The 142,014-nt window shown below is 42.2% G+C and overlaps 2 protein-coding genes across 11 annotated transcripts; both read right to left on the bottom strand.

The window, feature by feature from the left end:
• Positions 1-16,287: 16,287 nt before the first annotated feature.
• On the bottom strand, positions 16,288-28,327 carry FAM3A (FAM3 metabolism regulating signaling molecule A). 10 transcript variants are annotated; one of them, XM_078147861.1, is made up of 12 exons: positions 27,934-28,324; positions 27,099-27,282; positions 25,818-26,107; positions 23,323-23,436; positions 22,704-22,727; positions 21,961-22,032; positions 21,327-21,450; positions 21,095-21,153; positions 18,802-18,852; positions 17,755-17,839; positions 17,513-17,639; positions 16,288-17,115 (listed from the first exon to the last, which is right to left on the bottom strand). In XM_078147861.1, exons 3-12 carry the CDS (start codon positions 25,951-25,953, stop codon positions 17,017-17,019), a joined length of 891 nt encoding a protein of 296 aa, XP_078003987.1. In that variant the 5' UTR covers positions 25,954-26,107; positions 27,099-27,282; positions 27,934-28,324; the 3' UTR covers positions 16,288-17,016. The 10 variants fall into 10 exon arrangements, with proteins under 10 accessions (XP_078003987.1, XP_020831308.1, XP_078003988.1 ...); XM_020975649.2 differs by lacking the exon at positions 27,099-27,282; XM_078147862.1 differs by lacking the exon at positions 27,099-27,282 and having other exon boundaries at positions 21,961-22,029.
• Positions 28,328-85,922: 57,595 nt separating this feature from the next.
• Positions 85,923-132,128, bottom strand: LOC110200349 (dynamin-1-like protein). Its single transcript, XM_078148059.1, is given in 20 exon segments — positions 85,923-86,133; positions 86,614-86,666; positions 86,778-86,937; positions 87,386-87,495; positions 93,198-93,350; positions 99,182-99,280; positions 99,927-100,016; positions 100,221-100,304; positions 101,552-101,667; positions 101,670-101,692; positions 103,050-103,256; positions 103,348-103,396; positions 103,399-103,478; positions 126,285-126,405; positions 126,964-127,126; positions 129,839-129,925; positions 130,007-130,078; positions 130,317-130,363; positions 130,816-130,966; positions 132,027-132,128. Coding segments are annotated over 20 exon segments (2,055 nt in total). The 3' UTR covers positions 85,923-86,045.
• Positions 132,129-142,014: the final 9,886 nt, after the last annotated feature.

The following is a 142,014-nucleotide window of genomic DNA, read 5'->3' as shown; positions in this document are numbered from 1 at the left end:
TGAGTGCCACCTTACATTTCTTCCTATAGTTTTCTCGAATGTCTCCAGCATAGAGGTGTCAAGTACAATGTCAACACTCCAGAGTGCTGTCCAAATCAGATTAAAATGTAATTGAGGAATATTTAACGAAATAAGTAAAAATACAATAAAGGATAGAACATGTTATATTCTATGTTCTAGCCTCCAGGGATCCTTCTGTTCAGGCTTAGTGGCTCCTGTTTCTTTTTGAGTTTGACACCCCTGCCCCAGTGCCTCTGCCAGTTGGACTGCAGCACCCATACTCGTAAACTTGCATCTCTATAGAAAGAAAGGTAGAGAAAATGAAAGCACAAAAGCTCCAGAACACTGTCATCTTTTCCAGAGTTCTTCTAGTCCTCTCAACATATAGTGAGCTTGAGAATTGCATTTTACAATGGATGGCCTCATCTTTCTTCCTTTTTTTCTTTTAAATAGTGTTTTATTTTTCCAATTAAATGTAAAGACAATTTAAAACATTATTTTTTATAAAATTTTGAGTTCCAAATTTTCTCCCTCCTTCCCTCTCCTTCCTCCCTAAAAATTTGATAAATGTGCAATCATGTAAAACATATTTCCATATTAGACATGTTGTGAAAGAGGAAACAGAACAAAAGGAAAAAATTATGAAAAAAATAAAGTGAAAATAGTATGCTTCAGTCTGCATTCAGACTCCAATCAGTTCTTTCTCTGGATGTGGATATAGCATTTTCCATTTTGGGTCTTTTGGAATTGTGTACAATGTTCTCCTGATTCTGCTCACTTTGCTTTGCATCAATTTATGTAAGTCTTTCCAGGTTTTTCTGAAATGTGCTTGCTCATCATTTCTTATAGCACAATAGTATTCCATTACATTCATATACCATACCTTGTTTAGCTATTCCCCAATTGATAGGCATCCCCTCAGTTTCCAATATTTTACCACCATGAAAAAGGCTGCTATAAATATTTTTGCACATGGAGGTCCTTTTCCTTTTTATGATCTCTTTGGGATACAGATCTAGTAGTGATATTGCTAGATCAAAAGGTATACACAGTTTTATAGCCTTTTGGGCATAGTTCCAAATTGCTCTCCAGAATGGTTGGATCAGTTCGCAACTCCAGCGGTGAATTAGCATCCCAATTTTCTCAATCTTCTCCAACATTTATCATTTTCCTTTTGTGTTATATTAGCCAATCTGATAAGTGTGAAGTGGTACCTCAGAGATGTTTTAATTTGTATTTCTTTGATCAAAAGTAATTTAGAGCACTTTTTCATATGCCTATAGATAGCTTTGATTTTTTCATCTGAAAACTGCCTGTTCATATCCTTTGACCATTTGTCAATTGGGGAATGACTTCTATTCCTGTAAATTTGACTCAGTTCCTTATATATTTGAAAAATGAGGCCTTTACCAAGACACTTGCTATAAAAATGATTTCCCAGCTTTCTGCTTTCCTTCTAATCTTCGTTGCATTGGTTTTGTGCAAAAACATTTTAATATAATCAAAATTATCCATTTTACATCCCTAATGCTCTCTATCTCTTGTTTGGTCATAAATTCTTCCCTTCTCCATAGATGACAGGTAAACTATTCCTTGTTCTCCTAATTTGCTTATGGTATCACCCTTTATGTTTAAATCATATATTCATTTTGACCTTATTTTGGTATATGATGTAAGATGTTCATCAGATAGTTTGTGCCCTATTGTTTTCCAGTTTTACCAGCAGTTTTTATTCCAGACATTCTTATCCCAGAAGCTGGAGTCTTTGGATTTCTCAAACACTAGATAACTATAGTCATTTAGTGCTATGTCTTGTGTACCTAGTCTGTTCCACTGATCTATTTCTTAGCCAGTACCAGATAGTTCTGCTGCTTTATAATGTAGTTATAGATCTGATACAACCAGGCCACCTTCCTTCGGATTTTTTCCATTAATTCCCTTGGTATTCTGGACCTTTTATTATTCTAGATGAATTCTGTTATTATTTTTTACAGCTCTATAAAATAATTTTTTGGTAGTTTGATTGGTATGGCACTGAATAAGTAAATTAATTTAGGTGGAATTGTTGTTTTTATTATATTGGCTTAGCCTACCCATGAACAATTGATATTTTCCAAATGTTTAGATCTGACTTTATTTGTGTGAAAAGTATTTTGTAATTGTGTTCATATAGTTCCTGTGTTTGTCTTGGCAGGTAGACTCTCAGGTATCTTATATTGTCTACAGTTACTTTTTTTTGGCTAGGCAATGGGGTTAAGTGACTTGCTCAGGGTCACACAGCTAGTAAGTGTTATGTGTCTGAGGCTGGATTTGAACTCAGGTCCTCCTGAATCCAGGGCCAGTGCTCTATCCACTGAGCCACCTAGCTGCCCCCTCTACAGTTACTTTAAATGAAATTTCTCTTTCTATCTCTTGCTGCCGGGCTTTGTTGGTCATATATAGAAATGCTGATGACTTATGTGGGCTTATTTTCTGTCTTGCAACTTTGCTAAAGTTCTTAATTATTTCAAGTAGTTTTTTAGTTGATTCTCTAGAATTCTGTAAGTATAACATTATATTATCTGCAAAGAGTATAGTTTTGTTTCCTCATTGCCTATTCTAATTCCTTTAATTTCTTTTTCTTCTAACATTTCTAGTACAATATGGAATTATATTGGTAATAATAGGCATACTTGTTTCCACCTTAATCTTACTGGAAAAGCTTCTTGCTTATCTCCATTACAAATAATGTTTGCTGATGGTTTTAGAATAGAACTACTTATCATTTTAAGGAAATCTCCATTTATTCCTATGCTCTCTAGTATTTTTAATAGGAATCGTTGCTATATTTCGTCAAAAGCTTTTTTGGCATCTTTTTGGATAATTGTGATTTTTGTTAGATTTGTTGTTAATATGGTCGATTATGCAGATAGTTTTCCTAATATTGAACCAGCCCTGCATTCCTGATATGAATCCTACTTGGTCATACTGTATAATCCTGGTGATATATTGTTGTAATCTTCTTGTTAATTAAGGGAGATTGGAAAAGGCTTCCTGAAGAAGGTAAGACATTAGCTGAGACTTGAAGACAACCAGAAGGCAGTGATGAGAAAGGAGAGCATACCAGGAATGGGGAAAAACCATGAGTCTGTCCAGAGTTGGGAGATGGAGTCCCTTGTGCAAGAAACAATATTATGCATGAACTGTTGCCATACTTAAATGTGATATGTTCTGCATTTTATTTTTAGACACTGACTAAAGCATCTCTGTTAAGTGATGCTTTGTATTGTGCTAAGTGCAAGGTAAATGATGTAAAGAGCATTTGAGACATTGGGGGAAGTTACCCTAGATGTACTGAGTTCTTAATGATGTACATCTATGATTCTTCCCCTCACCCTCAACTGGAAAAATCTTTCACTTCAGGGAGGAAATTAAGGCCTGGTGCTGCAGCTTGTCACAGGCTACAGGTACACAGTGTTTTGCAAAGAGATGGTTGAAAGATGAGGCCATCCCAGGCAACCCCAGCACAGTGGGCAAATCGTCAGCCCCAGAGACCCTAGCACAACAGGCCCAGAAAGTCAGTGACTGGGCCCAGAAGCTTGGGACAGGGCCCCCTGTGCCCCAGGAGCAAAGCTCAACTTTAAAAGTCACATAATAGGCTAGAAAATGAGCAAAAAAGAAAAAAAGCCCTAACCATAGAAAGCTACTATGGTAACAGGGAAAATCAAAACACAAACGCAAAAGAGGACAACAATGTCAAAATGCCTACATGTGAAGCCTCAAAGAGGAATATGAATTGGTCTCAAGCCCAAAAAGTCCTCCTGGAAAAGCTTAAAAAGGATTTTAAAAATCCAATAAGAGAGGTAGAAGAAAAATTGAGCAAAGAAATGAGAGTTATGCAAGGAATCATGAAAAAAGAGTCAACAGCTCAGAAAAAGAAAACAACTCCTTAAAAAGTAGAATTGGCCAAATGAAAAAGGAGGTGTTGTCTTCTATAATAATAGAAGGGAGAAGGGAGAAGGGAGGAGGGTTTAGGAGGAAAGATAAAGAGCTCTATTTTGGACATTTTGAGTTTAAGATGTCTACTGGAAATCCCATTTGAGATGTCTGAACAGCAACTGGAGACATGAGATTGGTTAGCAGAGAAGTAAAGGTAGATTTGAGAATCATCAGCATAAAGATGATATTTAAATCCATGAGAGCTGATGAGATCACCAAGTGAAGTAGTAATAAAGTAAGCAGAGAAGAGGCCCCAGAACTGAGGGACACTCAAATTACCAGGCATGATCTGGAGGAGGATGCACCAAAAGAGACAGAGAAGGAGCAGTTAGGTAGGCAGAGAAACAGCAAAAGAGTGAGTGGTATCCTAAAAATCTAGAGAGAAGAAAGTATGAAGGAGAGAGTGATCTGCAGTATCCAAAGCTGCAGAGAGGTCCAGGAGAATGGGGATTGAGAAAAGGCCACTGGATTTGGTAACTTTAGAGATAACAGTTTTGGTGGAATAATGATGTCAGAAACCAGACTGTAAGAGGTTAAGAGAAAAGAGAAAAAGTGGAGACACCTATTATATACAGCTTATATTGTATACAGAGGAGAGATACGGGATGGAAGGGATGGTGGGGATGGAAGGAAAAAAAATCCTTAAAAATTAGAATTGGGCAAGTAGAAGCTAATGATTCTATGAGACATCAAGAATCAATCAAATAAAATTAAAAAAATGAAAAATAGGGGGAAAAAGTGAGAAATATCTCACTGGAAAACCAATTGACCTGGAATATAAATCCAGGAAAGATAGTTTAAGAATGACTGGACTACCTGAAAGCTATGATGAGAAAAAAGAGCCTGGACAGCATCTTTCAAGAAATTATCAAGGAAAACTGCCCTGATATCTTAGAACCAGAGGGTACAAAAGTAATAGAAAGAATCCACCAATCACCTCCTGAAAGAGATCACAAAATGAAAATTCCCAGGAATATTAGAGCCAAATTCCAGAACTCTCAGGTCAAGGAGAAAATACTGCAAGCAGCCAGAAACAATTCAAATATCAAGGAGTCACAGTCAGGATTACACAGGATTTAGCAACTTCTACATTAAAGGATTAGAGGATTTAGAATACAATATTCTGGAAGGCAAAGGAGCTTAGATTACAACTAAGAATCAATTACCCAGCAAAACTGAGCATAATTTTTCAGGGGGGAAAAATGGATATTTAATGAAATAGGCCACTTTAAAACTTTCCTGATGAAAAGACCAAAGCTGAATAGAAAATTCGATTTTCAAATACAAGACTCGAGAAGCATAAAGGGGCAGCTAGGTGGCGCAGTGGATAGAGCACCGACCCTGGAGTCAAATCCGGCCTCAGACACTTGACACTAGCTGTGTGACCCTGGGCAAGTCACTTAACCCCAATTACCTTACCAAAAAAAAAAAAGAGAGAGAGAGAGAGAGAGAAGCATAAAAAGGTAAAAAGAGAAAACATAAAGGTGAACTATATCTCTATTACGGTAGTTAGAAGGTGCATATATAGACAGAGGGTCAGGGTATAAATTGACTTTGATGGAATGATACAAAAAGAATTAAGGGATGAAAAGAGGATTACACTGGGAGAAGAAGAGTGGCAGAATGGGGTAAATTATATCACATGAAAAGGCATGAAAGACCTATTACAGTAGAGGAAAAGAAGGGAGGAGGGGTGAGCATCGTTTGAGTTACTTTTATTATTATTACTAACTTTTCTTCCATCTGGATTGATCTGGGACCCAGCTACGGGCCCTTTAGACAACTAGAGTATAAAAGTAGTTTTAATAGCTTAGCAGAGAGTTCCTAAGACCCCAGGGAGCCTCCTTCCTGACTGATTTTTAATCTCCTTGCCTGCAGTTTTTATCTTCCTGACCTGAGGGCATTGGAATATGTTTTTGGTAAAGGGACTTTTTATTGGAACTCTCAAATGCAGAAAAGCCCAGGACAACCATCAACTACTTTGGCTATAAAAACAGAAATGTCACAAAGTTGCAGGAGGGATCAAACTATTTTGATTGCTGACCAAATTAACTTATGATGTTATAGGTAAGGTAAGAGATGGCAGATGACAACACTAATTAATGCAACTTTAGATAATGCAGACTTTAGATGTAATGGCCTATTTTAATATGTTGTCAACTTTGATCACATGTATCTCATTTTTTTTCTGTTTAAACTTTATTTATTCATACATTTGTGTATACCTGTTATATGTTATCAGGTTCATTGTTATTATCACTGTCCTGTTTTTCTTTTCTTCTGTACCAAGCACTTATTAAGCACCTACTGTGTGCTGGGCTCTGTACTAAGCACTGAAGATACAAAGAAAGGCAAAAGACAGCCCCTGCTCTCACAGAACTCACAGTTTATTGGGGGGCTGGGTGGAGGCAAAATGCAGATAACTGTGTACAAACAAGCTCTAGACAGGATAAATTGGAACTATTCTAGGAGAGTGGCAGCTAGGTGGTGCACTGGATAGAACACTGAGCTTGAAGCCAGGAAGATAAGTTCAAATCTGGCTTCAGACGTTTACTGTGTAGCCGTGGGCAAGTTATTTAACCCCTATTTGCCTCAGTTCCTCATCTGTAAAATGGGGACACACTAGAGAAGGAAATGGCAAACCACCCCAGTATCTTTGCCAAGAAAACTCCATGAACAAAAGTCCATGAGGTCACATAGAGTCGGACATGACTGAACAATAACAACAAACAAAAGTCTGAGAGGTACAAAAGCTAACTGAAGGAGGATCAAGTAAAGTTTTTTTCAGGATGGGGGAGACATGGGCATGTTTGTAGGTAGTTAGGAAGCAGCCAGGAGACAGAGAGAGATTGAAAATAAGTGAGGGAGTGGGAATGACAGAGGAGACAATCTGCTGGAAGAGACAGAATGGAAAGGGTGGCCAGGGAAGTTGTATTATCATAACTCAATGAAAGCCAGCCTCAATGAGAGCCTGAAGATGGAAGGAGTTGGAAAGAAAAAGATTTATGATGAAAGCAAGTTTGTTGCCTATGACACAATCATCTCAGAGGGCACAGTAGAAAGGGGAGGTAGCTTTGGGGTGGGACATTGGGGGGAGGGTGTGGAGTGAGTTGAGGGGAAAGGGAATAAGGAATTGGGCAGCAGGGGGATGAGGACTGGAGTTTGAATGATGACCTATGGGGGTTTGGAATCACTGGGATGGGGAGAATATGATGGAGTGGGGAGTTTGTTAATCATTAAAGGAAAATTTTAGAAAGATAATCATTGTTAATAGTGTTATGACCTCAAGGTGAAGTCCTTTCAGAGCCTTGGGCTATTTATTTAGGTAAGGGCTTTGAGGTGGCAGCTGCTTCTAGAGCTTCTGGTCCACAGACTGAGGGGGAATCGAGTGGTTGATTAGAGGGGGACTGCAGGGATCTCTTTGCCAGTGCCAAGGCAGGAATCTCTTGCTTTGCCTGTGCTTGGATCTGGGCCACAGTTCTGGGTGGTGATTCTGGGGTGAGGAGGAGCCCTAGCATGGTGGAACTTGTGGTGTTGAAGAGAAAATCCTCCTCACAGTTCCAAGGCAGAAGAGAGTGCATGTGGTCACTCATAGACCAGAGCACAGGCCAGGAAAGGAATAAACACCTCACCTTTGATCATACCACCTTGGAAAAACTGAAACTTTATACGTCCCTAGAAGTCTCTCTGAAAACAGCTGCACAAAACTCCTGAAGCTTGGGACAGTACATTCTCCACATTGGAAGCAGACTCCTACCTTAACAAAGAGTTTAAAAGTCAAGTAATTGGTTGGAATCATGAGCAAACAGCACACACACACACACACACACACACACACACACACACACACACAAAACTCAGACCATAAAATCTTACTTTGGTGACAAAGAAGATCAAAACATATGACCAGAAGACAACAAAGTCAAAGCTCCTACATCCAAAGCCTCCAAGAAAAATAAGAATCAGTCCCAGGCCATAGAAGAGCTCAAAAAGGATTTTAAGAAACAAGTAAGAAAAGCAGAGGAAAAACTGGGAAGAGAAATGAGAGTGATGCAAGAAAATCACGAAAAATAAGTCAAGAGCTTACTAAAGGAGACCCAAAAAAATACTGAAGAAAATAACACCTTAAAAAAATAGCCTAACCCAAATGGCAAAAGAGGTCCAAAAAGCCAATGAGGAGAAGAATGCCTTAAAAGGCAAAATTGCCCAAATGTAAAAGGAAGTCCAAAAGCTTACTGAAGAAAATACTTCCTTAAAAATTAGAATAGAGAAAGGAGCTGAAAAAAGCAACCTAGAGTCTTCCTAAAGTCCCAGCCTTGCTGATTCCAACCCAACACCAGGTAAGTTGTCAGAACCCTACAGCCTCCAACTGTCAACCAGGAGGAGAGCCTGAAGCCCAGGTGGTAGAGCAGGCAAACACCAAAACCTGGATCTCCCAGTGCCTCAGTGAGGGCAGGGAAACCAGTGGAAACCAGCTCAGAAAACCACTAGGTGCTTTGGCACTCTACCGCAAAGGAATCTCCCACTGCATTAGCAGAAATGAGGGAGGCAGCATTGCAAGGGGCCCCAGGCAGATAAACACCCTGCAGCACCCATCTAAAAGGAGATGAAGAAAGCTAAAGGAAAGGAAAAGCAGGCAACCTAGAATTGCCTGAAAGTTCTAGCCTTGCTGATTCCAGCCCAACACAAGGTAAGCTGCCAAAACCCTACAGCCTCCAATTGCCAACATAAGAGGCTCCAGCACACAAAGCCAGTGACCAAGACCTAGGCTCCCAACACAAGAAGCTTGGGTCAGTACCCTCTGTTCCCCAGCAGGAGAGCTCAATCTCTTTAAAGGCCAGGGAATAAAGAAACCATGAGTAAAAAGAAGTGTACCATAGATTCACATTATGAGAAGAGTAAAGATCAAGACAGAAATTCTGAAGAGGACAACATTGTCAACAAACCCACATCTGCGACATCAAAAGGGATTATGAACTGGTCTGAAGTCCAAAAAGCCTTCTTAGAAGAGTTCAAGAAGGATTTTAAAAGTCTAATGAGAGAGGTAGAAGAGTCCTTAAAAAATACAATTAGCCAATGGGGAAAAAAAGTACACTGAAGAAAACAAGTCCCTTAAAAATACAATTGGCCAATTGAAGAAGGAAGTACAAAAACTAACAGAAGAAAACAATCTGTTAAAAACTAGAATTGGACAAATGGAAACTAATGACTCTATGAGAGAGCAAGAATAAGTCAAACAGAAACAAAAAAATGAAAACATAAATGAAAACATAAAATGCCTCATCAGTGAAACAACTGACTTGGAAAATAAATCCAGGAGAGACAATTTAAAAATCATTGGACTACCTGAAAATCATGATGAAAAAAAGAGCCTGGACAGTATCTTTCAGGAAATCATAAAGGAAATCTGCCCAGAAGTCCTAGAACCAGATCTTTAAGTAAAATGACCATAGAAAGAATACACCGCTCACCACCTGAAAGAAATCCCAAATTGACAATGCCAAGGAATATAATAGCAAAATTCCAAAATTACCAGAAGAGAAGGTGCTGCAAGCAGCCAGAAAGAAACAATTTAAATATCATGGAACCACAGTCAGGATTACACAGGACCTTGCAGCTTCTACATTAAAAGACTGCAGGGCATGGAACATGATATTCTGTAAGGCAAAGGAGCTTGGGTTGCAGACAAGGATCAACTACCCTGCAAAAATGAGCATGATTTTTCAAGGGAGGATATGGATATTCAAAGAAATAGGGGACTTCCAAACCTTCCTGGTAAAAAGACCAGATCCCAACAAAAAATTTGATCTTCAAGTACAGGATTCAAGAAAGACATAAAAAGGTAAATGGGACAGAAAGATACAAAATTGTTAGTAAGGGTGAACTGTTTACATCCCTACAAGGGAAGATGACACCTGCAGCTCTTGAGAACTGTATTGTTATTACACCATGTTAAAGGAATATACATAAAGGGGGTGGATATTAGTTGACTTTGATGTAATGATAAAAAAAAATCTAATCAAGTGGGTTAAATGGATCCAAGTAAGTGGATTAGTCTGATCTTAGAAAATGTACTGAGAAAGGAGGAGGCAGACAAGGGTAAATTACATTACAGGAAAAGACAGAAAATCCTATTACAGCAGAGGGAAAGAAGGGAGGGGGGTGAGCATTGTTTGAACCTTACTCTCATCAGATTTGGCTCAAGAAGAGAATAACATAATCAAGTACAGAAATCTAACTTGCCCCATAGGCAGTAGGAGGGGAAAGGGGAAAGAAAAGGGAGAGGGGATAGAAGGGAGGGAAGAAGCAGTAAGGCAAAGGGGAAGAAAAGGGAAAGGGATAATAGAAGGGAGGAGAGACTGAAGGAGGTGGTGGTCAAAAGCAAAACACTAGTGGGAAGGGAGGGAGAAAGGAGAAAGAAAAGCATAAACGGGGAAAAAAGGATGGAGAAAAAGACACAGATAGTAATCATAACTGTGAAAGTTGAATCACTACCTTTTTTTTTCTCTTCTGTTGAGTTTTGTTTCCTCTTTCTGATGGTTCCTCCTATTGGTTTTAATTTTTAGTTACAACTTCACTAATGTGAAAATATGTTTAGTAGGAACGTGAATGTATGGCCTACATCAGATTGTGCACCTTCTTGTGGAGGGTGGTAGGGAAGAAGAGGGAGAAAAATTTTAAACTCGAGAGCAAATGGAAGTGAGTGTTGATAAATCAAAATGAATTAATAAATTTTAAAAAACAAAACAAAACAAATTAGAATAGAGCAATTGGAAGCTAGTGACTTTATGAGAAATCAAGACACTGTAAAACAAATCCAAAAGAATGAAATAAATAGAAAACAATGTGAAATATCTCATTGGAAAAACAACTGACTTGGAAAATAGATCCAGGAGAGATAATTTTAAAATTATTGGACTATCTGAAAGCCATGATCAAAAAAAGAGCCTAGATATTATCTTTCAAGAAATTATCAAGGAAAACTGCCCTGGCATTTTAGAACCAGAGGGAAAAATAAAAATTGAAAACATCCACCAATCACCTCCTGAAAGAGATCCCTAAAGGAAAACTAGGAATATTTAGGTAAGGGAGCAAGAACTTGGAGCAGAAGAAATGGTGATATTCTCCTTGCCCCAAGGTAGGAGACCAAGGCTAGAAACTTGATGGAATGGCACTCTCTTCACCTCAGCAGTAGGAGGCTGCTATAAATGCTTTCCCTCATTTCCACAGGAGGCTGGAGGGTAGAAAATGGGAGTGGCTTTTTTGGGACATTTTCACAAGTAGAAATTGTAATATAGTTCAGACAAGACATACCTTTAAAAGATATGGTGTCTCTACAAGTGTCTTTCATTCACCTTGCCAAGAAGTGCTATTCAGATCATGTAGACTGTGTTGATAATGGAGCTAGAAACAATAGTGGAAATATTTAATAAGCAAAATCTGGAACATACTGATATCAGCAGTGCAATTTCAAAGGAACTCACAAGGCTGTTGAAGATATCTGTTGGTACCTCTAACACTTTAACAGTTTTGAAGTTAAAACATTTTCATCTCCTCCTTGAGTATTTTGACTATGAGTTCAGAAAGAACAAGAGTTACTAAATGCTTAGTAATGCCTGGGATCATAGCACAAATTGTCTCTCAAGACCAGGAAGATGCATTCATGAATCTAGTATCTATATTCATTCAGAACCAAGCAAGTAAACTTGTAGAAGACTTTGTTGATGATCAGAACTTCATGAAAAGACTCATTCATCTTTGCAGTCAGGTGCCATGATCAGTAGTACTGGATTTGAAACAGAGAATGAAAATACCCATCTACTTCACATTCCCTCCCACGGTATTTGCAGCGTATCAGTTGGCTTTTCAATACAAAGAAAATTCCAAAGTGAATAATAAATGGGAAAATAAGTGACAGATTTTTGCATTTGTACATCAGACTGAGTTTGAATCAGAGCAGAACTGGCAGACCTGCCTGTACAACTCTTCCTTCAATGAGTATGAGCTGCTGGAGAAATTAGTTCTGAAAATGATGAAACCATGAGTCATGAATTGATGCACCAGGCATTTGCTCTGTAGGAAGATGAAATCAGTAGTTCTGAAGCACAACTGGCTACCATCCCCTTGATCAATGGAATGTGAAAGAGTTTGAAGTGCTTCAGGGAAGAGAACCATGAACACTTAAGGACTCAGTGGACACGTGCTATTTCCAAACTATTGTTTTAATTTTTTGTTTTCTTAGTGTTTTTTCACACTTTTTTTTCATTTTGAGTTCTCAATTTTCTCCCCCCTATCACTCCCTCCCACTCATTTAGGTGAGAAATATTAATATTAAATATTTTAAAAATTATACATGTGATATCATGCAAAATGTATTTATATAGTAGCCATGTTAGAAAAAAAGTAAGAAAAATAAAGTGAAAAAAGTATGCTTCAATCTGCATTCAGAGTTCATTAATTCTCCCTCTGGAAGTAGAAAGCATTTTTCATCATGGGTTCTTTGCAATTGTCTTGATCAGAGTATCTAAGTCTTTCACAGTTGATCATTATAATATTGCCGAATGGGTGTTACCTCACTGAAAGTGAGAACCTGAAAAGACCTTGGCTTAAAAGGGCCAGGGTCCCCCATTACATCCTGGGCCATGTCCAGTCATCCTGATGAGTATCTGACCACTGGACCCAGATGGCTGTGGAGGAGAAAGTGAGGCTGGTGACCTTGCATAGCCCCCCTCACTCAAATCAAAGTGAACTGCAACTCATGTCATCATCTCCCTGATGTCATGGTCCTTGTCCTCCTATTTTTATAGACTTGGTTCAGTTCATATTTGAGAAATGAGGCCTTTTTCAGAGAAATCTTCTACAAAAATCCTCTCCCCTCCCTCCCGTTTCCTGTTTTCCTTCTAATTTTGGCTGCATTAGTATTGTTCGTGCAAACGCCTTTTCAATTTCACATAGTGGACGTTATTTACTTCCTGTAATCCTCTCTATCTTATTTGGTCATAAAGTCCTCCCTTATCCATAGATCTGACAGGTACATTTTAAACATTTCCCTTATTTGCTTATATCACCCTTTGTGTCTAAATCATTTATCCATTTTGACCTTATCTTGGTATATACAGTGTGAGATTATGGTCTATGCCTAGTTTTTGCCAAACTGCTTTCTAGTTTTCCCAGCAGTTTTTGTCAAATAGTTTTTTGTTTCAAGAGCTTGGGTCTTCGGGTTTATCAGTCAATTACTGTGGTTAATTTATTCCTCTGTATTGTGTACCTAATCTATCCCACTGATCCACTACTCTATTTCTTAGCCAGTTTTTTCATGATTACCGATTTGTTTGAAATCTTGTACTGGGAGGCCATCTTCCTTCATATATACATATTTTTCACTGATTCCCTTGATATTCTTGACTTTTTGTTCTTCCAGGTGAATTTCATCATTTTTTCTAGATCGAAGAAATAATTCTTTGGCAGTTTGACTGCTATGGCCCTGAATAGGTGAATTAATGTCATATATTGGCTTAGCCTACCCACAAACAACATTTCTTCAATTGTTTAGATGTCTTTATTTCGGTGAAGGGTTTTGTAATTGTGTTCATATAATCCCTGGGTTTGTCTTGGCAAATGGACCCACAAGTAGTTTATATTGTCTGCAGTTACTTTGAATGGAATTTCTTTCTATGTTCCTGCTAGGCTTTGATGGTAATAGAAATGCTAATTTATGTGGGTTTATTTTATATCTTGCAACTTTGTTAAAGTTGTTTCAACTAATTTTTCAATTGATTCTCTAGGGTTTTCTATCATATCATCTGCAAAGAGTGGTACTTTTGTTTCCTCACTGCCCATTCTTATTTCTTCAATTTCTTTTTGTCATTGCTTATAGCTAGCACTTCTAACACAATACTGAATTATAGTGGTGACAATGGATATCATTGCTTCACCCCTGATCATACTGGGAAGGCTTCCAGTTTATCCTCACTACAGATAGTGCTTGCTCTTGGTTTTAGATAAATACTAATTTTCATTTTAAGAAAGGCTCTATTTATTCTTATGCTGTCTAGTGTTTTAATAGGAATGGGTGTTGTATTCTGTCAAACTTTCTCTGCATCTATTCAGATAATCATATTTTTGTTGATAATGCTTATAGCTTTCCTAATATTGAACCAATCCTACATTCCCATTACAAATCCCATGTCATCATAGGATCTTTGTGATACGTTGCTATAATCTCCTTGCTAGTATTTTAAAATATTTGCATCCATGTACAAAAATATTCATAGCAGCTCTTTTTGTGGTGGCAAAGAATTGGAAATTGAGAGGATGCCCATCCACTGGGGAATGGCTGAACAAGTTGTGGTATATGAATGTGATGGAATACTATTGTGCTATAAGAAATGATGAACAGGCCGACTTCAGAAAAACCTGGAAAGACTTATATGGTCTGATGCTGAGTGAAGTGAGCAGAACCCAGAGGACTTTGTATACAATAGCAGCTGCGTTATGCAATGACTAGGAATGTTAAACTGAACTCTTCTCAGCATTACGAGGATCTAAGGCATCTCCAGAGGCCTTGGGATGGAAAATGCTGTCCACATCCAAAGAAAGAACTATGGGAGTCGAATCGCTCTCACTTATTTTTACCTTAAGTTGAATTTTGTTTCATTTTTCTGATGGTTCCTCCTATTGGTTTTAATTTTTACTTACAACTTCACTAATGTGAAAATATGTTTAATGGGTATGTAAATGTAAAGCCTATGTCAGATTGTGCACCGTCTTGGGGAGGGTGGGGGGGAGAAAAAGGGAGAAAAAATTTTCAACTCAAAAGTATATGGAAAAAAAAATTTAAAAAATAAAATAAAATATTTGTATCAATATTCACTAGTAACTGACCTATAGTTTTCTGTTTTTGCTTCCTCTGGTTTAGGTTTCAAAACCATATTTGTGTCATAGAAGAAATTTAGTAGGATTCATTCTTTACCTTTCTTCAAATAGTTTATATAGTATTAGAATTGTTCTTTAAATGTTTGGTAGAATTCACTTCTAAATCCATCTGCTCAATTGTTCTCTTCCAAGAGGTCTTCCTCCTCCTCCCAATGACTTTGTATTTGCTTATGTGCTGTATCCTCTCAGTAGAATACAATTTCTTTTGGGGCAGGGGCAGGAACTGTCTCACTTTTCAATTTACATCCTCAGCAACTGGCACATAGTGGGCACTTAATGCTTGACTGAAGGGTCATTTTTTTTCTCCCTTAAAGACTGGGGGTCCCTGAGCTCTGCTTAGAGAACAGCAAATAAAACAAAACCTTTCCTGACAACATACTTGACAGTGAAGGGCCCAAGGAAACAGGCCAACTACAGATCCTGATCCCATAAGATCAACTTGGTCTTCCATGGCCTCATTCTTAGGTCTGTTAAGTGGATAGGTCTGTGGATATCAGCTCACCTAGGGGGCAGAAGTGAAAGTGGATGCCACAGAAATACTCAGACAATTCTACCATTGACCAGGCTACTGGCTGAATAATAGGCAAGGATACCACTCACATAACCAGGTGGTACTATGCTACCTGAGCGCACAGTAGCACAGGACGGCATCAGGGTCAGGGTACACATCATACATAATGTTAGTCTAGACCTGTTTGTGACCGATATACTTGGTTTTTACTATGTCCATTTGATGCGGTAGTATGTACCTCCTCATGACCTGGCAGAAACCTGGGATAAAATGCCTGTTATTTATATGAAAAAGACCAGGAAGAGGTAGAAGGGTAATCACTATCACCTAAGTAGCTTCTGTAAAAACTAAGGCTTCTGAAATATTAGTGTGAATTGCAGAGAAAAATGGTGGGACTGAACCCTTTGGATTTAGAGTTATAACTGAATCCTGCTCATGGCAGAAGTGTGGAGGAGGCTGCAGGCCTCCAAGATGGTACAGCTTCAGCATTCAAAAGAGAATGCCCTGAAATGAACAGCAATCCTCAAAGACCCTGGCCAGTGGTTAGGCTCTGTTTGAAGCCATATAAAGACTGAGGGTGGCTTCCTGAGGACAATCCTCATTTTTGCTCATCTGACCAAGGGCCCCCCTCAAATGGAGTTATCTTCCCCTCATTGATAAAGAACCCTTAGGGGACCTAGCGAACTGGAGCTCTCTCTTGCCTTATCAGATGAGGTACTTGCCAAAATCAAAGCTATATGTTTATTTCCCTTTGGAATTTCCTGAAGGTGAAACTATCCCTGCTCTCCTTTCTTGGTGCTCCACTGCACCCTTGAAGGCTCTTTGAGTATCTGCTTACCTAGCATATGAAGCAGCCCCAGGCATCAACTAGGAATTCAGTTTATTAGATAATTCTGAATTAACTATGAAGAATTGCATATATCCTTAATTCTGCATCTAAGAGGAAGTAATGGGGCCAGGAGATGTGGGGAAAAGGCAGAGCTCTTGTGTCCACCCCAAAGTCATGCCATTACTCTCCGACCCTGCTAGACCAGGTAGCAAAGCCCTGCTTATAAGGAAGCAATGGGCTCTGGGAACCAAGGCAGAGTGGGAAAGAGGACTGTCAGCAGACCTAAAGCACAAGCCAAAGGCATGAAGGGGAAGAGTTGTGAGGAAGGGGGAGCCTTGGATACACTAGGAGCCCAACTTGGCTAGACCACAGTATATGAGTGTATGGGGTGGGGGGTGGGGCGGAATGTGATTGACTGAAGAAAGGGTCCCCCCAACTGGGGCCTAACTATCCCACCACCTGTTACATTCCGTTTCCAAGAGAGCTGGAGTGATCTGGAAAAAGTGCAAGAAAGGTTTCCTGGAAGGAGTAAGGCACTAGGGGAAAGAGCCTGAGAACTCTGCGCATGCTCAGGGAGAGGAGCAGGTGCCAGGTGGGCCTCCACTCCCATCTCAGCTCAAGCCTCTCTCCCCCTCATTCAGGTGGCTTTCTCCAGGGGCCAATCAATCCAGGGGGGGCCTGAACAGACGGCCCACCTGGGCAACTCACCAGGCCAGGCCTGCTGTGAGGTAAGGAGGGAGAGAGAGAGAGGCAGCACAACAGCTCATTGGGTGCCCACTGTCCGTTGAGGGATGCAGCCTTCGAGCTCCAGTGCCTCTGGCCAGCCCTCATACTTGTTGGTGTTCTTGCTGTTCTTCACATGCTGTGGGGCAGCCATGAGGAAAGAGAATGATGAAGAAGGAAGGAGGAGGAGGAGGCCCTGCTGCCAGGGGGCCATTCAGCAGGTGAAGGCACAAGGCTGGGTTCTCTCCATGGCAATCCAGACACTTGGACTGTCATTGCTAATTAGGGGGAGGGAGGCAGGGCAACTTATGTTACCCTCTCTGAACCGGTTTCCTTCTCTGTAAAATGGGCTTCACTTTGGCCTACTTTCTAGGGGAGTTTAGGAGTTGGGGAAGAGGGGGAAATCTATTCCCTTGGGCCCAGACTCTGTCTACGGTGGGGTAGGCCCCCTGGCCTTAAGGGTGAACCAAAATGAAAGATAACACTGTCCACCTTTCCCCACTTAGGGTCATTCTAGGGGGGAGGACCCTACAGACCTGCTCAAAAGGGCTCTTGTCCTGAACTCCTTTGGCACCAACAAACACCCAGCTGTCCCGAAAGGCCAGTTCCTTAGCATTTGTGCTGCCTAGCTCACTGAAAATTTTCCTGGTTTCATCATTCATCCTGCAGCAGAAAAAAAAAAAAGGAATCTGAGGGGTGGAGATGGGGAACGAGGCTGCAAGGAGGGAAAATAGGGGTGGAGAGGTGGAGTCAAGAACTTGGATCAGAAGCTTCTTACTTGGTGGCTGGGTCATCATAGGAAGCCACAAACACTAGTGTCCCTTCATGGAGTGGCCGGATGAACTTCAGTAAATCATTGACATCTAGAAAGGGAGAAGAGCAGAGATACATGCAAGATAACATCTGAGCTCTAGCTCACGGACCTTGGAGGTCACTAGTGCAGCCTCCTACTAGAGAGGGAAGGAAGTGACATTTGGATGAACCCAAGACCAGAGCAAGTGGCAAAGGCTAGACTTGAGGCCAGGCCTCTGGGCCCTTCTTGGTGCTCCCGCTCTCCAGAAGCTCCCTTGAGGAACTTTTCTACCACAGTGACGTGACTGCTCACACCCTTTGCCATCCCATCCCACTGTTCTGCATGTGCACCAGGATGCCAGAGACACAGGCCCCATATATACACGTTGCTATCACAGAAGCACTTTTATGGTGGCAGAGAACCAGAAACAATGAGGGCACTGCGGTACCTAAATTTAAAGGCGCCTTCAGCAGCAAGAGACCATAGTTCTGAGATTTGTGTGAGCTGACAGATCAAAGTGTACAGAGCCAAAAGAATACTCAATTACCAGAGGAATGGATCAAAGATCTCAGGAAACTGAGCTCTGAACAACTGAAAAACCCAATAATGCTTCCAAAGAATATACAGTGACACTCATGTCCCTTTCTCTTGGCTGAAGATGGGGGCAATTAGGGCAGAATGTTGTCTATGCCGGCAGGTGATAGTCACTGTGTGCCTTCACTTAACTGCTTTTCTATGTCAATTGCAAAGAGGGGGAGAAGGGACTTTTCTAGAAACTACTGTGATGTAAAAACTAAAATATAAATGTAAAAACTATTATGATGTAAAAAAAAAAGGCCATCAGCAAAATGTATTTTCAAGAACTGGCTGTCTTTGTCCAAGGAATCCAAAAGGAAAGACAAAGAGACAGTGTGGGGCAATCTCCCTTCCAACCCACCTAGAGCTCCTAAAGGAAGGATGGTCAGAGCTATCTATGGAAGTGAGGGCTGAGAAGAACTCAGGGCTGGTCTCACTTGCTCTGGTCTTGCTTACCTCCAGCCCACATGTCAAAGGATCTGGCCTCAAGGAGTTCCCCATTCACTCCTGCAATGGGAAGGTGGTAGGGTTAGGGCATAGGACACCCCTGAGGGTGTCCACAAACACATCCCTGCCTCCCCCAAGGGGAAGCAGCCTATGGCCAAAAGGCTTGAGGGACTCCCAAGGCCAAGTGGAAATGGCCAAGACTAAGACTAAGAGCTAATGAGCCTTCAGAAGATGTGTGGGGCCCAGGTTTTAGACCTCTCTCAGGAGAGCTCAGCAGCAAATACTTGGGAGAAACAAATCTTTACTGTGGACACTGGGGGAGGGTAGGAAGAAGAGACATCCAGGATTGTCAAAGGCAATGGTCAGAGCTCTCTTGGCAAACCATATCCAATACAGCTAAGGAATAGCTGTGGGTGGACCTGCTAATCACTAGGGCCAAATGGAAGCTGGCATGGGCTGAATGTAGTTTTTCTAGGATGGTGATACAGCATAGTCCAGGGACAGCCTTTGGAGAAGATTCTAGAACCCTGTCATCTGTTCCTGGCCTAGAACCCTCTAGACAATCCCCTTTTCTCTCCAAGTCAGGTCCTTTTCATTCCTAAAGGCTAAGCTCAAAAGCCATCTCTGGTGACCCTGGTATTAGAGAATCTTCCCATCCTTGGAGTTGACTGGCTCACAGATCCCATTCTGCCTTATAGTCAAGGTCATTCATGTCCAAGCCCACTACTAGCCTGGGAGTTAGCTGGGAGAGGCTGCCCCCTCTCAGCACAAGGGAAACTTGAAGGCCTGACCCCAGTTGGCACTTAAAGAATTCAATCAAACTCAATTTTATGAAATATCTACTTTGTGCGGACTGGGGGCCAGTCTCTCCCTTCTCCTAATGGAGCTTAGTCTAATAAGCAATTTCTTTGTTTCTGCACCTATTAGACTGGGAGCTCCTTGAGGGCAGGACAGTGCTTTTGCCTTTCTTTGTATCCACAGTTTAAAGGGCCATCTCCAGTCGTCCTGATCTATATCTTGCCACTGGACCCAGATGGCTCTGGAGGATAAAGTGAGGTTGATGACCTTGCACAGCCCTTCCTCACTCAAATCCAATTTATTTGCAAGTCATGGCATCACCTTCCTGACGTCACAGTCCTCTTCAAGAATGAAGGGCAAACAACAATCCCTAGTTTAGACCAGTGCCTGGTACTTAGCAGGGGATATATACATATATATATATATATATATATATGTATATATATATATGTATATACACACACACACACATATATACATATATAGATATATAAAAAAAATGACAACTGAACTATGTCAGTGGCAGGGAAAAGAAATTAGTCCTGGATTTTTTTCATGGGATCCAAGAACCAAACAGCAGATTAAGAGCTAGTTGGAAAGGAAAGGAGACAGCAAGGTCTGGAGGGACTCCACTCATCCTCCATGGTCCCACAATGTTAGGATCATGTCAGCTAGGAGGGGCTACTGAGAGCCTCTTCCCTACAGCAACTCTGCCTTATTTCTCACTACTGGAATTATTTGTTAGGGCGGACCCTACCCCCAATCCAATCTTTTGGTTGACACCCTATTTGCTACTTTACACTGTGATTACCAGGCTTTGAAAACTATGCCTCCAGCCCCATCCTCATTTCCTAGGAATCAAGCAGAGGGTGTACTAGGGCTGTCAAGGAGAAAGGGAATGAGGACAAGGCAAGCCATTCCTGAGATGGGAGAAAGGAAAGGGCTTCAGAGCTCTGATGAGATGAGGATGGAGAGGAAATGGAGAAATCCCAGCCTCATTTGGTCTTTGCCACAGTCCCCAAAGGGGAAGGATTAGCACAGCAAGGGCTTGGAAATCACGTGAATTATGCTGATCCCAAGGGAAGATGGGACCTAATTTGTTCTGCATTTTAAATAAAGCCTATCCTACACCCAGTGTCTTGTTAGCCCAGAGCACTGGAAGGGTAACTGAGGGCCCAGTGGAGAAGAAGCAAAACAAGCCAGACACCAACATTCCTAAGGCCATCCTGGAAGAGTGCAACAGCTAGAAAGATTTTGAGAGAAACCTTCCCAATTTTAACTGTGCCAGAGGCAACAGCCCAAATGAGACACATGAAGTATCATTTGGGGCAGCAAGGGCATGCCTTAGACACAGGAAAATAAGGAAAGCAAACTATTTGGGGGCTCTCTCCCTTCCACAGGAGATGGGGTGGGGACTCCTTTCTCATTCTCTCTTTCTAGGTCCATGTAAAGGATCTGTTCCCAGAGCCTGCCAAGTCCAGAATGGAGTGGGCTATGGACTCACCATTCACCAAGGCAATGTTCAGCCCACGTCCGACATTGTCCTTTACACTGCTCATTAGCCTGGGGAACAGAACGGTAACACCTATGATGGGGGACTAGGGAGAGAGAGGAAAAAAATCTATTCCTCTCTCTGCCCCTTGACTCTCCCCACTCTGGGCACCATTCTCCCTCTCATCCATCACTCCGCCCTCTTCTTCCCACCACCCCAGTGAGTTGTCCCTCAATTTTCTCACATCTTATCCTCGAGGCAGATCTTGGGTCCGATGACATTGGCGGCCCCACTGACCACACGAAAGGCCAAATGCTGTTCGGGACATGGCTGGGGCAGGCCACACTTATACTTCCTGGCCCGGGGCTCTGGGCAGAGACAGTGGTGCAGTGTGATCAACTACAGGGCTCAGGGACAAGGAGCAGTGATGCCTACTCAGCTGCCCCAGCCTTAGCAGCCTCAACAGGGCCATGATCCATGGCAGGTGCTGGCAGCACCAGGAGCAGGAAAGCAGAGGAGTCAGGGAAAAGAGAGTGCCAGCAAAAAAGATACCCCCGAACACAGGAAAGACCTGGAGTGGGGGAGGTAGCAGGCAGGCCAGGAGACTTAAGGGAATGAAAGGTAGAAAAGGGAATAGTGGGGAAGTGGAAGGGGGAGGTGAAGGGGCTAGGCCTGGGCAGGATACTGAGAGGAAGAGGGTGCTGACTGATCCCTGCCCAAAATTCCTTGGAAGCTGGCCTGCTACTTCTGATGAGGTGACACAGCTGGATGAAGGAGACTCCCACACCCCTGTCCCTCTGCCCCCACCCCTGACTGGGTTTGTTGGAGGAGGTCAAAGCTCTCTCTGTGCCCCATCAAACTCACGCAAACACACTCACTGTCATGCCTGGCAGGGCGGCTGGCCTCAGGGCTGGGCTGGACAGACCACAGGGAGAAGGCCCTTTCTGCTACTGACAGGAGAAGAGAAACGGGGAGAGGGGGAAGTAGGGACAGCAAGAGAGAGGACAGGATGGGACAGTCCGTGAAACGGTTAGGGTAGCACTAAAGGCAAGTAATGACTGGCAGCAGGGAACCAGATGACAGGCAGTAGGGGCCACAGGGCACAAGCAGAGAAAGGCAGGCTAGGAGGCCACAACCGTGTACATCTATTCTGCCCCACCCTCAAATCCCTGGACAGAGATGGCAGGTGGAAGAAGAATGGTCATGTGAAAAGCAGGCTCCCAGTACACCTCTCAGCTCTGCCCTTGATGCGTCTGGACCTGTTCCCTCCATAAAGAAATCAAAGGACAAGATGCCTATTTAGGGGCACAAGAGGAAAGAGAATCATGGCTTCTCACAGACCAGCACCCCAAAAAAGACCAATTCAAAGAGTCTCCAGGGGCCTTTCCAGTATAACTGATGTGGGCAAAGCCCCTGGTCTCAGCCCTCCTTGTGCCAAGAGAAGTGAGAACAGTTTCCTCCCTCCCTTTCTAGCCATCCATTAAATAAGTGCACCCTCCATTAGCTCACTGGGGCAGAGGGGGACACTCCTAGGGCACATGAGAAGATTGTGCAGGGAATCTGAGCTACCACCACCATGCATTACAAGAGAAGGAATGCAGGGAAAGGGGCACATACCTACCTGTTGTCACTGCATTCTCAGGACCTGCGGAAGAGGGGAGAGAGAGGGAACAGCGTCACCCCAAATAGGAGTGGCCCCTCCCCTTGTCTGCTGAAGAGCCAGCATTGCTCCCCTTCCCCAGATTATACAGCATCCCCTTGTGGAGGCTAAATATAAGATGCACTGACTCACACATTTTACTCAGGTCCTTGAGCACAGCCTTATTAATCTCATTTGAGACACATTCAAAATGACTTGTTTAGTTAGTTCCCTAGGCCCTGTCAGATTGGGGATAGGGACTAGCCCTGGGATTTCAGTGATACAAGGAACTCTCCCAAAACGCTCTCTACTAATGCCAGTCAACACTTTCTCTTCAACTCAGTCTTACAGAGTTGCCTAGAGAAGTAGACATTACAAATTAGAATGTGAAAAGGAGGTTGTGCTGCTACCTGGGAGCTGCACATGTCCAAGTGTCCAAGGAGAGAACCCAATATTTCAGAAGACAGGAAAAATGTAGAGGGCCTCATTTTCACCCCTGGCTAAGGGGCTGGGCTTAAATGAGCTACATAAGCAGACCCCAGGGGAAAGGGAAGGGTTCAAGAGCAAGACAGCATGCACTGTAGGGAGGAGGTGCACTCACTACTGAAGAGCTGCTGTAGCCGAGAGAAGCTGCTTCCATGTGTCCCCAGGAGAATGCTGCCCAAGATCCAGGTGAGGCCGGCAGTAAGAATCAGTACTACGATGCGGAGGGGGCCTGGAGAGATCCAGAGAGAGCTGCTTAGGGGCAGGAGGAAGGCCCTAGGGCCAGAGCAGTAACAGAGTCTGAAGTGAGCTCCAAAGTCCTCTAGGCCAACCCAAACCTAAACAGGGATCAACCTCAACCAGTGCTAAGTCTCGTCTTGAAGACTTCAAGATGTGCAGAAATCATTTTACTTTCAGACTCTGGCATAAAGTTTCTCTTTATATTAAATAGAAATCTGCCTTTCTACAGCCTTCCCCCTCTCCCTCCAGTTCTGCCCTTGTAGAACAAGGCCAATCTCTTTGCTACCTCAGATACTTGAAGACATAGATCCTATCTCTTTTCCTTTTCTTCAGGTTAAACATCTCTAATTTCTCCAATGTATCTGGGCTTGGACAGTCTAAGCCTCAGCCCCTTTGGCATCCTGGCTGCCTCCCTTGGAGCAGCTGGTTGGTGTCTTTTTGGGAGTGTTACACCTGGAAGTGAACACAGGATTCCAGCTGTGGTCAGAGCACAGGGACTATCCCCTCCCTTCCTCTGGCCACTGTCCATCTGTCATGGAGCCCAAGAGCATACTGCTTTTGGGGGCTGCCACTTACCCTGCTCACCTGATATACCCAGAGACACCCAGGCCCGCCTTTAGACACACAAATGACTCTTTTACCATGCCTCCCACATTCTGCACTAGATTTTTGTGAACCTAAATGTAATAACATCCTTGAGAGATTTCATCTTATTCAAGCAGAACCAAATACACACATACACCCACATCCCTCCCACACAAGTGCCAATAATGCAAATGGAAAGAAAACAAGAGAAACTCCAAAGTACTGCATAAGTCTAATTATTAAGCTTGGCCCCAAAGAGAAATTAGAAACACCTCTCTCTCTCCTTCCTTCCCTGCACAACAGAGTGGGGGGATTATAGGTGGGAACTATGCTCATACTGTCAGACTCAGTTGATGCATAGATTAGTTTAGCTGAATTGCTTCTTCCCCTTTCTTTTTTATTCTTGTCACAAGGGATGGCTCTCTTCAGAAGGGAAAGGAAGAGAGGTACATTTGGAAACAAAAAATGATATAACAGTAAAAATCACCCCTCCAAATTTCATCTTATTTGACTAGCACTTTTTTCAGGCTGCCAGGATCTCTTTTGTGTTCCCAATTTAGGCATCTGTTGCATTTCAAATGTCACCTGACAGCCATTCATTGCACAAGCATTTACTACAAATTCTCTAGAGAAGCATGCCAGTCATGAATCTGTGGACAATGAGCTTGAAAGCACTTTCCAGGGCTTAGGAAGGAGGGAGAGAGAGCAAAAAGAAAGACACTTCACCCATAATGGTTTGAATTAGAAAAGTTGAATAACTGAACAGAACAACCCTGGGGGTATTAATTTTTGTTTTCTTTAATTTGCTCACACATTGATGCTTAACATGCTCCATCTTAGCCTGTGGCACAGGTTGCAATGTAAGACAAGCTCTTCCTGTGTGCCCCCTTCACTGGTCTTGAGAGTTAGAGGACACTACCATAGATTTTGGGGGATAATTCATGTTTACCCAGGGGAATTGGGTATCCTAATGACCTTAAAAGTGATTAAGCCCATTCTTCTCCATTCAGGACTGAGGGCCCTAGATGCACTGCTATAGTCCTAAAGCACAGGTGTGACCAAGTCATGCTTCTGCTCCCAAAGTCCCAGTGACTGACTCCTTACTGCCTCTCTGTTCCTGGCTTTCTGCCCATAACATTCTCTCTTCTGCCCCTGTACTATTTGTTCCCATTCCCTTCTCCCCTCCACCTCTTCCTCAAGGCTCAGCTACAAGCAGCTGATGGCACTATGGAATGAACAGTGAGCGTGCAGTCAGGAGCACCTGAGTTCCAGTCCAACCTCACTTACTAGCCAGGTGACACAGGGCTCCCTTTATCTCTGTTTGCCTCAGTTTCCTCATCTGTAAAATGGAGATTAATAACAACCCTTACCTCCCAGGGTAGTTGTGAGGCTCCAATAAGATAGTATTTGTAAAGCACTCAGCACAGTGCCTAGCACACAGTAGGTGCTTAATAAATGCTCTCCCCCCTTTAAATGTCACCTGCTATACAAGGACTATCATATTAGGATTTTCCTACTGGCTAGTGCTCAGCACCTCTCTCCAAAGTGCTTTGTACATACTTCTTACATATTGCTTTCTACCAATGCATGAATGCCAACTCCTGGAGGCCAGGAGGCCTAGGGGTACCCAGTAAATGTTTAGTAAATGCTTGTGGAATGAATGAAGGAATGAAGGAATGAAGGAATGAATGAATGAAAGAGCTTTGAAAGAAGTCTTAGCTGTGGCAGCTGGGGTCGAATAAATGTGTAGAGACCTTTTCGAGCTGCATTTTGCAATAGATTCCTTACATGGTTTCTTCATTTGGCTTTTGTCCCATTCTTCCTTCCCAAATTCCAAAGCTTCAGCCATTAGTTTGCTTGGATCCGTTTCTTGGGGAGCTCTTTTCTTAGCACAACTGTAAGGGCCACCCAAGTTAGGGGTCATTAATGCTAATTTGATGGGAGTGCTAAGGGCTCCTTGGAAATATCAACGATTCTGAGACTTTCCTAGTTTCTCTGACTCCTTGTTGAAATGACTCAACTTATGCAGTCCAGGTTCCTCCAAATAACCAAGATCCAGGGGCAGATCCAGAGAAGTTCTGGAGGTAAAGAGAGATTAGGGAGGTAAACCTTCTCAGACTATGAAGATAAGGCTGAAACAGGAGATAATCTAGAAAATATAATAGAAAAAGGGATCCCAGGGTAGACTGCTATCTTCAGGAAGTTCTACACATGCAAGGAAGGAGAGGAAGACAACAGCATGTGTTGTAGGTGCAGCAGAAAGATTGGCTCTGGAGTTAATGGTCCAGGGTGAAAAGCCTGCCCAGGAACCTCAGGTCACATGTACAAAAAACATGTACACCTGCCTGACTACCTGCCTTCCCTTGGGACTCTGAGCTTCACTGTCCCCTCATTTGTAAGGGAAATGATCATCTCCTAGGCCCCTTCCAACTCCAAACCTTTGAGCCTATCAATAGCAAAAGAAAGGACAGTCAGGGAGATGATTTCTCAATGTAGAGAGCATCCCCATGGACTTGCCAGGGAGTCTATGAAATTAGACTACAACAGACCATAGTGCTTTAAAATTTTCCAAAGTACTTTTCTAAGGATGGCAAGATGAGCTCTGTAGGGAGGATTCATCTCCGAACCCCAGCTCATCCATTAACTTGATCCACACTGACTATGAAACCTGGGCGAATGTGTTTGTCTGTCTTGGTCATCCCCTACCCCATCCCACCCCTCCTCTTCCCTCCCTTTCTCCCTTCCCTCCCCCCAACCCCAAGCTCTTCCCTCTTCTCCTACCCTTCCTTCCATTAGGGAACTTTCCAAGACTATATAAATTGCTGAGAAGATGCAGACCCTGCATCTGGTAGGAGTCTCCTGCCCCTAAACCTATGTGCAGGGCAGTGTGGTAGGGCCCTAGGAAGAGAAAATCAAGGCTCATGCTAGCAGGAGACTCCAAATCTTCTTTTGCGCAGGACCTCCTGGTTAATAGCTCAGAAAGGACTTGGCTGGGTCATCTAGAGTTGAGTTTATTTCATCAGTCATTTCCATAATAATAATGACGGCTAGCATTTGTGTGCCACCCACCCTGTGGCCAGGCTGATCTCCTTTGATAATAATATTGGGGCACTGGGATGGGGTAGAGGAGATCCCAGGTACTCTTGGAGGTCCTTGATGGGAGGGGCCCTGAGAGAGGCTCTCATCTCTGGCTGTTGTTTTTCTCTCTTTACTCAGAAAGGGTTTGAAAACTCAACCCCTCAGGGAAAATGTCCTGGATTAAAGAGAAAACTGATGAATTTCCTAATTCATCATACTTGGTTGGTTTCCTCTATAATATCCCAGTTCTCTCTCTCCAACTTTTCTAGCACTGTATTCCTCGGGTTTCCATCCTGTCTTTACGGTCCATTTTGGTCTCTTCCAGTTTGAGTCAAATCGACCCGTCCTCGGCTCTGTCCTAAGGAACTCTTCCAGCCCCACTCAGGGATCTATAGCCGCAGCCCTCTGGGTTTAAGTACCACCACCACCCCGAAGGCGATTCTCGGGCTCGGATCCCGCAGAGCCCCCCAAGGCAGCCCAGGCACCTGAATACCCAGGGAAAGTGGGTCTCCTCCCACTCCAGCAGACAGTGAGCCTGGCTGCTTGTGCAGCCGCGAAATCACCCTCCGAGGCGACCCCTGAGCACAGGCCTCAGAACCTGGGACGCCTCCGTCGGCTGCATGCACCCAGCAGCACTTCCTAGCCTACCACCATCATCACCGGCCCCCCTACCCCTAGGCCTTTGCACAGGCCGGCCCCCACGCCTGAAGTGCCGTCCTTCCTCCCCTCAGAGGCCTTTCTAGATTCCCAGCTCCCTCCAAAGCGCGGCCCCAGCGCCCCCGCCCCCACCCCACCCCCGACTTCCCGGGAGCTGGTCCCCTCCTACCTGCCACCCTCATGGCTCCGTGGGTGTGTGAGTGTGCGTGCGTGTGTCAGAGAGAGAGAGAGAGAGAGAGGGAGAGAGAGAGAGAGAGAGAGAGAGAGAGAGAGAGAGAGAGAGAGAGAGAGAGTGTGTGTGTGTGTGTGTGTGTGTGTGTGTGTGTGTGTGTGTGTGTGTGTGTGTGTGTGTGTGTCTCTCTCTCTCTCTGTCTCTGTCTTGTGTGCGCATGCGCGGTCGGTCACAACAGCGACTAAAGTCCCTACAGAGAGCGGGGAAGGGGGAAGGGGCGGGCCCAGAGACCACGGTGCGGCCCGCCTGGACGCGGCCTGGCCCGGCCTGAGGGTGGGAAAGCGGCCCACAGAGAACGGGAGAGAGGCGGGAGAGCCGGAACATCCTCCCCGCCCACTCGGGCGAAGCATGGAGACCACCCCAGAACGAGGCTAGCGCTCCGTCCGCACTCACGCACGCACGCCGAGCGGACGTGACGTGCGCAGGCTTCGTGGCCCAGCTGTCACTGCCACACCTCCCCCCCTTCCCGCCACCGCCCATTACCCTCAAGCGCCTTCTGTTTGTCAGGCCCTGGTGCTCCGTCAGCGGCCACGGTTTTAGGCTCCGAGGAGCTCCCCCATCCTCACACTCGGGATCAGACCTAACCCTGCAGTTAGGCTGCCGATGGCTCATAGAATGGCTTGCTCCAATGCTCCGAACTCGGTGGCCCAACGGTGGGCTCCCTCCCCCTTTCTCATTATTAGTTGCAGGTAACACCTTTCAGATTGATTAAGGGCCTACCATGTGCCAGGCACGGAGCTAAACACTATAAATATCATCTCACTTGATCCTTACAACCCTGGGAGGTAGGTGCTATTATTGATGGGGTGCTTGTGTTTATACTTGGACCCCAATTTCTCCCTAGTCTCAGAAACACTCTCTGACAACTCCTCCCCAGCCCAAGGACACTGTGCCTAGCAGTTATTCATGCGTGGGCCCCTGGGCCCCGGCAAGACCCTTATCTCTCTCCCTGGTGCAGCTACACAAAGCTGGGTGAGAGAGTGCTGGGCTGCTCAGGCCCCAGCCCTCAGATTATGTCTCTGGAAGCCTCCCAACTCGTTAGTAAGCTCCTGTCTTGTGAGAAAGCTTTCCCTTGTTGCAGAGCATTCTCTCATCAAGACAGAGGGAGAGGGGTGCCTTGCCCAGCCCAAGGAGTTTGGTCCTTGGCCGGCCCAAGGACTCTTCCTCCTACCAGACTCCCAAGAGCCATGCCTCTGTCATCTCCCTCCCTGTCTGGTATACTCCCTGTGCTTTCTCATCCATAGCTCCCAAAGATACCTGGAACTTTAGATTACCTCATCAGTATCCCTGGCATTCCTTTTCCATATAAACCCTAGCTCCATCTGTTGCGGTGTAAGAGGTTGAGAGGTTGTGACCCCTCAAAGACCGGTGTATAGGACGGGTTGTCTGGAATAAATTCACAGACTCAAGCATTCTTTAATCCAAGGTGGCAAAGTTTATTGTTACGCTTTTCAGCGGGCAAGGATTCTTAAAGGATCCTGCAAGAGACTGAGAATGCAGCTAGGGTTTATATGGAAAAGAGCATGGGAAAGAAATGCCAGGAACACTGATGAGGTAATCCAAAGGTGCAGGTGTCTTTGGGGGCTATGGATGGGAAAGTACAGGGAGTTAACTGGACAGGAAGGGGGATGGATCTTTGAAGTCTGGCAAGATGAAGAGTTCTTGGGCAGGTCAAGGATACCCCTTTCCCTCTGTCTTCATGAGAAAATGCTCTGCAACAGAGGAAAGCTTTCTCACAACTAAAAAATTGGGAGGCTTCCAGATACATGATCTGGGGGCTGGGGCCTGAGCATCCCAGATAAGGGTCGTGCTGAGGCCCATGTATGAATAACTGCTAGGCACGGTGTCCTTGGGCTGGGGAGTGGTTGTCAGAGGCAGTGTTTCTGGGACTTGGAAGGAATTGGGGTTCAAATACAAGCACAAGCACCCAAGCACCCCATCACATCCTCAGTCTTTTGCAGGTTCCTTAAGAATCCTTGCTTGCTGAAAAGTGTAATAATGAATCTTTGCCACCTTGACTTAAAGAATGCTTGATTGTGTGAATTCATTCCAGATGACCCATCCTATACTCCAGTCTTTGAGGGGTCTCAACCTCTCAGACCTCAACATTATGATCCCTATTTTGTGGAGAAACTGAAGTGAAGTGACTTGCCCAGGGACACACAACTAGTAAATGTTGGAGGACAGATAGATATGCAGTGATTTGCATCGAGTCAGCTGACTCCAGGCCCAGCACTCTATCCAGTGCACCACCTAGCTGCCCATGAAGGGGATAGGTAGTGTTTATTTCCTCTTTATCTTTTCATTTTCTTTTTTTTTTTCAGGCTAGGCAATGGGGTTAAGTGACTTGCCCACGGTCACACAGTTAGTGATTTGGACTCAGGTCCTCCTGACTCCAGGGTGGGTGCCCTATCCACTGCACCACTTGGCTGCCCCTTTATCTTTTCATTTTCAAAAAAAAAAATCATGACTTAAAAGTTTCTTGACAACTCATTAAAACAATTCTATATGTGAAAGTCTTAATCCAATTTGAGACTTTATAAACACTTACTAAAACATATCCAAAGATAATAACTAAAATACATTCAAAGCCTATGTATTTAGACATTTGTATGGATTGATATAAGCATCTGTGAATATTCCGCTAGATTTGAAAGAAGTTCATTAGTTCCCCATTACTTGATCTTTTCCTTTGTTTTTCACTGGCATGACAGAAGTTCTAAGGCCACTAATATAATTTCAGCTATCATGAATCCTTTAAACATATTCTTTTTCAAGGATATGAGTAGACAGTTTTCAGATAAAGAAATTAAAGCCATCTATAGTCATATGAAAAAATGCTCCAAATCACTATTGATTAGAGAAATGCAAATCAAAACAACTCTGAGGTACCACATCACACCTATCAGATTGGCCAACATGACAAAACAGTAAAATAATAAATGTTGGAGAAGATGTGGGAAAATTGGAACACTAATGCATTGTTGGTGGAGTTGTGAAATGATCCAACCATTTTGGAAAGCAATTTGGAACTATGCCCAAAGGGCTATAAAAACGTACGTACCCTTTGACCCAGCAATAGCACTTTTAGGGCTGTATCCCAAAGAGATCATATAAATGGGAAAAGGACCCACATGTACAAAAATATTTCTAGCAACTCTTTTTGTGGTGGCAAAGAATTGGAAATTGAGGGAATGCCCAGCGATTGGGGAATGGCTGAAGAAGTTGTGGTATATAAATGTAATGGAATACTATTGCGCTATAAGAAATGATGAGCAGTCAGACTTCAGAAAAACCTGGAAAGACTTGTATGGACTGATGCTGAGTGAAGTGAGCAGATCCAGGAGAACATTATACACAGTAACAGCCATGTTCTTTGATGACTAACATTGATATATTTAGCCCTTCTCAGCAATGCAAGTATCTAAGACATCTCCAAAGCTCTCATGATGGAAAATGCTATCCACAAAGAAGAAAGAACTATGGAGTTTGAATGCAGATTGAAGCATACTATTTGCTATTTTTTTCTTCAGTTTTGTTTTCTTTCTTGTGATTCCTCCTATTGATTCTAATTCTTCCTTATAACATCATTAATGTGAAAATATGTTTAATAGGAATGTATATGTATAGCCTTTATCAGATTTCATGCCATCTTGGGGAGGGAGGTGGAGAAAAATTTAAAACAAAAAAGTTTATGGAAATGATTGTTGATAAATCAAAATAAATTAATTAAAAATATTATTTTTCCCATTGAAAACATTTGAAAGCCACCACATGTATCCTAGTTCATAAGTGGAAACAGTCTGATCTTATTGCTTTTCCCAAAGTGAAGTTTACTAATTCATTAAAAATTTAAAGTTTTCCATCATGTTATGTCTTTATCCTTCTCCCACTGCCCAGGATATATGTTATCATCACATCATTCCAAAAAGATATGATGTTGTATGAACCTAATCTTATACAATCATATATAACTATTGGTTGTATGAACCTGATCTTATACAATCATATATAACTATTAAACCAGTGAGCAAGGAGATGACAAGTCTAAGAACTGATTTCCCCTAATTGCCTAGTTTAGGAAGTTGAGACAAGTAATGATTACAAATTCAGAACAGCAAAATCAAAGCAATAGCATTCTTTATATTTGTATTCCAATTTAGCAGTTCAGGGATGCTTAATGATTGTAACAATAAGATCAATTGTAAAACATTTACAATTTTCTTGCCATGTCCAGGGAAACTTGCCATTAAAGGAGGATGAAGGATATGGTTATAAAAATAGCAAGTCAAGACTCTTCTCTCAGGCCTAAGCCTAAAGTCACAGATTGACCTATCATAGCTAGAACAGAGGAAGACTCCCTTAGCACTGTTTCATTTCAAATCAAAGCCATAGATAACTTTTGGAACAGCCAATCATGCAACAGAGTTTCAAATTATTCACAGGGTGTCATAGCCAGGTTCGGAATCAACCAGGTGGGCTTAGAAAGGAAATAGCACAGTGGGGAAACTGAGTCAAAAGGAGCCTGTCATTACTTTCCTAAGGCTGTCTTCTCAATCTTTCCAGTCTTCTACATACACCACTAGTATTTTCCAGAAGACACCCTCTCTGAGCAGCTCTTGGCATTTCTCTTGAATGGTGGAGTACTGGCTTAACAACAATCAATCAGTTCTGCCTGAATAAAAAACTCAGAGCAAATAAAATTACAGTTCTACCTCACTTAGCAAGTTCTGCTGCTTACAGTTTAAAGCAGGGTTCAGTTGTTTTTTGTGTTGTATTAAAAAAAAACATTTATTAACAGTATATTTAAGTACATTAAGTACATACAAAATTTTTCCAAAAGGATCCAGCCCTTAAACAGTTCATCAGGATATAAAGTTAGGTTGATATGAGCCTGCTTATCTGCTAAATAAATTGGAACAGTATCAAACCTGCAGATGAAGGTATATTCCTGGAGTACGCAGAGAGGGTTCCGGGAGCTGTTTAAGAGTGCTTGAACTTGCAAGGACCAGGGGTCTAAGTGGTTACCTGCAGGGAGGAACCCTGGTTGAGACAGGGTTTTATAATCCCAGGTGTAGAAGGGATCCCCAGGCATGTCAGTAGCGAAGCCCATTGTAGCATAGAGTTACAGTTAGGTCCCTCCCTCATAGTAATGGGGTCAAAGTTAACACTGGAGGAACAGCTTGTGTTGATGAGGTCTAGAGCTTAGGGGTCCTGGAATCCCAAAATCACCACACACAGGTCTTGTCCGAAAGAATTCGACCCAAGTCTTCTTTCAGCCAAAAATATGGTTTATTGAAGATTCGCCATATTAGCCAGACTCTTAAGGAATCTGAACATCTGTGGGCTATTGGCTAGCTTGTGAAAATCTGAGCATCTTAATGGAGACAAGATGGACCTTATATACAGAAAGACTGTGGGACGGATCTAGGAGTGGCCAAGTAGTCTATGAGGTAATAGAATTCCAGGGAAATGAGCCTAGAGAGGACCAAGGATGGGAAGTGGCCTGGGGCCATAGGGAGGCAAGACAATGGAGGGCCAGGCTAGGTCAAGGATAACAGAATTGGGAGATTAGGTGTAGCCAAAATCATGGCCTCAGGAGAATACCAGAGATCTCCTTGATCAAGTGGGAGAATTCAAGGACAGTCCAAAGGTTTTCTAAGGCCTATAGACAAATGGAGCCCAAATTGGGACAAAGGTCTCACTTTGGGCCCATACCCCATCATTGTGAGCAGAATTAATGATGGGGTGATGGGACCTGGACTCGGAACTTTCCCATACATTTTCAGCTATCCTAAGGCATATGGCCCACTCCAGCCCACCTGGATTACTTAATTAGTTTACTTGATACTCCTTAATCCTATTTAGAGCCTTTCACCATTTGCTCCTGCCCCCCCCCCATTTACCATTGCTTAGTCCCATCCAAATCTTTTCACAGTCTTTTTTTGTATAAAAGTATCATTCTTACCCCCATGAAGCCACAGATTCACTAGGAACTCGGCCAGCCATACCGGTGTTACAATACTGCAGATTTAGTAGGAATCTTGCCTGTTATACTGGTGTTATAATAAAACTAGCTACTTTGACTGAAAGAAGGCTTGAATGGTCAAATTCTTTCAAGGCAGACTTGCCCTGTACCCTTGCGTTTCGGGATTCCCAGCACCCCAAACTGCAATATTTGAAGGACTTGTAAGGAACAGTTAGTAGCCCCATGTGGGGAATATGCCTCCCTTCTGAGATAGACTAAGTGCTGAAACATCAGGAGAATTTCATGGAACTGGGCCTGGATAATGAAGCCAGGGGTCTGCCCGGCTTCAAAACAGGGGGTGGTCATATTGGTGAAAGTGTCCCAGAGAGGAGTACCTGAAGTGAAAGGTGGTGGCCTACTGATAAGTGGGTAGGTGGGGAAGAAAGGAGAGAGAAATCAGACCTCAGGTCATCCCTTAGGGCCCCCTTGGGGGTGGGGATGACGTTCCCAGCAATCATTGTGACCTGCTTTAGCCCTAATCGGATTAGGGAGTTTCAGCTGCATGGGGAAATGAGGCCTTTAATCAAGGGAAAGAGACTTGAGTAGAAGAAAGGAGGGTGTCAGAGGGAACCTGTTGAAAGAACAAAAATTATCAGGACTACAAGAGGAAAAAAAAATAGAAAGAGCATCACTCAGGGAACATCTGCTCACTCCCTTTAGGGTCCCTCAGGGCTTTCCTTTTGTTTTCTGGAAAAGCTGCTTCAGGTCCTCAAACACCTTACAAGTATACAGAGAGGAGTCTGAAAGGGAATCAGAAGGGGGGCACAGCTTTATTCTAAATAGGTGGGTCCAACTGGGGAGGCCTTTGAGCTTTACAGCAGTTGGAGTGGTCAGAATAACTATGTATGAGCCCTTCCACTTAGCCTCAAGGTCTGCATCCCCATGGGCTTTCCAGGATTTCAGGTACACTAGATCCCCAGCATGTGCGGGGAAAGAGGAGCTTGGGTCACAGGTGGAATGTTTGGGTAGGTGCTCGTTAGCATACTTAGAGCCTCCAGAACTGCACCGAGTTGTGTGGCAAACTGGGAGACAAGGTGCTGTTCTAGGTCAACAAGGACATCAGATGTTAGGAATGGTCTCCCAAACTGGACCTCAAAAGGGCTGAGTTTAATATTGTCCCTAGGAGTGATCCGGACCTGGAGTAACCCCACAGGGAGGACCTTTATCCAATCCTCACATGTCTCTTGACATAACTTAGTCCACATATGTTTAAGAGTGTGATTCATCTCTACTTTACCAGAAGACTGTGGGTGCCAAGTAGAATGTAAATAAGTGATTTTTAAGAGCCTCTGCCACGCCCTGAGTTACTTGGGAAGTGAAAGCTGGCCCATTATCATATCATTCTGAAAGGAGTGTGGCAATCCAAAGTGAGGAATGATTTCCTTTAGGAGAGCTTTTGCAACTTCTTGGGCTTTTTCAGTTTTACAAGGGAAAGCCTCGATCCGGTTAATAAAAGTATCAACTAGGACAAGGAGAAACTTACAGCCTTTACAAGGTGGCTTGTGGGTGAAATCTATTTGCCAATCTTCTCCTGGATGAGTGCCTCTACTCTGAACAGGTTTAAGAAGGGGAGGAGGCTTGACAGCACACCTTCAGGGTTCACTTGGCCACATATGGGGCAAGCAGGGCAAACTTGCCAGATAGTTTCTCCTAGCTTATGACCAGTGAACATGGGTTTCACTAGGGACTGGAGGGCGTTCTTCCCTAACTGAGTGGCCTGGTGTAAGCCAAAAAGAAGTTTACATTGGCTCTCTCCTGGTATGAGGAGTTGAACCAAGGGTGTTTAAAACCACCCTGAGGGGGAGAGGGCATATCCTCTCTCTTTTGAGAGAGCCTGTTCCTGGGGACTATAAGAAGGTATGTAGGAATCAGGTAGTTGGGGGATTAGGGGGGCCAGTATAAGAGACTCCCATACAGCCTCTTTTGCAGCTGTGTCTGCAAGCTGATTCCTCATAGATTGATCCGATTCTTCCTTTTGATGACCTTTACAAAAGATTACTGCAACTTCCTATGGTTTTTGAATGATATGGAGAAGATGTAAGATCTCCTGTGCATGCTTAATATGGAGATTTTTTGCTGTTAAAAATCCTCTTTCCTTCCAAATAGTCCTATAGTCATGTAAAACATGAAAGACATATTTAGAGTCAGTAAAAATGTTTACCCTCTTATTTTCTTCTAGTTCCAGGGTCCTGGTGAGAGCCATGAGCTTAGCCTTCTGGGCAGAGGTCCTTGAGGGTAGAGGTTTTGCCTCCATAGTACAGTGGAAGCTGACCATTGCATATCCAGTTTTCCTTACCCCTTGTTCAACAAAGCTGGAGCCATCGGTGTACTATCCTTCATCAGGATTGGTGAGGGGAATATCTTTTAAATCTGGCCAGCTGGAGTAGATGGGAATCTAGAGTTTCCTCATAGTCATGAATCAGACCATGAGAATGTGCCCCATCAGGTATAAGAGTGGCTAGGTTGAGAGCTCGACACACCCAGAAGGTTAGGTCAGGAGTGTTCAAAAGGAAAGCCTCATGCATAGTGAGCCTCGGTGGCCTTTGGTCTCTAAAATACTTTGAACCAGGTAGGGAGTCAGAACTTCTAACCACTGGCGGAGAGTGAGTTTGGAGGCTTCCTAGATTAAGGTGGTGGTAGCAGCCACTGCTCTCAGACAAGGGGGCCACCAGGAAGCCACAGAATCAAGCTGTTTGGAAAAATATGCTACAGGTCTGGGGTCTGAGACGAGAGACTGAGTTAAAACTAAAGCCTGACCCCTCCTCTCATCAACATACAGGGGAAAAGGTTTCCCCAGATTGGGTAGGGCCAGTGTAGGAGAGGTGGTTAATTTGGCTTTTAAAGTCTCAAAAGCTTTAGCCTGATCTGGCCCCCACTCCAGGGGGAGTGAATCTGGACCCTGGGTGGAATCATAAAGGGGCTTTGCAATGAGGCCAAAACTGGGGATCCAAATCTGGCAAAACCCAGCCATGCCAAGAAAAGTATGTAATTGTTTCTTGGTGGCAGGGGCAAGAGATTGCCTGTTTCCTTTTAGATGTTAAAGAACAAGAGGTGGGAGTCAGTTAATGGCTGAGGTGTTTTACAGATTGACAGGCAATCTGGGCCTTAGCCAGAGAAACCCTATGGCCTCAGCTCCCAAGGAAACTGAGAGCTTGTCTAGAAGCAGCCAGGGAGGCCTCACGGGTTGGGCTACAGATAAGAATGTCAACCACATGTTGAATTAAGGTTCTGTTGGACTACTCCAAATCTTTTAAATCTTTCCCTAAAGCCTTTCCAAAAATATGAGGACTATCTCAAAAGCCCTGAGGTAGGACCATCCATGTTAATTGTTGTGGATTAGATTTCCCCAGGGCCACCCATTCAAAAGCAAAAATAAACTGTGAGTCTTTGTGAAGTGGTATACCTTAAGACCTAAAGTAGTAAACTATTGAGCATCCCCTGGGATTTGGGTAAAAATGGTACAAGGATTATGTACTACTGGATGAATAGGAATTACTGCTGCATTCATTGACCTAAGGTCCTGAACCATTTGCTTTCTTAACCGGGAATATGGGTGTATTACAGGGGTAGTGGCAAGGGACCAGAGGTTTGTACTTGAGAAACTTCTCAATCAAAGGCTCCAGCCCCTCTCAGGACTCAGGCTTGATAGGATACTGGCCTTGTTGGGGAAATGTATCAGGATTTCTAAGGTGGATAAGGGCTAGGGTAATGTGAATGGCCCTCCCTGGAATCCCCCGATCCCAGGCCAAGGGATCAACAGTGGCCCAAGCCTCAGGAAGAATGTGGAGAAGGCATATTAGGGAAGGTGGCAGGAGGGCTTTTATTGGCTTCAGGAGGGAAAACTGAGTTCCCAGCTTCACCATCAAGTCTTGTCCCAATAAAGGGGCTGGACAGGAGGAGGGGACCAAGAAGGAGTGTTCAAAAAGGGGACCTTCAAATTGGCATGGCAAAGGGGGCATGTTTCAGTACCTCTGGAGACTTCCCTCAATGCCAACTACAGAGTTGGGGGAGGGTGAGGTGGGACCAGAGAATTGGGGGAAGATAGAGTATGTTGCTCCCATGTCTATGAGAAAATTAATTTTCTTATTTTCAACGTCCAGAGCCACGCCAAATCCTGGGCCTTGTCACTCTAAGTCTTGGAGAAACTGAAGGGTGTGTTATTGGGAATTGGCTGCACAACCAACCTTTGGGCAGTTTCTTTTCCAGTGCTCCTCCTGCCGGCAAGTGGGAAGTGAGGTGAGGAGCCTCTTCTGACATTCATGAGACCAGTATCCCTTCTTATGGCACTTGAAGCACGAATCATTCCCAAGATTATCATGAGTGTGCCCTCTCTGAGTGGATGAAATAATGGCAGCCAAGAACTGAGCCTGTTCCCTGTTCCTGGCCCTAGCTTTCCAATCCTCCTCCTCAACCAAGGCCTTCTCCTTCTCAGTGGTTACACTGTTTCTATTATTAAACACTCTAAAAGCTGTCTCCACAAGCTATGACTGGGGTATCTGTGGACACATTTCAAGCTTCTGAAACTTCCTACAAATGTTGGGGGCCGACTGGCCCATAAAATGCATACCTAAAATGACACTGCCCTCTGGAGACATAGTATGGGTCAAGGTTGATGAACTCTTTGAGGGCTTCAATGAGCCTTCCCTGGAAAAGGGCAGGGTTCTCATCACGTCCTTGAGTGACTCCCTTGAGTTTTTCATAATTGAACTGCTTTTCAATGGCTTTCTCCATTCCCATCTAGAAGATGGGTGACCATGTGATTTCTCCTCTCTCTACTACTTTCTTGATAGACCCACTGAGGATTGGCTATAGGGACTGCAGTTGCCCCAGGGGGAGTACCTATTATTCCCGGGATTGTATTCAGCCATTTTGTCCCTGAATTTCTGGGCCAGATCCCATATCTTCCTCTTCTCCCCTATAGTATAGCAAGAGGAGAAAATTATGTTAATGCTTCCCCAGGTAAGATCAAACTGAAAAGCAATATCCTTGAAGCCTTCAAGGAACTCGGAATTCTCTGAATATTGCCCCAGCTGCTCCTTGACCTGGGAAAGATTGATCATGGAGAAGGGCACATGGACCATAGTAGTCCCGCCTTGTCCATCTATGACTTCACTTAGGGGGCAAAGTTTTGCTGAAGGCAAAAAGGGAGTCCTAATTCTGGTGTTGGAGGTGCTTAATGCAGAGAGAGGTTCAGGGTCAGGGTCAGGGTCAGGATAGGCCATCTTCATGACAGGCAGATTCTGGAGCTGCTCACAGAGCTTATGGCAGGGGTTCAGAGGGGGATCAGGTGATGTAGGGGAAGAAGAGTCAGAGGAATCAGGGGGGAATATTTGAGCAGGGTGTAGAAGAAGAAGAGTGGAGGGGGTGATTAGAATTTCCTAGATGCTGAGGAGGGAGAGTTAGAAGTGGGTCATCCAGGATGTCAGGAGAATCTTGCTTCTTCCCCTCAGTCTGTTTGGGGCTAAAAGAGGCCAGAAGCATCTTACAGCCCTGCTGGAAAATTGGGTCTTGTGGGATAGCCCCTGAGAGGGCCATAAAAACCTATATATACGGAATCTCTGTTGCAGGCTGAGAGGTTGAGAGGTTGTGACCCCTCAAAGACTGAAGTACATGGGTCATCTGGAATGAATTCACAGACTCAAGCATTCTTTAAGCCAAGGTGGCAAAGTTTATTGTTGTGCTTTTCAGCAGACAACGATTCTTAAAGGATCCTGCAACCTTAGAGAGGTACAGTTAAAGTTAATATAGGATAAAATGCAATAAAACATGTGCCAAATATGCTAACTAGGGGATTCAGGGTGGGATTAGGGAGTGGTTAAGGAGCGGTCAGTTCTTAAAAGAACATGCACTTCTTGTACCTACTGCGCAGGCGATTTACCCAGAGTTCACTAGGAAAAGCCCACAAGGGGGCCACATGGAGGTGTGGTTTTAGGCCTGCTACATCACTAAGTCAACTAGAGTTCAGGGTAACTGAGAGTTGTCCAGTCTGCCACCAATCAATGTCTTGTTAGACAAGATAGATATAAGGAGTATACATATGTCTTAAGTCTAGAATACAGTTAATGATGAGCCTAGGATGTAGATAATGAGGTAGGGTGGTAGGATAGTATAGTAGTGGGTAAGAATGTCTTTATGACCCAGTGCAAAGCCAGTTTAAACTAATAAATCCTTCAGGTGCTGTTTGGAACTGTACCAGGGAGAGAGATAAGGGTCTTGCTGGGGCCCACTCATGAGTAATTGCTAGGCACAGGGTCCTCGGGCTGGCAAGAAACTGTCAGGGACAGTGTTTCTGAGGCTAGGGGGGAATTGGGGTCCAAGTACAAGCACCCAAACATAAGCACCCAAGCATAAGCACCCAAGCACCACATCATCTCCATCCACTTTCCCTTGATACTGATTTAATGCAGGCAACTATATCCAAATTCAAACTCAAAACAAAATTAGTTATAATCCCAAGAACCTTTTACCTTAAACAGCAAGTTTTGCCCAAATCATGAAAAGCTGCTTCACATAACTGATACAAAAGTTTACCAATTTGAAACAGTACTAGATGTTTAAAATTTGAAACAAACACATGTGCTTCTTGTACCTATTGCACTAGGATCAGCCCCTCCCTGGGGTACATGGCAATTCCCCTTATTTTGTAAATCTGCCAAGGTCCCTGGAAAAAAAAAATCTGTGTGGGCAAGGTCATCTGCTCTGAGAAAAGAACTTGTTTGGAGTTCCTAAACAATGAACTTGGCTTGCTGAGAAGTTGCAAGTTTATGTACAACAGATAGAAATGATTTCTAATGATTGGCTTTTACACCAGGACAAGTTATGTGAGTCCTGGTAAATGTTGCTTATTGCAACTCCATGGGAGTAAAATTAACTGTATCTGGCTTTAAGCTGTGATTAGTGAAATGCAGGCCCACTCTTGAGTAATTGCTAGGCACAGGGTCCTTGGGCTGGGGAGAAACTGTCAGGGACAGTGTTTCTGAGGCTAGGGGGAAATTGGGGTCCAAGTACAAACACTCAAACATAAGCACCCAAGCACCACATCATCTCCATCCACTTTCCCTTGCTGTAACAAAAGAGGTTGAGTTGCAAAAAGGTATTGAAATTAAGAGATCCAAATTCAGGCCATCTTTCTTGGTCCTCTAAATTATATTGAGGTCAGGTCATGTTGCAATAGAATACAAAGCACCTTTTCTTTAAGTCTCGGAGACCAAATTTGTCACTAAGCTTGGCCCACATTCGGAGCAAGTTACCTAGAGGGAAGTCCATAGGCGCAGAAGGATACTGATCCATAATGTAAAAGTCTGAAGCTAATGTTCTCTAGGGCAACAGAATATGGGTGTTGAGCCCCCTTTGTACCTTACCCCCCCCCCAGCCTATTTGGTTGCTTAGGTTTTACCTAAGCTTAGTATGTCTTTTGGGGTTACTAAATCACTTCCCAGCACAGCATCCCACAGGAGGGAAGGAATAAGACCAAGGCTTCCTAAACGAGGCATCCCTCATGTTAAGGGAATCTCCAGAAACCAGTGTTGAGCCCCTTGTACCTCCTAAGCTTTCTGGCCAGCTGTTAAGGGAACCCCAACCACGAAAAGAGAAATCTTACCTAAATAAGTCTGAGCCAAAAAGACAAGTCCATAGAGCACCACCAGAAATGATGAAGAATAGATGGCTGGGGGGCAGCTAGGTGGCGCAATGAATAGAGCTCTGGCCTTGGAGTCAGGAGCACCTGAGTTCAAATCCAGCCTCAGACACACAACACTTACTGGCTGTGTGACCTTGGGCAAGTCACTTAACCCTGACCACCTCCCCCCCCCCAAAAAAAAAGAATAGATGGCTGGGTCCTAGTGTCTGAAGGAATTCACTCAGATGGTCTCTAAGTTAAAGAAAGGCATTTAGGGGGCAGCTAAATGGTGCAGTAGACAGAGCTCTGGCCTTGGATCAAGAGGACCTAAGTTCAAATCTGGCCTCTGACACTTACTAGCTGTGTGACCGTGGACATGTCACTTAACCTTGATTGCCTCATCAAAAAAGCAAAAAAAAAAAACCCCAACAAAAAAGGCATTTATTGGGATGATGTCTTGATTTAAATACAGTTTTGGGGGATAAAGAATGCCTAGGAAAATCAGGTAACTCTCAAGGTGCCTTTATCATACAGATAAGCAATAGAAGGAGAGGGCTACTCCAGGATGTCACTTTAGTCCACACAGATAAGCAAAGAGAATAGAAAAGGGGAGGGAAAGAGTTGTCAGGTTAATTGATGGTGCTTTGTGAAAGCACACAGGTAAATCCATGGAGAGGGAGCTTCAATGTATAGTCTTCTTTGATCACTTTGCTGACTAGTCACATCCTGCATCTTATCTCATGTCCAGCATCCTGTTTGCTCTGTCTGCCTCAAACACTCCTGTCTGCATCACCTCATCACTAAGGTGAAAAAGAAAAATCCTTTTAAAGTAAGCCCTGTTGATACTAAGTTGGCTCAAAGATGTAACTTTAATGCTTATTATTCCAGGTGCAATTTCATAATTTTCATCATCTGTACTCGGACAATTCAACATAGAAATCTATTTTACAAGCAAACAAATTATTCCTCACTTTGACTTTGAGTTGGGGAGAGGGCTCAGTATCTTTGTAAGACACTGTCTCAAATCACTTCTAGTCTCAGATTAGAATTTACAAAGCCTCCATTTACATACCTTTCCTATGATTCCTCTTTCACAAAGCTGATAAGGTTTGTTTTTTTGTTTTTTGGGGGTTTTTTGGTTAGGCAATGGGGTTAAGTGACTTGCCCAAGGTCACACAGCTAGTAAGTGTTATGTGTCTGAGGCCAGATTTGAACTCAGGTCCTCCTGACCTCAGGGCCAGTGCCCTATCCACTGTGCCACCTAGCTGCCCCCATGATACGGTTTTAAGACCTGTAAAAGCAGATCTAGCAGGTCTAGCAAAGCCTCTCATAGACAATGAGACTTCCCAAGTAAACAAACCCAAGCATACCTATGTAAATATTACAGATGATATTTAACCAGGACACTGCCTTCCATATAAAAGTTTAGCAGTTATAAAATCAAAACCAACAAAAATAATATGTTTATCTCAATAGATGCAGAAAAAGCTTTTGACAAAATACAGCACCCATTCCTATTAAAAACATGAGAGAACATAGAAATAAATGGAGCTTTCTTTAAAATGATTAGTATCCATCTAAACCATCAGCAAGCATTATCTGTAATAGATAAGCCAGCAGCCTTCCCAATAAGATCAGGGGTGAAACAAGGATGTCCATTATTATCACTACTGTTATTCAATATTGTACTAGAAATGTTAGATTAAGCAATAAGAGAAGAAAAAGAAACTTAAGGAATTAGAATAGGCGATGAGGAAACAAAACTATCACTCTTCGCAGATGATATAATGGTATACTTGGAGATTACCAGAGAATCAAACTAAAAACTAGTTGAAATAATCAACTTTAGCAAAGTTGCAGGATATAGAATAAACCCACATAAATCATCAGCATTTCTATATATTACCAACAAAGTCCAGCAGCAAGAGATAGAAAGAGAAATTCCATTTAAAACAACTGAAGACGATATAAAATACTTGGGAGTCTACCTGCCAAGACAATCCCAGAAACAATATGAACACAATTACAAAACACTTTTTATACAAAGTCAGATCTAAACAATTGGAAAAATATAAATTGCTCATGGATAGGCCAAGCCAATATAATAAAAATAACAATTCTGTCTAAATTGATATACTAATTCAGTGCCATACCAGTCAAACTACCAAAAATTATTTTATAGAGCTAGAAAAATAATAAAATTCATCTGGAAGAACAAAAGGTCAAGAGTATCAATGGAATAAATGGAAAAAAATGTGAAGGAAGGTGGCCTAGCCATACCAGATTTCAAACTGTATTACAAAGTAGTAATCGTCAAAACAATCTGGTACTGGTTAAGAAATAGAGTGGTGGATCAGTGGAATATATTAGGTACACAATACACAGTTGTTCTTGTTGTTCAGTCCTGTCTGACTCTTCATGACCCTATTTGGGGTTTTCTTAGCTAAGTTACTGGAGTGGATTGCCATTTCCTTTTCCATCTCATTTTACAGATGAGGAAATTGAGGTGAACATGGTTAAGTGACTTGCCCCAGGTCACACAGCTAGTAAGTGTCTGAGGCCAGGTCTGAAATCAGGAAGATGATTCTTCCTGGCTCCAGACCTGGCACTCTATCCACTGTGCCACTGCCCACAATACACTGTAAGAAACGACCATAATGGGGGCAGCTAGGTGGCACAATGTATAGAGCACTGGCCCTGGAGTCAAGAGGACCCGAGTTCAAATCCAGTCTCAGACCAGACACTTGACACTTACTAGCTGTGTGACCCTGGGCAACCCACTTAACCCCAATTGCCTCACGTCCACCCCCTAAAAAAAGAAATGACCATAGTAATCTCATCTTGTATTTGATAAATGCAAAGATCTAAGCTTTTGGGACAAGAACTCACTATTTGACAAAAATTGCTGGGAAAACTGGAAAACAGTTAGGCAGAAACTAGATATGGACTAACACCTCACACCATATACCAAGATAAGGTCAAAATGAGTACATGATTTAGACATAAAGGGTAATCCTCATAAGTGAATTAGAAGAGTGTAGAATAGTTTACTTGTTAGATCTATGGATAAGGGAAGAATTTATGCCCAAATGAGATAGAAAACATTATGGGATATAAAATGGATACTTTTGAATACATTAAATTAAAAAGGTTTTGCTTAAACAAAACTAATTCAAGCCAAATTTAGAAGGAAAGCAAAAAACTGGGAAAAATTTTTTACAGTAAGTTTCTCTGATAAAGGCCTCACCTCTTAAAATATAAAGAGAACAAATTTATAGGCATACAAGTCATTCCCCAATTGGAAAATGGTGAAAGGATATGAATGGGCAGTTTTCAGATGAAGAAATTAAAGCTATCAAAAGTCATATAAAAAATGTTCTAAGTCATTATTGATTAGAGAAATGCAAATTAAAACAGCTCTGTGGTACCCATCTCACACCTATCAAATTGGCTAATATGACAGAAAAGGAAAATGATAAATGTTGGAGGGGATGTGGGAAAATTGGGACACTAATGCACTTAGTGGAGTTGTGAACTGATCCAATCATTCTGGAGAGCAATTTGGAACTATGCCCAAAAGGCTATCAAACTGTGCATTGTTTTTGACCCAGCAATACCACTACTAAGTCTGTATCCCAAAGCGATATAAAAGAAAAGAAAAAGGGAAAAGGACCTATATGTGCAAAAACATTTATATCAGCTTTTTTTGTGGTGGCAAAGACTTGGAAACTGAGGGGATGTCCATCAATTGGGGAATGGATGAACAAGTTGTGATACATGATTGTGATGGAATACTATTATGGTATGGAGAACAGGATGTTTTCAGAAAAACCTGGAAAGACATACATGAACTGATGCAAAATCAAGTGAGCAGAACCAAAAGAACGTTGTACATAGTAACAGCAATATTGTACAATGCTCAACTGTGAATGACTTAGCTATTCTCAGCAATACAAAGATCCAAGAAAATTCTGAAGGACCTGTGATGAAAAATGTTATCCATCTCCAGAGAAAGAACTGATGGAATCTGAATGCAGATAGAAACATACTGTTGGTTTTTTTAAACTTTCTTTATTTTTGTTGTTTTTGTCTGTGTTTTCTTTCATGACATGACTAATATGGAAATATGTTTTGCATGACTGTACATGTATAATTTATCAAATTGCTTGCCTTGTCATTGAGGAAGGAGGAGAGGGAGGATGGGAGGGAATTTGGAACTCAAAATTGTAAAAAAAAAAGGTTAAAATTGTTTTTACATTTAATTGGAAAAAATAAAATATTTTTATGTAAACAGCATTTTATTTTTTCCAATTACGTGTAAAGATAGTTTTCAACATTCAACATTTAAAACCACATTTTCATCAATATTTTGAGGAATGTGTGGTAAACAAATTTCCTTTCACAAATTTAGTCTCTAGTTTGCTATGTTATAAATTTCTGCTAAGGGGGAAGATCTTTCCCTCTTATCTCATTTTTTCTTGCATTCACAGGATTATGAACACAAAGGTGAGGTTATATCCTTTTGGAAATTTTGAAACTTTCAGCAGAAAATATCTCCCAGGAAAAGTTTAATCAAAGGGTCAGTAGAAGTCCATGTTTATTGGGAAGGAGAGTTTAGCATTAGGATTGCAGCCATTACAGACACATTACATTACAGCTCTCCCAGGAGAGCTGATTTGGGTAAGAAGCTTCAACAATTACCTTAAGCCAAGCAATGGTTCAATTTTAAAAGATTCTCCCTGGAGGGTCAAGAGTATTGTATTTTTGTTCAGTCCTGTCTGACTCTTTGTGACTCCTTTTGGGGTTTTCCTACTGGAGTGGTATGCAATTTCCTTCTCTAGCTCATTTTACAGATGAGTAAACTGAGGCAAACAAGGTGAAGTGACTTGCCCAGAGTCACACAGCTAGTAAATGTCTGAAGCCAGATTTGAACTCAGGTTTTTCTGACTCAATGTCCAGTGCTCTATCCATTATGCCACATATTTTTTTCAGAGATTAATCAGACCTGATTTCATTTATTGGGAGAGGATTTGATGAGGAATAATTTAGCTTCCAAATCCACAGACAACTGACACAAACCAGAATTGCCAGAATTTAACTATAACAGAATTACTAGAACCTGAGGGATCCCATAGATCACTCACCACTCAAGGTGGAATTGAGATTTATGCTGGATTTATATTGTAGTGACTGACCCTTACTCAGAATCCAAAATTTATACCAGACCAGACCAGAACAGGACTATCCAGGAATTTAGACAGGGCAGGTGGCCAAGACAGTCCAGTAATTATAAATTATAGACAGTCAGATGAGAACTCTCTTTTTCTTTCTCTATTTGCCTGCAGGAAATAAGGTGAAAGGTCCCAGAGTTTGGACAAATCCTAGTCCTAGCCTGTGAATTCACCCAGAAAAAGGAGGGAAGAGGAGGCCCTCCTGTTAAGACCCCAAAGTTTCAACTCTGAGATACCATCTCACACCTATCAGAATCATAAATGATGGAAAGGATGAGGGGAAAATGGGTACACTAATGAACTGCTGGTGGACCAGTGAACTGGTCCAACCATTCTGGAGAATACCTTGAAACTATGGCCAAAGGGCTATAAAACTGCGCAGGGTATCTTTGAATCAGCAATACCACTACTAGGTCTATATCCTGTAAGTCAGCTTGAGCCCCCCTCAACTGAGAAAGGTCTAAAAATCTGGATTGGCCAATCAGGTCCACTTCGGTCCATTTTGAACTTAACCTGCCATAATGATTTGCATGCTGAGTAAACCCAAAATGCCCCTTTCTGTGTCAGCAACTACAAGGCCAGATGAAGCCAATTAGGAGCATTCCTCTGTTTATGACTGATAAGGACCAGGCGTCTTGAACCATGAATAATTGAATTTTTCTTACTTTGGACATTCATGTTTTACGCCCATGTTTATGGCTGGCACATATGGAGACTATAATTTTGGCTGCCACAGACATCCTGAGCCAGGGAGGGAGGGAGAAGGAAACACTTCGTTGCTCTAAGGATATGAAGTCTCCTTCAACTGGCCTTTCTTTGAGCTCATTCTCATGACTTTTGTGTATGGACCCATACATGTCGCCTGCTTTGAGAGAAATAAACATGCGCGTACAACCTGAGACAAACTCTGTAAGCTTGATAGCTATGATGCCATTTACTCGGATAGGACAGCAACTAGAGATGGAACCCTTTGCCTGGACAGGGCTGGGACTGGGTGCCTACAGGACTTGTTCTTGTGAAAGTTCCTGCCCTGGATGGGGGTGGTAAGTCCCTTCTCTACTCCCTGCTCCTGACATTGGACTCCATGCATTCATTGCAGTCCGCATTTTTTCTCTCTAAACTGGCTCTGGGGCAAAGGCCACAGGGGTAGGTCTTCTCTGCAATTTGGTCACATCTAGACTTGGATGGAAGAGTTTTCACTGCTGGTTTGCTTAAATGGCAGAGAGAGAATAAGGCAGAAGCTTCTTCCCTTAAAGCTCACAAAGCCACCTCAGCTTCAGTACACTTTCCCTAGTGCTGTTTAATCCCCTTCCCCCTCCCCTCTCCTTAAAGGCTAGGGTCCTCACCAGGACTCAAATCCCTGAACTTAACTTAGTTGGGACCTGCCTATTTAAATCTGAAACCTCAGGGGCACCCAGCAGGAAGGCTTGCAAGATCCAGTTCCCATCTGTTGTCTTTGCCCCTCTCTCACTTAGGAGAGGTGTATAGGGGCTACACTGTTGGCCTTGAATCCCTGCAAATTCCCCAACTCCCTTCCTCAGAGTAATAATAGCTTTTGGTCTTCCCCTCTCCCTGTAGTTCTATGTTTAGATTTTGCACACTCTGTCTGTATTTGTTATGTTAACTATCTGTGTCTGTGTCTCTGTGTTTTAAATGTCTGAGTCTGTTGTAAGATTTAAAATGCAGCCAGGCAGAAAACTTCTAAGGGCTGGAGCTAGAGAAAACCCTGGGAAAGATTAACGAGCTTTCTTGTTATCTTGAGGTCATAGCTAAAAGCAGGACAAATTAGATTATTTTTCAAAAGAGAAAAGCTTGTACAACTTTTTGTGGTGGTCCTAACTTTGGCCAGGTTGAGGCTACAGTAAAAAAGTTAGATACAGCTAAAACATCTTAGCAGATTCTGAAAGTTTTGAAATTAATCATTAAAGAGTTTGGAAATTTACCATTTTAAGATTGCAGGAGAAAACTCCTAAGACTTTGGGGTAATTCTAGGTATTCTACCCCTGCTAAAACACCTCCTCACAATCCCAAGTACCCTGCATTCCCCACGCCCTCCCCTGGAGTCAAGAGGGTATCTCAGTGATGGGGTGAGAGGACCTGGACCCCAAAAAAGCCCTAAGACCATGTCTTTGAAAGTAACCCAGCCACACAACACGCTTGTGATAAAATTTTCCCTTGTTGCAGGCCTGACTCTAATTCCCTTATCAGAACAGACAGAGGGGTGCCTGGCCCAAGGACTTTTGTCCCTGGCTGGCCCAAGGACTCTTTCTCCTGCCAGATCCCCAAGGTCCATGCCTTTGACAATTCCTTCAATGTTTGGTATACTCCCTACACTTTCCTATTCATAGTTCCCAAAGATACCTGGACCCTTAGATTACTTAATTAGCATCCCTGGCATTCCTTTCCCATGCCCCTTTACTATATAAGTTCTAGATTCACCCACATTAGGGTGCAAATTCCCCAAAGGGACTTCACCCACTTCTATTGATGCTATAATAAACTGTCTCTTGACTGAAAGATGGCTTGAGTATGTGAAGTCATTCCAGGTGACTCCTGCCTTGCCATTCTTGGGGTCCCAGCGCCCCTAACTTCTACCCTCTAACCTCATCAGTACAGAGATCATAAACAGCTTCATGTTTTTCCTGTTGACCCCTCTCATCCCAGATCAGATTAAGAAAAGAGAGTGCTGGAGAATTATAGGGAACTCCAGTCACCTTTCCCCACCTGGCAGAAGGAGGGGGTGCAGCAGCCACAGAGGGGGCCCCAATGGCTTTGTGCCCCTGGGCACCCCACAGCCCACCCCTCTAAGGCAAAGCCTGGGAGTATTACCCAGGTTCAGTACATCCTGCCCACCCTGCCCCAGCAGCTGCAAAGGGCCCCAGCCTCACCAAGGTCTGCTGCTGTGAGGAGGGAAAGGGGGATGGGTCAAGCCCCATGGCCAGCATTCCCTGATCCCCACCACTGGGAATGATCACTACTGGGAAAGCTCTGGAGTCAGCCACCCCAGCCCCTAGGCAATGGCCAGCTGGCAGTATGAGATGAGAAGCTAGCCAGCCTCTGCACTTAGGAAACCCGCTCTTCTCTATTCCAGTCACAGAAATATATCAGCTGTGTAGTTTATGGCAAGCTAGTTTGTCTCTGTTTGCCCCAGTTTCCTGATTTGTAAAGGGAAAAAGAATAATGGTTGTTGTTGTAGGATCAAAATGATATAATAATTGTAAAGTGCTTAACACAATGAATGGCATATGCTAGACACATTATTATGATCTCTCTAATTTAATGTAATTGTTCCATACTTGTTAACCTTGCAGTGGTTTTGAAATACCAAAAGTAATAAGGTCAATAATTTTTATATGTGATAATCTGGAAATGCAATTGATGTCATCTGAAGTCCATTGTTTGTGTTATTATTATATTTCTAATTATATTATATTTCTAAAATTCTTTTATATTGTAAAATTTCAGAGGTCATTGTGAGGTAGAAATGGTATTAGACCAAAGCAATTTCTAATCTGGATTTTGGCACGTGAATTGGGCTTGTGATGGATAGGGTGTGATAAAAATTAGATAATTTGAAACTGTTAAATATTTGATAAGGTATATTTGTTTATAAATTGGTAATAATAATAATGATGATATTTACTATGATAGCAAATTTTCATTTGAAATCTTGGCTATTATGAAAATATATAAGGTAGTTTAAAGTTGTAGTTTCAACATATTAATGATGAGATGAATGATTCTCTGTGCAAAGTAGTTTGGAAATGCATTTATCTGAATTGATAATGGGCTTGTTTCAAGTTTTAAATACATAATATTGTTTAGGGCTGTGTTGTATTCCTAAATTTTCATATATTGTGTAATTTGGTAAACAATTGTATTAGCTATATTGTTGAAAAAGCAATTCTCTCATAATCTAGATGTTTGATTAAGAATTGTAAAAAAAAATTAGGGGAGAATGAATGGGTTAGGAAAAATTCCAAGTTTTGTCTTAAGAGGAAGTTTCACCTAAAAATTCTTATCAATGGGGCAGCTAACTGGGTGTCCACACCAAGTCTGACATCAATATGGTGGGCCCCTGCAGTGGGAGGGAGGCTCAAGTTGATTCAGGAGGGGCAAACTGGCCCAAGTCAGAAATAGAATACATCAGAGCTTTTAGGTTGATCAGTACCAGTGGGATGGAGCCTATTACTAACTTATATTTCCAACCTGGGCAATATAGTTAGGCTCAAAAAAGAAAAAAAATTCAAATGGTGGAACAAAAGTGTGTGTGTGTGTGTGTGTGTGTGTGTGTGTGTGTGATAAAAATACACATTTTTTTTTCATTCTTTTGGTTATTGTTTCTTGATGCCTCATGGAGTCATTAGCTTCCATTTGCCCAATTATCATTTTTAAGGAATTATTTTCTTGAGCGAGCTTTTGTGCCTCCTTTTCCATTTGGCCAATTAGGCTTTTTAAGGAGTTCTCTTCAGTGGATTTTTGTGTCTCTTTTACCATTTGGCCTATTATGTTTTTTAAGGTGTTATTTTCTTTAGTATTTTTTTTTTGTGCCTCCTTTACCAAGTTGTTGACTGTTATGATTTTCTTGTGTTACTTTCATTCCTTTTTCCAAATTTTCCTCTTTCTTATTTGGTTTTAGAAATCCTTTCTGAGCTTTTCAAGGAATTTTTTTTTTTTGGCCTGAGACCAATTCACATTTTTTTTTTTAGGCTTTGCATCTAGCTGTTTTGACATTGTTGTCTTTTGAGTTTGTTTTGATCTTCTCTGTTACCCCAGTAACTTTCTATGGTCAAGCTCTTTTTTTATGGGTTGCTCATTTTCCCAGCCTATTTCTTGATTTTTAACTTTATGTTAAAGTTGGGTTCTGCTCCTGGGGTGGAGGAAACACTATCCCAAGCTTCAGGTTTTTCATGTTGCTACTTTCAGGGCTAGTTCTGGGGGTTTGTATGTATGTATCTCTCCTTAGATCATACTACTTTGGAAGAACTGAAAACGTACACACTGGGTCTCTCTACCATTCCTACATGCAGAGTGCAGCAACTATTCATGGGCCCGAACCCACTGCTGATCAGCACCAAAGCTTTGACATGCTACACTTCTGCACTAGACCACTTTCCCCTACTTTGGCAGCTTGGTGACTCCTACTCCTAAAGGTTCACCAGACTTAGTGTGGACACACATACTAGTCCACTGTAGCTCAGAACTCCAGAATTCAAGATATTCACCAGCCTCAGTCTCCACAGGAAGGAGTGATTACAAGAACTCACCAACACACCTGGCCTAGTTTCTTGTGAGATATGCTAACTCAGGCAATAATGCAGACAGATCAAAACCATTCATATAGAAAGTTATAAATCAATAAATCTTAATGTCAGGTTAAAATGTAAGATATTCATACTTGCATCCTATTATAGTAACTCAGAGATGTTCCAGTACCCATCTATTATTTAATAGACTGAGTATTATACTTACAGAACTTCTTGATTATTTGGCCAAATAATAATATAGGAATAACATCCTCCTAAGGAAGAAATGATTCGACAAAGTAATAAGACAAAAATGTAATGTGATAGATGTCTAATTAAATGGGATAGTAAATTTTGAGAAAAGCAACAGTATCTCTAAAAATCATATACAGATATATGACTGGTTTTTAAAATTTATCTATCATGGAAATTCAGGCTTTAGGCATGTTTTGGTAATACGTTTTCAAATTTGAATTTTTCCATTGTTAAAGTAGCTGTCTGATAATTTTAAAAGGCAGAAGAGTCATTTTATGATTGGACCCTCAAATTTTAAAAGGTTTTTATGCTAGATACAGGATTTAGGTAAAGACAGAAACAGCAAAGGGTATAACTGAAATTTTCTGAAGTTTCAAAATTGGAGAACCAAATTCAAGTGATTGTACTGAATTATACTAAGTCAGAATCATCTGGAATCTCTAGATTTGAAACCAAAGAAGCAGAACCCCATTTAGAGCTGTCCTGAGAATAAAGTTTATTGTCCAAAAAGGATATCTAAGGACCAGATAACTACATGAGACATCTGGAACTCAAAAAGTACTGTTTAAATGGACATTGAAGATGGGTACTGGTATACAAGGAGACTTACTGTTAGTTAACATTGGTGATAATGATTGTATTGCTTTGTATGGTTTATGTTTAAGTTTTCTTGGTTATCTTGATGACATGTAAATCTCCCTTCTCAAAACTAGTCCACTGTGAGTCCTCTAAGTAGTTCAATCTGTACCTGACTTAATGTAATTATGCAATTTTGGGAATCATGAGAAAAACTTTATTATATTTTTTTGAACCTAGCCCTATGTGGTTGGGGAACTGAACCATCTTTACGTGCCTTAACCAAGGACCTACATTAGGCATTTTTTTCTCAGTTGTCAACTCACATGTCTTCTAAGGGCCCCTACCAGGTCCTTCTGACTACTCCCACAGCTGCCACCTTGTGGGTGTGGACTCCTGGATTACCTGAAGACTCTGGCTTCCTAGGAGGAATAGACATCTCTTCCTACTCCTTGAAGAATGAAGTTTTCCCCATGCCTTCCTTGGTCTGCAGGAGGTACCTTTGGCGCACCTTTGACCAAAAGGAGAGGAATGTAAACCAGCTTGGCACCCCCCCCCAACCTGGATTGGCCAATCAGGAGAAAGACATTTTTGATCCACTTTGAATTTAACCTACCATAATGCTTTGCTTTGCTCTCTGAGTGAACCCAAAATACCCCTTTCTGTGTCAGCAACTACATGGCCAGATGAAGCTGATGTTTATGACTGAGGACAAGACAGCTTACACTGGACATTATCTTGAATCATGGCATTTTTCTTGTAATTTTATGGATGCTGTTGTTATGTCCTGTTATGACATTCATGTTTTATGCCCATGTTCATGGCTAACATATGTGGAGACTATAATTTTGGCTGACATGGGCATCCTAAGCCAGGAAGGGAGAGAGAAAGAAACACTTCCTCACTCTAAGTATATAAAGTCTCCTTTAAACTGGCCTTTCTTTGAGCTCATTCTTATGACTCCCATGTATGGACCCATACACGTTGTCTGCTTTGACAGAAATAAACATGCACATGCAGCCTAATTTTGTTTGTCTTTCTTAGAATGAACTCTGTAAGGTTGACAATACCAAAGAGATCAAAGAAAAAGTAAAAGGACCTATGTGCAAAAATATGTATAACAGCTCTTTTTGTAGTGCCAAAGAATTGGAAATCGAAATGGATGCTCATCAATTGAGAAATGGCTGAATAATTGTGGCATATGATTGTGATGGAATACTATTGTGCCTTAAGAAATGACAAGAGAGGGGCAGCTAAGGGGCACAGTGGATAGAGCACCAGCCCTGGATTCGAGAGGAACTGAGTTCAAACCCAGCCTCAAACACATAACACTTACTAGCTGTGTGACTCTGTGCAAGTCACTTAACCCCACTGCCTAGCCAAAAAAAAAAAATGAGAAGAGGGAAAGGATGGTTTCAGGAAAGAAAAAAAAAACCTATGGCAAGACCTATATGAACTGATGTAAAGTGAAGTGAAAAGAATTGGGAAATCATTGTACACAGTAACAGCAATGTTGTAATGACCATCAACTGTGAAATGCTGTTTTCTACTCTGATCAAGACAATGATCTAAGGCAATTCTAAAAGATCCACAATGAAAAATGCTATCCATCCCCAGAGAAAAAACCAATGAACTATGAGTGCATACTGAAGTATAATTTTTTTTAGTGTCTTTATTTTTCTTGCTTTTAAAAAATATGGCTAATATAGAAATATGTTTTGCATGATTTCACATATATAATTTATTTCATATTGCTTGCCTTCTCAGTAGGGAGGGAAGGAGTTGAAGGGAGGAAGAAAATTTGGAAATTTAAAATAAAATTTAAGATAAAATGTTTTTAAAAAGTTAAAAATAAATAAATAAATAATGATTAATTAAAAAAAAAAAAAAACCAAACACTAAAGTTTCTCAGCCCAGCCCTTGCTTTTGACTCTTGAATTGCAACGCCATGCTCATCCCAAATATTGGGGTGGCTACCAGGATGATTACTCTAAAATCTAATGGTTTGTGTCTATTAACTTGTTCAGATACAAGGTATAGAAAAACAGACAATACAGACAAGTTCATGGAACACTAACCTGTTTCTGTGATTTTCTAGATAGGTCAGTTGATTTTTCCTGCCCAGAAATCTCCTTTGGTAAATTTTATCTTGTGTGCCCTAGAGCATGACCGGGCTGGAAAACTTGATCTTTATCTGATCTTGTCTGTTTCTTCTGGGGTCACCAATAATTGTGATAGAAATTGTCCAAGGATCTATTGATGGGTGCTGTTGCCAATCACAATAGTCAATGACATATGAATATGAAAAAAATGGTTTATTATGCTCAGAGCATAGGTATCACTATACAAAAATCAATGGGCAGCAGTTTTATACCATCTTAAATAGGTTTTGGTTACACAGACAGGATGGGTACAAGGGAATTTATAGAAAATGGAAGGGAAAGGTAATGATTTGCACATCTAAGAATAGATGGCTGAAGGGGAAGATCTATATCAGGAAAAACACCAGAGGTATAGCTGATATCTATGAACCAGCTTGAGCCCCCCCCACCCCAATCACCTGAAAAAAGCCTAAAACATGGATTGGCAGATCAGAAAAAGGATGTTTTGGCCCATTCTGAGTTAACGTACCATAATGCTATGCATGCTCTCTGAGTGAACCCCAAAATTAAGCTAACTGGGAGCATTCTTCTGTTTATGATTGATAAGGACTAGGTGCTTTGGACTGGACACTATCTTGATTAATGGAGCTTCTCTTGTTTTATGAACACTATCCTGTTATGACATTCATGTTTTATAACATTCCCATATTTATGGCTGACAGAAAACCAGACATCCTGGGGCCTAAAATCTGGATTGGCCAATCAGGAGACATTTTTGGCTCACTCTAAGCTTAACCTACCATAACGTCGTGCATGCTCTGGCATAACAGACATACTTTGCTTTGCTCTTTGAGTGAACCCAAAATGCCCCTTCCTGTGTCAGCAACTACAAGGCCTGATGAAGCTGATTAGGAGCATTCTTCTGTTTATGACTGTCCAGGGCAAGACACCTTGAACCAGCCACCACCTTGAATAATGGGACTTTTCTTATCTTGGTATTTTATGGACACATATTATGCTATGTTATGCTATATAGATATTGTCATGTTAATGATACAGACAGGCTTAGATTCTTAAAATTTAGCCACTGCTCAGATTCTTATAATCTAGCCACAGCTCAGATTTTTACAATCTAGCCAGTACCTCACAGACTCTCAGATTCCTCAAGAGTCTGGCTAATATGATGGATCTTTAATAAACCTTGTCTTTGGCTGAAAGAAGGCTTGGGTCAAATTCTTTCGGACAGGACCCATGTGTCATGATCTCGGGGTCCCAGCAACCCTAAACCCCTAAACAGCATCATTTTGGTGGCCTGTACAGGGTAACCGCCTAACCTCAAGTTCTTTTCTAGCCAAGACTGGAAGGTACATAAGCCTCCTCCCCGCTTCTTGCTCTGCAGTTGAGGTCACTCTCCAAGCACCAAGGCTTGGAGGTGCTTTTCAGGCAGACAGTTATGAAGCTGAATCACACTCAGCCTGATGCTCTCAGGCTCTTGGTCTGATGAGGTCTAGAGGTTAGGGATCCTGGAATACCAAAATCATGACACGTGGGTTCTTCTCGAAAGAATTCTACCCAAGCCTTCTTTTAGCCCAAAACAAGGTTTATTGAAGATTCACCATATTAGCTAGACTTAAGGAATCTGAGCATCTATGGGCTATTGGCTAGATTGTGAAAATCTAGATTATAAGAATCAGAGCATTGGCTAGATTATAAGAATGCCAGCCTCTTAATGGAGACAAGATGGACCTTATACACAGAAAGACTGTGCGAGGGATATAGGAGTGGCCAAGTAGTTTGGGGTGACTGGAGGAGGGGTCTAAGGAGGATCTTGACAAGGGAGCGGCCAGTAAACTGGGGTGAACAGAACTGGGACCTGGACAATGGGGCCTAGCTAGGATTAAGTGGGAAATGGCCATAGGGAGGGCTAGGCTAGGTAACAGAATTGAGAGATTGGGTGTAGCCACAATGAAAGGACAGTTGATGGGATTATAGCTTCAGGCAAACCAGAGATTTGACCATGTGAGAAAGTAAGGGGGGGGGTTCCTTTTTGGGATTTAACTCCCATCCTCATCATTCCCCCTTCAAACAAATGGGGCCCAAATTCTTTTGGGATAAGAGGCAAAGGACTCTGCTTCTGAAACTGCTTCCTGCTGACAAGGGCCATAGAGCTGTCCCTGCCTCAAGGAGTCCCATATCATTTAAGGGGTCAGACTTCAGAGTACATCTGACCCATGGCTAGGTCCAGTGGTCTAGAGACCTTAGACTCAGTTGGAGGTTGATGTATATATCATCTGGAAGTTGATGGCTCCAACCCTAGAGGGCAAAAATTTACAAAAGGAGTATAGAGAAAAGAGCATTATGATTTCATTTCTTTTTATCCACCTGTCTGCTGGAGGAGGCCAGGGCCTTTCTAAACAACAGTTTCAGATCCTCCAAGGGCTCACAGGTATATTCTGGAGTCTCTGGGGAGCGACCCAGAGGTGACACTGGTTTAATCCCGGAATTATGAGTCTAGCTAGGGAGGCCCTCAAGTTTTACTGCAGTAGGAGTGGTGAGTAAAATTAGGTAGGGTCCCTTCCAATTGACATCTAATTGTTCTCCCTTTTGAGTTTTCCTTGACTTTAAATAGACCCAATCTCCAGGTTGTACTGGGGCAGGAAGCTCCTTTTCACAGCCAAAAGATTTTGGAAGATGCTTATCAGCATATTGTGTTAGGGCATTCCTGACAGCTCCTGAGTTGCAAATTGGGTGATCAAATGCTGCTCTGGGTCTCCCAGGATGTCAGAGGTTAGGAAGGGCCTCCCATACAAAAATTCAAAAGGGCTAAGCTTGATATTTTCCCTAGGTGTGATAGGGACTGGAGTAGGCCAATTGGAAGATTCTTAATCCAATCTTCTCGGGTTTCTATGCACAGTTTAGTGAGGATTCGCTTAAGGATATGATTCTTTTTCTCTACTTTACCAGAGGATTTGGCATTCCAGGCTGAATGCAGGTTGTAAGTGATTTTAAGTGTCTTTGCCACACCCTGGATTATCTGTGAAATGAAAGCCAGGCCATTATCACTCTGTAAGGAGCTAGGCTACTGAGGTATAATTTCCTTTAATAAAAACTTCCATACCTCCTGAGCCTTTTCAGCTCTGCAAGGAGAAGCTTCCACCCAATTAGTAAAGGCGTCAACAAAAACAAAAAGAAATTTGAAACCCCTGCATGGGAGTGTATGTGTAAAGTCTATTTGCCAGTCTACACCTGGGTAAGTACCTCTCCTCTGGATAGGCTTTAAAAGTGGGGGGAGGTTTGACTGCCCCTTCAGGATTTACCTGGGCACAAGTTGGGCAAGCCCAAGAAACTTGTCCTATCATTTCTCCCAACTTACTGCCAGTAAAAATGGGCTGTATCAGAGACTGGAGGGCATTCTTCCCCAGGTGTGTGGCCTGGTGTAAGTCAAAAAGAAGCTTCCACTGGCTCTCTTCTGGAATAAGGAGTTGGCTTGAGGGTATCTGAAACCACCCAGAGGAGGAAAGAGAGTATCCCCTTTTCTTTAGCAAGAGCCTGCTCTTGAGAGCTGTAGGAAGGTGTGAAGGAGTCAGGGAGCTGTGGGAATAAAGGAGCCAATATAGTCAATTGGCAAGCACCATTCTATGCTGCAGTGTCTGCTAGGTGATTTCCTATGGCCTGATCTCTTTCCCCTTTTTGATGGCCTTTACAAAAGATAACAGCTATCTCAGATGGTTTTTGAACAGCTAGGAGGAGACGTGAAATCTCCGGGGCATGTTTGATAGGGGAATTTTTTGCTGTCAGATATCCCCTTTCTTTCCAAATTGTTCCATGGAAACATGGAAAGAATATTTCGAATCAGTATAAACATTTACCCTTTTATTTTCCCCTAGCTCTAGAGCTCTAGTGAGTGCTATTAATTCTGCCTTCTGGGCAGAGGTACCAGGGGGGCAGGGATTTTGCCTCTATAGTTTGGTGGAGGCTAACCACTGCATACCCAGGCTCTCCTAACCCCTTGTTCAATGAAACTTGAACCATCTGTGTACCACACTAATTCGGGGTTTGGGAGAGAAGAATCTTTTAGATCAGATCGACTGACATAAACACAGTCTAAAGTCTCCTCACAATCATGAATTAGAACATCTGAGAGGGCACTACCTGGAAGGAGAGTTGCCGGGTTGAGTGTATGGCAGACTCGAAGAATTAGGTCAGGGTTATCGCAGATCAAGGCTTGATATTTGGTGAGCCTGCCACTAGACAGCCACTGATGGCCCTTTGCTTCCAGGATGCTCTGAACCCAGTGGGGAGTCAGGACTTCGAGGGGCTGGCCAAGTGTAAGTTTAGAGGCTTCCTCAATTAGAATGACTATAGCAGCCACTGCCCAGAGGCATGCAGGCCATCCAGCAGCTACAGAGTCTCATTGTTTTGAAAAATAAGCAACTGGTCTAGGGTCAGGTCCTAAGGTCTGGGGTTAGTACTCCCAAAGCCTGCCCTCTCCTTTCATCCACATACAGAGTCAAAGTTTTTTCTAGATTGGGTAGAGCTAATGCTGGCATGGTGGTCAATTTAGTTTTTAAAGTCTCGAAAGCTTTAGCCTGGTCAGGGCCCCACTCTAGAGGGAGTGAGTCAGGGCCATGGGTAGAGTCATAAAGGGACTTAGCAATAAGACCAAAATTAGGGATCCAGAGTCTGCAAAATCCATCCATGCCTAGAAAAGTTCGAAGTTGTTTCTTAGTGGCTGGGATAGGGACAGACAGGATTGTCTTTTTCCTCTCTGAAGTTAAGGAGCGAGGGGTGGGTGTTAGTTCATGGCCCAGATACTATGCAGACTGGCATGCTATCTGGACTTTGTTCAAAGAGACCCTATAGCCTCGAGTGTCCAAGAAATTAAGAACTTCCCAGGTGGGGCTACAAATTAGAATATCATCCACATACTGAATCAAGCTACTATCCTCTAGCTCCTGATCCCTTAAATCCCTCCCCAAAACCTGGCCAAATAAATGAGGGCTATCCCGAAAACCTTGGGGTAAGACAGTCCATGTTAGCTGACAAGGACTTGGTTTCCCAGGTAGTGTCCATTCAAAGGCAAAAATAAATTGTGAATCTGTGTGAAGAGGTATGCAGAAAAAGGTATCTTTGAGATCCAGGGTGGAAAACCATTGGGTACCTCCAGGTATCTGAGTGAGTATATTATATGGATTGGGGACTATGGGATATATTGGAATGACAGCCCTGAAATCTTGAACCATTCGGTATTCTCCATTAGGCTTTTTTTACGGGAAGGATAGAAGTGTTACATGGGGATTGACAAGGGTCAAGGATTTTGTACTTAAGGAATTTTTCAATCAATGGTTGTAGTCACTTCCAGGCCTTGGGCTTAATTGGATATTGGTGGCAATGGGGGAACACATTAGAATCTCGGAGGCGAACTAGGGCTGGGGTGGCATCAGTAGTTCTCCCAGGAATTCCCTGATCCCAAACAATTGGCTCAACTGTCTCCCACACCTCCAGAGAAACATGGGGAGGTCTGGTGAACAGAGGGAAAAGGGAGATGGGAGGCTTAACTAGAGAAAATTGGCTTCCCAATTCACCATCAGGTCCCTTCCCAACAAGGGGGCAGGACAAGAGGAGATAATAAGTGAAGAGGTCTAGGGGTTTTGGGGTGCTGGGACCCCAAGATCATGGTTCCAGGCCCTGCCTGAAAGAATTCAACTCAAATCTTCAGCCAGAGGAAAAGTTTATTAGTGGTAAAACATATAGGCCTGGTGACACCCATAAGGAGAGGTTCTCAGCCTTGTGGGCCTGAGATCCGCAGCCTCTGAATGAGGGCCAAGGTGGATCTTAAATACTAAAGTAACTTTGGGTGGCCAGAGAAGGGGGTTGGGAAAAGGGTCTAGGTAACAATTCTAATTGGGGAGGTCTGAGAGATTGAATAGACAATGGGAATAGATAATGGAGGAACAGGAAGGCAGAAGTTTGAAAGGCATCTGCACAAAATCAAGGTGGGGCTAGCACTTTCAAAAGGAGATAAAGGAAGGCCTTTCTGGGGCCTATAGACAAAAGGGAGCCAGATTCTTTCAGGGCACATCTGAATAAGATTAAAAGGTAAGGCTAAGGCTTTCAAAGGGAGATGAGGGTCTGGGGCCTGTGAGTCAGATTCCCTTTGGGGCAAAGAGCAAAGATCTTGGCTTGGGCCCCACCCCCATCAATAAGGAAGGAGATGGGGATATTGGGAGCACTGCCAAGCCCCAGGCCCTTCTGTCCTTCCTGATGTCCCTCCTGGTCACATGTTGGGCATGGTCCTAGAGACAGTCCTAGGGGCTCCCTAGAGGGGCACTCCTTGGACCAGTGGACCTCTTTGTGGCATCAAAAGCAGGTTTCCTGACTGCCCGAGGTGCCAGGAGCACCCACGGTTCTTTTCTTGGCCACAGCAGCAGCCAGGAATTGGGCATGTTCTGTCTCTAGCCCTGTCTCTGCGTTCTTTCTCCTCTGCTGCAACTAGGTCTCTGTTGTTAAAGACTCCAAAGGCCGCCTCCTGTAATTGGGCCTGAGGTGTTTGGGTTCCCATCGCCAATCTCTGCAGTTTCCTCCTAATATCTGGGGCAGATTGATTAATGAAATACACGCTAAGGACTGCTTTCCCTTCTATAGAGTTGGGATCTAAATTCATATACTTTTTAATAGCTTCTACTAGCCTGTCTTGGAAAAGGGCAGGGTCTTCCTTTTCTCCCTGAGTAATTTCCTTAATTTTTTGAAAATTTAATTGCTTTTGAAATGCAGTTCTTAGTCCTTCTAACAGGCAAATTACCACATGGTCTCTTTTTGCCCTATCCTCATTCTTCTGGTAATCCCATCCTGGGGCAGTAGTGGGAACAGCAGTTGTTCCTGGGGGGTATTTTGTGGGGTCATAGGTAGCAAAATGATCCCCAAATTTTTGGGCCTGTTCCCAGATTCTCTTCTTCTCTTCAGTGGTACAACAGGTGGAGAAGAGGACATGCAAATCACCCCAAGAAAGCTCAAATTGTAGGGACATATCCCTGAAGCCCTCAGTAAATTTGGTGGGATTCTCAGAATATTGACTCAGTTTTTCTTTAACCTGATTGATATATGAAATGGAGAATGGAACATGCACCCTAATTGTCCCATTAGGGGAGGCAAGAACTTCCCATAGAGGAAAGAGCCCTGAAGGCTCTGTGGGAACAGGGGCTGGGGAAGAAGGGAGATAGGAAGTCCCACTTCTTGTAAGTGAAGAACTGGGGAATGCTGGCTGGCAAAGGGACACTGGAGAAGGGGGAGGGGTAGGGAGGAGATACTACTGAGGCTGGGGCTGTGGCCAAGGTCTGGGTGGTCCTTGCATCAGGGTGAAGGGCCTGGGGAGGAGGAGTGGCCAAAACCCGAGCAGGGATCTGAGGAGAAATTGCAGGGTTGGAAGAGGGGTGGGATGGAGGAAAAGGGGAGGAAAAGCAAGGGAAAGAGGGGTTAGGCAAGGAGAGAGGGGGATGGGTGGCCAAGAGAAAATGGGGAGAATGGGGAGGGGGTAGGGAATGGGGAGGTCCTATAGCCCTGGGAGCCATAAAAAGAGGGTCATCCAAAAAGTCTAGTTGATCCCTATTTTCCATCTGTGGGGCAGCTCTAGCTACGAGCGTTGTACAATATTTTCTGAGAATGGGGTCCTGAGAAAGTTTGACAAAGGTCGTTATGTAGGGAATCTCTACCCATTTTCCTTCTTTGCCACAATATCTTTCTAACTCTGAGAGCGTATTTTGCTGTAGTGTCCCAAAAACAGGCCATGCCTCATAATTTTCCAGGTGCTACTGAGGCCAAATGATGTTGCAAAAGAACATTAGCCTCGTCTTTTTTAGTTCTTTGGAGAAACTAACTTTTCCCCAATTTTGTAAAAGACAGCCCAAAAGCAAATCTTCAGGAACTGAAGAGGAATGACCCTTTGCAGGGGTAAGGGCTAGAAGTCCCTCCCTCCTTAAAGGAATATTTAGGAATAAGACTCAGGAAAACAGACAAAAAACCCAAAATCCCAAAGAAGTACATTAAGTTTTCCCAAGTCCCTGGCGCTGAGAGAATTGAAAAGATTGGGCCTACCCTTCCAGATAGGGAGTCGGAAGGGCTGTCCACATCCACGGTCTTAAACAGAACCACTGGACCAAGAGCCTGAGAGCATCAGGCTGAGTTCAAGACAATTTCATAGCTGTCTGACCTAATGGGACCTGAGAGGTCAGGCCTGAAAAGCACTTCCAAGACAAGCCTTTCTAGTTGTTTGGAAATCCACCCTTTTGCATACCTTCTAGTCCCTGCTGGTGAAGAGGTTGGTATAAGCAGTGCAAGGAAACAGAATTCCAATAAGAATGTCTGGGAGGTTGAATAGATGATGGGAGTAGATAATGAAGGGAACAGGAAGGAAGAGGTTTGAATGGGGTCTGGATAAGCTTCATTAGGTTTTCAAAGGGAGATAGGGAGAGATAGGGAGATAAGGAAAAGCCATTGAGTGGAATATAGCCTCAGGTAACTGTTTGAGACCAGAGTGAGTTTAAGGGTTTTCTGGGGTCTGTAGACAAATAGGACACAAATTCTTTTGGGTACAAGGGGCAAAGGTCTCGGCTCATACCCCATCATTCCCCCCTCAAAAAATGGGACCCAAATTCTTTTAGGGCAAGGGGAGGGGGTCTTGGCTTCTGAAACTGCTTCCTCCTGGCAAGGGGCATAGAGCTGTCCCTGCCTAGCTGCTTCCTGTTCAAGGGGTCAGACTTCAGAACACGGCTGATGCCAGGTTCAGTGAGCTAGAGACCTCGGATTCAGTCAGAGGTTGGTATATCTGGAAGTCGATGACTCTGACCCTAGAAGAAAGGAACCTGGTAAAAATATTTAGTAAACATGGGCCAAACAAACACAAGAGAAATATAATCAGTAGGGGAATAAGAATAGAGGCCAGTATAGAAGCTGTGTGGGACAGCCACCCTAACCCAAATTAAAGGGAGAGACTTCTCAAGGTGGAAAGCAAAAGTCACTTTTATTACAATCTTGCGAGAAGGGGCATCTGCTTCCCCCTGTATACTTCCAGGAGGAGAGAGGCAAGGCACAGAAAGCAAAATGAGATTATATACCCTAAGGCAAAAACCTTCACCCACCACTATCCCTTACTCCCATTGGCTGGGGAGGCAGGCTTACATTATAGGTGCGAAAGAAAATCTTCCTATCCCATTAACTGGGAGGAGGGCTTACGTTCTAGGTGCAAAAATTCAAAGACAAGGAAACAAGGTATAGCCAATCCAAACATACATGTTCTTATTTAGTAAATCTAATGCTGACATAGCAGTGGTGTGATGATTAGGAGGGGTTTAGGGCTGAATTCCCATGAGTTAGGTAATTCCTAGGAAGCTGAAATCCACTGCAATCTCCTCTTCCCAACCCCCTTCTCCCTTATCCCAGAGACAAGAGAAAGTTGGGAAGCTAAGGGCAAACAGTTCAGGTTGGGGGCAGGGCTTATTCTTTCTTGTTATGTGCTTAAAAACAGGGTCTAAGCGGGGGAGGATTTTGAAAGCAATAATCAAGAATTATTGACCTTTGAGTAGGTTTCACTTCTGAGAGTTCATCTCTCACAGAAAGAAGCCAGGATTCCCATAAAAAAGATTTTGGGGCACTGAGGTTATTTTGGATATCTTGCATCCAACTAGCCTTTTTCCAAAATACATTCAGTGCAGAGCTTTACCTGCCCAGAATTGATGGACATACAACAGGATGTGTTTGCACATGCAGCCCCACTGAAGGCAAGCATGTAGTCTAGGGCTATTCTATTATCTAGAATCACTTTTGCTAAGGAATGCAAAGATTGCTAGATTTCCCAGAGACCATAAGCTGTCTCATTTGTCAACTGGTGAATAGTCTCTGTAAGGTTAGAGAGAATATGTTCATGTTGTAGGTGACCATACCAGGGCATGAGATATTTTGCTCCCTTTTTATGAGACCAGAGGACATTTCCCCAAAATCCACGCTTTTCCCTTTATAAGTCAGAAACTGTAGGCTTTGTGGCATTGAAAATGGAGAATGGGGGTGCTAAAAATCTGAGGGTGCACACCCTAAAGTCCTTGTAGGGTGTCAAACATTGGGTGGCCAAGACAGTAGTTCTGGGGTCTTGCCATGTGTTGGCACTTCGTTTCACCTCTTTCCCAAAATTCTTGTCACTAGTGGTATCTGCCCAGGTAGTGCAGGTCAGAAGACTAGCAGAAACTTTTACAACCTCTCCCTCCACAGAGGTGGCACTTGTCCAGTGGCCTTGGAGCTTGTCTCCCAAGTAAGGGAATATTCCCCTGCAAAGAAGCAAGGTGTTGATATAGAGAGAGTGGCCCATAGAGAAGTGGAAAGCATAAATGGGGTGGCATGAACTTTTGAGAAAGTCATATTGGGGAGGGGAGCTTTTGCAATGATGGCATGTGGTGGGAGATGAGAGCTGCTGTGTGGGTGAGTGGTTTAATGAGTTTCCCAGCTTAACTAAGGAGTTATCTTCCCACTTTCTGTTAGAGGCTTCCTCAATTAGAATGACTGTAGCAGCCACTGCGCAGAGGCATGCAGGCCATCCAGCAGCTATAGAGTAATTGTTTTGAAAAATGGGTGACTGCTCTAGGGTCATTTCCTAAGGGCTGGGTCAAGACTCCCAAAGCCTGTCCTCTCCTTTAGTCAACAAACAGAGTGAAGGGTTTCTCTAGATTAGGGAGAGCTAAAGCTGGCATGGCGGTTAATTTAGTTTTTAAAATCTCAAAAGCTTTAGCCTGGTCAGTGCCCCATTCTAGAGGGAGACAGTCAGGGTCCACAGGAGCATCATAAAAGGGCTTAACAATAAAACTGTTATTAGGGATCCAGAACCCACAAAATCCATCCATGCCTAGAAAAGTTTGAAGTTGTTTCTTAGTGGCTGGGACAGGGAGTTTGTGGCCCAGATATTTTACAGACTGGCAAACTATCTGGACTTTGTTCAAAGAGACCCTATAACCTTGAGTTCCCAAGAAATTAAGAGTTTCTGTGCCAGTGTTGCAGTCTGAGAGGTTGAGACCCCTCAAAGGCTGGAGTACAGGATGGGGTCATCTGGAATGAACTCACAGACTCAAGCATTCTTTAAGTGAAGTTGGCAAAAAGTTTATTGTTATGCTTTTCAGCAGGCAAGAATTCTTAAGGAAACTGTGACCTTAGAGGGGTAGATTAAAGTTTATATAGGATAAAATATAATAAAACATGTGCCAAATATGCTAAATAGATGATTCAGGGCGGGATCAGGGAGTGGTTAAGGAGTGGTCAGCTCTTAAAGGAACATGCACTTCTTGTACCTACTGCGCAGGCGTTTTACTCAGAGTTCACTAGGAAAAGCCCACAAGGGGGGCCACATGGAGGTGTGGTTTTAGGCCTGCTATGTCACTAAGTTAACTAGAGTTCAGGGGTAACTAAGAGTTGTCCAATCTGCCACCAGTCAATGTCTTGTTTGACAAGATAGATGTAGGGAGTATACATATGTCTTAGGTCTAGAATGAGGAGTCTAGGATGTAGATAATGACATAGGGTGGTAGTATAGATAGTACAGTGGGTAAGATATCTTTATGACCCAGTGCAAAGTCAGTTCAAACTAATAATTCCTTCAGATGCTGTTTGTTACTGCACCAGGGAGAGAGATAAGGGTCTTGCTGGTGCCCACTCACGAGTAATTGCTAAGCACAGTGTCCTTGGGCTGGAGAGAAATTATCAGAGACAGTGTTTCTGAGACTAGGGAGAAACTGGGGGTCCAAGTATAAACACAAACACCCAAACCCAAGCACCCCATCAGCAGAAGCCAGAGAAGCCTCCCGGGTGGGGCTACAAAAAAGAATATCATCCACATACTGGATCAAGCTATTATCCCCTAGTTCCAGGTCCCTTAAATCTCTCCCCAAATCCTGGCCAAATAAATGAGGGCTATCCTGAAAATCTTTGGGGTAAGACTGTCCATGTAAGCTGACATGGACTTGATTTCTCAGGTAGTGACCATTTAAAAGCAAAAATAAATTGTGAATTCATATGAAAAAGTACATAGAAAAAGGCATCTTTGAGATCCAGGGTGGAAAACCATTGGGTACCCTCAGGGATCTGAGTGAGTACAGTATAAGGGTTGAGGACTATGGGGTATATAGGCATAACAGCTTCATTAACAGCCCTGAAATCTTGAACCATTTTGGTATTCCCCATTAAGCTTTTTTACTGAAAGGATAGGGGTATTACATGGGGATTCATAAAGAATTAAGGAACCTTTCAATCAATGGTTGTAGTCCCTCCCAGGCTTTATAAGGAGATGGGGAAATGCATTAGAATCTCAAAGGTGAACAAGGACAGGGGTAGCATGAGTAGCTCACCCAGGAATTCCCTAATCCAAGCTGTCTCCCACACTTCCAGGGGAACATGGGGAGGTCTTATGAAGAGAGGATAAAGGGAGATGGGAGGCTTAACTAGAGAAAATTGGCTCTCCAACTTCACCATCAGGTCCCTTCCCAACAAGGGGGCAGGACAAGAGGAGAAGATAAGTGCGAGAGATGAACTCTCAGAGGTGAAGCCTCGTCAAAAGGTCAATAATTTTTGATTATTATTTTCAAAATCCTCCCCCACTCAGACCCTGTTTTTAAGCATGTAACAGAAAGAATAAGCCCTGCTCCACCCCCAACCTGAGCCTTTGCCCTTGGCTTCCCGCCTCTTTCCTTGTCTTTGAATTTTCGGCCTGGAATGTAAGCCCCACCTCTTGGTTAAGGGGATAGGAAGAAATTTTGGAGCTTAGAATGTAAGCCCCACCTCCCAGTTAGAATGTAAGCCCACCCCCAGTTAAGGGGGTAAGGGATAGTGGTGGGTGGAGACTTGTTTGCGTGGTGGGTGGAGAATTGCTTTTATAAGGCGGCCCCTGTTACTCCGTCTCTCTCTCTCTCTCTCTCTCTCTCTCTCTCTCTCTCTCTCTCTCTCTCTCTCTCTCTCTCTCCCCCCCTCTCCCTCTCCCTCTCCCCCCCCCCTCCATATGTATCAAAGGAGCAGACAGCCATCTCTCGAGATTGTAATAAAGGTAACCTTTGCTTTCCACCTTGAGAAGTCTCTGAGTTTAATTTGGGTTAGAGTCGCTGTCCCACACAGCTTTGGAAATTCCACTGAGACTTCACCCATCTGTGAGGCAGACTACCGTCTAGACCCTGGGGGTCAGGGCGCCCTCGGAGAGTTCTCTGGCAACTCTCAGACCAGACTTAGAGAGTCTCCCTCCATTTGGGTAAGGTCTTGAAGACAAACGCTCAAGGGGGAATGCAAAGGCAGGGCAGCTATGAGATTGTGTGAAGCCGGCCGGCCCACAGCAAATAGAGTGAAATAGAGTGAAGAATCAGATCAGTCACATGAGTTGTATGCATACAGCCCAACAAACGCGGCTCTCAAATGTCCCCTTTATTCGTAAGGTCCCTGACCTGGAGGGAAGGAGACGACCCTTAGCTAAATTAACTAATTGCTAAGTCTCTGACTTGGGGCTGGGGGTGACCCCGCCCGAATAAATTCCAGGGACACTGAGAGAGCATTCGGGTGACTATAAGGGGGGGAGGACAACCTCTTCTGTTAGTTAATCGTTGAGTCACTGACTCGGAGAGAAGAGCAATCTCTCTCAGCCAAATTCATTTGTGTGATTTCATATAGGTAAGAAAATTATGGGCAAACCGCAGTCTAAAGTAATAAACCAGAAGCTGCCATTTGATATTCCAGAAGATAGTCTTTTAGGGAGTAGACTCCAAGATTGGAACGAACTACCAAAATAAAAAGGGAAAGATAAAAAAAAAATTGATTAAATATGATATGAGGACTCTGCAGCAATTTGTTATGTCTGTTTTGTGTTCCTGTTTGTGTCCGTGGTGTGAATGAGAGTGAATAGAGGGTTTGAGAGTAAAAGGTTTGGAAACTTTTGGAACAAATAAAGAAAGAAAGAAAGAAAGAAAGAAAGAAAGAAAGAAAGAAAGCAAGCAAGCTTTTTTTTTTTTTGTAAGACCAGTGAATTGTTCAGAGTACAGAGTAAGTTGTAAAAGCTGTACAGGAAGAGAGAGGGAGGGCCCTATTCAATTATCTATAGAGGCTTACATCCTATTCAAATTGCTGAAGCCTGAGATTTTCTGGAGGGAGGTTCCATCTGATAAGCCTCTAAGAAGCAGAGGGGACTTTTTTCTTAGTTCCCTTAAGGAAGTAGGAAAGAAAAGGAGGATTTAGAGCAGGAATTGTCACCACGTGTCTTTTCAAGGGAAAATAAATTTGTGGAGGATATTTCCTTTTAAAGGGCCAAGAGTATTGGATTTAAAACAATTAATTGTTTATTATTAATGATTATAAATTCGGATCTGATTGGATTTGAGTTTACTGTTTGAAAAATGGTTTTTATCAGATGTGGCATTATTAATGTAATTGTTAAAAGTACTAAGAATAATAAGATTGATAATTTCTGCTTGTGATAATCTGGAAATGCAACTGATGTTATCTGAAGTTTATTGTTTAAGTTATTACTATGTTTCTAAATTGTATTGTATTTCTAAAACTCTTAGATTGTAAAATTTGAGGGACCACTGTGAGGTAGAAATGGTGTTTAGGTAACTCTTAAATGGGTCTTTTAGTGATAAAGATGAGATAATTTGAAACTGTTAAATACCTAGTGAGGTATATTTGATTATAAGACTATGATAGGAGATTTTCATTTAAAATCTTGACTATTATAAAAAAATATATATGGTGGTTTAAAGTTATAGTTTCAACATATTAATGATGAGATGAATTATTCTCTGGTCAAAGTGATAGGGAGTGCATTCATCTAAATTGATAATAGGTTATTTCAAAGTTTATTACAATTTTAGGAATAATTTTATAATGTATGCCCTGTGATACAAACATATTTTATTATAAAAAAACTTATTGATATGTATTTAGAATTAATGAGGTATTCTCTCATATCAGGGCCTCAATTAGAAATTAGAAAAATAGAAAAATATATATGCACATATATATTTTTCAACCCAGGCCTTCTTTAGGATAACTATTGGGTTTGTTGGGGGATGGGCCATGTGGGCCAGACTCTTAAGGCAGGGACTAGTGGGCCTGAGGGAAATCCAGGCTGCCAGCCACCAAATTCCAGATTGGGAGTGTCATTGAGGTTGAATCAGGATGTGGCCCGAGGATATCGGACCAGTAAAAAGACAATGAATGTTAAATTAAGAATTGTGCCTTCAGAGAAGAGAGAAAAAGGAATGAATCTGGGCTGTTGGGACATTCTATATGGTCCTGTTTTGTAACATTTCCTTTTAAGTATTGTAATTTAAGAAATGAGAACTTTCAAGTTTTGTCTCTGTTTAAAGGGAAGTTTTAGCTGGGATTATCTGGCTTATACTTACGAAGCTTAAATTTGTTAACTAAGCTATTTGGAGTTGTTGTTTAAGCCAAGCACTGGTAAAAGTATTTTGTGTGTGTGAAGAGAAACTTGGTAATTATGCAAAACAAACAAACAAAAAACCCCCCGATTTTGTAAAATCTCATAATTCTCATACAGACACCTTTTGACTAGAGAATTTAGGTAACTAGGAATTTTATGGCAATTAGAAAATTGTAAGCTGTTTTTGAGAAAGGGAGATACTATTACAAAAAAAACCATGTTTTGAAATCTTTGATACTCTTTTTAGAGAGCCTACTAAATTTCTATTTGCAAGAAAATTATGTCCAAACCTACTATGAACTTACAGTTTCATTCCTGGGTTTGTTGTATTCTTGGACTTGACTTAACTGGGTGCTTTTAGAGAAAGAATCAATGGGAGCAGTGTCAGATCTAAAGCTAGTGATTAATACTAAAGCATCTAAATTTCTGTAATAAACTGTAAGTAGGAAAGATCTTATGGTTTTGATCTGAATTCATTCCATGGCCTAGAAAGAGCTAAAATTACTATTTGAACTTATATGTATAAGATTCGAGTCCTGAAAGTGTCTTATTCTTTCAGATTAAGGATGGTTAGAGAGGGATAGATAAGCTTGAGAAACAGAAAGGTAAATCTATTTAGAGTAGCAACCTATGATCTTAATGGAAATTTGATTTTACTTAAGATGTTATTAGGAACCATAACATGTGTAGGAAGTTATGCAAGCTACTTAGAGCTCACTTTGGAGATGTTCCCTAATTAATGTGACACTATAGTCACACCTGAAACTCTGATGAGGGGAATTTGCTATCTAAGACCTTGGAATCTGTTAATGAACTATTATTTTGAGTCTAACTCCAGGTATGGTTAACAAAGAACTGATTGAGCTACTGACCCATGATGTCAGCAACCTGCAAAGAGGTTTGTGAGCTGCACCTATGAGCTGCAAGAAGGTGTTCTCATGGGAAGGTCGGGAGAATGACTTTTCTGCATGGCTGAGGTAGGATTCTCCTGACTCAATTTCCCCACTTTGACACCTGGCAGACTTTAAACCTGGCTCAATGCAGTTGGTTATTATGTAACTTCTGCCTGGAGTTGACATGAATCTAGGGAAGCATTATTCCCTTTAGTTATGTTCTTTCATGGCAAATTCCTATATTCATAAGTTTGTAAGCATAAATATTGAATTTATTAAGCAATAGATTGATGTGGGAACATCTGAGGTTATTACAGTAAGATACAAAAGATTGAGGTATTTGGGCTAGAATTTCAGAATTAAGCATATTCTTGTATAAGTCAGGATCCTTTAATTTCTCATAATGGTTATGATGAGGTCTGGAGGTTTGGGGGTGCTGGGACTCCAAGGTCACAGCACAAGTCCCTCCTGAAGAAATTCAGCCCAGGTCTTTTCAGCCAGGGGGGAAGTTTGTTAGAAATAAACATATAGGCCAGGTGATGCCCATAAGTAAGAGTGGGCATGAGAAAGTCTCTGGATCTTACATACACTAAAGTAACTTTGACCAGAGGAGGAGCTGAGAAAGGGGTCTAGGAGAGAATTCTGATTGGAATGTCTGAGAGATTGAATAGACAATGGGAATATATAATGAAGGGAGAAGTTTGAAAGGCATCTGAATAAGATCAAAAAGTGGGGCCAGATTTTTCAAAGGAAGATGGGAGCTGGGGCCCTTAGACAAATAGAGCCACATTCTTTCTGGGGCAAGGCAGGGGTCGACTTGGACCTTACCCCGTCATTAGGGGATAATTAGGCCGGGAGATTGTGGAACAAGGATATTATTCTGTTATTTAGTTAATACTTAGTTAATGTTAAAGTTATCTCAGTTCATTATGATTAATGTTAAAAGAGGAATAGCTTATGGCTTATCTTGTAAATGCCTTGAAAGAAGCATCTATTTTAATTAAGGATTATTGTTTTGTTATTTGATACGTACTGGTTTTAAATTAACTACTATGTATTGGAGTGTGTTATTAATTCCTTAGTGGCATCTCATCCTCCTAATGGGGAATATGAATAGGAATGAATAAAGGTATAAAACCAGAAGTAATGCACAGTGTAGGACTAGGTTCTGATTTTTCTAATTTGAGCATCCTGAAACATGACAATTGGACAAAGTTCCAATTTTGATCTGGTAATGGTAAAGACATAGGGGTTGAGTTAATTTTCATTATTTGCCCTGGTTATTGGCAAGGTAATTTAAAATTGTGTTGAGATCGATGTTGTAGGAGAGTGGATACAAGAAGGAGAATCTCTTCAGGAGGGAAGTGAGAGTCTGCTGGACACTGCTTGAACAGCACTTAGACAAGAAGACTTCACCAGATGATGCCCAGAGTGTCAGTCAGCGGTATGAGAAGAGACTTCTGAAGCTTTAAATGGACAGTTTATCATTATTTTGGGGCCTCTGTATCTGTAAGGTGTAATATTTGTGAGGAGGCTTCAAATTGTAAGAAATGAGAAGGGGAAATTGTGAGAGATGAACTCTCAGAGGTGAAGCCTCGTCAAAAGGTCAATAATTTTTTATTATTATTTTCAAAATCCTCCCCCACTCAGACCCTGTTTTTAAGCATGTAACAGAAAGAATAAGCCCTGCTCCACCCCCAACCTGAGCCTTTGCCCTTGGCTTCCCACCTCTTTCCTTGTCTTTGAATTTTCGGCCTGGAATGTAAGCCCCAACTCCTGGTTAAGGGGATAGGAAGAAACTTTCGAGCTTAGAATGTAAGCCCACCCCCAGTTAAGGGGGTAAGGGGTAGTGGTGGGTGGAGACTTGTTTGCGTGGTAGGCAGAGATTTGCTTTTATAAGGTGGCCCTGGTACTCGTCTCTGTCTCTCTCTCCACATGTATGGAAGGAGCAGACAGCCATCTCTCGAGATTGTAATAAAGGTAACCTTTGCTTTCCACCTTGAGAAGTCTCTGAGTTTAATTTGGGTTAGAGTCGCTGTCCCACACATAAGGAAGGAGTGTTTAAACAACAGATTCTCAAATAGGCAGGGGAGGGGTATATCTGGAGACATTCTTTAGTTTTCCCTTCAATGCCCATGACCCAGTGGGTCAAGGGGCAAATAGGACCAGAGTAATTGGTTAAAACAAAGAACATAGCCATGATAAAGTGGGCAGACTTACTTTTGGCCTTGATTTCTGCCCAGGGCCTGGTGAGAGATGGAGAAAGTGGGAGAGTTGCCAGGACCCAGGCTCCCCTGTCCTTTCCAGTCTTGAAAAGACTGGAAAGGACAGGGTACTTCTACCTTGGGGACAATCCTTCCTCCAGTGTCCCTCTTGGTCACATCTTGGGCAAGGTCCTGGGGGTGTCTGTCCTGGGGGCTTCCTCCAAGGGGGGACCCTCCTGGTGGCACCAAAAGCAGGTTTCCCCACTGCCTAAGTTGCCAGGAGAACCCTTGGGTCTTTTTCTGACCATGGCAGAAGCCAGGAATTGAGCATGTTCTTTGTCTCTAGCCCTCTTCCTGTGTTCTTTCTCCTCTGCTGCAACTAGGGCTCTGTTGTTAAAGACTCCAAAGGCAATCTCCAATAACTGGGCCTGAGGTGTTTGGGGTCCCATTGCCAATTTCTGTAGTTTTCTCCTAATATCTGGGGTAGACTGATTAATAAAATACATGCTAAGGACTGCTGCCCCTTCTGTAAAGTCAGGATCTAAATTTGTATACTTTTTAATGGCTTCTACTAGCCTATCTTGGAAAAAGGCAAGGTTTTCCTTTTCTCCCTGAGTAATTTCTTTAACCTTCTGAAAGTTTATTTGCTTTTGAAATGCTGTTTTCAGGCCTTCTAACAGGCAAATTATTATGTGATCCTTCTTTCCGCATCCTCACTCTTCTGAGTGACAGCAGCTGTTCCTGGGGGGTATTTTGTGGGGTCATTGCTAGTAAAATGATTCTCAAAGTTTTGGGCTTGTTCCCAGATTCTCTTCTTCTCCCCAGTGGTACAACAGGTAGAGAAGAGGATATGCAAATCACTCCAAGAAAGCTCAAATTGTAGGGACACGTCCCTGAAGCCCTCAGTAAACTTAGTGGGATCTTCAGAGTATCAACCCAGCCTTTCCTTAATCTGGTTGAGGTCTGAAATAGAAAATGGAACATATACCATAAGTGTCCCATCAGGAGAAGCAGGTACTTCCCTTAGAGGAAAAAGCCCTGAAGGTGCTACGGGAGCAGGGGCTCGCAAGGGAGGGAGATAGGAAGTTCCACTTCTTGTGAGCAAGAGACTGGGGACTGCCGGCTGAACTGGCAAGGCAGAGGAATCTGACTGGCAAGGGGAAAGATTAGCTGGCACCAGAGGAGGGGGAGGATCAAGGGAGGAGATGCTGAGGTGAGACCCTTGTCTGGAGCTTGAGCAGGTGTCTGGAGAGGAAATGCAGGATAGCAGACATGGAAGGTGAATGAGGCAGGACCCGAAGGAGGGTGGGCCAGAGGAAAAGGGAAGGGAAACCAAGGGAAAGAGGAGTTGGGCAAGGAGAAGGGGGCATGGGAAACAAGGCGGGCCAGGGGAGAATGGGGAGCTGCAGGAGGGGGTCAAGGGAGAATGGGGAGCAGAAGGAAGGGTTATGGAGGAACAAGGAGCAGACGAAAGGGTTGCAGAAGGATGGGGAGCAGAAGGAGGGGTCTGAGGAGAATGGGGAACAGCTGGAGAGGCCAGAGGAGAATGGGGTGGAGATAGGTGCTAGGGAGGTGGTGCTGACAGAGGCTGGGTGTCATAACCCTGGGAACCATAAGAAGAAGATTATCCAAAAAGTGTATTTGATCCCCATTCCCCATTAGTGGGATGGCTCTAGCTATGAGCATCTTACAATCTTTTCTGAGAATGAGATCAGGAGAAAACTCAACAAAAGCCATTAAGTAGGAAATCTCTACCCATTTTCTTTCTCTGTGACAATATCTTTCTAATTTTGAGAGGGTTTTGTGCTGTAATGTCCCCAAAAGGGGCCACGCCTTGTAATTTTCCAGGTGATACTGAGGCCAAAAGGTGTTGCAAAAATATACCAGCTTTTTCTTTTTATGTCCTTTAGAGAAGCTAAAATTTTTCGAATTTTGTAAAAGACAGCTCAAAGATGAATTCTTAGGAATTAAAGAGGATTGACCTATTGTGGGTGTGGGGACTTGAGTAAACCTCAAGAAACAACAAAACAAAACAAAACAAAAACCCCACAAAAACTTAAAAGAAAAAAAAAGTACCTAATGTTTTCCCAATTCCCTAGTGCTGAGAGAATTGAGAGGATTGGACCTAGGCTTCCTGATAGGGAGTCTGCCCTCTGTGCTAAAGAAGGTGTGCCCAGGTCCATGTGCTCAAAAGGAACCACTGGACAGAGAGCCTGAGAGCGTCAGGTGGAGTTCAAGACATCCTCGTAGCTGTCTGCCCTAGCAGGACCTGAGAGGTCAGGCCTGAAAACACTTCCAAGCCAAGCTTAGCTAGGTGTTTGGAAATCCCCCTCCCAGCCACAGGACAAAAAAGGATCAAGGAAAGGGGGCAGCTTACATACCTTCCAGTTGTGGCTGGAGAAGAATTTGGGATTTGGCTGTTATTCCTGGTGCAGGGAACCATATGATGAGGTCTAGAGGCTTAGGGGTGTTGGAACCCCAAAACCACGATACACGGGTTCTATCTGAAAGAATTGGACCCAAATCTTTCAGTCAGAGACAGAATTTTATTAGGGATAAATCATACAGGCCAGACTCTTAAGGGATCAGAACAATAGTGACACCCATAAGGACGAGTGGGCATGAGGAAATCTCAGCATTTAAATGGAGGCCAGGGTGGATGTTATATACACTGAAATAATTTTGGGTATTCAGAGGAGGGGCTAGGAGAAAGATCCTGAAGCTGGGGTGAGTTTAGGGAGAATTCCAACGGGCCTGTCTGGGAGGTTGAATAGACAATGGGAATAGATAATGAAGGGAACTGGAGGGAAGAGGTTTGAATGGGGTCTGGATAAGCTTCATTAGGTTTCCAAAGGGAGATAGGGAGATAGATAAGGAAGAGCCATTGAGTGGAATATAGCCTCAGGTAACCGTTTGAGACCAGAGTGAGTTTAAGGGTTTTTTGGAGCTTGTAGACAAATGGGACCCAAATTCTTTTCGGGGCAAGGGGCAAAAGTCTCTGAAGCAGAAGACATACAGTGCCCTAAAAGCTTTTTAAAGAAACAAATTTTAATTAAGGGTTGTTTTTCCAGCACCTTGTGAGGCCCCTCCTGAACTTAAGGGCATCCTAGAGTCTCTTTCCCTTATGTGAGATATCATAAAACTTCCCCCTATCCTGGACCATAAAAATTCCTTGTCTCCCTCATCCTGAGTCATAAGATTTCCCATCTTCCTTCTCCTGGGTCCCCTATCCTGCCATCCATCTTCCTTATCCTGTGTCATGAAAACCCCTCCCCTTATCTTGTAAGATAAAACAGACCCCTATCCCTTTGTAAGTTGCTAGTCCTCTTTCCAGAGCTAGCCTGCTGCTTTTGTGTCAATAAAGCTCCCAATGGTTACAGAGAAGGTCTAAGTGAATTCTTTCACACCTGAACCAGCTCTCCCAACTCTAAACCTCAACAGTCTCAGCTTAGGCCCATACCCCATCAGTTAACACCAGGGCTATACTTGATGTCTCAGCCTGATTTTGCAGACTCTAGCTAGTTATGTGACCCGCTCATCTTAAGCAAATGGTGTTCTCTTATCCTATGAGTAAGAGGAAGGGATGGTAAGGGTGAAGTGAAATGAAGTTTTTTTAAAGAGTCTCCACAGGATTCCTTGTCTGTGAGTATCAGTGGGCCTCTCTGTCTCCCCAGCAAGAATAGGATATCACTGAGGCACTTAGTGCTCAGGAATTGTTTGTTGTATATCATGATGATAGGATCAGTCCAATATCAGTCTATGTAGTGCCAAAGGAAGCATTAGATCAGGATGACAAGATAATGGCACATTAGTGCTGGAAGAGAGCCCAGAGATCATTTAATCCAGTCCCGTGCTCCTCCTGATTTGAAAGAACTCAGAAAACAGTGGTATCCTATCTAAGGAACAATAGACAAATGTCACATACGAAATTAGTGGTCAGTGGGACAGGCTGTGGTAATGGTATCAAATAGGAGAAGGTAACTTCTCTTACCTCTGTCTCCCAAAATCTCCCACAGAGGATCATAGACTTAAAGTTTCCAGATGAGGAAATTAAGAGGTAGGCTTTGTTTTTTTTGTTTTGTTTTTTGGTTAGGCAACGGGGTTAAGTGACTTGCCCAGGGTCATACAGCTAGTAAATGTCAAGTGTCTGGATTTGAACTCAGGTCCTCCTGACTCCAAGGCTGGAGAGCTATCCACTATACCACCTAGCTGCTCCAAGAGATAGGCTTGGAAGCCAGGAGCTCGGATTCCAGAACCAGTGCCTTTTTCCATTGTATCATGAGAGGGATGTGTAAATCAGAGCAGGCCATGAACACACCAGTGCCTGGTACGTAGTAGATGCTTGTTGACTTAGTGACAATTGTATGTGGCATACCAGTCTAGCTACATTTATAGAGGCTCATCCCCAAGGTTGCCCAAGGCTGATGCATTTTTTGGCCAGAGCATCTCTGGAAAACCACTTATTTCTTAGGCTGTGGATATGTTGCACTTTATCATAGTATCAGTAAAAACCCACACTAGCAGAGTTACAGCTTCATAAAGTATTTATTATTGGAAATGCTATTTCTTATGTTATTATTAGTCCCTTCTCAGTCTTCATTGGCAGTATATATGTTGATGATTTCTATAGGTTTAATCTCAAAACTCTCTACTATACCAAACTCTTTGCCCAACCCCCATTACTTTTATTTGCATATTTCCTTTTTTTTTTGCATATTTCCTATTTAGTACTTATGCTAAACCTCATATCTGCCCCTAATTATTAAGTGCTCCAGGGCCCAGCAGGTGGTTAGCTGAGGGAGTATTAGGAGGAATAACAGAGCAATTGCCTCTCTCTTCCTCCTCCTCCTCTTCTTCTTCCTTGATCTCATGATCATAGCAGAACAAAGCTACATGAAAAGCCAAAGGGAACAAGATCTCCCTTTCCTTCCCATGTGCTAGGGAGAACTTGTCAGACATTCCATTTAGAGTAAGGATTGGAGAGATCCTGTAGGACTACTTTGCTCTTGGAACTGAGAACTTGTGGAAGGCCACAGAAGCTGAGGGAAGGCTAAACTCAGGCAGGGAGTTAGAGGAGGCCCAGAGAACAGACACTTGGGGACTCCATGGAGAGAGTCTGGTCTGGCTGGTCAAAGCAGGCAGCTTCCAGAAATCTGGCTGGCAGCAGAGAAGGCCAGATTCCTCTGACTTCTAGCACTCTGCCTCATTTCTTTCCTTAGTTGAGTCCAGAATCTGGACCTGAAACTGAGTCTTGGACACCAGGACTCCCCTTTCCATATCCTCCCCTTTCTATAATCTATGGTGATGGGAGAAGATTTTGGGATATGGTTGAACCCCTATAGCACTTATGCAGGGGCATGATCATAATCACGTTAAAGAAACTCTGGGGCTTTTGAAACTGATTGCCTATGTAATCCAAATGAGCAGGTAGAAAAGAGTGCTTGAGGCAGATCGAGCAAGCTAGGAGATGAGATGCTGGATGTGACCAGCCAGAAAAGTGATCAGGGAAGACTATGAATAGAAGCCCCCACTGTGGATTTACCTTTGTGCTTTCACAAAGCACCCCCAATTCCAGAACAGCTCTTCCCCCTCCCTTTTCCTGTTCTCTTTGCTTATCACCTCCGGACTACCTGATATCCCAGGCATTTTGGAGCCACCCTTGCTCCTCCCCTTCTCTTGTCCCCTTCCCCCTATTCCATAAAATTGTATTTAAACCATAATTTTGACCTGGCTAACCACCTTTGCCTCCTATGGGAAGCAGAAGCTGCTTTGCTCTCTTAGAGGGGCAGGGCTGCAGCCTATGCCCTGCCTCCCGTGTGGAGTAGAGACCACTGGGGCTCTGTCTCATGGGGAGCAGGCCCACTTGGGTGCATCACCCCAATAAATGCCTTTCTTTAAGTTGGAGAATGTCTGAGTGAATTCTTTCAGGACACTAGGACCCGCACATCTATTCATCATCATTTAAGGTAGCACCCCAATATTCTTGGGGTCCACCCTGAACCCATCCCCAATGGCTACAGAGAAGGGCTGAGTGAATTCTTTCACACCTGAACCAGCTGTCCCAATTCTAACCTCAACAGAAATACAGAAGGTAGAGGTAGAAAGGGGGTTTGTGGAATTATGGTTTTTGTAATTTTAATGAACTACAGGGAAGTTTTATATCTGCTTCTGGGCTTGAATTCAGAACACAGCCAGTGAGTGCTTGTTTTTTGTCCAGCCATTTGAAGACACAGCTAGGTGGCGCTGCAGTGAATAGAGCATCAGGCTTGCAGTCAGGAAGACTCATCTTCCCGAGTTCAAATGTGGCCTCAACAGGTACTAGCCGTATGTCCCTGGGCAAGTCATTTGAACCCCATTTGCCTCAGTTTCCTCATCTGTAAAATGAGCTGAGGAAGGGAATGGTAAACCACTCCAGTATTTTTGCCAAGAAAACCCCAAATGGGGTCAGGAAGAGTCAGACATGACTGAAAAACAATGGAACAACAAGCTTGACAAGGTGGGAGACTCTCCAGGCACGCACACTAGAGGGCATCTGTACATGGCTTGAAGCACCATTAGAACAGTGGTCTCTGAACTTTTTTGATTGTGTATCCCGTCCTATTGGTAAATAATGTTTGTGCATATACCCCAATATGTGTATATTCATGCACATATAAATTATATACCTGTATATGTATACACATATTAGAAATACACTATAAACACATATTATGAACTATATTATATTATAAACTATGAACACATAAATACACTATAAACATATATTATAAACACACAAAAATGAAAATTTAAAAGGATGGAATAAAAATGAAATAATATCTGATCCTAGAGTCATTGGGGAGACACTGGGATTTATTAAGCAGAGGAGTGACATGGCCACACTTACTCTTTGGGAAAATTCCTTTGGCATTTGTACAAAGGATGGGCTAGAGAAGGGTAAAACTTGAGGCTATGTGCCCAATTTGGAGGCTATTCTAACAGTCCAGGTGAAAGAGGAGGGAGTGAACTAGGAGGGAGTAGATGGTGGTTTTAGACCACTCACAGCCCTCAGGACAGAACCCATCACCAGGGGGCACTTGACCCAGGCAGAATTTTCTCAATGGCACCTGTATAGCTGCTGCTCTGGGTACCCAGGAGACCTGAGAGGCAAAACCCAATTTTGCAGGGAACTGATTGGGAGCGTGTAGGGTCAGGTGTGGAGGGGATTGGGGGGTATTGAATGGGGGAGTTAAATAGAGGAGTTTGGGGGATAAGCATATGTATGATTCTATTAGAGACAAGTCTCCCTGACACATTTTAGGGGTGCTGGGAACCCCAAATGTCAGGGTACAGGATGGTGTCACCTGGAATGAATTCACCACTCAAACTGTCTTCCAGTCAAGTGGCAAAGTTTATTGTGATGCTTATAGAAGGGGGCAAAATTCTCAGGGAATCTGCAAATTAATGAGGATGATGCTAAAGCTTATAATCAGAAGTTCAGGGAACGGTGTGCCAAGTATGCCAATTAGGTGGGGGGTAGGATTAAGGAGTGGTCAGTTTTCAAAGGGATATATAAGAAATCCAGGTGCCTTGGGTGCAGGTGCCAGTGGTCTGGGCTGCTGGAATGTTAGGGAAAATTCAGAGTCAACAGAGATAGTTTTGTTGAAGGGACAAGACAGTTCTGTTTATAGCACAAAGGGTTGCCAGAAGCATGGTCCTTGGAGGATCAGGTACCAGGGAAAGAGTCCTTGGGCCAGCATCCCTGAACCTGCACCAATAGCATTTATCTGAGGAATTACAGGGTCAGGTCTGTATGTGCCTGCAACAAGAAAAGAATTTCCCACAGGTGCCCACTGAGATACTGTGTTGCTTCCAGAGACATGGTCTTTGCCTTTTGGGGTCCAGGTCCCATCAACCCATCACCATGATTGGCTAGTTGTTGATCATACACCCTTTGGAGTCAGGCCACAACAAATGAGCTAGACCATTGGGTTAGTGTCTAGAGTATAGTGCCATCTGGTGGATAAATTATACATTATACAGTGCTCCCTTGCTGATTAAGTTGACAACCTGTTTTTCTGTAGACTTGTAGAAGGCAGCATAAACACCCGCGTGGGCTGCTTACACTACTGCAGTGTTCCAAGAGTCTCATAGGATATGTGTAAGTGCATACTCAGTCTACACCTGAGTTATAAATATATTTTGTATTTACTTGTAAGGATGTGTATGCACGGAGGAATATAAATCAAATTAAACCATCCTTTTAAAATTAACTGATAGGGGCAGCTAGATGGTGCAGTGGATAGAGCACCAGCCCCGAAGTCAGGAGTACCTGAGTTCAAATCCGGCCTCAGACCAAACGCGTGACACTAGCTGTGTGACCCTGGTCACTTAACCCCAATTGCCTTAAAAAAAAAAATTAAAAATTAAAATTAACTGATAAAATGCTATGTCCTGATCCCTTAACAAGACATCTCATTCAATCAATCATAGGCTTTGGACTACACTAAAAAAAAATGGCCTTGTTAACTGGAGGAACTTGCCTAGGAAGTATGCTTGGATTGGCTGAGGAAACTTACTAACAGCCTACACAAATGCCACGTGAGTAGTTGAGAACCAGAGATTCAAGCACGGGGATTGATTGGGTGAGGGGGAGAGGAGCCCAGCCTCAGACCTCAAGATTCCCTGCCTTTAACCAAAAAAGGACTGCCCATCTTCCAGTAGTGTTCCCAGATCAGCGGATGAATATATTGGGAGCCAAGGATAGGTTGGACAGAGATTCAAGAGTCAAGAGAGCTCAGCAAAAAAGTGGTACTATACTTAAGGAGACCTTCTTATGGACTTTCACGAGCTGCTATCCCCTTTTCCATATGTATGTTAAGCTTGCATCTACTTTCCCCAGGCTCTCTATGAATTGGTAGAATGCCACAGACATTTGGGGGGATATTTTATACCAACTGTTCTTACCAGTCTACTTTAGTAAAATGCCTTTCTAAAAGCTAATTAGCTAAGTCTACCTGACAATCAACCCATAATCATGGCAGTAAGCACACTCCCTAGGGGCTGAATGATAACATTAGAAAGGTATCTCCCCCTCCCCAATCTCTCAGGTCTACCCTTAGACTGAGGGGACAAGTGGCTGAGTTGTGGAGACTTGACCTGCCAGTGTGAGTGGGGGAGTGGAGAGTAGCTCCAGAGATTGGACACATATTGTCTCCCATGACGGAAGGTAAGCAAGGCCTGTTTTGATCTTGCCTCTGTACTCCTAGCACTTTGTACAATACAGGGCACTTTAAAGGCCCTTAATAAATGCTTGTTGATTTATGGGATCCTTTAAGATTCCTAGATGTACTATGCAAAAAAAAAAACCCCACATATTACCTTCTCTGATAGCAATCAATACACCTTTAATTTCCTTTTCTAGTATGTTATTGCAAGCCCTTGTGAGACATTGGCCAAAAGGAGGTTTATTTTGCTCAAAGATGTACAAAGGCACAGTGGTATTTAGCTTCTCAGGATGCTGCTCCTTGTCTCCATCTAGACATGTGTCTGGTCAGTATGTCATCTGGTGGCTTGAGTGGTTTCATGCACTTGAGTCTGAGAGGACCTGATTATACTCATTTGTGACTTTCTCTTATACATGGAACGTTAGATTTGGATTTGAGTGCATGTTGCTTATTATATAAAGAATTCTTTTCCTTCTCATTTAACACAGTAGGTATTTAATAAGTGCCCGTTAATTAATCTGACCTGTTTGTCATGGGAAAAACCTTTCACTTGGTGTTGAAAGGTTCAAGTTCATGTGGTTTCTAAGTTAGGTACTCTCCTATTTGGGCTGGCCACTTAGCAGACTCAGCTGGGATTACATACAGACTTTATTTTCTTACTACTCTTCTTAACACAGGTATTCTTAGGTTGAATCCTGTGGTAAACTCACCAGAAATCATGTCCAAGAGATGTCCAGACTGGTCTGTGATCCTCATTGTTGGGAGGAAGACTCACATCACTGAGCTCACAGATGAGGTAGAGGACTAAAATATAACTTAGGTATTTAGAACTAGAAATTTACCTCTGGGCACCAACGTGGCATCACTGGAAAGGTTTGGATATGTAAGACTTCAATCCTTCCAAGACCTGGGATTTCATGTGAGTCCTAATTGTACCAATATACATTGGTACATCTATGTACATGTGTGACAGGTCACCTTGATCTTCCGGAGTCACTGTTGATGGGGTGTGGGCCCAAACACATCTTTATCTCCCTTTGAAAGCCCTAGCCCAACCTTTTGATCTTATTCAGATGCCTTTCAAACTTCTTCCCTCCAGTTCCCTTCATTATCTATTTCCATTGTCTATTCAAATCTCTTGGACCTTCCAATTGGAATTCTCACCTAGACTCTTTTCCCAGTCCCCTTCTCTGGCCACCCAAAGTTACTTTAGTGTATATAAGATCCACCCTGGCCCCCATTCAAATGCTGAGAATCTCTCATGCCAGAAAAGGCTGAGCTTTTCTCACGCCTGCTTGTCCTTACGGGTGTCACCTGGCCTATATGATTTATCTCTAATAAACTTTTTCTCTGGCTGGAAGAAGATTTGAGTCGAATTCATTCGGGCAGGGCCCACATTGCGATCTTGGGGTTCCAGCACCCCAAACCTCCAGACCTCTTCACTGTGACCAACCAAAAATTCACTCCCCTGAGGTCTATCTGGAATTGGGCCTTGGGGATAAGCTAGAATGGGCCTCAGACAGTAGACAAAGTTTACTGGCTCTAGTCTTAATATTTTTTCCAGTTTGGTGGGACCTGCCAGGGTCATCTCTAGGCCCTGATGAGGTATAGGAGGAGGACTTCAGTGGAGAATCTCTATTATCCTTTTGATATTCTATTTTACTTATGCCATCTTTGACTAAACTGCTATTCCACAGATTGCTTTGTAGTTTTCATGTATATCAACATTTAAAAAATTCTATCTGAATTTATTAATAATTATATTACACTGTAATTTGAAATGACAATATGTCAAATTTCAGTCTTAACATTTCCGTAGGGGCTGCTTTTTTTAAATTAATCAATTTATGCTTAGTTTTCAATATCCATTTTTATAAGCTTTTGAGTTTTAAGTTTTCTCCCCCTCCCTCTCCACCTCCTTCTCCAAGATGGCGTGCAATCTGATACAGGCTCTACATATATATTCCTATTAAACATATGGGTTGCTTTTTATCAGAGGTTTGGTTTCTGGTCCACCCTCCACCAAGAAAGGGCTGGATCTACATGATATCACAAGAACAAGCATGCCAATTGTGTACACGTGTTCTTCTGGTACCATAGTATCAGGGCCTGGCACATAGTAGATGTTTCATAAATGCTTCTTGACTTGACATGCCAGGGTGGCCCAGGCAAGGTCTCTGTCAGCGAGCAGGGCAGCAACCCCAGCATCCAGTCTTACATACACCCACATCTCAGGTATTGGCCTTTCAATTCCTCAAGCTCTGGGAAGCATCTTCATACAAGGGAGCACCTTATCTTTATAGAAGGCAGAAACTGGACTCTCCAATCCTCACTCCCCCTTTGCATCTGCTGCCCAGCCTAGTTTTAACTCCACGGAACAAGATGCCCCTGTATCATCCTGTCCCTCCACATTTCACCCCCTTTCCTACTTCCTTTTATGTTGTTTCCCCCTTAGATGGTAAGCTAGTTGAGGGCAGGGGCTGTCTTTCTTTTGTATTAATTGTATTCCCCAGCACTTAGCCTTACCTGCCTGGGGCACAGGCACTTAATCAATATTGACTGGGTTGGAGTCCTCGATTAGGTCTTCCCCCTTCCAACTATGAGAAATTGGAAACAGAGAGATCAATCTTCTATTTCTGCATTCTCTACAATCTCGAGCCCAGGCTTAGGGACACATATTTATGAAAAGGTTAGAGGAAGCTCTGCCCATAGAAGCCACTCTAATATATGCCTGCCAAAGTGGGAGTTGGAGGAAGTAGAAGTGGGAGGAACCGATGTGTCTGCATGACAAACTAAAACTCTAGTTAGAGCAGGGGTTCAGAACCTGGAATCGGTAAACTTATTCTAGCAAATATTTTTCTATAATTGGTTTCCTTTGCAATCCTATGTATTTTCATTTTATACATTTTAAAACATTATTCCAAGAAGGGGTCCAGAGATTTGGGCAGACTGCCAAGCACAGTCCATGATACAACCAAGATTCAGAATCCCTGGGTTAAGGAAGAATGAAGAGAGAAATGAGATATAAGGTTAGACCTGTGACTGCCATCACTTCCCTTCATTGCCACTCCATCCCTCCAAACCCATGGCAACAAAGAAGAATTCACTTAGTGCTCGAATATTTTTATTGGGTGAAAACTACAGAGACCTCAATCAAAAAACTCTTAGACTGCTCTTGCTTCATGTTCTGGGGACCCTGGGCCTGGTGTTGAGGAAATGGTGGTGGTATCCTGGTGCTTGGCCTAGTCCATGGTGGCACTCCCCACTCCTTCACCTAAGGCTAGAGTTTGCCTGCTGTTTGCTGCCCACCCTGCTTGCTTCCAAGATTTCCTCATCTCAGCAAAAAGGGGAAGGAGGGAAGAGAGACACAGAGAAATCACTCACAGCTCAATGGGCCAAATTTGCACTCCTAACCCTGTCCACTCTCCATGCTACCAAGAAAATTAGAGAGGAGAGATGGACATGCTCATTACACCAGGCCATACCATGTGGGTAGATACAAGGAGCCATACCCAGAATGAGGGTGGGGTGGTGGAGGGAAAAGATGGCTATGTTGATGATTCTTCTCTGCTGACTCCCTCAAGTAGCCATGTTCATTTTCTAGTCCCTACCCCCAGAACAATCCTTGGGAGTTTGATTCTTGGTGTCAAATGGGCCATTGCAAGAAGGTCTGTTGAACTGGATCATGATGAGAATGTGCAGACAAGAGAGGCAACAGGGTCTGGAACGAGGTCGGCAAAAACAAGCTGGCAGCACTACCCCTAAGGTTACAGTAGACTCAGGGCAGCGGGCATGGTGAACACCACTCACCAAAGCTGAGTCCCTCGGATTTCAGAGATGGTCTGGTTGGCCTTCTGTAGGGCCTAAGAAAGAAAAGAAAATCATTGGGCCATGGCAGCATCACTAACAGCCCCAGACACTCCCTAAGCATAGGGGGTGGGGAGAGGTCTCACATAATATCAGTAGCTGGTTACCTTGAGCGTGGAAGCTGCCTCATTTCGCCGTTGGGCCATGTCTTCAGACTCAGTCAGCAGCCCATCCAGTAGCTGGGTCTTGTATGACTTTCCCACCAGCTCACTCTGAAGGTGGTCCTTGACATAGTTCACCAGGAAGTGCATGACTGTTTTGGGGACACTGGGTTGGGGGACAGAGACCAGACAGGCATTGGCTGGGAGTAGGTCTTACAGGGATGGGGGATACTCTAAAGCAGGGGACAAATGGCCCACAGGAACCCTAGAAAGAATTCTCCTCCCTGGGTTTTTCTAATTGAAATAGTCCTAGTGAGTCAGGTAACCTGGGTTCCAGTCCTGGCTCCCTATGGACAATTTGCCTTCTCTGAGCCTCAGTTTCTTCTTTTGTGAAATGGAGGAAGGACAGTTCTTCCCTTGTTTTTCTTACAAGGATGCCATGAAGCTAAACATAATTCTACATGCTTCAGAAAATAAACCACTAGAGATCCATCAATGTCTGATTGCTTCCCACCTTTAATCATGATGAGGTTGTTGGGTCAAGGGAGCAGCTCTGCTGTAGCAGCCCCTACACACACACACACACACACACACACACACACACTCCTACCTACCTGTCCTGGATGTTCTTCCGAACGATAAGGAAGTAGGACTGGATCAGTTTGCGGATTACCTCACAGTCATGCTGTTCTCTTTGACTCAGTTTTCTGGCACCTGGCATGGGCTAGGGGAGGACACAAGAGGAAAAGGGAGTGCCAATAAGAGGAAATATGTCCTAAAGCACAATTAAGTCAGGGCACCTGTGCACCAGTGTCCCAGAGGCTGCCTGGGCATTATCTTAGTGGTCCAAGGTGATGTGGGGTCCAGTATAAGCCACCCTCTCCTTGCACTGACTTTCACTCTTCTGGGCAGGGTCTCTAGAGTAACGGTGCCAGTTCCAGCATTAGAGCTATAAATAATCTTCCCTTATATGAGGGGGAAAAGCAAGAAGTTATTTCCCTATCACTACTTTTTTATATTTTTCTTGTCAGTCCCAAATTCTCTCTCTCCCTCCAGTCCCTCCCCTACCCATTCAGAAGGTGAGAAATGTGACACCCATCAAATAGATGGAGTCATGCAAAACATATTTACATATTAGTCTATATTGCAAGAAAAATAAAGAAAACAAAAGAAAATATGCCTTGATCTGACTTCCAAGCCTGTCAGTTCCCTCTCTGGAGGTGGGCAGTATGGTTCATCATGAGTCCTTTGGAATTGTGGTGAATCACTGTGTCAATCAGAGTAGCTAAGTCATTCACAGTTGATCATCATACAATGCTGCTGTGACTGTGTACAATGTTCTCCTGGTTTTGCTCACTTACCTTTGCATCAGTCCAGATAAGTTTTCCCAGGTTTTTCTGAAACCATCCCCCTCATCATTTCTTATAGCACAATCGTATTCCATCACATTCATATACCACAACTTATTCAGCCATTCCCCAATGGATGGGCATCTCCTCAGCTTCCAATTCTTTGCCACCACAGAAAGAGCTGCTAGAAATATTTTTGTACATATAAGTCCTTTTCCTTTCACCTCTTGGGAGTATAGATCTAGTAGCAGTATGGCTGGGTCAAAGGGTATGTTTCCCCATAACTCTTAAAGATGCTCTACCACAGGGCTGGAGGCCCACAAAAAATGAAGAGGAAAAAATCCTCTACATTCTTTGTGGCTGCCTGAAATCTTTTGGTGTGCCACAAGCGGGCTGCTGGTTGTGCAGGCCTGCTCTAATGTGACTTTCCTGTACCCCTTAAACCTGAGGGAAAACATGATCAATTTGCAATTTGGACTTTTAAATCCACTTCACAAATACATAAGAAAAATCACAATCCAATCCAGTCTTACACAGTTAGGCACAGGCAGAGGCCAAGGTTTCTGGGTCTGTATTTGACAACACTATACATGAGTGAGTGAATGAAAAGCATTTATTAGACATATTATGGTTAATATGTGCCAAATGATGTACTAAGCTGGGGTGGGGGGAGAGGGAGTGTGGGGCAGGTAAAAAACAAGGCAGTACCTGCCCTAAAGTACTTTATATCTTGATGGGAGGAGATAACACAGAGAAGGGAATGGTGGCCAGAAAAGGATGTTTGGGAAATTTCAGGGACAGTGAAGGGAACCATAGGGAAGTATGACATGCCTTTTACAGAAGCAAAGGTTCTGATTTGATTACAGTCCCCAGAACAAGAGGAGAAGGAAGAGAGCTTTGCCTAACTACAGGGTGGATGACAGGGCCAACCCTTGGCTTTTTTTTTTTTTAAACAAACCTATCAGACCATATCTCCACTCCATCATCCCAACTTCCCAATCTGTCTTTTGGTCATCCAGGTTTGGACTTTAGAGTCCTCTGGCACTTCCCTTTCTCCATCACCCCTGATCAGTTTCTCACCCTTGTCAATGTCACCTTGGCAGTATCTCTTGCCATCCTCTACTCTACTCATGCTGCCAACCACCAGAATTTAAGGATTCACTAACTTCTTGCCTAGAGCATTGGAATAGTCCTAACTAGTCTTACTGCCAGGAAGCAGTCTTCCTCCTTCACACTAATATCAAAGCAATTTTCCTAATGTGTAGGTCCAATTAGATCATGATCACATTCCAAAACCTTCGGTGACTTCCAGTTGCCTACAAAGGACAAAATGCAAATGCCTTATCCTGGCATGCATGGTCTTCTACCAACTAGTTCCAACCCACCTTCCCAGCCTTATTTCACACTACTCTCATCTATATACATATACATATACATATACATATACATATACATATACATATACATATACATATACATATACATATACATATACATATACATATACATATACATATACATACACACACATATACACACACACACACATATACACACACACATATACATATATGTATAACCCTAGGGTTAGAAAGATTAAGGTTAGGGTTAGGGTTAACCCTTAGGTTAAGGTATTTGAGGGAGTATATATATATATACACACACATATATATGCTCCCTCAAATACCTTTACCTCTCAATTTCTCAACTTAGCTCTTGCACCACCTGAGCTATATTAGATCTTGCCATCACATACAAATACTCTATTTCCATGTTTACGAACTTTGAAATTCCTTTATCTGTCACAATCTCTTGTCATTCCAACCTCTCCCTCTGCTTTGCAACCCCAAACCATATTCTCTATCCTCACCATGATCTTCAGTCCCTCCACCCCTCAGTTCTTTCCTAGGTCATCACTCCTGCACTGGTTAAACTTGTGTCCCTTCCCCATCCTGACCCCCTGGTGAAGCAATTCAACTTGACACTGTCCTCTTTTCTTGAGCCTCTGGCCCTTTTACCATATCATTGATCTTGCCCTGACAAGTCTCAGCCTTGGATTACTCCCATCATCTGATGCTTTTACTTCTACTCAAATGATGCTGAATGAAGCCAGAAAAAAATCATGAAACTGTTAGCAGGGTCCATTATAAGTTTATGCTACATAAGTTCAACTGGGCCCTCACTACATCAAGGCAATCCTTTTACTTCTTCACTATCTCACTCACCACAGCAGCATTTCCAAACTTTTTCATCCCTCCTCAAACCTCCCATGACTCTCTTCCCATCCTCTCAGCTGAGAACCTTTCCTGATATTTCAATGTAAAAATTGCAATCATCCTCTGAGCCCTCTCTTCTCTCATCACTCAGATGCCTTTTGTGATCATCTTCTCTTTCACTTGTCTCACATGAAGAGGTGGCCCTTCTTGGCAAGGCAAACTCCTCTCCATGTAGAAGTCATCCCATCCCATCCTGTCCAGTCTTCTCCCATAGACTGGTTCCTCTATCATCCCCACTTACTCATTTGTCAGTCTCTCCCTGTCTACCAACCACTTTCCTGTCACCTACAAACATCCTCCCATCCTCAAAATCCTTCACTTGATCTATCCCCGATATCACCCCCATATCTCTCCTCCTCTTTTCTGCTAAAGTCTTTGAGAAGGCCATGTACAATCAAGATGCCTCCACTTGCTTTCCTCTCATTCTCAATTCTACAGTCTGGCTTCTGACATCATCATTTAACTGAAACTGCTTTCTCTGAAGTTACCAATGAGCTTTTGGTTGTCAAATCTAGTGACCTTGTTGGGTCATTTTCAGGACAGAAAGAAGGTCCATATGGTATTTTTAAAAGTAAGTATTTTTAAAAGGTGTGCTCTCTAGTAGATCAGAGATTCATTTCTATCAGAGTCAGGATAAACGAGCCTACAAGGCCACCTTTGGCTGTGGTCTTACAACCTCCTAATGCCTGAGTTTCCCAAGTGATTCCACATTCCTTGTAGAGTGTATATGAATATTCTACTGCCTAGAATGCTTTTTCCTAACTGTAATTAATGGTATTAGCTGGGAGCCCGGTCAGCTTGAAGAGATTCTCTATAGCCCAGCCACTACTGGGTGACCTTTCAAAATGGTATTCCTGGATACACAAAGTCACTTGTGATGACCTCAACAAAGGGCAGATCCTAGAATTCCAGGATCTACTGAGAAGGTCAGTAAACTGGCTTATTTCCCTTTCTCAAAAAAAAAAAATCTTTTGCCCTGACCAGGGTTAGGAATGTCTAGTAAAAATGTATTAGCAGTCTCCTGGATCCCTACTGGGACTGGTGTCTATTATTATTAGTGCTGGATGTAGACTGTTTTTTCTGAGTAATTTAATCATTTTATTAATAAGGCCAGTATGCTTGATGGGGGATTTTGATCCTGACAACTAGCATTCATGGGATTCTGGCAGATGGTTCCCAAGGTCTATGTGAGTGATGAGTCAGAGACCCCATGGAAGGGGATGAGCTAGGAAGCTGAATTGGTACACCGAGCCCCAACTCAGGAATACTGTCATTTTGTTCTGCTCCCCCTCCTGAAAGGAAACAGGTACCTTTGTGGGCAGCCCCCAAACAGTACGTAGGCTTTGAAAGCTCAAGAGCAGTGAGCTCTGCTTCTGTTACCAGAGGCAACTCCAAGTAAAGCTGGTGTCCTAGATAAGTTAGAGGCAAGGAATAGGAACCCTAAGGTATGGGAGTTCAGCCCTTTGGGGCTAGACTTTAGCAAAGTTTATGATAAAAAAAAATTTGTGCTTGATTTTGGAACTTCTGTATTTGGATTCTTTCTGAAGTGGTCTCAGCTACGATAATGACTACTGCAATGCATTTATAAGATGTCGCACAGGCAGTAAGTGGCAGAGCTGTGATTTCAAGTTGTTCAGCTCTCTTTCTTCTCCACCCTTCTCCACCCTTCTTGCTTCCAAAATGTCTACTTTGTAGATGCTATGATCTTTTTTCATAATGTACAGAAGGATAGAGTCACAATTAAAAATTTTTATAGATGCAAGTGTCACCTTTCCTTTGTGACTAATCAAATTGATATAATTTATTAGAAAACATATATATGCACACCTTCATATATAGCTCTAGTGATAAATTGAGGCTCTTTGGCTTTAATAGGATTGTTAGGAAGTTTATCTCCCCTATAAAAACCTCTTCACAGAATCTAGGTTAGCGTTCATATGTATTATCTTACCCAAAAGCCTATACTAAAAAAGCTAGTATACTAGCTATTCTGTCTAGCCAATCAGTGCCCTAGAACTCCCAGGAAATGGAAAACTGAAACATTACTAAGATGGGACCCTTTCTGTATAAAAAAGCAAAGCTAGTAAGCTCTCTTTGGTGCCGCAACCCTCACTGGCCATCTGGGAACAGCCAGCCCTCTAGCCCGGCCTAAGACCACAGGCTTCAAAAAGCAGCCCAGACACTTGGAAGACACAGAGGAGCCAAAGAACAGCCCCTTCCATCTCCACACATCCCAAGACCTCTGTTGGTGGCAAATTCTGCAGCAAACCTTATTGGCTAGTTCTGTGAGTGTGTGTGTGGGTTATCATCATAAAATTACTCATTTAAAAGGCAACTGCTACCACGAGTGGACAAGATGAATGAGAGATTCTGAGTAGCCATTCCTGTAAACTCTCATTTCCCCTTCCCTTTTAGCTTTGTAGTTAAAAAAAAAATCCTTTGGAAAATATTCTATGCTCTAAAATTGCCCACATCAGCCAGGAAAGCATGGTGCTAGCTGTGTCTGTTCCAAGCTACAGAACTGGGAAAAGAGTCCCAAGGCCAGCAGGGAATTCTGAACCCTTTCCATCTGGGCTTCTCTCTCACAAACGATCAGTCTGAGGCCATGGGACAGAATAAAACTGAGTAACTACTGGAGGAATGGAACCCTATGACCTGGGTCTCATCAGCCCTATAGTTTAAGACCCTGAGCTATTCAGTCACATATGGTAGAAATGAATTTCAACCCCGACAGATCTTTCCACCCCCAGAGAAGTGAGGCCCACCATCCCATGTCCCAGCTGAAACCAAATGCCACTCACCGCATCTAACATGTTGATGGGATGTGTTCGGCTGGTGTTAGGGAGGACGCATAACTGAGATGATCTGGGAATCTCCTTTTCCTCGGGAACAGTTTCATCCCCCACTTTCTCACTCTTCCTGCACCTAGAACCATTCGGCTGGCAGGTGTCACTCTGTCCAGGGTGGAGGGGAGGGAAAGGACAGGATGGTGATATTTAAGATGCCCAGTGCCAGGAGGGGCAGCATATCACAGGCACATGGTGAAACCTTATTTCATAAGCCTGATGGAAGCTCTAAAACAATGGGTGAGGCAGGGACATGACAAATGCCTACCTCATGTACCTGGGGGAAAACCCATTAGGCAACAACTCTCTTCATTCTTCTTCAGGTTCACAAACCAGCCCTTTCTATAGCCTTGCAGGTTAGAATAATCTACTAACCCTTCCCACACTTAAGAGAGCCCCTCTCCACCCCAACAGTGGTCCTGTGAGCTCCTCAGCTTAGAATTCTGGGAAGGCTGTCATGGCTCTTTCTTATACCATCATTACAAGACAGTGCAGACATCCCCCTCCCCACATAGTCTCCCAATCTGAGATTTCTCAAATTCTTTTTTGAACTTACACATAATTCTTAATTAATGCTCCCTCTTGGGTATAGCCCATATGGTTATTTCTCACCTCCAAAAGAGGTAAGATGACTTGATTTCTTTTTTTTTTTAATATAAATTTATTTATTTTTAGCTTTCAACATTCACTCCCACAAGCTTTTGAATTCCAAATTTATACCCCATCTCCCCCCTCCTCTCACCCCAAGATGGCATGCATTCTGAATATCCTTTTCCCTAGTCTGCCCTCTCTTCTATCTCTCTCCCCTTCTCTCATCCCCTTCCCCTTCTATTTTCCTGTAGGGCAGGATAGACTTCTGTACCCCATTTCCTGTATTTCTTATTTCCCAGTAGCATGTGAAAACATTTTTTTTAAACATGTTTTTAAAACTTTAGGTTTCAAATTTTCTCTCTTCCTTCCTCCCCACCCACCCTCACTGAAAAGGCAAGCAACTCAATATAAGTTGTACATGTGCAGTTAGATGACTTGATTTCTTTCAAATTAACCTTGAACTGGGCAGAATACAGGACAGTCCAAAAACCAAATCATCTTCTTAGATCTAAGACATTCCATGACTGAGAATACGCCCAAAGAATATCTTCAAAAAGAAAATAGTCTCCAGTCCAATAAATTATTTACAGTGGCTTGTTTGTAGTTGCAAAGAATTGGAAATATCTGACATGTCCAACCATTTGGTAATGGCTGACCAACCAGAGACCACGACCAATAGGGCATACTTAAGTGCCATGAATCAATGACAATTAAGGAAAATAAACAGGGACTTATCTGAAACCACATATAGTGAAGAAGACAGAATCAAAAGATCATATTATTTCAGTATTGGATGGGGTCTTGGTGGCTTGAAAAAGATTCTCTTCCACAAACTATGGCCAAAAGGCTATAAAACTGTTCATACCCTTTGACCCAATAATACCACTACCAGGTCTCTACCCCAAAGAGATCAAAGAAAGAGGGAAAGGACTCATATGGACAAAAATATTTAAAGCAGCTCTTTCTGTGGTACCAAAGAATTGGAAACTGAGGAGATGCCCATCAATTGGGGAACTGCTGAACAAGTTACAATATATGATTGTGATGGAATATTATTATGCTATAAGAAACGATTTCAGAAAACTTGGAAAGACCTGTATGAACTGGTACAAAGCGAAGTGAGCAGAACCAGGAGAACACTTTATACAGTCACAGCAATATTGTAAAGATAATCAACTGTGAAAGACACAGTAACTCTGAATGACCCCTCACAAATCGAAAGGACTCATGATGAAACATGCTGCCCACCTCCAGATAGAGAACTGATGAACTCAGCAGATTGTGTGTGTGTGTGTGTGTGTGTGTGTGTATACACACACTTGCACCTTATATACAAAATATACATGCATATTTATATGTATATGGACATGGCTAATGAAGGAACTTGTTTTCCTTAACTGTAATGTCTGTAATGGTTTTTTTTTTCTCTCCTTGCTTTCTCAATGGGGTGAAGGGGAGGTGGGAGGGAGAGAATTTGGACCTGAAAGCAAAACTGAATTACAAAAACTTTTAAAAAAGAACCCTTTTCACAATGTACCCAATAAATAGCCATTCATTCATTCATTCATTCATCCAGCTTTTGCTTGAAGATTTCCAAAAAGGTCAAACCTGTTGTCTCAGTATATACATGGATATATACTACGTAAAACTGATATAGGTGTCCGTATAAACACCTGGATACATACATAAACTTACATGTGCATACACAGACATTTATTTAATCAGAGGCAGCCAAGGCACAGTGGCTAGAGAGCTGCCTTGGGGCTAGGAAGACCTGGCCTTCAATCCTCCCTCTGACACATTCTAGATGTATGACCCTGAACAAGTCATTAACTTGGGCAACCTAAGAAACTGTTAGACTATAATTCACAGAGTAAGAACTGATCAGTATAAGATTCCTTACCAGGAGGATAGAATCCCAGGGCCAGACACATTCATGTGAACTGACTGCTATATTTCCAGAGCCTGGAGTTTTGTCTTCCCTGATGTAGATCATTATCTCTCTCTAACTCTTCAACAGTTGTTGTGGTCAAAAACCACAGGCCCCCTGGGAATGACCTCCTCTCTGAATTAAGCTAGGCTGGTCCTCAAGGCAACTGTCACATTGTCTATCACTGGGCCCACACTTGAAGCTAGTGCAGCTTGGTAGGGCTTGCCAGAGCATTTGATCCCAGGGGGCAACCTTCAAGAAGCTAGGGTGGCTACCTCCATTCAATGATGAGGCATCTAGGGACCTTACTGGGTTGGATATGCTTGTGTGAATGACAAAGGTAATGGCAGAGGACACAGAAAGGAGGGGCTGAAAAGACGGTATGGCTATTTCTATGCTGAATAGCTTCTCCCCCCAAAGTTTTAGTCCAAAATCCACATTGAACAAAAATACAATTACAAAACACTTCTAAAAATATGAAGGGAAACAAATGATTAGAGGAAGGCCTATTTATCGCTCATGGTTGTGCTGTGGCACCATCTAGGTTAATTTACACATTCAATTCTATACCAAACTACTAACCAGTTATTTTATAGAGCTATGCAAAATAGTCATATAATTCAACTGGATGGCTACAAAGCCTAGAATCTCCAGGCAAACACTACAAAGAACAGGAATGAAAGGAACATAGCATCTGCATACTTCCCATGATCCTCTAAACAAGCCATCATCCAAATGAGGTGGTGCTATTTTCAAATAGAAAAGTAAATCAAAGGAACCCAACAGACAAGCAGGAATCAGAAATGCTCAAAATCAACAGAAACTCAGGATCTAAATGACTTTGGAAAGGACGCCTTATTTGACAAGTACTACTGGGAAAACTCAAAAGCAGTTTAGCAAAAGAGAAAATCAACAGTTTAGGTCAGCATCTGACACCACCTCTGGGAAGCTCCACAGACGTTTGACTTCGGGGGCTCTTAAACCTATTTTCTGTCATGGACCGTCTGGCACACAGGAAGGCAGGCTGGAGAACAGGAGGGATCCCTTCTCAGGATTTTTTTAGGGGCATAAAATAAAATACATAGGATTAAAAAGGAAACAAATTACACCGAATAAAGCTATCAAAATGTTTTTAAAAAACAAAGTTCACAGACCTCAAGTTAAGAACCCCTGCTCTACTTAAATACAGCTAGAATAAGGGAAACTAGACTGGGAAAAAAACTCTTTATATCAATTGCCTCTGATAAACATCTGATGGTCAAGATAAACAAGGCAGCTAGGTGGTACAGCAGGGAATAGAGCACTGGGCTTGAAGTCAAGAAGACTCATCTTCCTGAGTCTCAGACACTTATTAGGTGGGTGACCCTGGGCAAGTCACTTAGCCCTGTTTGCCTCAGTCTCCTCATCTGTAAAATGAGCTGGAGAAGGAAATGGCAAACCACTCCAGTATCTCTGCCAAGAAAACCCCAAATAGGGCCGTGAAGAGTCACACACAGGGGGCAGCTAGGTAGTGCAGTGGATAGAGCACCGGTCCTAAAGTCAGGAGGACCTGAGTTCAAATCCGGCCTCAGACACATAAAACTTCCTAGCTGTGTGACTCTGGGCAAGTCACTTCACCCCAACTGCCTCACTGAAAAAAAAAAAAGAGTCACACACAACTGAAATGACTGAACAACACACATGGTATGTCCAAATCACTGATAGTAAGATGCAAATCCAAACAACTGAGGTTTCTACTCACATTCAGCAAACTGGCAAAGATGGGAATATCAAAATTCAAAGACTTGTGGGAAGACAGGCATACTACGTACTAATCCACTGTTGGTGCAGCTATGAATTGTTCCAAGTATTCTGGAATCATGGACTGGAAGATACTAGTGCTAGATTCCCAAGGAGTTCAAAGAAAAAGTCCCACATATACCAAAATGTTCATAGCAGCACATTTTGTGGTAGCAAAGAACTAGAGCTAAAGTTGGTGCCCAATGACTGCAGAATGGCTAAATCCCTAGTGTCATATTAATGTAATAGGATGCCCTGGAAGAAAAGATGAATACAAAGAATTCAGAGCCTTATGTGAACTGATGGAGAGCAAAGTATGTACAAACAGGAAAACAATGTCATGAACCTGAATACTGTATAATTACAATGAGCAAGACTGTTGAACAATAACAAAAAAATATATTTTTAAGGCAGCTAGGTGGCACAGTAGATGGAGCACTGGGCCTGGAGTCAGGAAGACTCCTCTTCCAGAGTTCAAATCTGGCCTCAGACACTTACTAGCTGTGTGACCCTGGGCAAGTCAAGTAACTCTGTTTGCCTCAGTTTCCTCATCTGTAAAATTAGCTGGAGAAGGAAATGGTAAACTACTCCAAATATCTTTGCCAAGAAAACCCCAAATGTGCTCATGAAGAGTCAGACATGAATGAAAAAGACTGAACAACAACAAAGACTTATCCTGAAGGAGTTGAGAAAATGCACTTTCCTTCTCTTGGAGAGCTGAGGGTCTATGGATGTAAAATGTTCACATGAACTGTCACCATATATGGCCAGTTGGTTAGACTTTTTTCCTCATTTTTAATCTGTTACCAGGGAAGTCATGTGTGCATCTGCGTGTATGCAATTGTGCATATGTAGGGATATAATCAGAAATGAATGTGAAGTAAAACAAAAGATATCAATACAAATGTAGTTTTAATTGTTATCAGTCATAACAAATGACTACGATACTACCACAAAATGGCCTCTATTCTAGCTCTAGCATTGAGTTTGGTGAACGAATCTGTGATTTCCCCTTTCAAACACTTTTATGCATCCACAGGCTTCCTATAGTGTACTGTACCATCTCTCCCACCTCCCCAGCCTGTTTTTCCAAACTGAAGAATTACTAAGCTTTTTAGTCTGTCTGTAAATTAAAGCAACAGGGAACTATAGTTTGCGTGCAGAAAAGCAGTCAAGTCTCAGAAGTGGGATATAAGAAGAACCTTACACACCAACCAAAGGGGGAAGGAGTCAGGAGCTTCATCAAATTATCCAAGTATGGGGATCCCATAACCAACCTCCAACCAAAGCAAAGCAAATTAGGCAGAGTGACCCTCCCTCTCCCAGCCGCCCTTTGGGGCCAACTCCTCTTCAGAGGCTCAAAAATATTCCCTGATATAGGCTCTACATATACATTCCTATTAAACACAGAGGTCGCTTTTTATCAGAGCTTTGGTACCCCCTCCACCAAGAAAGGGCTGTATCTATATGATGTCACAAGAACAAGCATGCCAATTGTGTGCATGTGTTCTTTTGGTACCACAGAATCAGGGCCTGGCACATAGCAGATGCCTCATAAATACTTCTTGACTGTGGGAATAAGTTCAGGGAATAGACGAGGGTTTGTTGAGGCCAGATCTAGGTGACCTCATTCAAGTACCTTATTACTATTCATGGAAGCTGAGACAAGAGTCATAGCAACAAAATCTGGATGCTTGGTGTTGATGTAGGCTAGTTCAATGGCCACGAGGTTGTGAACCTGCAAGGAAAGGTAGTGAAGTCACCCTACCTGTCCTGTCTCACTCCTTCTCTCCTTCTATTTGTCAGGCTGAGGAAACAGAGGCAGAAGTCATTTTGAGTAGCTGGGGATGGGGGGAGTTATAGTCAAGTTGGTGAAGACTGGATTCCCCTACAAGTCCTCTCTTTGTCAGTCTTTCATCACCTTATTCTGTGGTTTGAAAACGGTTCCCTGCTCATGTCCTATCTGGCCTCCTTCTAAGGACCTACACTCCTGCTTTGGGTCTGTGACCACAGATTTAACCAGGATGAGTGTGGCCTCCTGGGTATTCCTTCAGTTGATTACTTGCTGGGTGCAGTGTATTTGCCAGGATTAGTGGGGCTTACACTGGAAATGATCTTGGGCAGAGGCTCAGGTGGGTTTTTTCCTTTAACCCCCAGCTCAACCTCTACACAAGATCCTGCCCTTCCCCATCCCTTCTTTCTCCCTTCTCATTTCATCCTCTAATCAAGCTGGCTATTAGCACCCCTGCCAATGACTTGCCCAGGGCATTAGCAGGTCATGCAGGCTGGATGCTTTCCCCTCAGTGTGTCCTCTGGGCGCTGGCCCGAGTGGGTGCCATTTCCCTCTCAGGGCAGCTGTGTCCCAGAGCTGCCTTGGTCATTACCATTTCATTGGTTATTGGTAACCTCTTCCTCAAGACGCTGGCCACCACCTCCACAATGGCCTCATGTAGCTTGGGAAAGCGCAGCAATTCCTGGAAAGGGCAGAGCTCATCAGTCTTGGGCTCTGGTAGGAAGGCTGCTTCTGCCCTCCATTCCCCAGCTTCTCCAAGCAGAGTCAAGACACCTGGCTCCTTGTCTTAGCTCTCCCCCTTGCTTGCTATTGGACGTTGGGGAAGGCATGTGCACGGGTGTCTGTGCACAAGTGCGTGCATGTATACACAAGAAGGTTCCCAGACTTGGGTACTGTAAGTAGAACAGTGCTGGATGATTCTCTGAAGCTCCTCATGCACCAGCTCTACACAGCGGAGGCTCGGGGCTCTCTAGGCCCATTCTCTGCCAGGGAAGGTGGAGAGTGGTGAAGGCAGAATAGGCTCCTAGGGGTGGCAGGGAATTGGGGCTTTAGCATCTCTTTTTCAGCTTCTGTCTCTTGCATACTTAAATGCCTGTGGGAGTCAGACAAAACCAGACAAGGAGCTCAACTTGGTTCCTCCCCTTTCTGGCTCACCCTCTTGGCAATATGGGGGTGGGAGGGGGAAGACTTACCTCTAATTTTTTCACCTGACCTTAAACTTCCAGCTCTGAGTCATCCCTTTCCTCTTCCTCCCCCTTCTAATAGGGGACAGCTTGGAAGGCCAAGGCTCCACATGAAGGTCATTCAATCACTACCACCTCCTGTCTTATGGGAGTCATCCACTCCTTCCACTCCATCTAAACTTAACTTTCAAGACTGGTGAGCCCTAACCCCGCGTGACACTCCCCTCCACTCCCATAAACGCTTTGCAAACCTTCTATTATTGTACAAATGTGAGCTACTTCTATAAAGATTATTTCTGCCTGCTCCTACAGAATTTAGGTTATGGTGATAGACATGACACAAAGATGATAAATAGAATCTGTAACTTCTCTCAGTGAGCCATGGCAACTCCAGCGGCTCCACATGGATTCCCTGAGTTAGCCTTGGCTTGGCTCACTGGCAGATTTCTCTTCCAGAGCTTCTTTTGAGCCATGTTAAGGGGCCCCAGTTTCATTCCTTTCTGGTGTCCTTGACAATAGAGTTGGTTTCCTTCTTTGTCCTTTCATCCCCAGGGCCTAGCATAGCGCCTGCCTGGCTTGGAGTTAATAAATGGTGGATTGTTCACACCAAATGATTCATAGCACCAGAGGGTTCCTAATCTCCAGGCTGACACTCCCCTCCTCCCTGTTTCCAAGAATTCAGTCTCTCTTCCCTATCCCCCAAAAGCCCAATGTCTGCTCACATAAACGCCATTCAAAAGAATTCAATGCAAGCAGTCAAGGCTCTTCTCAAAGAAGAGTCCCGAGAGAGGGTCTGAATAGAGCAACACAGCTGCCACAGAGGAGCAAGAGGACTTGAGTCCAAATCCCTGATCAGCCGCTTTTACTCACTGTGTAACCTGGGCAAATCTCTTCATAACACTATGCCTTGGTTTTTTTGGCTGACCACACACCTCTGATTAAAGGGCTATTTCCCCCAAACAGTGAGACAGATCAGTAGAAGCAGGGTCACCTATAGGCATCAAGTGAGGGAAGAATGGATGAAAATGGGGAAAGTGGCTATGAAGGAGGGATCTGCTACCGTGACATTTCGGATGGCTGTCAAGATGTCCAACATGGTTAGTCCAGCCAGAGGATCAATGGATTCCAGAGTCTGGCCAAAGGTCTCATCTTCCACATGCGAGCACCACCACAGCTGGGAGGGAGTCAAAGGTTAGGCATCAGGGATGTGGTCGGCCCTGGCCATTCCCAATCCCTAGATATCCCCTATCACCCTTGCCTCAGACTAAAGTCAGATACAGAAATAGAGAAATAGAAAAAATACCAGCCAAGAGATTGGCTGTCAAGATTCTGGGTCTTACTTCTACAATCACTCACTGGGAAATCTCAGGCAAGTTGTTTGCTCTGCCTGAGCCTTGGTATGTTGGCCTAGATGCTCTCTAAGGAGCTCTTCCAGCTCTTAACATTTGCTGGGCTCCATGAGGCATCAGGAAGCAGCTAGGTGGCACTGCAGTGAATAGAGCGCTGTGCCTGGAGGCAGGAAGACCCAAGTTCAAACCTGGCCTCAGATACTTAGTTATTTGACCCTGAGCAAGTCATTTCACCCTGTTTGCCTTAATCCCCTAGAGAAGGAAATATCCAATCACTCCAGTATCTTTGCCAAGAAAACCCCATGGACAGCATTGGTGTGCTATGGACCATGGGGTCACAAAGAGTCGGGCACAATTGAACAACAACAAGAATCACATGATGCCCAGACATGATGAGAGAAAGGCTTGTGTCTTAACCTTCCCTGGCTTCCTTCAAGACTCAACTCAAATCCTACCACTTGAGAAGATCTTTCTCAGTCCCCCTAGCTGCTAATGCCTTGCTTTTCGGTTTACCTTCCATCTACTCTATATACACACCTTGTACATGCCTAATTATTTCTAGATTTCTCCTTCCCCTCCCCAATCAGAACAGGAGCTCTTTGAAGGCAGGGACTTTTTTTTTTTCATCTTTTTTGTTTGTTTACCGAGCGTTTACCACAGTGCCTGGCATACAGTAACTATTTAATTATAAAATCCTTGTTGACCCACTAATTGCTTTTTTGGGCTTTTGAGCTTTTTTTTTTTTAGGCAGTTGGGGTTAAGTGACTTGCCCAGGGTCACACAGCTAGTAAGTGTCAAGTGTTTGGTCTAAGGCCAGATTTGAACTCAGGTCCTCCTGACTTCAGGGCCAGTGCTCTATCCACTGTGCCACCTAACTGCCCCTTTTTTATTGTTTTTTTTTTTTAGGCTTTTGGGAAAACCCCATTGAGCACTAGACTAGAAGCTGCTGAGTAGGTGCCAACTTGCATTGGGAGAGAGTGGTCTGACAAACTAAAACCAAGTCAAAACCCCCCAACAACTCTTCTCCCCGACTATGAAATATTTGTTGTTTAGTCATTTGACATGTCTGACTCTTCAATGACCCCATTTCGGATTTTCTATGAAGTATGAAGGAAATAGTTTGCTAGATAGATTATCATTATTCCCTCCAACCCCGCAACCCCAACCTTTCCCTGAGCTTACAGTTCTGAGGTCTCAATATTCTTTGCTGTGCCTTCAATGGTGTTGCAGTATTCAGTGGCAAATTTGGTGATGATCTGCAGCAGAGTGGCATTCTGGTCTTGAACAGGCTGCCCACAGCTCTGCAGCACAGACTGGTACTGGGCTGTCAGCACGATCACACGTGTCTTCAGCTCAGGCAGGCAATCTCAGATGTGGTACATCAGAAGCCTGAGGGAGGGAACATAAGGACCAGTACTAGGTGACTCCCAGGCACTCTTCAGCTCTATCACCAACCTGCCCTGACCAGCCCTAGCAGCACCTGTTGAGTGTCTTAGCAAGAAAGCGGGTGCCATTCCAGTTGGCCAGAATGGATATTTCTTCTGCAAGAAGCCCTGCTCATCCTGCAGGGAATCACTGATGTTCTTTTGTGTGCTGATGTCATGCTGGCTCCTGTGGAGAGGGTCAAGGTTCAGACTCAGGCCCTGCTCCCTAGACCAGAAATTCAAGGACAATTCAACATTAGGAAACAATGCTATATAATCACATAAACAACAAAACACACATGGTCATACCAAAAGTACTCATTTATATTAAAAACCCTAAAAAGCATTGGCTTAGAAGGGTTTTTTTTTTAGCTGAGGCAACTGGGGTTAAGTGACTTGCCCAGAGTAACACAGCTAGTAAGTATTATATGTCTGAGGCCATATTTGAATTCAGGTTCTCCTGACTCCAGGGCCGGTGTTCTATCCACTTCGCCACCTAGCTGCCCCTGGAAGGGTCTTTCTCTTTTTTTTTTTTCCCAACGTATTAAAAAAATTTCTTTTTGGTTATTTTGAAAAAATTCTGTTAATTTATTTTGATTTATCAATAATCACTTCCATGTGCTTTTGAGTTTAGAATTTTTCTCCGCTTTCCTCCAAACCACCCTCCCCAAGATGGAGCGCCACCTGATATAGGCTATACATTTACATTCCTATTAAACATATTTTCACATTAGTGGTGTTGTAAGTAAAAATTAAAACCAATAGGAGGAACCTGGAAGGGTCTTTTTGTAAAACAATAAAATATCCCAAATCCAAAGCTAGCATTGTTTGCAAATGGAGATTTTATTAGAAGCCTTTCAAATAAAGGCAAGAGTAAAGCAAACATGGACCCTTCTTCCTACTACTCTTGATATCATCCTACAAATGCCAGTGACAGCAATAAGACAAGAGAAAGAAAACAAAGCCATACATGCACATCAGCAAAAGGGAAGCAAGATGTCTTCTACTTGTAGATGACATGATCATCTACTTGGAAAATCCCAGGGATTTGATTCAGGGAAGACAGTGTTAAGAGAGATACTCCTGTCTGTCTCTGGCAGTGTGACTGCCTGGAGACTCTTAGGAAGAGTGAACCCTCAGTTCAACTCAAAAAAAAGATTTGTTAAGCTCTCAGTGTGTATAGGATATCTCCTGAGAGAGAGATATATACAGCTTAGATAAGGCACAGTCTCTACCATCATGGAACTTATGATTATTTCTTCCAATACAATTTTATGGATGTAGGCACCCCAAAGACTATAGATTGCAAGTCATTCATCCCTTATCATCTCATGAAACTTGTGAATGTCCTCCCATAAAATCCTCTTCAGGAGGTCCAACCAATGTTCTGGGAACTTTCCTCAAACTCTGTACCTCAATTTCCTTATCTGTAAAATGAGGGAGCCAGACTCCATCACTTCTAAGGTTCCTTCTAGATCCAAACTGATGATCTCATGACATTTATGCCGATCCTAGTATATCACCATGGCTGTGCATTGGTTATCATCTATGTTCAAACTATAGAACTGACTGAACTTTTCTGGTCACACACCTTGTAGGGGATAACTTTTATGCCACTTCATGTGGATAAATGATTTAAGGTTTGCAATATTCTATAGTCCATTTGCAAGTTGCTCTGCATTTTCTACTCTTTGGATGACTTGCAGTCATATAGCATCACCAGAACAATACCAGTAGTGGGTGAATGCTATGGAATAAAGTAAGCAGAACCAAGACAACAACTGAAATCATGTGAAGGAAGGTACCATGGAAAGGCATCAGAATTCTAACTGATGCAATGATCAGGAATGATTCAAAAGCACTGGCATTAAAGCTTGCTAGAGAAGTGGTGGGCTACAGGTGTGGAATGAGGCATATGTGGTCAGCAACAGCTAAAATACTGGCTTGGTTTGGCTTCTTTGTTATAAGCAGGGAGGAGGAGTATTTAGGAAGTTATGGCATGCCAAAAAAGCAACAAGAAAATATTTTGTTTTTTTAAAGGACTCTAGTGTTAAAAAAGATGGGATTTTGTTTCAAGGAGAAGCATCTTGGCAGAGGAGGGAGTGAGAAATCACCCAGTGTACTGGGCTATTCCCAGATGTCATCCTGCCATTTCTGCTCTGCCCAGTCAATTCAATATTCAGCTCAATCCCCAACTACAGGGTCTTTCCAAGCTACATATCCACTGATGGACTAATTCCATGGACTGCAGGTAATAAGTCTGGACAGGAGGCATTTTTCATCCACTTAACAAGCCAAATTTGTGAATTATCATGGAATTCATTTAGACTTGTTAATATTCCAGAACTTGACTCCACCAGCAAACAGGAGTAAGTGGAGGCCCTCATCGCATATAAAGAATCCCATTTTCATCTGGAATCTGCATTGGACATCAAATGCCTGGGGCAAGCATCAAATGCTGACCTGTGCTTAAGGCATACCCTGCTTCTGTTACTTCTCTGTAGTTATCTGGACCTCTGATGTTATGCCACCAAAGGGTTGAACCCTTCAAGTGGCTCCCTAGTGTCTACAGAATCAAAGTCCTCAGGCTGAATTGAAGGCCCTCTGGCTCCAATGTCCCTTTCCAGATCTACTTCATCCTCTTCCCCTTCATGTGCTCTATATTCCAAGTAAACTTAGAGGCTGTTTCCCAAGCTCATCTGGAACTCTCCCATCTCCATGCATTTGCACACTGCTATCTCCCATGCACACGTTCCCTCTACAGGACTGCCTATTGAAATCCTTCTCTTCCTGAGAGGCCAGTTCAGGTGCCACCTTCTCAGAGCACTTTGTCTGGATCTACCCTTTGCCCTGATCACATTTTACCTTCTAGTATACTTATGTGTACATCTCACTTCCCCACCTCCAATTACATTGTGAGCTTGAAGGCAAGAGTGTGTTGTTTATTATCTTTGAATCTAACACAGTCCTTTATTTCATTAATGCTGACTCTAGTTGAAATATAATAATCATTTCAGCTATGGAAGAGCCAGAGAAGCAGCATGGCCCAGTATAGAGACAGATGACCTCCTCAGGTCTCTTGCACACGTCCAGGCTGTGTGCTTCTGGTCACATGACATGTGACCTCTCAGTGCTCTAGGCAACTCTTGGGGACTAAAAGCTAGAGAGAAGGTGCCAAGTGACAATGGTAGAGGCTGAAGTTCACTATATTTAAGGCCCAACAAACACAATTTTCATGTGCTAGCCTTCAGCGAAAACAGCATTCTTAGGAAAATGTAACTAATGGTACTCATGACTTCCGCTTCCAGGAGCCAAGATCGCAGAGTAAGAAGTAAGTTGCTCTTATCCTCCCTTATTAACCTCTGAAAGCCCAGAAAATATAGCCCCAGGAAAAACCCTGGAACAGCTGAACCAGAAGAAAGACAGGGTATGGCAGTCCCATAGCCAAGGTAGCTTGAGGGATTAATGGGAAAGGTCCCTCTTGCCCTGGGGGAGGTGAGCAGTATGGAACAGGAGGCATCCCAGCAAGCTAGCGGAAAGCCCCACCTCAGCATACCAGGAGGAGATCCTGAAACCCAGGTGGTGGGGCAGGCAAACCCCAACACCTGGACCCCTGAGTGCCTCACTGAGGGCGGGGGAACTGGTGGAAACCAGCTCAGAAAACCTCCAGGTGCCTCGGCATTCTACAGCAACTGGGTCCCCCAGTGCCTTAGCAAAAATAAGGGAAGCAGCACTCCAAGGGGCCCCAGGTGGATAAGAATCCTGCAACATCCATCTGAAAGGAGCTGAAGAAAGCAAAAGGAAGGAAAGGCCTGGGAGAGCAGGCAACCTCCAGGGGCCAGACTACCCAATCTTACCCCTAGAGTTCCAGTGTTGCTGATTCTAGCCCGACACCAGGTAAGCTGCCAGAACCCTACAGCCTCCAACTGCCAGCATCGGAGGCCTTAGCACACAAAACCAATGACCAGGCCCTAGGCTCCTAACACAAGAAGCTTGGGTCAGTGCCCTCTGCTCCCCAGCAGGAGAGCTCAATTTCTTTAAAGGCCAGGAAATAAGCAAACACCATGAGCAAAAAGAAACGTATGAACTAATGGTACTCATACTACATGTCCTATAGCATTATTGTGAAGGAAGAACTTTGTGAATTTGTAAAGGGTCACATGAAATGATTGCCATTCTATTAAAAAACCTGGAATTCCTAAAAGAGTAACTGTCTTTTAGCAATTGTGCTTTGCTAAGTGAATCTTTCAAGTGGGCTAGAAGAGCCCCCAGACCTCCTTCCCACTGACTTGCATTTGTTAGAGCCAAAAAATATTACTCAGGGAAAATGGAAGGGTAGTGCTTAATGCCTTGTTTGCTCTTAAAAATCAGTAAGTTCTCCCTCTGTTTCCCTTTCTCACTGACTCATGGATAATCTAGTTATACACATGGGAGATCCATTGGTGGTGGAGAGTTTTTTGGGCTATACTTGCCTCTATTGAACCAAAAGCTCTTGGACAGTCAACAAGAAGTTGTCTCTTTGTCATCTGCATTTTTTTTTTTTGCTATGTTTGACCACCCTTTTCTGGATAGTCTCTCCCCTCTCTGGGTTTTAGTGATAATTAACCTATCCCGTTTACCTTCCTACCTGTCTAATCACACCTTCTCGGTTGCCTTTGCTGGCTCATCATCTTTATCACATCCCCAATAAGTGAGTATTCCCCAAAGACTCTCACTCAGTGATCTCATTCTTTCCCATATGTTTAACTATCATCTCTATGGCGATATCTTCCAAATTGATACATCCAGCCTCAGTCCCTTCAACTTCAGTCCTTCATTGCCTAGAAAACATTTCAAGCTAATGTTCCAAAGACATCTCAAACTTAGCAAGTCCACAACACAATTCACTGTCTTTCCCCTCAAATTTACCCTCTTTGAAACTCCCCTGTTTCATTCTTCCAGTCTCCCAAGTTCAGAACTTTGGCATTATCCGTGGCCCTTCACTCCACAGATCTAATCAGTTGTTATATTTCTCACACAGACCCCTTCTTTTTACTTACACAGCTACCACCCTAGTTCAGGCCCTTATCTCTCACCTAAATTATTGCAATTGCCTCCTAACTGGTCTCCCTGGCTCAAGTCTCTCCCCATTCTAGTCCATCTTACACAGGTGCCAAAGTGATTTTCCTTAAGTGCAAATCTGACCATGTCACTCCTCTAGACTCAATCAATACCAGTGTCTTCCTATTGCCTTTAGGATAAAATATAAACTCCTGTTTAACTTTTAAAGCCCTTTACAACCTGGTTCCAACTATCTTTCAGGGCTCAATGTACATTATATCCCCTCCTACACTCTGATCCAACCAAAATGGCCTTCTCTCTGTTCTCTTTGGTCTATGTGCCTTTGCTCTGGTTGTTCCTCATCTCCATCTCTTGGAATTTCTTACTTCCTTTAAGCCTCAGCTAAAGCACCATTTTCTATACAGAGCCTTTCTGGATTCTTCCAATGGATTCTTTCTGTATTCTTCTCTCACTTCCCACCCACACCCCCAACTACCTCATATTTAACTATTTTGTATTTATTCTCTTTGTGTTTATTTTGTACACATGGATCTATGTATTTGCTGTCTTCCTGGTTAGAATGTAAGCCCCTTAGGAGTAGGGATTGTTTCTTTGTATTTGCAATTCCAGAACTCACAAGGGAGATTTTTAATAATGGTTGAATGGGACAGAGCCAAGATGGTACAATAGAGGGAACATTGCAGCTGAACTCTCCCAACATTCCCCTCTAAACAACTTTTAAATAATGCATCAAATAGAATTCTAAAGTGGCATAACCAACAAAAAAGTCAGTGAGACATTTTTCCAGCCTAGGACAACATACAAAAAGAGAAAGAGAGGTCTAAAAAAAAAAAGAGAGAGAGAGAGGTCTATATTGGGATAGGGACTGGCAGAAAGAGTAGCACAGTAACGATGCCAGCAGAACCAGAGATGGTAAGGGCATTGAACACCTGGTCAGAAGGGGATTCCCCAAAAAAAGACTCAGAAGGGGATTCCAGGGCACCCCTGTGCTAACACTGGGTGTAGGATTGGGTGCCATTTGGCAGCTCCACGGCCAATTATGCAGTTTTAGGCCACAGTTCCAGGGAAGAGAAGAGTGCTTGCACTTAGTCACAAGGGAGTGAGGGCCTTATCCGGGTGTGAGGGAGCAGGGGCCCTACCTGGGTAAGGATCAGAGCAGAGACTGGGAGAGTAGTGACTACACCTCTCCCCTGATCACACCACCTTGGAAGCACCAAAACCTTACAAGCTCCTAAAGGTAGCTAAGAAAACAGCAGGACATAAAAGCCTGAAGCTTGCTTGGGATAGTAAGCTCCTCACATACCCCACAGCTAAGTGGAGCCCATGATCCTATTTACAATTAATTGATTTTGTCCTATAACTACCTAAAGTCATGGTTCTTTGTCTCTGCATTTGGTTCAGAAATTCAGCTGGCTCGTAATGAATGAAGTTTAAAAAGGCAGTTCTCCTGCTAATCATTGTTCTATTCTTGCCTCAAGGAAATCTATTATCCTTGAGGGATACAGGTGGATACCAAGAAGTCTGGTCCACTGTCTTTAACCTTGCAAGTGGACTCAAACAATGAACATTTCTTAGTCACAGGAGTTTAGCTTCCCACTGAGTTAGTTTAAAGTTATAATTAATGGGAAAAACTGTTATCTACCATGCCTTCAGCTCCTACGAAAATACCAAGGCATCTGGTGTTATCTGTAAGTCCTCAAGCTAGCTCTAAGAGATATATTATCCATCCTTGCCAGTCCTTGTACAATTAAGGAGGGTCCTCTCTCCCTCCTAGGATCCAGGGAGTCTTTTATCCCTGGTTCACTATCAATAGCCTCAGGATACAGATGGGACCCATAAATCAATCAAGCATCCTTCAAGACAGAAAAAGGGGCTTGCTAGCCCCACACGAGTGTGAGAAGAGCCTGGTTTTCTTATTATAACCAATCATGTTGTCCTTACCCCCATGACATTACCAACCTTATAACCAACTGTATTATTTTCCTCACCTACCCAGTTCTGTTCTTTGTTCTGTGTTTATAAAGAGGAGCTGTGTCTCCTTCTCTGAGTCATTATCTTAATTGAAGTATCCATTTGACTCACTTTATTAACAGGTTCGCACCCTGCTAATAAACTGATAAAGCTCAGAATTCTGCACCTGAGTATACCTTTATTAAATTCTATTGAGACAAATCAATGAATCAATATTGGTTAAGTGCCTACCCTACCCTCAAGGAACTTATAATTTAATGGAGACAACATGCAAACAAATATGTACAAACATATAAAGGATAAATAGGAAATATTTAACTAAAGGAAGGCACATAGAGTCCAGAGTGAAGAAACAGGCTAGAAAAATGAGCAAACAACAACAAAAAATTAGCCATAAAAGCTCAAGATTTACTAAGAACACAACAACATGAAAACTTCTGCAAGTAATGCCTCAAAGAAAAGAGCAGATTAGATACAAGTCAAATAAGAATTCCTAGAAGAGCTTTTGAAAAAAGGAACAAGAAATCATTTTAAAAATAAAATAAAAGCAGTAGAGGAAAATTTGGGAAAAGAAATGAGAGCAATACAAGAGCATTATGAAAAGAGAGCTAAGAGCTTGGTAGGAGAGGCACAAAAATAGTTCCATAAAAAGCAGAAATGGCCAAATGGAAAAAGAAGTACAAAAGCTCACTAAAGAAAATAACTCCTTAAAAAGTAGAATTTGGGGCAGCTAGGTGGTGCAATGGGTAGAGCACCGGCCCTGAAGTCAGGAGGACCTGAGTTCAAATGCAGCCTCAGACACATAACACTTACTAGCTGTGTGACCCTGGGCAAGTCACTTAACCCCATTGCCTTGCAAAAAAAAAAAAGTAGAATTTGTCGAGTGGAAGCTAATGAGGCATCATGAAAAAAATAAAACAAAGTTAAAAAATAAAACAAAGTCAAAAGAATGAAAAAATAGAAGAAAATGTGAAATATTTCATAGGAAAAAAAATAACTGACCTGGGAAATAGATCAAGGAGAGATCATTAAAGAATTACTGGACTACCTGTAAGCCATAATCAAAAAAGCAACCTAGGCAACATGTTTCAAGAAATTATGAAGAAAAATTACCCAGATATCTTAGAACCAGAGGGCAAAGTAGAAATTGAAAGAATCAACTGATTACCTCCTGAAAGAGCCTCAATGAACTCCTAGGAATATTATAGCCAAATTCCAGAGCTCACAGGTAAAGGAGAAAATACTGCAATCAGCCAGCAAGAAACCATTTAGATATCATGGAACCACAGGCAAGATCGTGTAAGATTTAGCAGCTTCTGCATTAAAGGACTGGAGGGCCTAGAATATGACATTTTGTAGGCAATGAGGAAACAAAGCTATCCGTCTTTGCAGATGATATGATGGTATACTTAGGAATCAACTAAAAAGCTACTTGAAATAATTAATAACTATAGCAAAATTGTAGGATATAAAATAAACCCACATAAATCATTGGCATTTCTATATATTACTAACAAAGCCCAGCAACAAGAAATAGAGAAATCCATTAAAAATAATTGTAGACAATATAAAATATTTGGGAGTCTACCTGCCAAGACAAACCTAGTACTTGTATGAACAAAATTACAATACACTTTTCACACAAATAAAGTCAGATCTAAATAATTTGAAAAATGCCAGTTACTCATGGGTAATATAATAAAATATTATTTTTAGAGCTAATATAATAAAAATGATAACTAATTTACTTATTCAGTGCCATGCCAATCAAACTACCAAAAATTATTTTATAGAGCAAGAAAAAATAACAATAAATTTTATCTGGAAGTATAAAAGGTTCAGAATATCAAGGGAGTTAATGAAAATAAATACAAGGGAAGGTAGCCTAGTCACACCAGATCTAAAACTGTATTATAAAGCAGCAATCATCAAAACTATTTGGTACTGGCTAAGAAATAGAGTGGTGGATCAGTGGAATAGGTTAGGTACACAAGACACAGTAGTCAATGACTTACTGTAAGACAATTACTGACTTACAGTAATCTACTGTTTGATAAACCCAAAGATTCTAGCTTCTGGGATAAAAACTCACTATATGACAAAAAATGCTGAGAAAACTGGAAAACAGTATGGCAGAAACTAGGCATGGACCAACATCTTACACCATATACCAAGATAAATTCAAAATGAGTACATGATTTAGAAATAAAGGGTGATACCATAAGCAAATTAGGAGAGCAGGGCATAGTTTACCTGTCAGGTCTATGGAAAAGGGAAGAATTTATGACCAAACAAGAGATAGAGAACATTATGAAATGCAATATGGATAATTCTGATTGCATTAAATTAAAAAGTTAAAATTAAATTTAAAAAATTAAAAAGCACAAACAAAACCAATGCAACCAAGATTTGAAGAGAAGCAGAAATCTGGGAAACAATTTTTACATCCACTGTCTCTGATAAAGACCTCATTTCTAAGATATATAGAGAACTGAGTCAAATTTATAAGAATACAAGTCATTCCCCAATTGATAAATGATCAAAAGATATAAACAGGCAGTTTTCAGATAAAGAAATTAAAGCTATCTATAGTCATATGAAAAAATGCTCTAAATCACTATTGATTAGAGAAATGCAAATTAAAAAAAACTCTGAGGTACCACCTTATACCTATCAGGTTGGCTAATATGACAAAAAAATGATAAATGTTGTAGAAGATGTGGGAAAATTGGAACACTAATCCTCCACTGTTGGTGGAGTTGTGAACTGATCCAACCACTCTGGAGAGAAATTTGGAACTATGCCCAAAGGGTTATAAAACTGTACATACCCTTTGATCCAGCAATACCACTACTAGGTCTATATACCAAAAAGGTCATAAAAAAAGAGAAAAGGACCCACATGTACAAAAATATTTATAGCAGCTCTTTTTGTGGTGGCCAAGAATTGGAAATTGAGGGGATGCCCATCGACTGAAGAATGGCTGAACAAGTTGTGGTATATGAATGTAATGGAGTACTATTGTTTTATAAGAAATGATGAGCAGGGGGCAGCTAGGTGGTGCAGTGCATAGAGCACCGGCCCTGGAGTCAAGAGGACCTGAGTTCAAATCTGGCCTCAGACACATAACACTCACTAGCTGTGTGACCCTGGGCAAGCCACTTAACCTCACTGCCTAGCCAAAAAACCAAAAACATAACAGAAAAAAAAAAAGAAATGATGAGCAGGCAGATTTCAGAAAAAACCTAGGAAGACTTACATGAACTGATGCTGAGTGAAGTGAGCAGAACCAGGAGAACATTGTGCACAGTAACAGCAACACTGTGCAATGACCAACTATGATAGACTTTGCTCTTCTCAGTAATACAATGATCCAAAAGACTCAGATGGAATATGCTATCCATATCCAGAGAAAGAACTATGGAGTCTGAATGCTGATTGAAGCACACTATTTTCTCTCTTTTTTTTTCTTTCTCTTGGTTCTTCCCTTTTGTTCTGATTCTTCTTTTGTTTTGTTTTTAGGCAATTGGGGTAAGTGACTTGACTAGGGTCACACAGCTAGCTAGTGTCAAGTGTTTGGTCTGAGGCCAGATTTGAACTCGGGTCCTCCTGATTTCAGGGCCGGTGCTCTATCCATTGCGCCACCTAGCTGCCCCTGTTCTGATTCTTCTTACACAACTTGATTAATGTGGAAAAATGTTTAATATGATTATACATGTATAGCCTGTATCAGATTGCATGCCATCTTGGGGAGGAAGGAGGGAAAGGAGGGAGAAAATTTTGGAACTCAAAATTTTATAAAAGTGAATGATGAAAATGAAAAAGAAATAAATAAAGTATAAGAAAAAAAAAAGAATATGACATTCTAGACGGCAAAGAAGCTAGGATTACAACCAAGAATAATCTACCCAGAAAAATTAAGAATAGGCCTTCAGGGGAAAAATGTATATTTAATGAAATAGAGGATTTTGAGGCATTAGTGATGGAAAGACTAGAGCTAAATAGAAAATTTGACATTCAAATACAAGACTTAAGAAGGGCAAACAAGATAAACATGAGTGAGAAATCATGAAGAACTTAAAAAGGTTTACATTCCCAAATGGGAAGATGATACATGTAACACACAAGAACTTTATCATCATTAAGGCAGTTAAAAGGAATCTACTTAAACAGAAGGCATGGGAGTGAATCTGTTATGTTGGGATGATTGCAAAAGAAAAATGGAAGGGTGAGAAAGAGGGATGCACTGGAAGAAAAGAAGAGAGGAAGAATAGGGAAAATCATCTCATGTAAAAGAAGTGCACAAGGAAGAGCTTTTACAATGAAGGAGAAAATGGGGAGGCGGCAATACTTGAATCTCTCAACTGAATTGGTTCAAAGAGGGAAGAATATATATACCCATTCATCTGAGTATAGAAATCTATCTTACCTAACACGGAAGTAGGAGGGGAAAGAGCTAAGAGAAAGGTGGTGGTGGTGATAAGAGGGAGGGAACATTAAAGGAGGCACTGGTCAGAAGCAAAACAGACTTTTCAGGGGGAGACAGGGTAAAAAATGTAAAAAAATAATTAGATAAACAGAAAAGAATAGGATAGAGGGAAATACACAGTTAAAAATCATAACTGAAAATGTGAATGAGATAAACTCACCCATAAAATGGAAGTGGATAGCAGAATGGACTAGATACCAAAATCCAACAATAAGAGACACATTTGAAAAAGAAAGACATACAGAGAGTTAAAATAAAGGGCAGGAGCAAACCTATTATGCTTCAGCTGAAGAAATAGACAGTAAAAGTCTACTACTGAGAAACATCAATTTATCTCTCTCAGAACTAGATGAACCTAAACATAAAATAAATAAGAAAGAAATTAAGGAGAGGAATTGAACTTTAGAAAAGTTAAATTTGATAGACCTTTGGAAAAACTGAACGCGAATAGAAAGTCTACCTTTTTCTCTGCTGTACATGGCACCTTCATAAAAACTTACCATGTATTAGGACATAAAAAGCTTACAACCAAGTGCAGAAAAGCAGAAATACTAAATGTAACCTTTTCAGACCATAATGCAATAAAAATTATATTGAATAAAGAGCCTTGGAAACATAGATTAAAAATTAATTGGAAACTAAATAATCTAACACTAAAGAATGAATGGGTAAAAACACATCATAGAATCAACCAATAATTTCATTAAAGATAATGACAACAATAAGACAACATAATCAAATTTCTGGGATGTGACCAAAGTCCTACTTCGGGGAAAATTTATATCTTTAAACACTTACATCAATAAAAGAGAGAAACAGCAACTCAATGAATTGGGTTATACAACTTTAAAAAAACCTAGAAAAATAACAAATTAAAAATCCCCAATTAAACATCAAAATAGAAATCCCAAAAATCAAAGGAGAGATTAGTAAAATTGAAAGTTAAAAACCCATTGAACTAATAAATAAAAGTAGGAGCTAGTTTTATGAAAAAACAAACAAACAATAAAATAGATAAATCTTTGGTTAATTTGACTTAAAAAATTACCAGCATCAAAAACAAAAGAGTCAATGTACAACCAATGAAGATGAAATTAAATCAATTATTAGGAGCTATTTTGTACAGTTATCTGCCAATGAAGCTGACAATCTAAATGAAATGAATTGGAGGCAGAGCCAAGATGGCTGAGTAAAAGCAGGAACTTGCCTGAGCTCTTCCCCCAGACCCTCCAAATACCTTTAAAAATGACTCTAAACAAATCCTAGAGCAGCAGAACCCACAAAAAGAGTGAAACAAATTTCTAGCCCAAGACAACTTGGAAGGTCAGCAGAAAAGATCTTGTGCCAGTGCAGACCCAGTCCCAGCAAACCCACAACAGGTCTCAGAGTGACCGAATCACTGGCAGCAGTGGCAGTTTCCAGACCTCTCAGTTCACAGATGCCAAGGACAACTTGGAAGGTCAGCAAGAAGGGGCTGAGTGTGAGTGGAGTGTAGTCCAGCAAACCAGGAGCAAGCCTTGTAAGTGACTGAATCAGCAGTGGCAGTGGCTGCTTCCACAGCTCTCAGCCCACAGATAGTAAAGGGGGTCAAACAACTGGTCAGAAGGAGATTACAGGGGTCTCTTTGCTAGCACTGAGGCAGGACTCTGTTGCTTTGCCCATACTCAGATCTGGGTCCCAGTCCTGGATGGCAGTCCCAGGGCAAGAAGGAGCACTAGCACACCAGAGCTTGCAGCCACGGTGGAAGGGGGACCCTCCTCGGAGTTTCAGAGCAGAGAAGAGTGCTTGTTGGTTGCTCACAGACCAGAGCACAGGCCAGGAGAGTAGTAAACACCTCTCTTTAGATCATATCACCTTGGAAGAACTGAAAATTTACAGCTTCCTAGAAGTATCTCTGAAAACAGCTGCACAAAACCCCTGAAGCTTGGGACAGTGCGCCCTCCACTCTGGAAGCAAACAGTTAAAAGTCAAGTAATAGGCTGGGAAAATGAACAAACAGTGGAAAAAACATCTGACCATAGAAAGTTATTATGGTGACAAGGAAGATCAAAACACACACTCAGAAGAAGACAATAAAGTCAAAGCTCCTACATCCAAAGCCTCCAAGAAAATATAGGAATTGGTCTCAGGCCATGGAAGAGCTCAGAAAGGATTCTGAAAATCAAGTAAGAGAGGTAGAGGAAAAACTGGGAAGAGAAACGAGAGTGATGCAAAAAAATCATGAAAAAACAAGTCAACAGCTTGGTAAAGGAGACACACACACACACACAAATACTGAAGAAAATAGCACCTTAAAAAATAGATTAGGCCCAATGGTAAAAGAAGTCCAAAAAGCCAATGAGGAGAAGAATGCCCTAAAAAGCAGAATTGGCCAAATGGAAAAGGAGGTCCAAAGGCTCACTGAAGAAAATAATTCCTTAAAAATTAGAATGGAGGGGCAGCTAGGTGGTGCAGTGGATAGAGCACCAGCCCTGAAATCAGGAAGACCTGAGTTCAAATCCAGCCTAAGACCAAAAAAAAAAAAAAAGCTTGACACTTACTAGATGTGTGACCCTGGGCAAGTCACTTAACCCCAACTGCCTAAAAAAAAAAATTAAAATGGAGCAAATGGAAGCTAATGACTTTATGAGAAATCAAGAAACAATAAAACAAAATCAAAGGAATGAAAAAATGGAAGACAATGTGAAATATCTCACTGGAAAAACAACTGACTTGGAAAACAGATCCAGGAAAGATAATTTTAGAAAATTATTGGACTACCTGAAAGCCATGATCAAAAAAAAGAGCCTAGATATCATCTTTCAACAAATTATCAAGGATAACTGCCCTGATAATCTACAACCAGAGGGTAAAATAGTAATTGAAAGCATCCACTGATCACCTCCTGAAAAATATCCCAAAATGAAAACCGCCAGGAATATTATAGCCAAATTCCAGGATTCCCAGGTCAAAGAGAAAATACTGCAAGCAGCCAGAAAGAAACAATTCAAGTATGGTGGAGCCACATTCAGGATAACACAAGATTTAGCAGCTTTTACATTAAAAGATTAGATAGAATATGATATTCCAGAGGGCAAAGGAGCTAGGATTACAATCAAGAATCACCTACCCAGCAAAATTGAGTATAATCCTTCAGGGGAAAAAATGGTAATTCAATGAAATAAAGGACTTTCAAGCATTCTTGATGAAAAGACCAGAGCTAAATAGAAAATTTGACTTTCAAATGCAAGACTCAAGAAAAGCATAAAAAAGGTAAACAGGAAAGAGAGACCACAAGGGACTTAATAAGATTAAACTGTTTACATTCCTACATGGGAAGAAGATATTTGTAACCCATAAGACCTTTCTCATTATGACGGTAATTAAGGAGTATATATAGACAGGGGACACAAGTGTGAGTTGAATATGAAGGGATGATATCTAAGAAAATAAAAATAAGGGGTGAGAGAGGAATGTACTGAGAGAAAGGGAAAAGGAGAGGTAGAATGGGGTAAATTATCTCACATAAAAGAGGCAAGAAAAAGCTTTTCCAGTGGCAGGGAAGATGGGGGAGATGAGGGGAAGTGAGTGAACCTTACTCTCATCAGAATTGGCTCAAGGAGGGAATAACATAAACACAATTGAGTATAGAAATCTATCTTACTCTACAGGAAAGGAGGAGGAGAAGGGAACAAGAGAAGGGGGTGTGTGTGATAGAAGGCAGGGCAGGTTGGGGGAGGCAGTAGTCAGAAGCAAAACATTTCTGAAGAGGGAAAGAGTAAAAGGAGAGAGAGAACAGAATAAACAAGGAGGGGAGAATAGGATAGAGGGAAATACAGTTAGCAATAGTAACTGTGAAAAAAGTTTTTGAAGCAAGTTTCTCTGATAAAGGCATAATTTCTCAAACATATAGAGAACTGACTCAAATTTATAAAAATAAGAGCCATTCTCCAATTGACACATGATCAAACGATATGATCATTTTCAGATGATGTAATCAAAACTATCTACAATCATGAAAAAATACTCTAGCTCACTACCGATTGGAGAAACGCAAATTAAAACAATTCTGAGGTATTACTTCATGCTAATAGGACAGAAAAGGTAAATGACAAATTTTGGAAGGGATATGGGAAAAATGAGACTTTGATGCACTGTTGGTAGAGGTGTGAACTGATTCAACCATTCTGTAGAGCAATTTGGAACTATGCCCAAAGGGCTATAAAATCGTGCATACCCTTTCACCTAGCAATACCACTACTAGGTCTGTATCCTAAAAACAAAAAGGAAAAGGACCTATATGTGCAGAAATATTTATAGCAGCTCTTTTCTGAGGAAGCCCATCAATTTGGGAATGGTTGAACAAGTTGTGGTATGTGTTTATGATGGAATGCTATTGTACTATAAGAAATGATAAGCAGGATGCTCTCAGAAAAACCTGGAAAGACTTGCATGAGCTGATGTAAAGTGAAATGTACTATGTACACAGTAACAGCAATATTGTGAGATGATAAGCTGCGAATGATTTAGCTATTCTCAGCAATACAATGATCCCAAAGAACTCTGAAGAACTTGTGATGAAAAATGCTATCCATCCCCAGAGAAAGAACTGATTGTATCTGAATACAGATTGAAGCATACTTTTTAAACTTTATTTTTCTTGAGTTTTTTTATCTATGTTTTCTTTAACAACATAACTATTATGGATATGTTTTGCATGACTACACATGTATAAACTATATTGAATTGCTTGCCTTCTCAATGAGGGGGGGGGTGGGGAGAGAGGAAAGGAGAGAATTTGGAACTCAAAGTTTTAAAAACAAATATTAAAAATTGTTCTTACATGTAACTGGGGAAAAACAAAATACTAAATAAATACAAAAAAAGAATTAAAAAAAAGAAATGATGAGCAGGGTGCTCTCAGAAAAACCTGAAAAGACTTGCATGGTCTGATGCAAAGTGAAATGTACTGTGTACAAAATAACAGCAATATTGTAAGATGATCATCTGTGAATGACTTAGCTATTCTCAATACAATGATCCAAGACAGTTCTGAAGGACTTATAATGAAAAAGGCTATCCATTCCCACAGAAAGAACTGATGGTATCTGAATACAGATTGAAGCATACTTTTTTTAAAACTTTCTTTATTTTTCTTTTCTATATTTTCTTTCACAACATGACTATTATGAATATGTTTTGTATGACTACACATGTATAACCCATATCAAATTGCTTGCCTTCTCAGTGAGGAGAGGGTGGGGAGGGAGCAAGTGAGAGAATTTTGAATTCAAAGTTTATAAACGAATGTTAAAAATTGTCTTTACATGTAACTGGGGGAAATTAATTAATTAATTAATTAAAAACATTAAATGGATGAGTATTTACAAAAATATAAATTGCCCAGATTAACAAAAGAGGGAGCAGAATACTTAAATAACCCTATTTTAGAAAAAGGAATTGAGCAAGTCCTAAAGGAGCTCCCTAAGAAAACATTCCCAGGACTAGATGAGTTCACATATGAATCATACCAAACATTTAAAGAGCAATTAATCCCAATACTACATAAAGTACTTGAAAAAAAATATGTAAAGAAGGAGTCCTACCAAGTTCTTTTTAAGACAAAAATATAGTTTTGACACTTTAATCAAGGAGAGCAAAAACAGAGAAAGAAAACCATAAACTAGTTTCCCTAATTAATATTGATGCAAAATTTTTAAATAGAAAAATTAGTTTTTTAAGTAAAAAATGATTTTTAAATAAAAAACTAAAGGACACTATAGCAATATATCACAAAGATCATATACCATGACCAGGAAGATTTATACCAGGAATGCAGGGCTAGTTTAATATTATGAAAACTACAAGCATATCTGACTATATCAACAACAAAATCATGTGATTATATCAACAGATGCAGAAAAAGCTTTTGACAAAATATATCAATTCTGTTAAAAACACTAGAAGACATAGGAATAAATGGAGCTTTTCTTAAAACAATAAGTAATTTATCTAAAATCAACAGTATGCATTTTCTGTAATAGAGATAAACTAGATACCTTTCCAATAAGATCAGGGGTGAAGCAAGGATGTCCATTACCATCACTATTATTCAATATTGTACTAGAAATGTTAGTTATCACAATAACACAGGAAAAAGAAATTGAAGGAATAAGAACAGGCAATGAGAAAACAAAACTATCCCTCTTTAAAAATGATATAATGGCATGCTTAGAGAATCCTAGAGAATCTATTAAAAAACTAGTTGAAATAATGAACAACAAACAACTTTGGCAGAGTTGCAGGATATAAAATAAACCTACATAAATCATCAGAATTTCAGTATATTACCAATAAAACTCAGCAGGAAGAGATAGAAATAGAAATTCCATTTAAAATAATTGCAGACAATGTAAAAAACTTGGGAGTCTACCTGCCAACACACACCCAGGACTATATGAATAAAATTACAAAACACTTTTCACACAAATAAAGACAGATCAAAACAACTGGAAAATTTTAAGTGCTCATGGGTAGGACAAGCCAATATAATAAAGATGATAATACTCCCTAAATTAATTTACTTATTCAGTGCCATACCAATCAAATTACCAAAGAATTATTTTATAGAGCTAGAAAAACATTAATAAAATTTATCTGGAGGAAGAAAAGGTCAAGAATATCAAGGGAATTAATGAAAAAAAATGTGAAGGAAGGTGGTCTTACAAAACTGTAATCATCAAAGCAATCTGGTACTATACTTACTACAAAACTGTAATCATCAAAGCAATCTGGTACTGGCTAAGAAATAGAGTGATAGATCAATGGTATAGTCTAGGTACAAAATATACAGAAATAAATGAGCACTGCCACCTAGTGTTTGATAAACCCAAAGATCTAAGCTACTGGGGCAAGAACTCACTATTTGAGAAAAATTTCTGGGAAAACCAAAAAGCAGTTAGGGAGAAATTAGTCATAGACCATGATCTCACACTGTGTATCAAGATAAACTCAAAGTGGGTATGTGATTTAAATATTAAAGGATAATATAAGCAAATTATGAAAGCATGAAAAAAATTACCTGTCAGATCTATAGATAAGGAAAGAGTTTATGACCAATAAGAGAGAGGATCATAGGAGGTAAAGCAGGTAATTTTGATTACATGAAATTAAAAAGTTTTTGCACAAAGAAAACGAATGCAGCCAAAATTAGAAGGAAAACAGGAAACCAGGGGAAAATTTATAGTATTTCTCTGATTAAAAGCCTCATTTCTCAAATATATAGGGAACTGAGTCAAATTTATAAAAATAAGAGCCATTCCCCAATTGATAAATAGTCAAAGAATGGTGAGCAGGTAGTTTTCAGAAGAAGAAAGCAAAGCTGTCAATAATCACATGGAATAATGCTCTAAATCACTACTCACTAGAGGAATGCAAATTACAACAACTCTGAGGTACCACCTCACACCTACCAGATTGGCTAACATGACAGAAAATGAAAATGACAACTGCTGGAGGGGATGTGGAAAAATTGGGACACTGTTGGTGGGGTTGTGAACTGATCCAACCATTCTGGAGAACAAATTGGAGCTATATGCAAAGGGCTATCAAACTGGGTATACCCTTTGACCCAGCAATCCCAAAGAGATCAAAGAAAAAGGAAAACGACCTATCTGTATAAAAATATTTATAGTAGCTTTTTTTTTTTGTGGTGGCAAAGAATTGGAAACTGAGGAGATGCCCATCAATCAAGAAATGACTGAATAAACTGTGGTATATGACTGTGATAGAACACTACTGTGCTATAGGAAATGATGAGCAGGATGGTTTCAGAAAAATCTGGAAAGACTTACATGAACTGAAGTGAAATGAAGTGAGCAGAACCAGGAGAACAGTATACACAGTAACAACAATATTGTAAGAATTATCAACTATGAAAGACTTAATTACTCTGATGAAGACAATGGTTCAAGACAATTCCAAAGGACTCATGTTGAAAACAGAGAGAACTGATGAACTTGGAGTACAGACTGAAGCATATTTTTTCATAACATGACTAATATGGAAATAGGCTTTTCATGACTTTGCCTATATAATGGGTATTGTATTGTCTGCCTTCTCAAAGGGTGGGGAGGAGGCTGGAGGGCGTGAGAGAATTTGAACTCAAAATAAAATTTTTAAAAAATGCTTGTTGATTGATCAAATGAATATCAATTCCTCAAATTCCTCCAAACTTTCTAGTTTCTCTTGATGGCACCACTCTCATCTCTCATCGGTCAGGGTCAAAACCTCAGTTACTGTGATCCTTTGTTCTTTCCTTACCTCTCACATTCAAATCAGCTACGAAGACTCTAGTTGCCCAACCTTTTTTACATCCATCCCATTTACTTCATTCAAGGGTCACACCAGCTCAGGCCCTCACTCACTTCTCCCTCCCCGCTGGAATACTTCAATAGATTCTAAATTATAATTTTCCCCATTCCAACCTATGCTTTAAATATTTGCCAAAGGGATTCCCCCCCAACCCCTTGCTTTAATAAACTCCAGTGGTTCCCATTACCTTTCATATTAAATACAAATTCCACTGTCATTTAAAGCCCTTCACAATCATACTCCAACTTACATTTCCAAGCATATTGCAATGTTACACATGCTATACTCTAGCCAAGCTGGCTGAGACGCTGCTCCCCAAGTCCCCAATCCATCTTTGATCTCTGTGCCTTTGCTATGGCTAGCCTCCATTCTTGGAATGTTGACCCTCATCACCTCTGCCTCTTTAAGTTTCCCCTGGTTTTCTTTAAGGCTCAGCTCAAATCTCACCGTCTGTAGGAGGCCTTTCCTGGTTACACTCACCACCCCTATCCATCACCCTGCCCCTTACTAATGTCATCTAAGATTACCTTCTATTCACCCTGTCTGTATCTTGTATATACCTATTTACATGTTGTCTCCTTCATTAGACTGTGAGCTCCTTGAGGGCAGGCACTATTTGCTTTTCTTTGTTCTCTCTCCTCATCTCTCCCTCTTATGATCCCTAAGTTTCTTCAAGGTTCAGTGCAGAGATCACTTTCTACATGGGACCTTTCCTGGACCCCCCTAGCTAGTAGTGCCTTCTTCTCCAAGGTTGTCTCTCATCTAGAGATAGTATCCTAGAGCTACAAGGAAACTTGGAGTCACCTAGTCTAATCCCCTACCCCATTTCACAGATGAGGAAACTGAGGCAGGCTCAGAAAAAGAAATTACTTTCCCAATACCAACCAGTAGTAAGCAGTTGAGCTAAGAACTGAACCCAAGTAATCTGGTCCCAAATACAACATGCTTTTCCTTTGTTTCTCACTGTTTCCTCTCTGTTTTGTATATGTATGTATGTATATGTATATACATATGCATATATATGTACACTTACACACACACTCTATTGAGGGTAAAAACTATTTGTCTATTTCTCCCCAGCATTTACTAAGAACTCAATAAATATTTGTTTGCTTGATTGATGCGGGTTATGAGGGGTGAAAGTATCAAAGATAATAGCCAAAATTTGAATATGGGAAATGGGGCAAATGGTGGTACCATCAACAGAAATAATGGTATCAGAAAAAAGAAGAGGTTTTGAAGAAAGAAAATGAGTTTGGGACATGAGGCAACAATAGGCCACCCAGAGGGAGATGTCTTATAGGCAGCTGGAGAGGAATGTCTGGAACTTGGGAAATAACTAATGGTTAGAGATGGAGCTCTGGGAGTTATATGCATAGAGATGACTCCCGAAATCATGGCAGTTAAGGAACACTCAGGGCAGAGACTGTAGAGACAAGATTATGAGTTGTAAAAATAACAGGAGCTTAATGTGTCTAAAGAACACATGCATTGTCAGAAAGAAGCCTTTTCTTAGAGCGACTAATGAATTTTTAAAAGAATTCAGCTTTATTGACATCTTTGGTCGTTACATTATATTTATTTATAGATATTACCACCCCCTAGCAGTGGGTCTTCCTTTGAAAAAAGAAAACCCAAACTGTGACATCAAATGTAACATTCTGCATGGATGGTCTCCCACCTTGCCAAGAAAAGGAAGGAAGTACATTGTCTCATTTCTTCTCTGGGTCAATTCTGCCTCATACAACTATCACACAACTACTAATGACCTTTTCTTTATTGTGTTGGAGTGACAAAAAGAAGTGAGGTGGTCCAGGAGGGCCCTTTTGGTCTGTTCTGGTCCTTACTGATGGCAAAAAGCTTAGGAAACTTCCAAGGACAGGACTATGTCCTCACTTACCTGGGCAGGGAGATAGGGAAAGTGCCTGAAGACTCTGCACTATTCCTTAGTAAGAAAATAAGAGAACTCCTGGTCAGCTGACAGTAGCCAAAAGGGAAGTACCTAGGCTAGCAGATGGAAGAAAAGGAAGACATTGATTGTGCCCAGCAAGAGGCCTATGACTCTCTGCTGGAGTGACGGTAAAATTCACGTACCCATACTCAACAACCACGTGAAAGATGGGGATGGCTCAAAATGACTAATAAGAGAAATGCAAGTTGAACAACTCTAAGGTTTTACTTTACACCAAACTGTTAAAGATGACAAAATGAAAAAAAGTTGAAGCTGAAGGGGCTGTAGGAAAGCAGGCACACTAATATAGTGGTGGTGGAACTGTAAATTGGTTCAACCCTTCTGGAAGGCCATCTAGAATTATACAAGAAAAATTAATAAACTGTTCATATGCTATGACATCAATCCCATTCTTGCGTATATGCCCCATAGAAGTCTACCACTAATTCCAAAGTCACAATATAGTCAAAGCCGCACTTTTTTTGGCAACCAAAAACTGGAAACAAAAGTAGGTGTTCATGGATTGGAGAGTTGCTGAACAAATTGTTGTGGAATATCATAGCGTCCTATTAAATGATGGTAGAATCAAATACAATGAGTCCAGAGAACTTAGGAAGACTTAGGTGAACTGTGAAGCAAGCAGAACCAGGAGCCTAAAAGTGAGTATAACCATATAAAGGAAACAGAATAAAGCCAAAGAAGGAGTAACTGTAATGAGTAGTTTGGGACCCAAAGAAGAGAAGGAAATGAGCTCTCAGCAGAAGGAGAACACAGAATGTTAGACACATTCTCAGATGCTGATTGTTCTTTGATTAGCTGTTTCTTGTTCCAAGGAAGGGTTCACCTGGGATTTGCAAATGACTATGATGTAAGCATCAAAGCTATTAGTAAAATGTTTTTAGAGAAAGAATTTTGTACCTCCTCAACCCTATCCTTTGTAATTTTATGGGTTTTGCTCCCATTGCTTCTAATTTTAGAGACTACCCCCACTGCTTTTGGCTTTGTAGAAGGAAGTGAAATCTCATGGAACATAAACCCCAATTGTTTTTTAGTCAGTGATTTTCTGTCTCACTCCATTCCCTTATCCTAGCTCTGGTCTCCTCTATGCTCATCCAACCTACTGATGTCTGGTGCCTCTTAGGAAGGAGGATGGAAAGAGCCTTACTCACCGATTCACCACTCCAATAATGCCCAGCTTCACAGGGATGACTCGACCCATCAGCACATCCATTGCATCTGTCCCAGCATCCATGAGGTCCAGCTTAGTGATCACTGCCAAGGTCCTGTGACCTAAGAAGTAGGAAGGACAAGAATAGCTTGTGATCTCTAGGCCCAACTTCCAGAGGTGATTTTAGCGATTTAAGGAGGAATGGGACACCTGTCCCATGCATGAGCTGGATAGGGAGAGCTGAACATCCTCTGGACATAAAAGTTGCTCTCACATAATTTACCAACTGCTAAGGCCAGGACAGGTCCTATCAGGGGTGCAGCAAATGTGTATGTCAGGAGAATGGGAGATTTAGCGCCAAAGATAGGAGTAGGCAGCCCTAAATGGGAAAAGGGCACTGGCACCCTTCCTTGGTGTCTTTTCGTAATAATGATACCGATGTCCAGGAAAGGAAAATCCCAGGCTTAGGGGTGAGGCCTTGAATCAGAAAGCTGAAAGAAGCCACAGGTAGACAATCTGGTTCAAACTCCATGTTTTATAAAGGAAATAAAACCAAGTGGGTCAAATGCCTTGCCCAAGACCGTGTAGAGTTACTAGCCGAGCCAGGTCTAGCCAGTGGAATACTCTTTCCATTACTAGCTCTCCTCCACATACACACCCAAGCACTCCAAGTGCTGTACCTTCAGGAACCACATCCCGGGCAAGTTTCAAGGCTTCAGAAGTGGCCGTGTCTGTGTTGGCAGCAGTGACAGCCAGGATGAGACAACTGGGGCTACTGATGTAGGACAGGATCATGTCTCTGACCTGCACCTCGATGTCAGGGGGCTGGTCTCCCACAGGGACCTGGCAGGAGATAAGGATCAGAGAAAACCAGCTGCCCTTGGAAGCCCAATCAGGGACAGCCATGACCAGCCAAAGAGGGTGGGCAAGGGCAATGGCAGCTATGACAGATTAAGAGGTAATACTTAGTCCCAGAGTCAAACAGAACGATCTGCTTTTTCAGTTTAGGTGGAGGGAGAGAGAATACTCACCAAGTAAGGCATTGTTTTTTTCTTTTTTTGTGAGGCAATGGAGGTTAAGTGATTTGCACAGGGTCACACAGCTAGTAGGTGTCAAGTGTCTGAGGCCAGATTTGAACCCAAGTCTTCCTGACTCCAAGGCCAGAGCTCCATCTACTATGCCACCTAGCTGCCCCTAAGTAAGGCATTGTTAAGGCCATTCTAGGAAGGCCTCTGCCATCTCTACCCCAATCAATCAATAAACATTTGTTAAGTGCCTACTACGTACCAGGTACTATGCTAAGCTAGGTATACAAAAAGAGGCAAAAGACAGTCATTGCCTTCAAGGACCTCACAGTCTAATAGAAAAGACTACATGCAAACAAACATATACAAAGCAAGCTACATACAGGATAAAGAGGAGATAATTAACAGAGTTAAGGCACTGGAATTAAGAGGAGATGTAGAAGACTTCCTGTAGAAGGGGGGATTTTAGTTGGGACTTAAAGGAAGCCAGGGAGACTGGCAGGCAGAGTGGAGAAGAGAGAGTGCTCCAGCTATGGCAGACAGCCAGAGAGAATGCCTGGAGCCAGAGAAGGAGGGGCTTGTTCATGGAATAGTCAGGAGGCTGGTGTCACTGGATCAAAGAGTAAATGTCAGGAAGGAAGGCATAAGAAGTCCGGGAAGGTAGGAGGGGGCTAGGTTAGGAAGGGCTTTGAATGCCACATATAACATTCTGTATTTGCTCCTGGAGGTGACAGGGAGCCACTGGAGTTTATTGAATGGGGGCTGGAGTGAGGAGAGACTAGAGGCAGGTAGACTCCCCCCAACCCCAACAACTACTGTAATAGTGTGAGGTGATGAGGCCTGCATCAGGGTGGTGGCAGTGGCAGAGGAGAGAAGAAAGAGTATTAAAGAGTTGTTGCAAAGGTGAAAATGAAAGGCCTTGGCAAGAGCTTGAATATGCGGGGTGAGAGAGTGAGGAGTCCAGGATGCCTCCTAGGTTGTGAGACTGAAGAGTGGGGAGGATGGTGCTACCCTCTGCAGTATAGGGAAGGTAGGGGGTGGGGGAGGGTTTAGAGGGAAAGACAACAGTTCTGTCTGGGACATATTGAGTTTAAGATGTCTACTGGAATCAGGTTCAAGATATCTGAAAGGTGGTTGGAGATGTGAGACTGGAAGTCAGCAGAGAGGTTGGGGCAGGAAAGGTAGATGGGAGAATCATCAGCATAGAGATCCAGGGGAGCTGATGAGATCACCAAGTGAAGTAGGATGCAAGGTTTAAAGAACAGAATAAGTACTTAATAAATGCTTCTTTCAAGTGCCTTCTTTTCTTGGCTTGCCACTTCACATTCACCATGACTGACTGCTGCCCACCTTCCCTCTAGCTTTTTTGGCCATGGCTTCCACAACACTGCATTCTCATGATTCTCTTTTCACTTCTGATGCTGTTGCTTCTCTAGCTGGCTTGTCCTCTCATCCTTTAATTCTGGGTTGTGAACTGGGTCTTCTGTTCCCATTTCTCCCCCTTGGGGAGATTATTTAACTTCTAGGTCTTCAAGCATAACCTCTATACAGATCTCTACCCCAAATCTCTATAGCTCTAACCTCTCCTTAGAGTTCATCTCTCTACCTGAATACTGCTGACCCCCCGAACTCAACACATCTAAAATAGAACTAACCTGAAATTTGCCTCCCATCTTTCCCCCCATTTTTGTGGATGGTCCCAGCATCCTCTGTCACCCAGACCTATAAACTCAGAATCCTCTCTGACTTTTCCTTCTCCTTTATTCCCTATACCCAATCAGCTGCCAAATCCTGGCCATTTTACTTCAGCAATCTCTCCATTGCCACTACAACCGCCAGAGTTGGCCTCTTCGGACCACCATCCCTTCTGGCCTAGACTATGAGAATTGCTGGTCTTAACTCTCTTCAATCTCCCCACTACAATCTAGCCTTCTTACCTTTTCTCAATCTTCTGAAAACACCACTCTGATTACAGGATAATGGATTGAAACCTGGGAAAGACCTAAGTCTCCAACCCAGAATCTTTAGTGGCTCCCCATTTCTTACAGAATTCAGTAATTCAGTATTCACATAAGAATTCAGTAATTATAAACTCCCTCCACAATCTTGTTTCAAGCTACTTTTCTATCTTTGCCTCATACTCCCCTTTGTGTATCCTAGTCAAAGTGGAATACTTTCTCTCTCCAGCTCTGGTTGTGCCCTATGGGAAGACTTCCCCCATCTCTTTGGATGCTCAGAGTCCTTTTTTTCCCACACACACAAGTGAAATTTCAGAAGGAAGCAAAGAGCAGAGACCTCCTTACCAGACTCACAAATGGAGAAGGACTTAATGTGTACCTCACCTCCTCTATTAAACTGCTCAATCCCTTTGGGTATCCCCCACCCCACTTGACACAGAGCTTGTGTCTAATCCATCATGACTTGCTAAAGGAATGATGAAGTCCATGAACTATCATGAAATGGTTAGACAACAGGAGAGAAGGTGAAAGCCAGTCCACCCTACTGTACAGGATTCAGGGAGAGAACATACCTTGGTGATTCCAGGCAAGTCAACCAGAGTCAAACTGAGGACTTTTGAGGAACAGATTTTCAGGTACAAAGGCTCAGGACTGATCCCCTGGAGGATAAGAGTCAAGGTCAGACCCACTGTGCTTAGAAAGGGACAGGAGTAAAACAGAGAAGTATCTCCTGCATTTACCTTATTGGTACCGGTGACCTGATCTGTCTCATTAGAAATTTCCTGTTGGATTTCATTAAAATCTGTAAATGACTGGAGAGGAAAGAGAATTATTCATTTGGAGAGGTTTCGAGTTAGAAGTCACTCAACAAAGACATGTCCTCTGCTCTCAGTCAACACTGGGGCAGGGGCAGCATTACTCCCCGACTTCCCACGTAGCCAGTGGGCTCATGGGTGAGCAGGGAAAAGGTGAAGTCCATAAGAAGGAGAGGAAGATTCCCACCAATGATCCAGTTTTGCAAATAGGCTGGTTTGGAGTGGGTTGGATTACCTTATGTTTGCAATGCAGGAAAGTGGCCCATTCCTCTGCTTGGACACCTGTGTGGACAGGAAGAAAGGGGAAGGTCACTCCCTTGTCATTACCAATTACCTCTTAAGGGGAGGACAGTGGGATGAAGGGACACCTGCCCAGGGCAGAGCCATTTCTATCACCTATTCCAAGACACAGCACCATTTTGGTGAAGTAGAAGGAATGCTGCATTTGGAGTCAGAGACCTGTGTTCAAATCCCAGCTCTACGACATCATCTTTGTGGCCTCAGGTTAAGTCTGGGCCTCATTTCCTTATTTGTAAATTGAGCAGGTTGTACTTGAAGGTCAATAAGGTGTCTTCCAGCTCTAAACCTATGAGCCTACAGGGCTTGGGCACAGGTTACATTCGTTAGCTACATTCTGGTGTGGTCCAGTCTTTCAAGTCAGGAGGTAGCTGTGGCCCTGCTCTGCCTCCCTCCCTTCCTTCCCCCGCCCCCATGCCCATTTCCCTTATCCTCACATGTCTCTGAGGTTGCTGCTTGCTTCCGTTCCTCCAGGGAGGCTACGTGCACCAGCTGGAGGATCAGGGGTCTCCGAGTCACGATTCCAGAACCTCTTGGAAGAAACTCCTGGCCCACAATGCTTTCCAGAACAGAGCTCTTTCCACTGCTCTGTAATAACACAAAGGTAAAGAAGATGGCTTAGGGATTTTTATTTTTATTTTTATTTTTTAGGCAATTGGGGTTAAGTGACTTGCCCAGGGTCACACAGCTAGTAAGTGTCAACTGTTTGGTCTGAGGCCAGATTTGAACTCAGGTCCTCCTAACTTCAGGGCTGGTGCTCTATCCACTGTGCCACCTAGCTGCCCCTTTTTTAAATTTAAATTTAATTTTTATTTTTATTTCTTTTTTCTTTTTTTTCTTATTTTTTTCTTAGGGATTTTTGGGAAGTAGCTATTTCCTATGCTTCCCATTACCAACTTCTACTTGGAGCCAAGCCCAGCTAAGTCACCCTTCAAGTTAAATACAGGGCTGCAGTAGGGTACAGCAGAAAAAGCACTGGATTTGGATTTAGAAGGTCAGGGTTCAAGTCCTCCCTCTGCCACACTGGACAAGTTTCCCTGGGTCTCAGTTTCCTCATCTGTAAAACGAGGTTGTAGTTTAGCTAGCCTTTCAAACCTCTTCTAGCTAGTCTGAATCTAGGATCCTACAGCAACTCCAGGCTTTTCCAAAGGAGGGAGGCCCCCAACACCCTCAGAACCTTCTCAATGAGGCATGGAGTAGGGGACTACCTATCCCTGCCCCACCTGCATAGGAAAGCAAGCTCCTGGGCCTCCCTGACAATACCCAGTAGGCACTCCATATATGGCTAAAGGTAGCTGAGGCCCACCGGATGGGGGCGCACCTCAGCTTCTGCTTCTCTCAGAGCCCAGCCCCAGGGCTTGGCCAGTTATGGCTGCCATTCCAAGGGGGCCAGTCAATGGGTTGTGAGGGGCAGAGGGTGAGCAGGAGAACCCAGGGGGATGCTGGAGAGGGGAGGAGCCGGAGGAGCAAGGTGGGAGGGACCAAGAAGGAGCAGCCTGTCCCTCCCTGACCAGGCTGGGGGAGGGGAGAATGAAGCGCCTAGCAAAGTGAGGGGGATGGGAGCTAGGCCCGAGGGGGTGGGATGGAGGGAAGAACTAGGCCCCCAGCAACCCTCCCACCATCCCCAGGGCAAGAGAGTAGGTGGCACCTGGGAGCCAATGACCACGATCTGCGGGAGCTGGATGGCCTCCGTGCCCACTATGTTGAAGATCTCTTGCAGCTTATTGATCACGGGGATCAGGGTCTCCATGGCGGTCTCGAGGCTGGCAGCTCCAGAATTGGCTCAGCCAGGATCTGAAGAGAGAAAAGTTGATCTGCATCAGATGAGATCTGCTGTCGTCATCAGGCTGCCCCCGATCCCAGCAAAGCCAAGGTTGGGGTGTGGTTTCGGACCCCCGGATGGACCTCCTCCCCGCCCAGCACCCACTTCCCCACCTGCACTAAGAAGCTCCACTCACCAAGCGCCCTTCCACTTGTTCTTCGACGACCCTGTATGGGTCGTTGTCATTGGTTGAACTTCCCCTAGCCCCACCCCTGGAGTCCCTCTAGCTGGTGAGGGTAGGCGCTCTGCAGGGCTTCTTAAACTTTTTCCACACTGGACACCTTCAATGCTCTTTAAGCTGTGGGTGACCCCATATGGGGTCCTGACCTAGAGCAGGCTCAGCCCCACCAGGGAATAAGCTAGAGCTTGAGGCTGAATTCTGATTGGCTAAGACCTCTCCCCCCTTTCCCCTCAACACTAGGTCCAACCTCTCAGTCCTCAATCCCAGCCCTTCTCACCTCTATTGAGGCTTGCCTAAGGCAGCTGGTGGTCCTGTGAACAGAGAGCTGGGCCTGCTGTCAGGAAGACCTGAATTCAAATCCAACTACAGACACTTCCTAGCTGTGTGACCCTGGGCAAGTCATTTCACCTCTATTTGGCTCATTTACCTCTGAGAGTTGTTGTGTGGATCAAATGTATGGTAGGTGCCATATAACTGCTCATTCCTTTCACTGGTTTTTCTTTTCTTTTTTTCTTTTTTTTAACTTTGAGTTCCAAATTCTCTCCTTCCCTGCACCCTCTCCTCCCCACATTGAGAAGGGCAAGCAATATATATGCAAAATGCAAAACATATATATATATATATATATATATATATATATATATATATATATATATATATATATATATATATATATATATATATATATATATATATATAATTCAAAACATATTTCCTCATTAGCCAGGATATGGGGAAAAAAGCAAGAAAAATAAAGACAAAAAAAGTAGAGGGCTTCGATCAGCACTCCGAGCCTATCAGTTTTTATGGTGGAATAAAGAAATGGAGTAATCATATCCAGGCAACAATTTATTTGACAATGTATACAATTGCAAAACAAGCCAGGTCCAAGGCTCTTGGTTGCCAAGGACCCAAAAGCTTAGTTTCTCACAGTTAATATACAATGTGTAGGGAGTGAAAAACAGGAAACACAAGATTGTAGGCATTGAGACTTCTGATTTTTCATTGGTGGAGGGGAGTTGGGAGACAGTGAGGTGAGAGGGAAAAGGGTATTCTTCTGATATTCTTTAACTAAGGTGACAGTGGGGAAGAGGAATACTCTTGTGAAACCTCCTAAATCAAATGATTTACATGGAGTTGAAAATTAACTTCACAAAATGGTGGACAAAAAATAAAATGGAGTCATTAATGTTAATTTTTAATGTAACATTCCCCTCATTGACCCTGAGGTTTTCACCCCACAAGGATCATTTTTTAAAATGCTTTATTAGGGACTTCTAAATGGAATGAGAGTCTACCTTGAGAGGCACTAACAAGTGGGACCTGAGATATAGTGCAAGCAGAGTCATGATGATACCTCCTAAGAAAACAAATCTTGTTAAATACACTCTACGGGTAAAGTAAGTCAGGCTACAGATCAAACTACTTAGAGAGCTTATCATGGCCTATTTTTTTTTTTTAGTAATTCTTTTTTTTTTTTTTTTTGGCTAGGCAGTGGGGCTGAGTGATTTGCCCAGGGTCACACAGCTAGTGTCAAGTGTCTGAGACCGGATTTGAACTCAGGTTCTCCTGACTCCAGGGCCAGTGCTCTATCCACTGCACCACCTAGCTTCCCCTATCATGGACTAATTTGAGAAGGGAGATTTACATGTCACCAAGGTAACCAAGAAAATTCAGCAAGCATAAACACTGTGAAATAACATCAAATCTCTTTGTAACTTGGTAACCTACTCCCAATGTCCATTTAATCAGCACATTTCATCTTTTTATTTATTTTTTATTTTGGGGCAATTGGGGTTAAGTGACTTGCCCAAGGTCTGAGGCCAGATTTAAACTGAGGTCCTCCTGACTTCAGGGCTGGTGCTCTATCCACTGCACCACCTATCTGCCCCCCACTGCGAATTTCATCTTGAGTCCCAAATATCTCAGGTAGTTGCCTGATCCCTGGAAACATCTTCCCCTGGACATTCTGGAATAGATCTTCTCAGGGCAGCTCTGAAGAGGGCTTCTTGTAGATCTGCTTCTCTGGTTCCAAGTCATTTGCAGAGATTACTAGGTAATTCTGCTAGAATCTGCCAGTACAACTCAGTACAATACAAATTTCTATAGTTCACCTGCTCTGATTGTAGAAATTTGCTAGGAAAGGAAAAGGAGGGATATGATTATGATGATATCAAAGGGAAAAACTCTCTTAGCTCTGTTTGATTCCAGGCTAGAGTCATATCTGACAGCCAGTAAATGCAGCAAAGTTCCATATTTATTCACAGAGTATCAAAAGCTGAATCAGAATTAATCAGATGGAAAAATTTTGAGTTCAGAAAGGAAAGAGTACTATGGGAAACTGAGTCAAGAGGATCCTACCTCAGCTTACGCTAAGGTCATCCATCCCCTCAACTTTTCCTAGGGACAGATGTCCACCTGTAGTAGTTCAGGATCAAGCTCCTTTTGGGCAGAACATGGCATTCCCTTTGAATGATGGATTATTGGATTAATGACAGTTCAGACAGCCATACCTGAAATCAAAGCTTAGTACAATATCAAATGACAATTCCAAGAGATTTTACCTCAAATAGCAAAATTTCACTAATCACCGCTTTTGTTGCTGTTATTCAGTTGTTTCAGTTGTGCTTGACTCTTCATGACCCCACTTGGGGTTTTCTTGGCATTTGCTTTGGAATTTGGAATTTGCTTTGCCATTTCCTTCTCCTCCTCATTTTACAGATGAGGAAACTGAGGCAAAGAGGGTTAAGTAACTTGCCCAGGGTCACACAGCTAGTAAGTGTCTGAGGCAGAATTTGAATTCAGGTCCTTCTGACTCCAGACCCAGCACTTTATCCACTGCAGTGCCACACAGGTTATTTTTTTTTCCTTATTACAACAGTAAACAATTAGCACATATAATGATATCTTATTTATCCTTCATTTATAATTTAAGAATAATTCCAGAGTTTTACCCATACAATGAATATATCATAGCCAACTACACATCCCAGAGGAGTCAGTAAGCCTCAAATCTGTATTGCCTATTAACCCCTGAAGCAAGATTGAAATCTTTGAATCTAAGGTCTATTATTACTAAGTTGGTTCAGAGATGTAACTTCAATACAGATTATTTGTTAACAGGTAGAATTTCATAATTTTTCATAACTGACAGCCAAATAATCTATCAGGTAAAAATCATTGTTTATTATAAGGAAACTAGTAAGCTTCCAACCTTGACTGGGTGTGGTTTCAGTATCACAAACTTCAGTACTTAACAATGGTTCTTCAGAAGGGCAGTAAGATTTTATAGCCTTGTGCAAATAAAAAGTCCCAAGGAACCTCACAGGTAAGGACAACTTAAGAGATGTTTGCTATATATTTTTTTCTTAAACAGTAAGTTATTATTATCCATTTTAAAGCAAAAATACCCAATTAAATATTTAAGTTTTCAGAAATTTTTACTGCATTCTTTAATAGCAAAATTCATATCCAACAGCATTCAAATGAAAAGGGAAGTTACTTTCCCCAAATTTCACAATATAAGAAAACATCTTAGAAACACAGTAATAGCATACATGATATCATGCATTTAAAACATGAAACGAACTTGTTACCAGGTGAGTGAAATAAATTCAGTTGAATGCATTTCCAAATAATCTTACGTAGAAAATGATTTATCATTTTTTGCATTCTATATTAATCACATCTAAAACCAAGTATAGAGTAATCCAATATGGAATAATCACACTCAATTAAAATAATAATGATAACAATAATTAACATTTATATAGTGTTTGCCACATGCCAGGCATTGTGTTAAGCACTTTGAAATTATGTGATCCTCACAACAACTCTGGGAGGTGAGTGTTATTATTATTATTAGCTAGGCAATGGGGTTATTATTTTCTTTACAGATTTGGAAACTGAAATAAACAGAGGTGAAGTAAATTGCTTAAGGTCACACAGCTAATAAGTTTCTGAGACTGGATTTTGATTTGTATTAAGTTCTAACTTACCACAATTATCCTAATAGGAGAATGGATCTCACTGTAAGTGAGTCTACATAATGATTTAATTTCAGAACAAAATTTCAACGAAATCAAATCTAGATTTATAATCATTAATAGTAACATTTAAATCTCAATTTTCCCAAGGGCTTACTGTTTTCACTTAGCTCATGTTCAGAAAATTCGAATTGGACTCCCTTTTCCCTATAACTTTTTCTTTATTTCTGGTTAAATTACCCAAAGAGCCAAATCAATTCCTTTGTGTTCTTAATCCAGCCACACCTTTCCCTGAAGCTTTTCAACTGTATTCCAGGAAGGTCAAAGAGGACAGGGCAAGTAGGCAGGAAAAGCTACTTATTGAAAAAGAAAGAAGATGCTATCCTTAAACAATTCAATATTGCAAACATAGTTCTATATTTTCCATATCATAAAGAATAACTAGGGGCAGCTAGGTGGCGCAGTGGATGGAACACCAGCCCTGAAGTCAGGAAGACCTGAGTTCAACTCTGGCCTCAGACCAAATACTTGACACTTCCTAGCTGTGTGACCCTGGGCAAATCACTTAACCCCAATTCCACCCCCCCCACCAAAAAAAAAAAGAATAACTAAAGTTTTCCACATCCTTCTTATCTCAACAAGATCAAAACCTCCCTCAAATCTCTTTTCCCAAAATTCCAAAACCCCTTTACTTTTTTTTTTGTTAGGCAATGGGGTTAAGTGACTTGCCCAGGGTCACACAGTTAGTAAGTGTTATGTGTCTGAGGCCGGATTTGAACTCAGGTCTCCTGAATCCAGGTGTGGTGCTGTATCTACTGTGCCACCTAGCTGCCCACCCCTTTACTTTCTTTCTTTTTTTTTTTTTTTTAAATTTAGTGAGGCAGTTGGGGTTAAGTGACTTGCCCAGAGTCATACAGCTAGGAAGTATTATGTGTCTGAGGTGGGATTTGAACTCAGGTGCTCCTGACTCCAGGGCCGGTGCTCTATCCACTGCGCCACCTAGCTGACCCCCACCCCTTTACTTTCAAACCCTCCATTCACACTGTGTTGGTTCAGACTTCAACTTTCTTTAACTTTCTACCTATTCTTCTCTCATCCCTACTTGCTTGAATTTTCTCTCTTCCTTACTTTTATAAAATCCTCTAATGGACTTTGATTAAAGCCCTTCAAAGTTATACCTTTCTTTTTTCCTTTTTACATTCTGATAAAACACCTCGTTTACTTTCTTCTATTTGCTTGATTCCTCTAGTCTTTTATTTCCCAGACTATCTATAGAACTTATCTTCACTCCACTGAATTTTTCCCTTACAGTTTAGCACAAGTTTTTACTACACAAAACTAATTGCAAAACTGTTGCCTTTGGAATTCTTAAAAGCTTACAAATGCATTGTCTATTCCAACACCTTTTGGTGATTTTGCCACTAGTTTACCTAAATAATTAAGTTCTGTTACATCATTCACAGAAGAAATACAGTAGTAACACAAAACATTTTTCCAAATTAAACTTTACTTACTTTTAAGTTGTTTCTTGATTTAAAGAAGTTTCTAGGAAAGAGTTAATGACAGGCAGCTCTTAAGTGCCAGATAAATTTAAACTGGAAACTGCAAATCTATCCCCCCCTTCCCAATTTGGAACTTGACTGATACCACTTTCAAACTAGTTTCAGTTCTCTTCCTTTAATCAGTGAAATCACCTTTCCCTTTTGCACTAAAACAATAAATCAGTCACTCCCTGGGGAAAGAGTGATAAGAGGTCTAAATGCTGTTTCTGTTGAGGTCTGAGAGGTTGAGACCCTTCAAGGACCAGAGTATAGGACAGGGTCTGAATGAATTCACAAACTCAAGCAACCTTTAAGTTAAGTTGGCAAAAGTTTATTGTTACGCTATACAGTGGGCAAGGATTCTTAAGGAACTGCCAAGGTGGCCAGAGCTCCTTAGGAAACTTTCAACCTAACAGAAATTATGCTAAAGCTTATATAGGAAAAGTAGTGGATTATGTGCCAAGTATGCTAATTAGGTGATAACATACAACTATGTCATTCACTACTGGATACTGGGGAGGGAGGAGAAGAGAGAGTTCTTAAAGGGTACGTTTTGGTCTGTTATGTCTGTAACAAGATAGTTTCAGGAGTTGACGTCTACAACTTGACCTCTGGATTGTATACGGTAACTGTGGGCATCAGTACTTGGTAGTTCAGCTGGTACAAGATAGTCCTGCTCATAGGAGGGAAATTCTACAGAGGTCAGCTTGCTCTTGTAACAAGGAGAGAGTGTTTGCCTCACTAGGCCCACTTGTGAGTTATTGCCAGAGATAGGGTCCTCGGGCTGGAAGGAAACTGCCAGGGATAGTGTTTCTGGGGCCAGGGAGAAAGAAATATGATCTTGGAAGTGGGGTCCGAGTATAAGCACTCCAGCACCCCATCATTTCCATGTAACTTTCACAGAGTTTTATTCTTATTTTTCCTTAGAACAAATTCTACAGAGTGGTACCCCAAAACTCACTAAGACATTTAAGCATTTATTTTTTGTTGTTAGTGATGTTCTGGTTTGGTTTTTTGTTTGTTTGTTTTTCTGAGGGCAATTGGGGTTAAGTGACTTGCCCAGAGTCATACAGCTAGTTAGTGTTATGTGTCTGAGGCTGGATTTGAACTCAGGTCCTCCTGACTCTAGGGCCAGTGCTCTATCCACTACTCCACCTAGCTGCCCCTTGTTTAGTGATGTTCAGTCGTGTCCAACTCTTCATGACCCTGTATGGGATTTTCTTGGTAAAAAATGCTGGAGTGGTTTGCCATTTCCTTCTTCAGCTCATTTTGCAGATGAGGAAACTGAGGCAAACAGGGTGAAGTGACTTCCCCAAAGTCACATAGCTAGTAAGTGTCTGAGGCCAAATTTGAATTTAGGTCTTCCTAACCCCAGGTCTGGCACTCTATCCACTGTGTCACCTAGCTTCCCTGTTTTAGCATTTATATTCAAGCCACAATTGGGAAATTTATAGTAGAGATAATAAATTTAGCATCTAATTTTACAATGCCTTACATTGGGAACAAAGATTCCCTTCCTTCTTATCTGTGTCTCTTGTCTGACTCCCTAAATTGGACAATTAGGAAGGCAGAGAGAGACTTTCTTTCTGAAGACTCAGAAAAGTTCCTCAGAAAGGTTTTCACTATTTATATTCCTTTTCCTTTTGGCTGATTAGGCCACATAAAAACACAGACAATACAAGAGAGATACATAGAAGAAAGTTTTAATAGAAAAGTCAGTGCACACAATTTTTTAAAAGTAATCTCAAAGCCTTTAATTTGTTTGTTTGTTTTTTTGCTTTTAGGCAGTTGGGGTTAAGTGACTTGCCCAGGGTCACACAGCTAGTAAGTGTCAAGTGTTTGGTCTGAGGCCAGATTTGAACTCAGGTCCTCCTGACTTCAGGGCCAGTGCTCTACCCACTGCGCCACTTAGCTGCCCCTCAAAGCCTTTAATTTGAAGTAATTGAAAGTCCGTTCTTCAGGCCAAATTTAAGATCCATTGAGATTTTTATATATTTTTAGAAGAATCTTTGCATAATTAAAAAAAAACCCTAATATTTTGTTTTTTCTCCCAATTACATGTAAAAACAATTTAAACATTCTTCTTTCTCAAATTTTGAGTTCCAAATTCTCTCCCTCTCTCCCTCCCCTTCTCCCATTGAGAAGGCAAGCAATTGACATATGACATCGGTTATATATGTATAGTCATACAAAATACATTTCCATGTAAATCATGCTATGAAAAACACAAACACCCCCTCCCCCCATAAAGAAAGTAAAGAAAAAGTATCTTCGGTCTGCCTTCAGGCTTCACCAGTTCTTTCTCTGGAAATGGATAACACCTTTCATCATAAGTCCTTCAAAATTATCTTGGATCATTGTATTGCTGAGAGTAGCTAAGTTATTCACAATAGATCATCTTACAATATTGATATTATTGCAATATTGTAAGATGACCAGCTGTGAATGACTTAGCTATTCTCAGCAATACAGCAATCCAAGACAACTCTGAAGGACTCATGATTAAAAATGCTGTCCATCCCCAGACAAAGAACTGACTGTGTCTGAATGTAGATTGAAGCATACTTTTTTTTCCCTTTGTTTTCTTGAGGTTTTTGTTGTCTCTGTTTTCTTTCACAACATGACTATTATGGATATGTTTTGCATGACTACACATATATAACCTATATTGAACTGCTTGCCTTCTCAATAAGGAAAGGAGGAGGGGAGGGAGAGAATTTGTAACTCAAAGTTATAAACAAATGTTAAAAATTGTGTTTTTACATGTAACTGGGGGAAATAATTAAATAAATACATTTTTTAAATAAGGAAGTAAAAAATGTTGCTTTTACTGTGTATAATGTTCTCCTGGTTCTGCTCATTTCACTTTGCATGAGTTCATGTAAGTCTTTCTAGGTTTTTCTGAGAGCATCCTGCTCATCATTTCTTATAGCACAATAGTATTCCATCACAATCATATACAACGATTTGTTCGACCATTCTCCAAATGGTGGGCATCCCCTCAATTTCCAATTCTTTGCCACCACAAAAAGAGCTGCCCAGTTTGGTTCCAATTTTCCCACACCCCCTCCAACATTTATCATTTTCCTTTTCTGTCATATTAGCCAATCTGATAGGCGTGTGGTGGTAGCTCAGAGTTGTTTTAATTTGCATTTCTCTAATCAATACTGATTTAGAGAATTTTTTCATGTGACTATAGATAACTTTGGTTACTTTGTCTGAAAATTGCATGTTCATATCCTTTGACCATTTATCAGTTGAAGAGTGGCTCTTATTTTTATAAATTTGACCCAATTTTTTATATTCTTGAGAAATGAGGTCTTTACCAGAGAAACTTGCTGTAATAATTTTTTTTTTCACAGTAATGATTACCAACCATATATTTACCTCCATCCTATTTCCTCCATGTTTATCCTTCTTTCTCTCTCTTTTCACCCTGTCCCTCCTTAAAAATAACCAGCACCTCCTCCAATCTGCCCTCCCTTCTATTGGTACCCTCCCCCACTCTTATCTCCTTCCCCTCCTACTTCCCTGTAGGGTAAGATACATTTCTACACTCAACTGAGTGTGTATGCTATTTCCTCTTTGAGCCAATTCCAACGAGAGCAAGGTTCACATGCTCCCCCCCAACCCCCCCACTTCCCCCATCTTCCCCTCCACTGTCAGAATCTCTTTCAGCCTCTTTTATGTCAGGTAATTTAGCCCATTCTACCTCTCCCTTTCCCCTTCTCCCAGTGCATTCCTCTTCCTCACCCCCTTATTTTTATTCTTTTAGATACCCCATATTAGATGTGCCCTCTGTCTATGTCTATGTATACTCTTTCTAAAATAAATAAGTAAAAAGGGATAGCTAGGTGGCGCAGTGAATAGAGCTCTTGGATTTTTGAGCTTTTCCATGGCCTGGGGCCAATTAATATTTTTTCTTTGAGCCTTTGGATATAGGAATTTTGGCTTTGTTGTCTTCTTCTGAGTTTGTGTTTTGATCTTCCTTGTCACCATAGTAATTTTCTATAGTCAGGATCTTTTTCTGCTGTTTGCTCATTTCCTAGCCTATTTCTTGATTTTTAACTCTCTGCTAAAGTGGGGCTCTGCTTCTGGAGTGGAGG

This window comes from Phascolarctos cinereus, unplaced genomic scaffold (genome assembly GCF_003287225.1).
Source record: "Phascolarctos cinereus isolate Bilbo 61053 unplaced genomic scaffold, phaCin_HiC Scaffold_8;HRSCAF=390, whole genome shotgun sequence".
In the NCBI taxonomy this organism is placed as follows: domain Eukaryota; kingdom Metazoa; phylum Chordata; class Mammalia; order Diprotodontia; family Phascolarctidae; genus Phascolarctos; species Phascolarctos cinereus.
This window is presented reverse-complemented; position numbering and strand designations above follow the sequence as displayed.

Excerpts from the sequence above, each read along its gene's own strand:
- FAM3A (XM_078147861.1), bottom strand. The coding sequence starts at position 25,953 with ATGACCCCTAACTTGGGTGGCCCTTACAGTTGTGCTAAGAAAAGAGCT. Across the intron at positions 23,437-25,817 it reads AAGCCAAATGAAGAAACCAT|GCCCCCTCCGCATCGTAGTA; the intron begins GTAAGGAATCTA and ends GGATCTCTCCAG. Across the intron at positions 18,853-21,094 it reads GAACATTGCCTTGGTGAATG|GAGTGAATGGGGAACTCCTT; the intron begins GTGAGTCCATAG and ends TTCCCATTGCAG.